This window comes from Nipponia nippon, unplaced genomic scaffold (genome assembly GCF_047370975.1).
Source record: "Nipponia nippon isolate SJK-2023a ecotype South Korea unplaced genomic scaffold, ASM4737097v1 scaffold_12, whole genome shotgun sequence".
Taxonomy (NCBI): domain Eukaryota; kingdom Metazoa; phylum Chordata; class Aves; order Pelecaniformes; family Threskiornithidae; genus Nipponia; species Nipponia nippon.
The window spans coordinates 12,258,445-12,364,725 of NW_028262313.1; the positions used below are offsets into that span (position 1 = coordinate 12,258,445).

Genomic DNA, 106,281 nt, shown 5'->3' on the forward strand with positions numbered 1-106,281 from the left:
GATGGCGGGGGCTGCCGCGGTGCTGTAAGGCCGGGGTTTGGTGGAGGGCCTCGGGGCATCGCTGGGGGTGGTGGCCCCAACCCGGGACAGGGAGGGCGGCAGCGCCCCGTCCCCGCCGCCCGCGCTGTGGGGAGGGCAGCTCCGCACAAAGCGGGTGGGTAAACCCTCCTCCGGGGCGCGGGGAGGAGGAGGAGGAAGGCGGGGGGATGCTGCTTCCTTCCCTCCCTCTCTCCCTCCCTCGCCGCGGCCGGAGGAGCGCGCAGGCGGCGGCTGGCAGCCCCGGCCGGGCGGCACGGCGGGCTCGGGGGCGGGCTCGGGGGCGGGCTCGGGGGCGCGCAGCCCGGCGGAGCGGTGCGGAGCGGAGCGGGCTCCGGCTGCCCCCCGCTGGGGCAGCCGGCGCGGCGGTGAGTGCGTGCGGGCGCGGTGGCGGTTCGCGTCCCTGCTCCCCCCGGGTCTCCTCTCTCCGCTCCGCGCCTCCCCGGCGGCTGCGGCGACTGGCAAATAGCCGCCCCGCCGGGGGCTGGGGACGGGGGGGCGCGGGGGGCAGTGCGGACCCACCGGCCGGGAATGGGGCTCCCGGGTGCTGCGCCGCCCCCCGGCTATTGTCTACGGGCCGGTGAACAATAGGGGGAGCAGCTGCCCCGCGGGGGAAGGGGGGGCTCTGCCCTGCTCGCATCCCCCGGGCAGGGGGGCTCGGGAGCGCGGCCGCGGGGCCGGAGCATCTCCGCTCCCGCAGCAACTCCGGAGCGTGTTGCTCCGGAGCAGAGCGGCCTCCCGAGCCGTGCCGGGGTCCCCCCTACCCGCTGGGAACCCCCGGAGCTCCAGCCCGCCCGCCTGGCACTGCCGGCTGGAGGGCGGGGAGAGGTGTAAGCGGCTGCGATGGAAAATGTCTGGACGAGGACAATACTGAGCGCCGTTCCTAGAGCCGGACGGTGAATGCAGGGGGAGAGCTGAGCGGGGAGAACAGTGTAGTAAAAGCAAAGTCAAATTTCCCCCTGAATCCTGCAGCCAGGCCTAATGGGCACTGATGCTGTGTTGGGGTGGGGAGGAAAGGGGGGAGGGAAAGGAGTTTTGGGGGCTGTGGTCTCTGAGGCTGGTATGGGAGGAAAGGGAAAAGAGCTCCAGATCTCTCCTTCTTCCCCCAGAGTTACTAGGACTGAGATATGGATCATTAAAAAGGAGTAGCATAATGCAATTAAGTGTTAGGCAGTCCCCACTGCAACACTTATCTATTGTTCCTCTCTCTGCCTTCTGCCAGAGCAATTCTCGTCTGGACAAGGGAAGTATAATTGAACAAATAGTTCATTTCCCTGGCCAATTGCATCTGTAGTCTCTCCCCTGAATCTGCTGCTGGCTGGCTGCAAACGCAGCAGCGTCCTCAGACAGAAACGGAGAACCGGGACCCTCTGGTGAGACTCCTGCTGTCGTGGGCTAGCCAGCAAGAGCAGCTCTGAATGGCTGCTCACCTGAGTTGTTCTGACAGCAGCAGCAGAGCTGGTTTGCTCCCTCACCTCCTGGTCCTCTTAGCTTCCTGTGGGAAGTGTGAAGAAGAAAAATAACAGGTGGCCAGGCAGGTCCAGCCTAGAACTAGAAGATGCTATGTGTGGTTCAGGCAAGTCCTCTCCTTTCTGTAGTCTGTCTCTTTACCCTGGAGGATAAAGGATTTCAGGCTGTTTTGAGGTGATGCTGTTCTGGTGGATTTTGCCGGCCTGCCCTTCAGCCTGTGCCTGTGGTGGCTGAGTGCCCTGCAGCATGCGCACACACATGCACACAGGCAGGAGCGCGCAAGCCCGACAGTCCTGCTCTTCTCCAAGAGAGCTCTGAGCAGCTAGAGGGGTTGCGGGTGCACCTGGGCCCCATGGCACATGCTTGGCTGGAGGCTGCGTCCTTTCCCCTGGAATCTCCTCCTGGTTTGCAGCGCACAGCAGAGCTCCGTGCGTGGGTATGCACAGATGCATTCTCTGCACCGCTGCGAGACATGCTCAGCGCTGGGAGGCTGCTGCTTTTCCTCGCTTCTGGAGCTTCATATCACAAGTCTGCATCATGCAGCTTTCTTCCTTCTGTTCTTTCTCCTTTCCCCTTTCTTCTTTGTCTGTAGACTGCCTCCTGTCCCACTTCATTCTCAGCTTCTCCTTCGTCTTTTCCTGCTTAATCCGTTCTTTCACCTCAGTTTCTTTTTCTTTGAGTAGACCTTGTCCTCTTCAGCCTGCTCCTCTCAACACTGAAGAAGCAGCCCAGCCCATCATCTCAGTAGTATTCCTGCCAACTGTTTACAAAAAGTAGCACAATACCCAGGCTGAACACTGACATAATTACATACCCAGCCAGAGTGTGTAGTAAATAATCTTGCCTTTCAAGCATTTGCCTAGTGGTGAGTCTTTTGCCATCTCCTTTGCCCGTGGGCTAAATGTATTATACTTGCTTGCATTTACTTATATTCTGGAAACACTAAGTCAGCACAGTCAGTGCACCGATACATGTTATCAGAGTGGGTGTACGTTGATGTCTTGCAACATATATACTTACTGTGCCTGCATGCATCCTGTGTCTGCATATGCATCATACGACTCTGCTCCTGGGTTCAGGCTTTAACAGGCTCGTGCTTGGCAAGTGCAAGGACTGTCAGGGAAGGAACAATTGCTGAGGTGTGGATATTGTTCCATCGGTGGCACGAAAGATGGCTGTGGGGTGAAGGTCAAGAGCACCAGCAAAAAGCACAGGGCTTGGCTCTCCGTGTTTGCACTGGTGCTAGCTAGTTTTCCAAGGATTTGTGTGTACATATGGTTGCAGACTGTGGGTATTGTCAGCACGGTTGTATTTCCAGTTGTGCTTGTGAGCCTGAGTCTGTCTGCAGTTGCCTTGATTGTGAGTCAGTCTGTCTGCAGTTGCAGTAGCTGTGAATCAGTGTCTGCCTGTAATTATGTGGGTGAATCAGTGTTGGCTTGTTACACTTTGAGTGCAAACGGTTTCCTGTAGCTGTTGTGGGTGTGAATCACTCTACAGTCCCTCTGGATGTGTTTTTGAGTAGAGAGATGCAATACTGGGATTAATTTTGTTTTGATGAGGAAAAACTGTCAAGCAGTTTCTTGTTTTGAAAAATTAAAGCTGGATTGGGAGTTGGGCACAGCGCTTGTTTCTCCGTTACCAGCTTTCTACAGAAAAGATCCACTTTAAGGTTTGCTCCCAAGATTTCCATGTTGATCTGAACCTTTAATTTCTTTGCCTTGTGCCTCTGGTTCCAAGAGTCCTCTTCTGCTGGCATCTCTTGCAGAGCTGCAGACAACGCATTCGGTAACCATCACGTGTGCCTCCTACCTTATGTGTATGGCAGATTCATGGGAAGGTTGTTTATGGCTTGTGCAGTGTGTGCGTTTGTAGGGATGAATCAAGGTGTGCCTGTCGGGTAGGCAAGCACAAACATTTTCATGCTTGTGAGTCGAAGACTGTGTGGTTCCTTTGCCATGTGCCTCTTGCTGTGAGCCAGTGCTGTTTCTCTAAGTAGATGGTAAACAGCAAGTTTGATTCAGGTAGGCGGACGTACTGCTGCCTGTTTCTTGTTCTCTGATTCCTGTAAAATGCTGTAGTAGCTTCTGGCTTTCAGCAGCATCTGTATGGCACAAAGCAGCGCTAAACTGAGAGGCAAGTCGGAGAAATCCGGGCTATTTGAGATGATGGAAGCAGAGCTTTCCCCTCGGTCCAGGCTAACAAACCGAGCCTTCCCCCTGCGCTGGCTGGTGCAGGTAGAGCGCGATGCTGGCAGGGCTGGACTGCTTCCAGTACGCGCTGGCTTGGGTGTCTCTGCCTGCGTTGTGCAGTCTACGTGTGCATCCCAGTTAGCTCATGTCAGAACAAAGGGATGCAAACAACCAGTAGGACAAGGGTCTTGTGAAACACCACAGTGTCTTATTCCATCATTTGCAGGCTTCCAGATGAACTATGTCTGCTCATTGCCGCCCCTGCTCTCAAATAAAAAGATAGTTTCATTCCAAGGGACCCTCCTTTTTAGCTGAAGTGATTGAGAACTGAAGCAAAACCTCCCCAACAGGGACACAGGGCAGCATGTGCATCGCCAGCATTTATTGCTGCTGCTGCTGCACTGAGCACTTTCTGGCTGCCCGTCTCTGCAGAGAGAGCTTGGAGTTTTACCCAAAGAAATGCTAAAAGAGGCATAGCAGTGATCGCCGCAAGGCTGGTGTGCTCACGGAGGATCGAGGACGGTTGGGCAGAGTACAGCCCATGCAGTTTGGACAATTTTGGAATCCTTGAGAGGTGTCGAAGGACCTCTCCTGATGCCCGGGACCTGTTTTGCAGAGGCTTCAGTGCAATGAGGAAGAGCTTTAAGGAGCTTCTTGTGCTGTGCGAGTGCACCTGACTTTGGGGGTAAATATGCAGGTGTTGTGAGGTCACCTATCGTGTTGTGCTTGGCTGTGTTACTGTGCAGGTGGGTGGGTGTGCTTGGCATCCACCAGGTCTAGATCACCCTCTTCTCCCTGCATGGAAGTTCTTGTACCTGGGCTTTTGGACTGAGGCTGCCTCTACTTCCCAGTCTGTTTTCCAGCTGGCTTCCCAGCATCAGCTCCTCATTGCACATCCCTCCCTGAGATACCTGACTTGGCAAAGATGTGGAGCAGCGGCAGGTCCCAGGGCCTGTGGGCTGAGTGAGAGCTGTAAGTGCTCAGCACTCCTTCAGCTGATGCCCCTGGTGTAGGTGCATGGCATGTAGGTGCATGGCGTGTAGGTGCACGGCGTGTGGGCGCACTGACCGAAGTACACTGCAGGCACATAGCATCTCTGAGTGCAGTGATGGGGCAAGCGTGTTCTTTGGGCTGCTTCATGAATGCCACCTGCATGATGAGACTATTACTAAGTGAATCAGATTGTTCCCTTGGCTGTGCGTGTTCCAAGGAGGCAGTAATTTGGGAGAGATACTGATGTGACTCTCACAAATGTACCCAGGTGGGTTTATGGGCCTCTTCTGTCTTCATTCCCTTTCTGATGCTTGCCGTCTCCCCCTCTCCGGGCTGTTCTCCTGGATTTTTTTGCAAGCGTTACCTTTCAGTCTCCACCTCCAGAGCTCTATCTGTCTTTCCCTTGTCAGCAGTAAGCCTGTGCTAATCACTCTTTCCTAGGAAGGCATTTCAGAATACTTAACAGTTTCTAGAATAAGGATTTCTGAAAACATCAGGCTCAGTATGCCAAGTCAGGAGATACCCAATGTTAACATAGTTACTAGGGTACCTTGCTGCTCTGGAAGGTACCAGCACTTTTTTTGGTTCCCAAGCCCACCTCAGTAGGAGCAGGGGCTGGAGGATGTTGCTGTCTTGGGGAGAAGGAAGCTTTTCCAATTCCTCGTTCCAAAACTGCACATCCAACAGGAAGGCTGTATTTCTCAGGAGTGTTGTTATGCTATGATGCTCTGGAGATTGGACAAATTGCGTGTGTTGGAGAGGAGTGGGTATGTTTATGATGCCTTTAGGTATGTGGTTATAAAGAGACCTGCCAAAATCCAGAATGCACAGAATTGTAAACTTCAAGTATTGCTGGATTCCAGCTGCAAAGTGTTAGAAGGGCTCCTTAGAAAATCTGCATTTGATTCAGCTGTGGAGGTTACCAGCAACCGCAGAATTAGTGATGAATGCATTTGCTAACTGTGCCATTAAGAAATGAGCAATGGACAGATGGAGGAAGGAAGTGCAGAGCTGCTTTGAACACGTACCATCCCTATAGGCTCCATCTTGCATAGGCACAGACGAGAACCAGAAGCTATAGGGTGGTGTTCTTTAACTTATGTGAAAGAGGGGTCAGTCTAAGGAGTTGTACCACTCTTTTCTGAGCTTAGAAGTCTTTACATTCTGCTTTTTTCTTCATGCAGTTTCCTTTCAGTGAGACCTACTAAGAGATTTTTTTTTCTTTTTGAGACTATTACCGTCTAATTAACATTCTAAACCCTCACTCAGTTATGTGCAGTTAAATGCACATTGCCTGCATCCTCTTTCCCCTTCCCAGAGGATCAGGCATCCCTGCAGGTATTCAGATCAAGACATTGACTCTTTCAGAGTCTTCCTGAGTGGGAAGTGACAGCTGAATAGTGTTTTGTTTAAGCACCTTCTGCAAGGACAGCACCAGTTCGGGCTGGAGGATCCCCAGTGTTACTTTTCCTGAGGCACACTTGTGGGTGTTTCCATTCCTTTCCTTTGCTCAAGATGGTGGTGCACACCGAGAGACCCCTTCCTCTGCCGCGAGCAGTAACTGCTACGGGGCAGGCAGTCCTCTCCAAGTGCAACTCTGTTGGGCTAAAATCTGAGGAGCTCAGTTACTGGGCTGTTGAAACCAGGACTGGTTTTACAAACCTGCCAAGCCAGAAACCGAGTTATTAGAGAGGCTGTGTGGCCAGTAGCTATTGGGCTTATAAAGCACTTGCACGGGCTGAGATTTTGTGTGTCCCTGTGGTTGGTGCTGGGCCTGGACTAGCAAGAGCCCCAGAAAAGAGGAGAACTGATGCCGAGAGCTGTTGTGCCATGGGCCACACTAGGCTCTGGTTATGGGGAGCTTTGGAAGATCCCTTAAACTGTATGAAGGGTGAAACCTCCTCCTCTGCAAAAGCCTCCTTGCATGCTCCAGAGACGTGTTTCCTGCCCAGCAATAGGGTGATGAGCACCAGCACCGAATAGGGGTTGTTCCTCCTGCTGGTCCTCCAGCACTGCCTGGCCAGCCCTGGCTCAATGTCACAAGGCTACCAGGGTTCATCACCGACAGTTAAAGCCCCTGTGTTAGTTGGGAATGTCAACCGCAGTCCTCAGGACTGGGTCTGCTTCTCAATCGATCTCTAAGTGTAAAGGAGACAAGGAACAAGGAAAATGCCAGGCAGCCTCTTCTATCCAGCTCCCCAGGAAAAATACGATACAAGAACAAGGAAAGTGGTAGAAAACAGTGCCAAGCTGTTTTCCATGCTGTGTTGTCCTTCCCGAGTCCATAAGTGCAGCCATAGCAAACCAGCCATCCGTGTACTCTCGCACCACATTTTGGGGGCATTCTCTGTGCCAGCAAACTGAGCTGTGGCTGGCAAAGTAATCACTTGGGCAAGTAGTGAAAACAGATTTTTCTCCCAGTGCAGGTATATAGAACTGGTTCCGATGCTTAAAATGGGACTTAAGTATGTATTTAACTTTATTCAAGCAGCCTTGGTATCCTTGGCTAGCACCTTCCTCAACAGAACTATCCAAAGTAGAAAATTAGCCCTTCATCTCCATATAATATTGAAGGAAAACTGTATGAACAAAGTTTGGTGGAAATGCGGTTGTTTAGAGCCTCTTGACACAGACAGGCATGTCTTCTACATACCCACACGGAAGGTGTAAATGCTTCTGGCTTTTGTCACTGTTCCTGACCCTATCTCTCTCTGAATTACCTTGCTGCCTCATTTTCTGGTCCTCTTTTCTTTAGCTGCTCTGCCCCACTTTTGGTGAACAATCTCCCTCCCCAGCCCATAGTCTCACCAAATCTAATTAAGATGGTCCAAAATGTTCTAGAGGAGTCAGAACAGTTCCTGCAGAGCCAGGAGGCACCTGCTGCAAAACCAAAGGGTCGCCGTTTGTGTGGATATCACTGGTCAAAAACTGCTGGCAGTGCAAATTCTGCCAAAACAAACCATTTATTGAAATCAGCAGTTGAATGGGAAAGTGTTGATTTCAATGAAATTTTTCAATGGTGGTGTGGGGAGGGGAGAGGGAAACCAGCAGTGGTTTTTTTTGCTTTTGGCCAGTGTTTGAAATTGCCTTAGGGAAAAAAAATCAATTAAATCCTATTGTATAATATGCAAGTTTAAGTGAAATGAAAGGGAAAAGTTGAAAGGAAATCTGTTGAGGAGCTGCTAATTGAAGGAGTTTTGAATTTGCCTTGTAAGAAACATCAACATTTTAGCTGTCCTTGTTGTGATTTGGAACGAGTCTCCCCTAACTGTTGGAATTTCCCACAGAACAGATGTTCAGCCTCTTAATTTGTGCTTCATCAGCAAATACTTGAATTTGAATTTCCAAGACTGCATGTCCCTTCTCAGCTGGAGGGTGGCAGGAGGCAGAGGAGCCATCCTGACTCAGGGCTTGTCTCACCAGAGGTGAGGTGTAGGTGTGCCCATGCCAGAAGGCTCCTGCAGCCTCTGGTAAGCATGTGCTTCTTTGGTGTGAAGGCTGTGCTTCCCTAGGATTATTAAGGCCCAAGCACACCAGCAAATGCTCACGTGCACAAAATTAATCCATGTACTGATATTTGCAAGGATTTTAAGTGTGTAATGGGGAGGAAGACTTGCATAGCTCACCTGCCCCCTTCATCCTGGGGCACCCCCTGCTAGCTGAGAAATGCTGCTCAGGTGGTGGGGCTTGGCTTTCAGTCCAGCGTCTCCTTCATTGCTGGAAGGAGCTGCCTGAGGCTCTGCAATGTTGGTGCAAGAGGTCAGATTTGGCTGGCAACCTTGCCCTGGTTTCTGCAGGCTGTGATTGAAGTGAGCCTTTACTTACAGCTTTGGGGGCTCACACTGGCCAGTTGTCTCTGGCCGCTGCGGTGCTGAGCCTCTGCTGGACTGAATCCCGTGTGTGCCAGACATGAGGTGTCGTGCTGGGGAGACGTCACGACAGGCTGTATTTATACAGGCTGTTGCTTGGCAGTGCTGTTCCAAGGTGCATCAACATAATGAGATACATAAAAGGGGAAGGTAGTTAAATGTGCAATAACATCACAATAAAAGTAAAACTGAGCATTAATGAAAAATCTAAGCACACTAAGTGCAGTACAGTTGAACACTCCCACTACCTTGGGCCTCAGTGTCCAAACTTAATAATTTCTGGCAGTGTCATTACCAGAATTAAATGAGGGCCTAACTGTTCAGAAAAAAGATGTTTGGAAAAAATGCATTTTGAGACTCTGCAAGTGGTTCTGCTGTGTGGGTGTCCCCAAGGCAGCACAGGTAGTGGGAGGAGCTGGGAACTGCTGCAAGGGGAGGGCAGTGACTGAGAGTACAGGGTGAGGAGGAGGAGGAGGAAGCAATGGGTGGAAGAAGAACCAGTGTGGTCATTTTCGAAATGGAGCTATGCACTTGCTGCCAGGTGTTGAGGCACCTGGAGAGCTGCGGGATATCTGTGCTGTGAAGATGGGTTGAGGGTTCGTTTGAGCCACGCTTGGCTCTGACCCCATGCTGTGACTTCCCCAGGGCCAGCAGTGCTGCAGGGGATGCTGCTGCCTTTGGTCCCTGAGGGGATCTCTGGGACTTCAAATACAGGACCCCAGAAATACTGACTGCTGGCTAACATGGATGAACTGCTGGGAAAAAACTGAACTAAACAGATTGCTTTCCTCCTAGTAAATAAAATCTCTTTTCCCTTCTCTCCTTCCCCTCTGTGCCCACCCTGGCAGGTTTTGGAGGCTTGCTTGCCGGTCACCGCGTGCTGACACCATGGCACTGAGGCTCCCAGGAACAGGGTCGCTCTCTCTCGTTAGCCTTGGAGTCCTAGTCCTGGTTTTGGCTCTCCCTGCTGATGCTGGGTAAGGTGGTGAGCGCTGAGGCTGTTGGCCAAGGCTACAGTCCTCTTGCTGTGCTTAGTATCCTGGGCCAGTACCTGCATGAAGTAGCCCAGGGCAAAGCACTAAAAAGTGTCTCTGCTGTGTTTGACCCCCCCCTTGCCCCTGTCCCCATGCCTTTCACCGGGGACTGTTCAGTCCCTCGTGGCTGAGCTGACAGATTACATTAGCATTATTTGAGATGCTCTCACTAAGGACAGTTGTCAGCATTTTTTGCAACAAAACCAATTTTCAGATTTGGCCTCTACACAATTCACTCTGGGCAAGGACTTGGCTTGCATGAACCTGGAAGAGAGACTCCCCCACCCCTTTAATTTTTTAATACTCTTTTAAAGAAAAGAAAATGAAACTGCTTCAGCTGTTTGGCTGTTTATTGTATAGCGACCCACGAGCAGCACACCTGATCTGCTGTGGCACAGGGTGGCTCTGGCCAACCCTGGCTGGGCATGCTGCTCGCCCTCTGCCTGGGTTTGTGTCCCTGGGCCTGCATGCAGGCTCCGGCTGTCCCGGCACAGAGAGTGCTGCCACCAGCCTTGCCATCCCAGCCTCTGGGAGCCGTCGGGAGAAGATGAAAGCCTGTTAGTCCGTGACAAGCTCTGCAGCCCACTGGAGTCCTTGCTGAGGCTTGGTGAGCTCGGAGAGCCCTTCGAGGAAGGGAGGCAGAGACACCCCCAGCACAGCCTGCCAACCGCAGGGAGGGAGGAGCTCTGCGCAGAGGGAGAGAAATGCAAATAATACATGACTTCTATAAAAAATTTAGAAAAGCCTTTAGAGTGCCAGGTACGGACACTGAAATGCTGTCTGCTGAGTTACAAGTCCAGAGCGATCAAGGACTTTCACGCATGAAAAAATGCCAGTGCTGCCACTCCTACTTTACCCATGCACCCATCTGCATGCAGCTGTTTGCCCAGCTGCATGCTCCTACCCTGTCCTGCCCACGCCGCTTCACCTGCTTGGATCTAACTTTGCATAAGCAAATGCTTCCCGAGCGTGCCTTCACATATAGATGCTGACCCTCATACCGATGTACAGCTGCCTTACCCTGCCTGCCTGCATAGGCACAGGCAGCCCAGGGCACTGGCCTCTTGCCTTTCCCTCCCCAGCCATGCTGTCTGTCAGCAGGCCCTGTGCCTGCAGCCCTGGCTCTGCTTTTCCCACCGCTGCCCTTTTGCTTCCCATCACATATTGACTGCTGCTGCTGCTCCCTCGCTGCCTGCCATGCGGGTATCGCTCTGGTCCGCAGGAGGATTTGTTTCCTAAATTGCGTACGAGGGGACCCTTGTTCGGAGGTTAGCGTGCTGACATGGCACCAGCTCTCCAGAGAGCATGTGCACAGGGACGGGTGGCAAGGTAATGACTTTTCCTCAAGCCTATCCTAATTAAATTTGCTGTAAACCTCTGTCTTCCCTGCCTAAAGGCTTTTAATTATTTTAAAACCATGATCCCCATCCCTCTTTGCAGTTCTTCACTGGGGGTTTGAGAGAGATAAATGAGACCTGGTTTTATGCCTTGCTGAAGGGCAGCTTTAGCTTTAAGTTAAGGTTAGGTGAGCCAGCCCAGACCTTGGCTGGACTGGGGAGTTAGCCCAAATCAGGTGCCAGGCAGAGGTGCTGCTGGCGCTCCCCTGCCTGCACCTTTCCCTTGCCCTGCCTGTGCCGCTCTTTCCCCAGCACCTACTGAGTGAATCCCACGCTGCTCACATTGAAGTCGAAATCTCAAATGTCAGGCTAAGTAAAACGGCTTTGAAATTTGTAAACTCATTTTTCCCGTCACTGCTGAGCCTCCGCCAGGAGTTCCTTCACAAAAATCTGTCCTCTCGCTCTTTATATTATGGGTAATTTTTAAAGATAGCTTATAAAACATTAATGAATGAGCTTTCATGAGCATGCTAGCTATTCATAAGTTATAGATGGTTATATACCCATCAGCAGACACTGGTACAGATTGCTTTTAACTATGACATCTATTAAAAGCTGGTGCAATTGGAACCTCACTAATTACAGTAGGCATTTGTTAAATTCCTCAAAATTCTACTTACCTGCAGGGAGTTCAGCTATTTCAAATATTTCAAGTCCAGATGAAAAGCCAAAACCAGTGTTTGGATTTGAATGGGAAGTCTTGAAGGCTGTGATGCAGTTCATAATATCAGCAGTGTTTTCATGTTTTGGATCTGACAGATTGCATCAGGGCTGGGACGGGTGTTTTCCCAACTATGCCTCACTCCCCATACCCTATGGGAACTGCAGTTTAAGCACTTCATTAACCTCGTTGGGCTCTTGTAGGCTGAGCTTCCTGGCTTGACCACTTCTTCCATGATAACCGGTATTGGTTTGCTAAAAACCAGAGGCCAAGCAGCCTTGTGAGAAGTGGGATCCAGTCCCTGGAGAAGAAAACCTCAAGCACTTGAAATGCAATTTCCCGGAGTGTTTGGTCGTTGATGCCGATGCAAATTAATGTCAAAATTGCCCAAAATGGAATATTTCAATTAGCTATAACATGCTGAATAGTATTGATTCAGCCTGACTCTAAAAATACCCATACCCTGCTCTCAGTCTATCCTTTTTTGCTAGAAAATACTTTTTGCTCTTCTTTTATCTGACAGAAGCTGGGTTTTCTGCTGGGAGAACATTTTGATAGAAAACTCCAAGCCAGCTCTGCTACTTGTCATCCTACTGACCCTTCACAGAGTATTTCCAAATGCACCAGTAGTGTCAGGGCTAACTGTTCTAACCAGATGGGATGCAGCAGGATTAAGCTTTGAACTCCTTAAATGATATTCCTCTTTCTGTTTTTTTTCCCCCAATTACTTCCTGATGCATGCTTAAACGAGTGGCTGCACACATCAACTGGAGCAAGAGAAAATGAGGCTGGGGAGGAGAAGGAAAGGGGCAGAAGTGTTAGAAAGCAACAATTTAGGGGCTTCTCTTCCCCCAGCCGTGGGGAGTGGGACCCTGCTTCAGAGAGTCATAGGTGTCCTCCCTGGTAATTGCACCCACATCTTGCACCACCAGTGTCTCTCTAGTTTGCTGCATTTGTGGTCTTCATCTGGGCAGTGCTCCCCAGTCGCTTATATCTGCAGTTAGTGGCACGGGGCTGATTTGCCAGTCAGGGCTGCCCTGCTCCCGAGGGGCTCCTGGTGCCACTGCTGAGGATCCCTCCACTCCAGCAGCCTTTTCTCCCGCTGCCTGGCTGGGCTTCCTCAGCCATCCCGCTGCCTGTCTGTGCCTCTTAATCTTTTTTTGGCCTCATTGGTGTCTCTCTTATTTCCTCTTCCATCTTCCTTGCAATCTCTGCATCTCTATAGATTTTTCTTTTGGTTTTCTCTTACTTAATCTTCTGCCTTTCCATTTGTTTTGGTCCTAACAGCTATTTCTGCTGGGGAAAGCTGTGCTTGGAGCCACAGCACCAGTACTCTGTGTTGTCTGAAATCTCTTTTAGAGACAGCCAGTTTCACAAGGATTTGCAGGCTCCTTTTCTGTTGATTGAAAGGGAGACGCAAAATGCAAATGTATTATTTGAGCCCCTTGGGCTTGTAAAACTGCATTGAAGATTTTGTTTGGTGAGATGAGCTTTGTTTGAGAAATTTACTACTTATTTTATTCCACCTGGGGCAGAAAATGCCCTGAGGAAATCATCTTATTTGGGGGCTTCCAGGCTTCTTGCACTGAGCAGAGATAGGAACGTGAAAACTCATTTGGTTTTATAAACAGGGAAAGTTCAACAAACCACAGAAATGGTTCACGAAGAGTTTTAATGATGGACTCGGGCTTCAAGCCTGCTTTACTGAATTCCTACTTTTCTGCCTCCCTTCCCTCTTCCCAGGAGCAGAGAACTTGGAAATGGCTCGATATGGTAAATAACTGGCATCACTTCTTCCATGCTGCCTATAAGGAGATACTGGCACTTGAGTAACTGAAGTTCCCACAGCCTCTGTTCATAAAATACACTTTCTTAGGGGCAGGCGAGGGATGCTGGGGCAGGGGAAGGCCCCCTGAAAAAACAGGGCTTCTAAACCGCTACCCTTGGTGCTGCTGGCCCTGAGGATGGAAAGGTGGGGATGCCTCACATTCCACGGTGAGGGCTGCGGTGGCAGAGGCCAGAGGGGAATTGATTTGAGATGCCCTGTAGGGAATCCTGCAAGCTCATCGCCTTATCAACAGGCGTGCCCCATCCTGCAGTTCAGGGCCCACTGCAGCACAGGCTGGAGCACGAACCAATATCCCTTCACTTCCAGTAACTGTTCAGAGCATGTAAAGAGTAGGTTTCTCTTCTGATGATGTTTTTTCCTCTTTTTTTCCCCTGCATACCAGGCTTTCTCAGAAGCATGTTTCAGATGTCATCGATGACAGCAAAGATAACATCACCATTTTCACCCGCATCCTGGACAGGCTGTTGGATGGATACGACAACCGCCTGAGACCTGGACTTGGAGGTCAGTTGGGTGGAGAGATGGTGTTTTCCACAGCTGTGTGGCTTTGGAAATGAGAGGCTGCACAGATGACTTTTTAATAAGTCTGGTGCTGTTGGGAGGAGAGGCTGGTTCAGTGCCAGAGTCTGTTGCTGGTTTCCTCATTTTGAGTCCGTGCTATCTTGTTGTTTGATATTTTGTGAGATGAGAGGTGCAAGTGTCTGACTGCTGTGGTCTTCTATGACATTACATTGATAGGCCTGTAGATGGAGCAAATATGATTAAACTTATTTCTGCTACTTTTATGGGCATTACTGTTTCAGAAATGATGATACTACCAGTTTGCAGGACCTTCAGCTCATGTTGGTGTTGCTTTTTAGTCAGTGGGCTTTGCTACAGAGCCTCTATCTTGACATCTTCTCAGTTATTTCCTATGTAGCTGTCACCTGGCAAGCTCTTCTCTGTGTGCTGGTCTGGGCATCAGGCAGTCAGCCGGGCTCTGCTGTCTCCTGAGCTGCTTTTAACAGGACTGCCATTATAGCTACTGCTGCTGAGTTTGTCTCCAAGCACCTACAGATGTTTAAGGTGCTTTAGAAAGCAAAACCATGGTAGTCGCCTTCCCTCCCAATGCTTATGGCATACATTTAGCGTGATGTAAGGAGGCAGAAGCAATGGAGAGATGTGTGGGGAGGACAGACGTGAGCTTTCGTGGTGAGATGAGGGAGACATGGGCCTGTGTGGTTTCTTGGTGCATTGCTGCCAAGGGGCATTACTGTGGCAGAGAAGATGACCCCTCTCAGGTGCTGGCAGCTGTGTCCCACAGGGGCCGCTGAGATGATGTTCTTGTACTGCTCTGAGCTCTCCTGCTCAGCTGCAAAGGTGTGCTGCTGGACCACGATTCCCACACAAAGCTGGAGTCACCGTGTGCTCCCCCATTCCCTGAAGGTCTCGCTGCCAAGGGAGGTTGGGAACGAGCTTTCCTGAGCTCTTGCATACTGATGGGGGCTCCAGTGATGTAGTGCTAGCCTGGAATTGCACCCTCCATTCCTCAGAGCACCCTCGTTGTCTCTTGCCAGCCCCATGTCCACCTCTGTGCCATGGCCCTCTGCCCTGCACCTGTCCAGGAGTACTTTGATCCCTAGCCGAGACAATGCAAAATCTGGGGAAGTAGGGTTTCTCCAGTGAGCATCCTCACCTCTGATGGGCTGCCATGCTGCAGGACCCAGACAAGAAAGGGTTACTGTGTCTGCATAAGCCATCCATCAGTTTTATTGCTTTTGTTGCTTGTTTCTTTCCCCCAGAATTAACTGCGGTCCCACTAATAGCTTTGCTTCCTCAAGTCTCCCCGATGGCTGTATTGATTTAACTGAAACGAGTTCTGAAAGGGGACTGAGGGGGCATTTATGTTCACTGTAGGCTCGGTTGCAGACAACCCCGTGCAAAGTATTAACAGGAGGACTCCCAGGAGCCCCTTGCTGGGGAAGTTAAAACCTTTCTTGGAACATCTCTGCTCTGTTGCTTTAGATCCTTTAATAATGTGCTTAACATAATAAATTGCCTTTGCCTGAACCAGACATTGCATGTTTAAAGACTGCTTTCACCCCTGATTTCCCCTCATGGAGCGCTTTCACAGACCCAGGTGGGAGATTTTGACAAGGACCATAGGTTTTGGGGGCTCTTGGCTGGCAATGAGTTGACCTCAGTGTGTGTGTGTGCGTATGGGGCAGCCTGGTGAGCCAGGCTTTGTCCATTTTTAGTTGGACCTGTTTCCCCAAGTCTGGGCTTTTATTCCTTGGAGGTCTGTCAGGGCTGCTATCAGGAAGAGCTTTAGGGGAAAAGACCTTTCCCACTGCCGCTGGTAGCCAGAGAAGCAGAAATGGTCCTGCTGCAGACTCCAGATGTAGGGATTAATCAAATAGCCTGGGGTGATAGTCAGCAAGAGATGGGCTCCAGCTACCCAAGGTTATGTGAGATCTGTGAAAGGGATTGCTTTGTTTCAAATTAGCAGCTATGCTGCTGGGTGATTTAGTGACTTACAAGGTATGTTGGTTTTCCTGTGAGACAGCACTGGGCAGTCCCAGTAGACCCAGCACTGGCTCTCCCCATTTGCCTCAGGAATATCTTCCAATTGCTTTTCTGAAGAAGTCAGGTGAGAGCATCCATTAGCACCATGCAGTCCCGCTTTGATGTCCATGGAAAGTTCAGACATGGTGGTACTGTGCCCACACACAGGCTTATAGAAAGATGGACTGGCCTAAATTGTGGGTAACCGGGAAGCAGGACACACAGGCTCCCTTCTTGGCTTTGGTTTCCCTGCTCTGTATGAGACAGATCGCCCTGAAAACACTGGGTTGGGGTACGAAGGGCTGAGCGGGGTGCAGAGCTGCAGCACCTCTCGGGGCTGTGCAGTTCTGCGTGTGGCCGGGCGCTTGTCCCCCACCTTCGGCAGAGCCGTTTCCTTGTGCGCCAGGAACCGAGCAATGTTTGTTTAGGCTTTGGGAAAGGAGACTGTGTAAGCAACAGAGTGTTGATGTGGTGACTTCTCCCCTCAAGATAGCCTCTTTGTATTTATTTTCTTATCCCCTCTGTTTTCACCATCTGCTGCCACCCACTCTAATAGCTCCCATGCCAGAGCTCCTCTTCCTACCAGGATGCCGCAGACACAAACTGAAACAAACCAGTGCTGAGGCTGCTCGGGAGTGCCGGGCACTGCAGAGCCAGTCTCCAGGTGAGGTTGGTCCTCTGCCTTGCTCCTGCTCCTGGCCTCAGGACATTCTCTCCAGCGAGGAGTCCTTGCAGTCTTAACAGCATGTAGAGATTTGTGAGCATACTCCAGGCTAGCTTAGAAGAGGAAAGGTGGGGGGTGGGGAGAAGGTGGCTGTCAGACCCCTCCTTCTGCAGAAACACCCCGTAGCACTAGGGACCTGACCACGGGTGTCACAGAGAAGTCTTCTGTGGCTGGAAGCCTGTCTCTACCAGGTGAGCTGGGGCTGTCTTGCTCTTAAGGACAGAGCTGAGTCTTTTGTTTGGCCCCATGACCACTGAAATACAGTCTGGGCTTGGGGAAGGGGTAGCTGCATAAATAGATCATGTTATAGGACTGAGAGTGGGGGAGGAGAGGAAGGAACTGTCAGCAGATAACCTGTGTTTCCCCTGGGAAAACACAGGGCGTATTGGTTATTAAGTCAGAAGAGGAACAGAAATGGACCCTGAGGGGATGGAGACATCTGTTGTCATGGCCAACCTTGCAGGATAAGAAAATCTCCTACTGAGAGTGTTTCTATGGACAGCACTGGCCTCCACTCCTGGTCTCGAGCCGTGCAATCACGCAGATCCTCTGCCCAGCCCCGCGGGGTCTGCAGTGAGGGGCATCTATCTATAGCTCTCAAATTGTCTTTGGTGGGGCTCCCTGCAGAGCTGGCACATGGAGAGGCCTCAGTTTTGAACCTAGAGCTTGCCTTGCTTGCAAGAGTAGGAGAGAGGAGATGTGGCCAGGAGAAAGAGGTAGAACTGGCTGACAAAGGGATAGACATCATATACCCAAAAAGAAGAGATGCTCAATGAGTGGGATGTGAGCAACGGGACCATGAGTGATCCTCCAAGAATGACTAATGCACAGAAATGCCCTGTATATCCTTGTGCTGCTTACTGTGAAGAGTGATTGAAGCTCTGCAATCCTTACGCAGCCAGTGTGATGCCCAGGACAATTACCATGAGAGGGGGTGTGGTGGTTGAGTTGTTTGAGGTTCAGTGATGGTCGCTGAGCAGCTGTACCTCCTGCAGCCTTATTTCCTAACCGATGAAGTTTGGGTCCATTGTGCTGCAACCAAAACACAACCATCTTGCGAATGCCTGGGGAGGGGCAGGACAGGAGGTTTCCAGACTTACCGCAGCTTTTTCCTTCCTTACAGTCTTGAGAATCCTTTTGACATGCTTTGGAAATACAAAGCTATTGGGGAGCACTTTACTGCTCAGGGGGGAGGCACATGGGGCTTTTCCGTAGCTGTTTGCAAAACAGGGTAGGGATTTCTTCCAACTCAGCCATAGACTGTCTGCTTCACGGGGGCCGGAGGTATGCCTGAGGTGCTATTTGGTGTAAGGATGAGGAACCCAGAGGGCATCTGGAGCAGTGGCGGACAAAGTCTGTATCAGGTGGTCAGGGGAAGTTTGCGCTCCAGAAAACTGTTGGCCTTTTCCAAGGGATGCCAAGGAGATAAAGATTTTGCCCCAAGGAAGAGAAGGAGAGAGTAGGCTGTTCAGTTTTCTAAAAGATGGGCTGTGAACTTTCTAGATAAGCCAGTTTCTCCAATTGCAATTAAAAAGTAATTTATACCATGTTAAGCAGCTAGGCTAGGATCGATCAGTGTTATCCCTCCTGGATGCAGCATTGCTTACAAGGTAACTCATGGTATTTCCTTGAAGCTTCTACCACGTGTCTCTGGAGTCCCTAAATGGCTGGCTAGACCCCGCTGCGGGAGTGGTGGCGGGCGAGCATCCTGCCAGTCTGCGTCTGCACAGTTGAGGGTTAGGAGCCTACTAAAGTTTCCAGAGCATGGGGTTTACTGGGACCAGCAAACACAGGCAACTGGATTAAAGCAATGCAATTCCCTAGACAGAAGGCAGCACTTGGCCCCTTTGGCTTCTTCTTCCTTGGCGACAGGGCATGGTGCCCATTTCTTGTCCTCAAGGTTGGCAGCAAGGGGGTCCCATCCAGGCAGAGGGGAAGCACCAGTTTGTACTTTAACAAGTGGGTATATCCTGAGAGTGAAAGCAACCCAGGCTCATGGCTGCCTCCTCTTCCTCATCTCCATTGGGTTGCTCTTTGTGGCTTGGTGTCAGCATCTCCCTGCCCACATGGGGCTCGGTGCAGACGCCTTTGGGCTCAAGCAGGTTTTGGTGCAGTCAGGCTCTGCTACTCACAATAGGACTTAAGTGAGGGATGCCAAACATGGGCCTACGGTGCCTTTTATCTGGCCTTACTCTCTCAGCTCTGCCCTGCTAATGGTTTTGATCTGTAGCCACTTGTTAATATTTGTCCTGCTGATGTATTCCCTTTATTGTTTTGTAAGTGAAGCACACCTCAGTTGGAGTTATTCTTGTCTCTTCTTTCTGCAGTGCAGTGTTTCTTCCTGCTTCTTTAATGATGGTGTAGTTTGGCAGGATGGCTCCTGAGCAAGCGAGAAATGTCTGTATCCCTGCCTTGCCACCTGTATTTCACTGATTCAAGTGCTGATGGCCAAGAGGTTTTGGACTTAGGTTCAGAGTAGCTCCCTTTAGGTTGAGACATTCCTGTGAGATGCTTGGTGAGTTACACCTCAGTGCATCTGTCATTTTGTCCTGACCTCCTGCAGGTAAGGGCTTGTCTGTTATTATGTGAGCATTAAGGCAGAGGGGCTGAAATAGTCAGAATAATTAAATTATAGAACTGCCTTCTCTCAAAAGTACAGTGCTCTCCAAGCTGAAACAGTGAGGGCTTATCTGCCTGGCAAGATGCAAGAAGAAATTTGTTTGCAGTGGGAGTAACCTACAATAGTATAAGAAATTGTTAAATTGTCCAGATTGAAGTTTAGAGAACTTTTATTTCCTAAAATCTGGATGAAGTGTTGAAATTGTCCTTTTCTTCTGCAAATAGGTTGCAAAGCCCTGGGGAAGGGACCCTTGCAAGCTCTTTGGGTGGATGTAAAGTTGCAGCATGCAGCAGCCCAGCTTTTGTGTGCTCGGTGGTGGGCAGAGGGGTGGAGGCAGGGCTGTTCTTGGTCCCTTGGCAGAAGCATCGGGCACTGCCTGTCATTGTGGAGACATCTGAGCCATGGTGGCAGAGTCCTGCTGCGGTGTGTCCCACTCTCCATTGCAGCAGAGCTGGTCCCCAGGTGTCCAGGGAGGCTGGACTCGGTCTGGCCTTGAGCTCTTCTGCAGTTTTTTCACCTGTGCATGATGAAGCTGCCTGTAGTTTGTCATAAACATTATCTAGATGTACTGTTTGTGCAAGAGAAACATTAGATGACAAAACCAGTGGTCCTTTGTGGTTTGTTATGATTTCCAGGGTTTCAGGACTGTGTTTAATGTGTTTTTCTGTCTTAATGTTCCACCTCTCCCAACTTCTCATCTCTTCTCTCTGATCTGACTTCATGCCTTGTATTGATTACTCCAGGGAGGAATTTGATCCTTTCTTAGAAAAAATCCATGTCTTATCGCAGATTTTTGTCTTTGTCTGAGATTCCTTGATGAGTTTTAATTTGAAGCTGAGGCATTGCCTGAACAGTATTTTCTTCTATTTACCTTTCTGGGCAACGGGGACCCTGCTCTGTCTTGTCAAACTTCTGAAGTTAAGATCTATGAACAAATTAAAAAAAGATTGCCTTCCCCTTGGGTGCAGCTCTCCAAAGGCAGCTTTGCCATGGGTTTGCACAGCTCCGATGCTTTCCTCTCTCATGCAGAAATCCCAGTTGTGCTGCTGTTGAAACCCATGGCGTACAGGGAGAGGGAGCTCTGTGTGAAAAGGCACGCACACATCAGAAGGCAAGTGAGGAATATGGGCTTGACAGCTATGCCTAAGGGTGAAAGTCTTCTCTTGAATAAGTTATGAATTTGCTTAGGGCAACAAGCCTGTATCAAAGCTTCAGGGATATCACAAACACTCCGGAGGGGTCAGAAACCCATTGTGAAAAGAGATTCATAGCTTTTGGTGTGAGATGGCACCTGGGCTTCAGGTCAGCACTGGGTCCTTTGGGGGCATCTCACAGCTGCCTGTGCCCCTGCAGTGCTATGGGAGGGAGTGGACCACCATGGCGTGTCCCTGTCCAGCCACCCTCTCCGTGGGGCAGTCGTGTGGCCAAAGTTGATCACCAGCGACGAGCCTGTCCTTGGGCTGCGTGCTCCTGGGCTCTCCAGAGGGGCCGCAACCAAGTCCCCAGGCTGCCAGGGTTGTGGAGGGGAAGGTGTTTCTCATGCTACTTCGGATGCCCTTTTTTAGATGGTGCCTTCATTTGTTGTGTGTGGTTCCAGTGAGGAGTCTGCCCCAAGCTGCTAACCCCTCCATATATCCACTCATGTAGGCAAGAAATAAGATTTCTCCCAAAGGGTGAGAAATTTTTCTAGGAAAGTTAATCCATTTGGAGGAATTTTTACCCCAGTAATTTGTACTGGAGTAACATCTCAGAGCTTCATTCCTAGATCAGACACCTGCAGTGAACCAGTGCGAATGTTAGGCAGCTGATTGCTGCCCGAGGGGAAGCTGGTGGGTGTGTGTTGGAGATGGGATGATGCTATTTCTTTATAATGACTTTGGAAGGGGGGAGCTGATGTTTAAGCATGTTGAACATGTGTTAGATGGTTTTAAGAACATTAGTAGATGATGTTATAGATGGCTATAAACTGCTTGCAAGGATGTCTTTATTGATCTGTTGGACTATGGCAGCTACTCATTTATTAGAATTTCCATTTGTTTAGTCCCATGTAAAGGATTTATAATGATGTCTTTGATATGGATTGTGAAATAAGATTTTTTTTTTGTTGGGTATTATAGAGTTTAAAAACAACTTTAATTCGTTTATTCTGGGAAGCTGGTGGTGAAACAACTGGTCAAATATTGAGGAAACAGCAGTTATTTTATTCATTGAGCTAGAGGATAAAATGTTTGCAGCAGTTCGTGTACCTATACAGAGGCACTGATTATGTCTGATGAGGCAAAGTCATTGATCGTGTTGGTGGTAAATTTCAGCCCGGTTCCATCTGGAAGAAGCAATCAAATCACATCTACCTGGGACCCTGGGGGGCGGGGCGGGGGGGGGGAAATTAATGCTGCTGATTCAGACCTGTGCTTGTTAATGCCATTTCATTTATTTAAAGGTTATTGTTTGATTGAATAAAAATATTGGAGTGTTCATGAGGCTCTGGAAGATGCATGGGGCTTTGGGGAGTGAGTTGCTGCAAGACTATGAGGCTAAACCATGCAGGGTCCCTTAACCAAATACTGTTAAAAGTCAGAGTAAAATTCTCGCCTTGTTGCAGTAAATGGCAAAACTCTTACTGAGTCTGGTGGGGCAGGAATTTCGTGTAATGATTTCTTTGTCTATGTGTAGCTTACTTTACCTGTAGCTTACTTTAAAAATTTGTCTCTGAAGGACATACAGCTAATGTTTATTAAAAAAAAAAAAGTCTTTGTGGAGTATTGGCAATTGTAAACATAGAGTATAGCCTAGAGAGAGTTTTTAAACTGCAATTTGCATTGTGAGAAAAGGACACCCAGTTCACTTTACCTTCTGGAAGAACATAATTCAAACCAAAGTGATGAGAACAACAGGCATGGAAAAAGCATATGATTTTTTTTTCCCCCCGCAAACCTGCTGGAAAATCCTATTGATGACAAAGTTCAAACTGAATCAGTGGATGGAATGATTCATGACTGGAGCAAAATAAATTGTGTCTGAAAATTCAAGACACTATTTCAACCTTGCAAAAGTCATTTCAGATTACTCTTTTTTTGAAGGACCAGTTCTGATACAAGAAACTTTGTCAAGGAAAGGATCTGATGACCATTAAAAAAAAGAAAAAACAACAAAAAACCAAACCCAGCAATTTGCAAAGCAGAAGGTGGCAGAGGCTCTGCACAAAGCGTACTGCACCCATCTGAATTCTTGTCAAGGAAGTTGTCTGTATCCATACAACCCAAATCAGATTTTTGCAGCCCTGCATTCCTCCTACTTACTCACCTGAAGACATGTCTCCTTGGAGAGTTGTGAATGTCACTTTACCCAGTTAAGGCCACTGTCCTGCAAAAAATGAAGGTACAAACTCTTCTTTCCACAAGTTGTGTTTTCTGTAAAGGGTCTATGCACATGTGGGAATTGAATTACAGGCTTTTTTGCTTGAAGATTAGAGCTCTTCCCTTTGGAGAGATGCACCTGGTCTCACCTGAGAATTTGAAAAAACCTTTTTCTAGAAAAGAGCCCTGTCTGCTTGCATGAGAAAGGGTTAAAGAACAAAAGCATGAAATCTCCTTTCTTCTTTCCTGATCAATCTAGCCGTTATTATGAGAGAAGCTTTCTGATAGCTTCTCTTTGTCATGTAACGTTAATACCATTAAGTCCACTTTGGCAAGGAAAGCGACGTATAATTAATTTGCAAATCAGGAAAGTGGATGTGATTTTTATACAAAAGAGAAGGTCTTTAACTGCAGAAGGCATTCTGTGGGCATGGCCATGCTGCAGATGGGACCTCTCCTCTCCGCCGCGCAGGAGTCCCTCTTTGAGCATCCCCCTCCCAGTGGTAGTGTTGGGACCCCGAGGTCCCAGGCTGGGCCAGTGGGTCCCAGTTTGCTGCCAGCCAGAAAAGGGACTGAATCTAACAACTAAGAGGGGAACCATGTCGGGCAGGGGTGAGGTTAGGAGTATACAGATGCCTCTAAATACCTGCAGAGCAAGTTGGTTGAGCCAGGTGAAAGGATCTTTAAGCCTCTGCCTCCACCAACTGTTCTTTTTTTTTTTTAAAGCCTTAGCTCTATTAGAATTATTATTATTTTGATGCAGAATGCACTAAAAAGGGAAAAGAAATAAAAAAAACCCCAAACCCTATCTGGACTGATTTGTTCCCAGAAAGATGTTTAATTTTGTACGAAAAATTGAAAGGGGCTAAATATAGCTGTGTTAATATTTATGGGCCTTATGTTGGAGTCAATACAAGAGTTGCTGTTCAAGGCAATTAAGCTTTACCTTTTCACATCTAGGATTTCAGCGGTTGGAGATGACATTAGTTGTGTGACCTGCATCCAAGAGAGAAAAAATGAAAAGCATGCCATTATCTGTTGAATATGATACCCTGTATTTAATGCTGTTTGCTGACAGGCAGTTTGTCTCCAGCAAGGGTGATCCCTCAGAAGCAGGACTGCTGTCTTAACAGGGGGGAAATTGGAGAAATCAGTAGGCTCAGAGGCTTGCAGGAGAACTGTCCCTGCACCTGAAGCTGTGTTTTGGGAGGAACTGAGTGACTAGGCTATCTCCTGGCATCAGAAAGTGGGCATTCCCCACCTCTCCTGCATCAGTAGCTGCTAGGGTTGAGGGGAAAATGATTATGGTGGCACTTCATGGGCTCCATTCGTCTCCATACCACCTCCACCCCGGAGCTGGGGCATGGGAAGCGCGACCCTCAGTAGCTCGTGTGCGGAGGTGCATGGGGCTATTCCTGGGCTTGGGCTCTCTGTGTGTGTCTGCGGGGCTAGTCACAACCTTCATGTCATTAAAGCACAGGGAAAGCAAATCCTGTCCAGAGATCTGAGCTGCTGTAGGGAGCCTGTGCGCGGGGAATTAGGTCGAGGCTGTAACGATGAAAACAAGTCAGTTTGCGTTAATAACAAAGGCAAAATGATGATGCGCTTGATTTCTAAAGCACTGCCTTTCAAGAGAAGGGTATCACCAGGATAACATGACAAGAGTCCTGGCAGTGGTTGAATTGCCCTGCATTGCCGCTTTTTGGAAGCTGCAGCTCCTCACTGCTCCAGTTAACAAAGAAGCTGTTAGACACTGTAAAAGCTCTCACTGATAATCTGAATCCTGCCTTTCTACTAAATTTGATCAATGTGTCAGATTTTTCCTTTCTTCCATCTGGACTCTAATAACTGCCTTTGAGAAGGAGGACTGCAGTAAGGAGCCTCAGTCATGACTGCTCTGCAGCCTCCTCGGGGAGCAAGGGGTTAACCTGCCCTGCCCAGGGCAGATGCTCACAGCCAGGGCTGCAGACGGAGGATGTCTCAGGGTGAGCTTGGTGCTCATCCCTTCTCCTAGGACCTGTGCACCTCACAAATTTTGAAGCTTTGTGTGGGTGTGTTCCAGTTCTTTCACTGGTGCATTGTATATTTTGGTAGCTGGAAGCCTTTTAACCCCCTTCAATAAGCATCAGGGGAACGCGTTTTCTGATGGCTTTTATTAGCTTTTGCTGTTGGAGCACAATAGCTGCTTAAACAGGGAAGGAAAAGCGGAAATCAAATGGCACACCCATGGAGGTAGAAATGGTGGCCACGCTTTTAGTGGTTGGAAATGAGTTTTCAGCTCCAAATGGCCCTTCTGAATTCAGCCTTGGCTCTGGGGATTCGCACCAGTGACGCTGACCCCAGCAGACCCGTATTACCAATTACGGATGAAAATATCCTTGCCAAAAGGTGTTGGCTTGATAGCAAAGGATTGTTCTTTGGTGTGCCTGAGGGTGAGCCAGCACAGGGCTGAGTCCCACCTCATCTCTATTCCCAAACAAGGGCAAGCCAAGCTATATATTAAGGAACAAGGAAATTGCACCAGTTAAATTTAAAAAACTCATTTAGCTAAAGCAGCATAAGCCCCCATGAATATTTATCTAATGTTATGGAAGCATGTGGACTCCCACCTACTTTATTAAATTGATTTTCAATAAAAATGCCAGTGGAAGACATTTGATTAATGGCTGGTGGGATGGTACAATTAATGTGAAGTCTGGAGTCAGCAAAAAGTGTCCCCTGAGCCCGCGTGTCCCTGCTGGAGGCTGGGCTAAGAAAATGTTTCTAAACTTGTCTGACAGACAACAGTGATGTTTATCCATGTGGTTTCCACGATGGGGTGAACAGGAGCTGCTCTTTGGGTGCTGTTTAGCTGGTGCATGGTTTTGCTGAGGGCTGATGTCCCAACCTTAAAGCCAGTGTGTGGCTTTTCCTCCCAGTGCTCTGCCTTTTTGTCTGCTTTTCACACCCCTCCGAGCAGGCTGCACCTGAGAATTAAGCACAGCAGCGAGCTTCAGCGATCATGTTGGGTTTGAGCGAGGCTCCCCAGGCCTTTGCATTTAAACATGCCTGGGATTAGCTCCATCAGCCTCCGGATCCGCTCAGCTCCTACCAATTTACCTGCTTGGATCTGTCTCCTGAAGGAAGGCAATTTGAAGCTGTAATGTGACAGCTCTATTAGAGAGCTCTAGCATGGTTTCCTGCCGGGACCCCTGCCAGGGCTGGCACCACCTCTTTCCGATGAGCTGTCAGGAGCTCGGGTGGGAGATGCTGAGTGCGGTGCAAGTGAAGGTCGCAGGTGCTGTGATACCTGGGGCCCCACTGAGCTGAGGAGCCTGGAAACCTCTGTGGGAATGAGGGGGCCTCCCTGCCCCTGGGGGGCTGGGGGCTGTCTGTGCAGCCTGAAATAGAAACTCTCCCTGGGGGTCTTGTGAAAAATCTTTGGAAGCTGCTGTGGGTGGGATGTTGCATCTCACTTTCTTTGCAGGGGGCTTCTGAGCCAGAGGTGTAGGTTTTTCGAGTGTGATGGTTAGGCGAGGACTGCGCGGGAGCAGAGGTGGGTGGCGTGCCTCGGTGCGGCAGGGAAGACAGCGTGTTAGGCAGGGAGGTGGGTCCGTCTCAGCATCCCTTGGCTCCACACTCATGGAGCTCAGAGAGGTACAGCAACGCTGTGAACCGCTGCAACAGAGGTGCCCAAGTGGCAGCAGATAACCAAGACCTGGAGCGCGAATCCTTCCCCCAGCCAGTGTGGGAGTCCCATGCACAGGCTCCTGCTCTGGGGCGCAGGATTGGTGCTCTGCTGTGCTCACCCCTTCCCAGAGGGCACGTAGTGCCCAGCGGGTTATGGCCAGATGGCACAGGGAGAGCAGCCAGGGGCAGAGATGGTGCAGATGCTCCTAATGCTGCCCTCCAAGGTTGTGAGGCTCTTGTAGCAGTCTCTATTTTGCAATACTTTGGGTTTTTCTCTGCATGCAAATGTATAATGAGGCCCTTGATGGCTCTCTGTCTGCAGGACAAGAGGGGGTCCCCAGGCAACACCTGTACCAGCAGGCAGTGAACGGGTGCAGATACCTTCAGCATGTGCTGAATTGGTTGGGCACTCCCCTGCTGCGCTTGCATTACCAGGGAGCTGGGCCCAGACAGGGCAAGGGGGAGAGTGATGGGAACAGAAAGGAATAAAAAAAAAAGGGAGCAAGTGCTGGTTAATATGTATGTGGCAGAAAAAGAGGAGAGGTCTGGTTGAAAACAGAAGCTGAGAAAAGGCAGATTGGCAGCCAGCATATTTCTGGAGACAGCTTTCTCCACTGTAGGCTGTGAGTTGCCTAAGAAACGTGTCAATAAAGTACACTTGCAGGCACTGTCTCTAATAAATATATATTTAAGAGACATTTCTTCAAAACTTCTGCTAGGAGATGTCTAATTCTGAAGGGATGGCATGAAAAATGGCATCTCCAGTGGAAGCAGAGAGTTGCCATGGGAACTGGAACGCTTTGAATGCATGTAGCTAAAACAAGAAAACATTATCCCCAGCAAAGGAAATTAAAAATTACATCTGGAGGCATCTGTCCTCTGCTTGTCTCTGATGGGAGTATCAGAGTATTATGCGGCATATCGTAATTCATGTAGTGGGCAGAACTGAAAATTCGGTATTTGTTGCCAAATTTTTGTGAGTAACACTGATAAAAAGCCTTCCTGTCTGCGGGACAGACAATGCTGGTGTCTGAACAGTGCTGGGGAGGGGAACATTTAGAGCTGTAATGCAATTTCCTCTAAAAGGGTTTTGCTCACCTGGGCATAAAACAACAGCCCGGGTGCACAAATAAGCCTGTCTCGCCACGAGTGGATTACCCCCCTGCTCCTGGGATTTGCCAGCCCCATTTGCTGTCCGAGGACTTTCCTGGGAGGCACAGGGAAGCTGGGCAAGAGGGGATGTGATGGAGGGGCATGGTGCATGTCCGGAGATTTATCTTGCACTTCAGAGACTCTGTTTGTCCTTGCAAGTCTGGGACAGCAAACATGGGAGGAGTTATTTTCACATGGCAGAGGTGGACTCGCAGTCCGCGCTGTTTAATGCATTTCTTGGTGCGTAACACGGGGAGCTAGGTGAGCCCAGGCAGCAAGGAGAGCTTGCTGTACTGTGCGACAGGACTCCAGCATCAGAGGAAATGCTAAATTGACCAGTGCAAGGCAATGTGAATTAAATAAATGTATTTGTACGATGTATTGGCATTGCTGCAAACTAAATGAGCAGTGACCATACAGCCCAGTGACCCGTGCATGACAGGGGAGAGACAGCTCAGTGGAGACCTTGGCTCTGCACACAGCTCAGCAGTCACACAGGCGAAGACAACGTTGGGGTGCGTAAGGAAGGGAAAGCATTTGTCTGCGTTGCCCTGGGGGTGGTGGTGAAGGATGCCAGAAGTGTCACTGGAGGCACACTGTCGTAGGAGCTGATTAAGTTCTCCAGCTGAAGGAAATGCCAGCCAGGAGCTAGTGGAGGAGATAAGGGAACCAGAGTGCAAATTACTGTGTTGCTCCCTGCTATGGTTTTCTTGTGTCTTTGTCTCAGTAGCTGGCGCGTTGGCCTCAGGGGACAGGCTTGAGAATTAAATGGACTCTTCCTCTCAGCTATACAGCAAGCCCCAGGAGCCACTTTCTTTTTCTTTTTTTTCTTTTTTGCACACTACAGTCCATCATGCAGTCTGGCAATCCTCAGCCGGCAGAGCAACCTGGAACAAGATATAGCCAGAGGCAGCACTTAGGCTAGAAGGCAGATGGGGAAACTGAGGCACAGCAGAACTGCATCGCATGCTCAGTGCCATAGTGCAGAGTAGCACCAATGGTGGTGTTGGAGCTCAGAGCTCAGTCTGCAAACCCCATGCACTTGATTGAGAGATCTTTTTTATTCTTTCTCGCTCTGCAATGACATAAAACTAATGCAATGCAGTGCATCTCTCATTTGATTTTTCTTGCATTTCCCTGCTTGCTTTCTGTCTTTCCAGTCTTTCCAGTTGTTTTCTATGTATCAATGATTATCGGTTAGAAACAGCAGTTTTGTATTGCACCCTTGTGCTTATCTTTTTTCTTGGGGATCTGCCTTGAGCTCTGATGAATTACAGAGCTCAATAATTGCTTTTCAAATGCTAAGGATTTTACTGGCACTGATCTGAAGTTTTTGCAGCTCTTCTTCAAGCATGTGAGTTGTCTGTTGGGAGGTGATGATTTCTGTTAAAAAAAGACTTGCTGAGAATGAGTTAACAAAAGGTTCAGTGTTTTTAGGAAAGGGAATAAGCGATAACCTGCCAGGGCCAGTCTGCAAGCTCCCTGATGGAGACGCTTCCGAGGTGCACTGTGTCCATGCAGGTTCTGGATAAGCCTGGTCTAATGACTGAGTCTCCCAGCTGAGTTATACACGTGTGAAGAGATACAGCAAAGGCAGCAGCCCAGTGGCTGCTTTGTTCTGGAGCCTTATCTCTCCTGTGTATGTGCAACTTCAGCTACAGTACTGGGGCACAGGACCTGCTGCAGTCTTTCCTTGAGGGTGCTGTTCACCAAGATTCCTTGATGTGGTCAACAAGAACATCGTCATTGATCCCTAAAGAGGGAAATTAACTGAAGATGAGGTCAAGAAGGCAGGCCCAAAATGAAACATAGGTGTTTTGCAGGTAACATGGAGAGGTTTGCCTAATGCTGAAGTACCAGTCTGGCATTTTTGCCCTCATCTCATTGCTCCCTCCAGTGCATACAGCCATGCAGCCACCCTGAAGACTGGGGTCAGCAAAACTCTCCTGGCTTTGGTTGCGTTAGGTCCACAGCCACATGTACCAGTGGGCAACATGGCGTTGTCTGAATGCTCTTCCCCTGTCCACTGGGACCGGCAGGGATTCCCTTCCCGGAGCGCCTCTGGCTTAGCCATCAAGGACAGACTTTAATGCTGAATATGTTAAATTATGCATGCTAATTTATATTCACACATTTTCTCATTGTGTTTATAATATATAACAAACATGTTTATGTAGCATCTCTCTTCCATTACCACAGGGTCTCAAAGCACTGTAGAACCTCTAAAAGCATGCTCATACATACATATTCCTCCTCTGTCTTCATAGCATCTGAGGGTATCCTAAGTCCTTAAAATAGTAACTACAGTAGCTTTGTTCATTCCGTCTGTAGCAAAAATAGCTCAACTAATTTGTAGTCTCTGTTTGTAGTCTGTATGTGTGAGAATGAGGGGTGTGTGTAAAGCCTCCATGACTGCACATCCTCTAGCAGTTGCTGCTTCTGACTCTCTCTCCTATTCTGCCTGGACTTTATGTTTTTCAATAACTTGCACCACATCCTGATTCTAACCTCTGGATGTGTATTTTATGTCACTCCATGCAGTAATAAGAATACATGCATATGCATGCCTGCAAGGGGCAATGAGAGAAAGCGAAATCAAACTACATGAGCCAAATGCATGGTTCTGTTGAGGCTTGTGGTAGTTTTTTGCCTGGGCTCCTAATGGAGTAAGGCTTATTACCTCTTTCTTTCTGCCTTTTGTCTTCTAAAAGCTTTTGAGCCTGTTGGCTGATCTGAACAAAACCTGACAGAAAGGTAGATATCTCAGAGATTTTAAGTCTCTGCAAGATTTGTGGAATTATGTAGCTGAGTGGAAAAGGACCCAAAGTAGAGAGAGGTTACTGGATGGGATCAACTGGTATTAGGCATCAGAAAAACAGGCAGGAAAAGCTGATCTGCGGGAAAGCAGGGTTTGTTGGCTCTGCTACAGGTAGAGCAGCATCTCTCCTCGGCTGTTCTGCTGGATAGAGCTCTAACCTGCATCCCCCACTCGGTAAATGTGAGAAAACGCCTTTCTCCAGCATGGGAGGGTGTGAAATCCCTGTAGCACCTTCTACAGCAACACGTGGACTTACCCACCACACCAGGTATGCCTAGAGCCCCCTTATGCATCATGTGTTGAGACAAAGAAGCAGTGTAGCATGCTCTGTGCAGGGAGTTCAGACCAGAAAACTGGGCTACGCTGTGCTGTTATTCACATGGAAGTGCTAGGGAGGGAGTGCAGTTTCTCACCCAAAAGGGACAAGCACATGTCCTGTGTGCCTCTCAGTGCTGTGCTGGGACACTGGCTCCCTGCTCACTTGGAAGCAAGGAGGAACAAGGTGTGCCTGACTCCTCTGCTTTCAGCAGTAGTTATGCCTTGATCCAAACTCCATAGTCAACGTGTTACGTAGGTTTGGAGAGAGCTTAGACCTGGGTCAGAGCCACAAGCCCATGTATAGCACATTTGGAGACTGCTTAGGGATTTCACTTCCAAGAACTGGGCTGATCTTCCCTATATAACCCAAGGAGTTTGTGCCCTGGGTGGCTTGTGCCCCAGGGATCACCTGGGAATTAGACATCTATCTAGGCATTATGGTGTGCCATAAATCCTAGATAAGCCATGCTCAAGTGGTAACTGCGTCACTTCATGGTCCTGCATTTTTTTCCTGCAGAGGACACTGGATGCAACCGTGTTAGAAAGCTGCGTATGCGGCACGCTCTATGAGACAGTGAATAAATCTCTTCATTGCATCCACTCTTCCTGGCCCTGCTAAGAAAGAGGGCCAGGGCAGCAGGCTGTCTTTTGAGGGATTTGACAGGCATCATCTCATTTCATCTGGACTGAAAAATGAAGCACATGTAATTGCAGACCATGCTGATCTCTCTCATCATGTGTGAGTGGTTTTGTTGTCAGCTGTCTCTTGAGAGAGCCCCTGAAATTCTTTTGAACTTCTTGCTCCCCCTATGCTGACATATCCAAGTTGGGGGAAGAAAGGAGAGAGCACAGCTGGAAGTGTTACCACATGCATATCTGTGTTTACAGGTTTGATGACTTCTCTCTAGTCTGGCTGGAGGACATGCAATTTTAGACACTGATGTGCCGTCACACCAGAGAGAAGGTAGTGATTCATCATCGTGGCTCACAGAGCAGCTCCTGGGGAACCAGCTGTACAGTAAACGCTGGCAGTCCCAGGGGATTCGAGCAGCAGCGGTGGGTGATAAGCCAACCCCTGTGAAAAGATGCCTCGGCACCCCAGGATGGGAGGGACAGGCTTGATGCTTTCATGGAGAGCAGCAGATAGCTTTGTTTCCTGTATAAATGTGATGCCTTTTTGATCATAACTCTGCAGAAGTCACTGAAACTGTAACTGAGGGGATCGAATCTGTTACACAGACTGAGTTATTTCAGCTTTACAAGTGAGACAGGGTGGCCACTTCTGTAAGCAAGTAAATAGCCGAGCAAAACTGCATTAGACAAATAGTTCATGACACAGGCAGAGCTAGATACGGATCTGATCCAAAGGTCTTGTTGGCAATCCCCTGCAGGCTTTTACTCACCCCTGCTTTTGCTGAGATAAGACATTTGTTTCAGACATTTATACTGTTTCTTTCCTTGCTGTGTGGTTCATTCTGTGGAGTACAAATTTCCCAGTGCTCAGTCCTTGGCTGACCCCACTTTGCAGTGGATGAGTGTCCTGTCATCTTTAATCATGTTGTCCCAGGTGGGAGAATGAGGCTAAGGCCAGCCTTCATCCACAGGACCCTGGTCATCCTCATCTCTACGTTCACCAGAGAGAGGCAGATGCCATCAGACAATGTCAGATCTGGGTGGGCTGTCCTACCTCTGGGATTACTCTCCCCCTATAGACAAAATGGGGCTAATGGGGCCTCTGTTGTGTCTTGATGCTTCTGCCCAAGTGAGTTTTCCTGGAGATGTGTTCATGTTTTAGGTAGTTCAGGGAATTAAACTTGATGCCGCTGTTAGCTCTGTCCGGCCTGGGAAAGATTGGGCCAGCTGCCAAGCCCTCCTGGTGACACTCTTGGCTGTGATCACTGCCGTTCAGTATTGACTTCTGTACGCTGTGTGGTGTACTACCAAAAGCTTTTGCTTCTTACTGATTTCAACTGTTTCAATTCCATATAATTCTATATATGGAGGCAGTTACAATTTATTCCTATCTACGGAAGGCTGCTGACAGGAGTGAGACACCCTGTGTATATTCTGGGTTATTCTTCTGCGAAAAACATGTGGATGCTGCTGTCCACTTTTGGCAAAGATGCCCAGGCTGAACTTGTCAAACCTGAGTGAATGTCTGTGATATGAGACTTGGCTTTTGCTTCTAAACAAGTAATTTTGTTGTCAAGATTGCTGAGGCACTAAAACAGCCAAGCAACATCTGAAAATATGTATTTTGACTTTGGGATTGGGAGTTTGAAGAGGTTGACTGTGACCTCTCTATGTGTTGTCTAAGATCCCCAAGTCAAAACCAATTGAGGAGAGAGAAGGGGTGGCACTGAGAGCTTCCCAGATCCCTCAGCACTCCTGCTCTGCTCTCCTTTTCGCAGATGCTGGAGGAAATGCCAGTACCTTCTTGGTTTTTTGCTGTCTCTGTTCCCCAGCCTTCTGCTCCTGACTCATGCACAGCCTCTGCTCCCAGGATACTTGGTGTGAAAGCATCCTAGGTGCAGTAGGGATGTTTGTGGTCCTGACATGAGCAATAGCTCATGCCGCTTTGTGGCCTTTGGGTGGCAGGAGCTCCGTTGGTCTATGTCCTTGGAGTCAGCTTTATCCCCTGGCTGGGCTGGACCAGCCTAGGAGGCATTAACAGCACTGCAGTGATATTCACTGAAATGTTTCCTTCTGTGCTGCTATTCTTGAGCTTCCTAGCAAAAAATGCAAGAAAAGCATCCCTAATGTACGTGGGAGAGTCTTGCTGGACCCACAGCAGGAGAGCAGCAGTGAAGGCTACATCAGGGGTTTCTTGTGTGTGGTTGGTGATGTAGAAGATGTCATGTCTCCATTTCTGCAGCTCTTGCAAGGGAGGCTGTGGGGAGAGGCAAGGTTACCCTCTCCCCTTGAGCACCTCCCCCTCTGCTTGTGCCTCCCCGTCCTCTCCCAATACTGGCATGGCAGTCCCAAGGGCAAAGTCACAGAGAGGGTACCCTGTGCCACGCCATCCAGAGGTGTGCCCTTCGTTCTTCAATGCCTCTCTTACTGAAAGGAGACACAACTCAGCTCCTACTTCCCAAAACAAGGCAGCATCACAGGTTAAAAGGCCATCTGAAAAACCAAGGTAGAAACTAGCAAAGGCAGCAGCCCTGGTGCGATGGGACTGAAGCTGACAGAGTGAGAGGAGGGACCTGAGGCTGGAGTTTCTGCCTGGGGCTGCAGTGTGCCACCTCTGAAGGCCAGCACTGCCCTGGGCTGTGGTGCAGCTCAGCTCCGTTGGGCTCATGGGGCTTGTACAAAGCTCATGGAAGCTTCTTTTGTTCCAGAGGCTAAAATTGGAAGGAAAATTAAATCCCCCAGTGAGAGGCTGAGAAAACGAAGAATGAGACACCCAAAAAGCTTCTGTGTGCAGCTGCAAAAATTACCTTCTGTTGCTTATTAATTAGCATGGCAAGGATTTGGGAGAAGGCATGAGGTGGAAGTTGGTAGTACAAACCAATTTCTTGTGTTCTGCTTTCCCGGGGTGCTGGCTTACCTGTAAAGTACCATCCTGTCCAGTGTGCTCGCTTTGGGTTATGTGATATGGGAAAGAGCTATGCAGCATTCCCTCTTTCTTCATGGTGACACTGCCCTCACCGCAGGCTGGTGGGAGTCCTTCCCAAAGAATTTTGTGTATTTGAGGGAACACTGGATAGGTCCTTGGAATAGGATCACTGAATAAGGGGACGTCATCAAGCTGAGAAACTCTTGAGCTGAGGCTAAATGCGATTGCAGTCTAGGAGGGTGTTAAGGGGCATTATCAGCTTGTTACTTCACTTTTTAGGTTGTGACCACGGTTGGAGATGGGATATTGGGCTGGCTGGAGTATAGAGCAGTTCATAGGGAGCCCAGTGCAGAAACATCTACCTCCAGGAGCTGGCCTGGAGCAGATTCAGGGTTTGTACCCCTGACTGCAGAACAGCCTGAACAGCAGCGTCCTCCTTTCTAGTCTCAGCCTTGCCATCACACACAGAAACACCAGTACAGACAGGCTTGGCACCTCCAAGCTCCCTTAGGTCCCAGCACAGCCCTGGGGCAGAGCTGGAGCACTGCCACGCAGAGCACAGCCTTGAGGAGGTCTGCGTGCCCTCACTCATCCAGCTTCTCTCCAAGGTAAGGCTGTGCAGCCTCCCTGACGTCAGTGCAGCAGCCAGGAATCCCCTGCATGAAGCTGCAGTGGCTTCACCCCGTTTTAATAGTGCATGTTGTTTGGGAGCCTCCAGCGCTCGGATGCAGGCACATCATTTCTGCTAGCTTGCGGCATAGCCTCTGGGAACCCCCGCCTGGGAAACGTGACTGTGTTCAGCACATCCGCAAACCTCAAGAGCTGAAACAAAACCGTCCGAGTCAGTTATATTACAGCTGAGATTCTTAAATAAACAGCACTTGATGAGTGCAGCGGGATGTTTAATAACAGCCTCCTCAGCCCCCCGTGCCCCCCGCCTCCCATAATCACTTGTAGAGGCAGCCCTACAATCTACAGCCAGCGAGGGGAGAGGCAGCGAGGCAGTGTAATTTGTATTCCAGTTTTGCTACTGCTCCTAGTGCTTCCAAGAAGCAAGTAAAAATAGCACTCCATCATTTTGTAAATAATAGCTATCTCCTCACAGGCCCAGGGAGTCACAAGCACTTAAAAGGGAGATTGCGGGAAGGGGGGGATGTCTGCCTTGAGCCAGGGCCAGGAAGATGGGACATGGGGGCTCAGAGGGGGATGGGAGGGTGGATGAAATGGAAACCCTGAAGCACCTCAGCAGCAGCCGCTGCTGCTTTACACCTTCTGCATGCGCAAGGGAAGCAGCTGACCATGCTGGCGTGGGGCTCGGGGCGGCATGATCTGCCCCTCCACGCAGAGCTAATAGGGATGTTTATCGCCTGCACAAGCAGCTAGATCTGGTGTAGCAAATTCTTGGAGAAGGAGAGGGGTAGCTTTTAAAGAGCAGGCAGGTGTAGGGAGTGCCATGGTAACACTGTGGGAAGGGATGTTACAGCTTTTGTTTTACATTTGCATTGCAGATCTGCCCAGCTGTGGGGGATTTCTGCAGGCAAGAGCAAAGCAGTGTTGCCTGGCAGGCAGGGATGGGGCTTTGTACCATATGGGAGAAGGGGCAGCTCTGATTGACCTGCAGCACCTTGTTCCTGCTCACACACTTGCTCCAGATGATTTTAGAAACACAGTTGTGCTGAAGCTTGGGAATAAGCTGAGCCTATAAATGGGAAGAGCCCCCAGACAAGGGAATTGGCCTCAAACAAATGGCTTGGGAACACGGCATGCCACTCGGGTCTCTAAATTCTGCCCACGTTCAAACGTAGAACCTGAAAATTTCTTGCCCTTCTAGTTTCGTGACTGCTTCAGGGTCTTTTTTTTGCTTTCCTGGTCCCCAGGTGGCAGCAGCTTGGGGCATAGTGAGGCTCAGCAACATGGCTGGAGGGTGCTGGTGCAGAGCGCCAAGAGCAATACCGAGCCCGCCACTGCGCACCAGTGCACCAGCCCACACTGTTCCCTAGGGCAGCCAGAGCTGGGCTCTGGTCCTTGCTCCGCTCCGACTTCCTACCTGAGCCAAGTCTCTCCTTTTTTGTTTCCTCAACTATAAAAGAGGACTGGCAGCATCTGCTTGCCACCCCAGCAGGCTTGAAGGCTCAACTTACTCTACGCATGTAAAAAAACTTTGAGTCACAGGGAAGGATGATGCTAAGAAAGGAAAAATGCTGTTTAATGTTCTGCAACAGATCTAGGGAAAGTGCCTAACTCCCTACAGTACAATCCTTAATTATTAAATCTGTGGTGAGAACTGGGCAAGACAGCCAAGCTGCAGTGTGGGCATGTCTGTGGATTGAGAAGGAGACAGGGATTTCCCTGCCATGTCTCTGAGCGGAGGCAGGAGATGCTCCTCTCAGCTTTCTCTTGCTGCAAAAGTAGATGCAGCTTCTTCTCGTTCAGGCTCAGGGTGGGTAGGTGTGAGGGTAAGGAGGGGGGAGGCTGGCTCAGTAGCTCCTGATTTCTCTGGAGGAGAAGGTCTCAGCATCACAGAGCCAATGAGCTCAGGCAGGGCCGCAAGCAGTGCTCTTGGGCTGTAGGATCACGAAGGAAGTGAATCTCTGAGGCTGGAGCTCACTCTGTTCTGCTGGTGTTTTACTTATCTCTGGATTTCCCAGCTCCACTGAAATCCCTGCTTGTGTAGCAATGATTTAATTTCAGAAACCCTTCCGGATCCCAGCCAAATCCTGCCCTTAAGAGCACATATTAACATGGAAAGTTCAGTCTGGCTTTTGCCATGAAAGGTGCAGGGAGCCCATTTTTCTAAGTGCAATAAGCCAGCGACTGAGCCAGCCCCCCCAGCTCTTCCCTGCACAGGGCACTGCCTTGCAGGCACAAAGGCGTCCCACCGAGTTCAGCGGGTTCGCATGGCCTGGCCTGTGGGATACGTCTGCAGTCTGGAAATGGAAGATTGTCTTCAGACCTGGCCTGTAATTGATTATTAATATTAATAAATTATTAATATTAATAAATAAATGGCATTTATTAATGCCATTATCTTTGATCGGATTTTCCAGGGGATTGAAGGGGTGGGAGGTGGTCTCTGGAGCTCAGCCAGGTTACAGCATGATAAGGACATAAAGGCTCAGGTACAGATAGCAGGATCATATCAAAAGGTATTCAAAACTAATTCTGCCTTTTTACCTCCTCATCACTGCCTGAATCCCTTCCCTTTTGCTTGGACACTGAGGATCACATTGTAAAGCATGGGTCCTTTCAGGGACCCCTGTCCCTCTGCCCCCTCAGGTGCAGGGTACAATTCATTCTGCACCTCAAAAGGACTGGCTTCACTGGCCATGGGCGGCCATGGATCCTGATCTGGTAACCATGGCTGTAAATTATTTATCTTGGGCAAACTGAATACCAAGAAGGGAGGAGGGGAGAGAGAGTTTGTGTTTTCTCTAAAACATAATTAGCTTTCTTTCACCACATGTGTTAGCAGAAAGAGCCTCGCTTCACTGAATGTTCTTCTCTGCTCCTGTATCTCATTTGGGGACTTATTTGGAGGGAGACAGAGAAAATACTCCGAGTGTTTAAGTCTTATAGAAATAACTCATTTTGTTCAGGATGCTGTCTTGTTGGCTTCCGGGTGTTTCAGAAAGTGTACCACATACATATTTCTCTTTAACCTTCTTTTTATTGCATCAAGACAAGATCAAGGGTTACTTATACAGCACAATAATATCAGCCACAGGCTGTGTCAGAAGATTTCCAGCCATAATAACGAAAGACATGTATACGTATATTTTAGCCATTAAGGAGAAAACCCTGCCAGAATGCGTTATCTTATTTTTGGATACCAAACTTTGAAGCACAAAACTAAGCTTCATAGCACCGCAAAATAACTGTCAGGGGACAGAAGGATTTCCATAATTGAATTGAGCAATGGGCCATCCAGGCTACTTGCAAAGCTACTGCGGTGGCCAAAATGGGGTACTACGCATAAAACATGAACTCTTCTTTGGGGATCCAAATTGGTTCTTTCATTGGGAAAGCAGCTCTGAGCCAGCTAATGCCATACAAAAAGAGCACAATGGCATGATCTATCCCTAAAGTGGTGAGGATTTATGGTAACGTAGTGCTAAACTGAAGGCACCTCATCCATTATTTTTTCAGTACAACCCAGTGGGCAGAGCATAGGACCATGAATCTGGCAAATCACTGTGCCTTGATTTCTCTGCAAAATGGGACAGCAGCAGAGATTGCAATTAGGAAACATGCTGAAGTCATAATGAAGTCAAGAATGAGAGCTGTATGTGCTGTTTGGCAGGAATAATACCTGCTGGTGCCTGTGTTCTGCAAAGCACTTCAGTTTATCTTTACCTGAAGGCAAGTGATTAAGATTGCCCCTGGGTTTTAGCGCTCAGGGCAAGAATTGGGGCTCTGTTGTTCTGCTGGGGCAGTGAGGCTTCTGTTCAGCATCCACGAGGGTGGTGCAGCCTGGGATGCAGGGGAGTGTGTGGTGCAGGCAAGCAGCAGCTTTGCAAGAGCAGCCGCTCGCCAGGAGTGAGGCACTTAGGAGAACAGCAAACATGATGGCAGTAAAAGGCAATCAGAATATTGATTCCTTTTACATACAGATAAGCCTGAAGCTGTAACAAACCCAGGGTTTCCTAAAACTGGTGGAACATTGCTAGGCTGTTTATAAGGCTGGGAGACACGAAGGGATTTCAGATTAAAAGGAATTTCAAAGCATCAGGGCTTACCTCTGTATTGAAAACCTGTGGATCTGTACCACATTGTGTATCATGTAGCCCCATACATTTTGTGAATACACATTGTCTGGCTGTGCGGGACATACTCATCCTCAGTGTAAGCATGGAAAGCAGCAGAGCTACATCAGAGATGAATTTGCCCAATTACAAGTGATAAAATTGGCCATTGTTCAGGGCACAGGAGAGAGCACGATGCCGGCTTGCGGAGGGCTCGCCAGGAAGGCACCTGACAGGAAAAACCGCTATGTAACAAAACCCAAACCCTTCCCTGTACAAGCAAATTCAGTTTTCTAATTGCTTTTTTCCCTTTTTTTTGTCCCAGACAGTGTAACTGAAGTCAAGACAGACATTTACGTGACGAGTTTCGGCCCTGTCTCGGACACAGATATGGTAGGTACCACTGGCTGGTTGCCTCGCGGGGAGGGATGACTTGTCCTGCAGCTGCAGCGGATGTGTTCCACCCTCGTCCCTGGACAATCTGGGCAAAAGCAGGATTTTCCTAAATGACAAGAACACAAGCAAGCATCCCAGCTGCCTGCCTGGGCACGAACGTGCCTCATCATCTTCTCGAAGGCCAGGGGGAGCTCAGTGCGAGTGGTAGACAGGGATTGTTTCTCAGGTGCATTTGGGCTTTTAGAAACCAATTGATAATGGCAAATCCAACCTTGAAGGATCGATCCTTCGCACTGCTCAAGCACGCTGCAGGATTTAGGGTCTTTTTCTTTCCTGCAAGTGCAACCTAATGAAATGGGGAGGTCTGCCCACAGGACTGAGACCTGTATGTAGCATGCTACACCTATTACATGCCTTGACAAACACCTTCACTGTAGCCAGCTTTCCTTGACCTGACTGTGCATGGAGGAAGGAGGGTGCTCCCTGGGAAGAGGGGAGGATGTCAGAATCTGGCCTGCTTTGGTGGCAGTGCCAGAAGAAAACAGTTCACCATCAAACCGTCCTTAGTGCTTGAACCAGAAAGGAGGCAAAAGACAAAAAAGAAAAAGAGTGAACTGATTGCAATACTTTGACATGTTCAGGGAAAATTATTAATGAAAAGGCCTGAGGTCTGAATTTAGGCTTGTATTCCCACAACAGTTTGTCTTCTAATTAAAACAGGACTGTGGAGCATAATTAATAGTGAGCTTTCTCAACAGCGTTTCTTGCAGCTCATATTCCACACACAACCAGGCGCACAGAGAAGAGTTGGCTGTTGATGGTTCCTCAACATTTCAAGGGTGCCACATGAGGACAGTCATGCATTCATGACTGAGACCCTCTTGCACATCCAGTTCCAGAGGTGACCTGGTGCTGGCATAGCCCAGGCCAGCCCAATTTGGGAGAGGGAGCAGGCATTGCTCTCACCAGCTGGGTCAGCCAGGAGCAGTGTCCTGCAGCTCTCGCGGTCCCTCTGGAGCTGGGAGGGTTTCATTTTCTGTGCTCATGTGGTCATGAACATCTCTTCAGCTGCCCCACTGACAATTCTGTGCTAGCAAGCAGAGGAGTTGGGGGAGAATAAAATCTCTGTGTTTCATTGAGGTGCCAGCTCCACCACACAACCCCATGTTGCTTTGGAAAGACCACTCCCTCCAGGCTTAGAAGTTAACTTGATGTCAGCATAGCCAAGAGTATCAGTCTCATCTGAGTTCTCTCTCTCTCTTGCTTGCTTTCCTACCACAGCGGAGACCCATAATATATTCAGCAATCTTAGCCCTTAGGAAGTATCTGATAATTACTTCCAAGGTGGAGCATATTTGATTAAGGGAGCGTGTATAATGAACTGTGAAGAAGAAATATGAGGTATTGGAAAGAGGAAGGTACTGCCTGCAATGTGATTTGACAAAATGAATTTAAAATTAGGAAGACAGTTAAAGAATAATAAATTATTTCCCCTTTGCGTGCTTTAGTTCCATGCATTTTACAAATGCATAGCGAATGTGTTTTAGTGTGCCGTTCTGGTGCTAAATGCACTCTGAAACGTGAGAGAGAAACCCCATCTCCTTGGGAAGCGTGGGGAGAGCCTGCTCTTCTTCAATGGTTCCTTTCATCTCGGGAGTGGGGAAGTCCCTCCTTCCCCACTCACATCTGCCTGGTGATCTCGCTCCCGTCCCTCCCACAGCCGTTACTCATTGCGATGGAAAGCTGCTCCTGCGCATCTTGATGCAGACAGAGACTGTAATTAGGATGATGGAGGAGAGGCAGGTAAAGCTGCTGCGGAGAGTGGAGGAGAGCAGCTGGTTATAAAGCGTGGAGGAGGACGTGTAGACCTTCTCCCTGAGTTGCTTGAAGGGACTTCTAATCTCTCTTTCAGTTTAGGTTAGAAAGTAGAGCCTGATAGGACCTGACATACGCCTGAATCTCCGGTAGTGAGCTCTTGCAGCTTTGCCTCAGTCCTCAGGAAATAAAAAAAAACCAAACAACCAAAACAAAAAAAAACAGTTCAAGGGAGTTTTATGCTTTCGTGGATGGACTCTGGAGACAGACTCAGTCTTGATGTTTTCAGTCACTTCTATAAGGCAGTGAAGAGCATAATGTAGAACTAAGTGTGCTCCTTGGAACGGGTGACTTGGGAATGATGCTCTCATGGAAAGAAGTATAGAAAAGAGGAGAAGAATCTGAACATGAATCTCTCTTCTTTGCAAATGATTCCTTAGCATAAAAGAAGACAGACAGGGCCTGGGAAGTTGTTATAAAAGTTTTGCTGATTTGTTTGGGTTTTTTAATAGGAACAGGGCATTCTGAATAAGATAACTCTTCTCCTGGTAAGGACTTTTCCCAAACCTACCTCCTGGGACTGCACACAGGCTCATTCCTTTGGTTTTATCCCTTTACTGAACTTAAAACCACAAAGTGAAGATCATTTCTATGAAGGGGCAGAATATCTTGTACAGGGCAGAGCCTGTGGGAACGTAGGATCTTCTCTTTTCTTCCCCCAGCCAGGCTCACGAAACTTCACATTTGAGCAGGAGTGGCTCTGTGGCCAGGGAGCAGGGATGAATTTCTTTACCGAGGTGCTTTCATTCAGCTACCATCTGCTGCAAAACCTGTAGGAATTTCTATGACCTATAGGAAACTGATGCGCGGCAGCTTTTAAATGCTGCTGAGAAAAGCTGCAGGAAAGAAATCACTCACAATGATAAGTTTAGTTGGACCTGCAGCCTCCAGCCTCCAGGAACCTCTAAATAAAGACTATGAATCTGCAACAGCAGGGGAAGAACAGCTGGCACAGACAGATTTTCCAAAGACCCTGTCTCTCTCTGAAAGCCTTGTGAGCTAATGAGATCCTTCATTAGCAAGAGGAAGTGTGTGTTCTAGAGGTGAGCAGTGGTGCAGCTCATGCCGACAGGCTGAAGACTTTCCCTCAAGTGACATGGACCCTCAGAGGACATGGGGTGGCTCAGGTCACAGGGAACAGCAGTCCCTCATGGCAGGCACTGGGCAGACTGATTTAATTTTGCCTCGGGGTGGCCATGGAGCTGTAGCGCCTTTGTTGCTTGGTCAAGTGGTTTCTGAGGCTGCATGCACCAAGTGAGGAGCTGGCCCTGGCTGCAGGGTTTCAAAGAGATGACTTCTAATTGCCCCAACTGGAATTTGGCCTAGGAAATGGGTTTCTACACTAGTTGAAAGAAGAAGAAGAAAAAAAAAAAATAAAAGGGCAAAAATAGGAAAAAAGAAAAAAAGAGAAGAAAAAAAGAGAAGAGAAAAAGAAAAGAAAAGAAAAGAAAAGAAAAGAAAAGAAAAGAAAAGAAAAGAAAAGAAAAGAAAAGAAAAGAAAAGAAAAGAAAAGAAAAGAAAAGAAAAGAAAAGAAAAGAAAAGAAAAGAAAAGAAAAGAAAAGAAAAGAAAAGAAAAGAGAAAGCCACAGGCTCTTGTAATGCAAGTTTGTGAGGTCCTTGATTCAATGCTTTTCTAGAAGTGGCCTGGGGAACAAAGTAACATTAAGACAATGTCATGAAACTTTATTTCTTTGTTTTTTTATGAGCAGGGGTATAATTACCAGTATCCTGGCCAAATTCCATCTCCAGGAACTTTATTTTGCCTTTTTAAATTCCCGTGTAGCTGCACAGAATGGTTCCCTCCCCTGAAACATCTGGATGAAGGTGGTGGTGCAGCAGGGCTACTCCGGAACTAGCCACTGGCCATTGTAGGCTGTATTGCCGTTTGTCTGCAGTGGTCAGAAACACTGAAATGCAAATTTTGGCATCATATGTAAGTCATTATACAAAACGTGGTAAATGCCCTCTATCTTCCACAGATTTCTCTACTGCTGTTAATCCCTACATCTTGTTGCATCACACTTCATGTCAACCAAGGTGTGCCAAAACACAGCATGCTCAATGACCAAAGATATTTACCATTTCTTGGAGCAGCTTCTTTGCAATGAAGAGCTGAGTAAAACAAGATGTATTTTTCTCTCCTTTCTCCACAAAGGAATACACTATCGATGTCTTTTTCCGGCAATCCTGGAGAGATGAAAGGCTGAAGTTTGATGGTCCCATGAAAATATTGCCCCTGAACAACCTGCTGGCCAGTAAGATCTGGACTCCCGATACCTTCTTCCACAACGGGAAGAAATCTGTCGCCCATAACATGACAACACCCAATAAGCTGCTGCGCCTGGTGGACAATGGCACCCTCCTGTACACCATGAGGTAAGTTTGTGTCTCCTGGGCCAGGGTCTTCCTGGCCCCTATACACATGCAGGCAAGGATGGGACCTCAGGCTACATTACAGCAGGGCTTGGCAGACTTCCACTGACTCTGTTAGCACACTTGAGTCTTACCCTGCTGCTTTCCCTGCTATCCCTGTTTCCTACCTATGTAGCATCACTGATACTCAACTTAAGCACATTTTTACAGGTAGCTTTCTTCTCATCATTCATGTTGGTTTTTTTCTTTCATGTGATGAGGTAGAAGTGTTGGGACCTATAGCTTGTGGAATTGGTGCACCACCCGACTTATTTTTGTTCCTGACCTCTGATGGGATATGAAGTCAGGTTTCCAGTATTGGTAGGCGAACGTTAGGATGGGAGAATTTGTTATTCTCCAGCAGCTTGAGAACAGATCTAAATTTGTTCAGCATGTTACACTGGAGCCATTTGAAACATCTAATGAGCCCAAGCTTGCTTGTGAGAACAATGGGGTTTTTTTTCCTACTTCATGGAATCAAAAATCCAAATCTGTGTAATCAGTGCACATCATTAGGAAAAAAAATGACCAGCTTATTAAAAACTGTCCTTTGGAGGTGCCAGGTTCAGAGAGGCCATTGGAAGTTCTCAGTTTACCCCAGCCCATGTTGTCCCCAGCTGAGCTCTCAGTGGGAGCCCCGAACATGAGGTAGCCCTGCAGCATGAGACCCCAGGCAGTGATGCAGCCTGTGCAACCCCACTGTGACCTACAGCAACTGGGGCCTTCCTTCTAAAACACAAGTCGCTGTTGGGGAACCATGCTTAGGCAGTCATCTTCTCTGAATTTCTCAAGAACAGCCCTGATACACACATTTATCACTAAGCTGCAACAGGTGGAGAGCATGAAGAGAAATGCCTTTGGGTTAATTGTACGTTTGTTCTGGAACTATTCAGATATTCCTGTATGCTCGTAAGCCATTCACCCATGTAAATAATGTTTGCCCCTGGGGTTGGTGTACTAATTTGCCTTCCAAGGTAAATGGGCTTACAGATGAAACAACAGGCTACTCATAGATGCACAAGAAAGGTATTGAGCTGGTTTTGGAAAGGTGTAAATCTTTTTTTTCAAAAATTTTTTTCTCTGCCTCTATCTTCAAGCTGTTCCTAACTAATAACAGGCTTCATTGTGAATTCTGTGTGCTGAGATGCTGCACTTTCACCTCTGTTTTTTGAGGACCAGACAGAATTTCATCTCTTCATAGTTAAGCTGGCTGTGAATCTACATAGTGTCAGCAAGTTTTACAGCCTACATTGGTGAACAATGCTCTGCTTTTGTGCAGCAGTTCTCAAATATGAGCTAATCCTGCCAGTGCCCTGGGGGTTTAGGTCTCCACACATCAGTGATCTCACGTTACTGAGGCAGATGGGGTAAATGAAGAGAGAAGCCCAGCTTGACTTAAGGGCTTGGTTCTGCTCCCGGCTCTCTGACCTGCATGTGGATGACTAACACTCCCCCCATTTGTATCATTGTCTAACTGTAAAGTATTATAGGAGCTACTGGCATAAGACAGCAAAAAAAGGACTCAATTTCAGGGCTTTTATATCATTTCCCTTCTTCTTTATTCAGCAAACAGCCATTAGCTTCAGCAAGTTTTGTGTGACTGAGAAAGTATTGGATTTACTTTTCCGTTTACGGCTGGACAGGTGCCAGGATGGCAGCATCATGAGGCTCTTGAGAATGAGCTTCTTGAAGAAAATGGAGTCACGGGATTTTTTAAATAAATTCAACACATCCTTCAGTTTAGCTGTATCCCAAAGAAGGGGGGGGGGATGAAGGACAGTCTGGACTTCCCTTTGCATCTGCTCCTGCCCCCCTTAAATGTACCTCTAAGGCTTTGTAAGAGGTGAAGAGCCCACTCAGAGATGCCCAAAGTTTGAGTGTTGGGTATCAGGCCTTTTGTCACGCGTTATGTTGCACAGTAGCAGGAGCTGTTGTAGTGTATGGAGATCTTTTCCTTACCCAGCAGATTGCTGCTGTGCAGATGTATGTGAAGGTATCCTGGTGGGGCTCCGGGCAGTATTGGACCAGCCTAATGCTGGAGATGTGGTTAGAGCTGGACAGATGGCCATCTGGAAAGCACTGCCCACTGCACAGGACTGTGTCAGGAGTGAAGCAGGGCTTCTCTGGGTTTGTGGTTCAACACATCCAGGATGGGATATCTGTCCTGGTGCATCTGATGATTGCCCTTCTCCCTGCTGCTGAAGAAAATGTCTGCTCAGGGCCACACAGGGTCTTCTGAGTGGGGGCTCAGAAGGAAGATGCAAGAGCACAGACTGCGTGGTCCAGGAGTGTGCATCAGGCTGAGGCTCAGAGACCAAGTCCCACCTGGCTTTGCCACTCGTAGGCACTCACACCTCAATTCCCATGTAAAATGATGATGATGGTATCACCCTCCCTTGTTAAGTGCTTTGAAGCCTCATCCCCAGGAAAGGTCTGGAAGGAGACTCATGTTTTATGTCCAAGTGGCACATTCACTGTTCTCCCCCATGCCCAGGGGCATGCACATGTGTCCTTCTCAAAGGAAGGAGCAGGACCATGAAGCCAATCTCAATCCCACACAGCTGACATCCAGCAAAGTGCAAATCCCAAAGAGGCACGCTTTGTCCTGCTGACAAGGGAGCGAATTGGACCTCCACCAGATTTCCCCTGGACTGGCAGGACTGCCCAGGTGATCCCTTGCAGGCTCAGTCTAGACTGGTACATTGCCGTGCAGTTTGACTCCTGAGACATATCCTACTCCTTTACCTTGTACCAGCCAACATCCTCGAGGGATCAGCTCTGCTGATATGCAATTAGAGGCATGTCTTTTGCTATTTATCCTGCTGTGAAAACCAACTTCTCTTAGTCAAGGCTTACATTTATAGATGAAGTTGCTCTGGTGGAACAGCAACTCTGACACATGCATCCAGCAAAATTACACCTGTGTGACAATATTTATAGCTCCTGGAGAGAGCCTCTTTATCACTGACCTGAGCTTCAAGGAGTCGCACGCCAGCTGTAGCTGAGCATCCAGAGATTTCGTTTAGTCACGGCACAGCCTCCTCGTGGATCAGTGCAACATCACGGTGCAAACGTCTAATCACTGACTCAGGCCTTGGCACCCAGGTGAGAAGATGGCCTTTGCAACTGCAGCACAAAATTTCATTTCTCTATTCCCTTCCTTCTGGCTGCTGAGGAAGAGACAGGATTACTGATTCCTCTGCCTCTTCCCTGCTGCTCCAGCTGCCTTAGAGGGCATGGGGAACACAGTTTTATTATGTAGCCCTGCCTCTGCAGTCTTGTTTGTGAAGGTCCTACAAGATCCAAGTAGTTCACAAAAGCCCAGCGAGGGTCTCAAAGCTCTGGTGTCAGACCTGAGTACAACAAACTGGGAATTGTGCGTAGATTTACACAAGGTACAGACAAAAACCCAGCTGCTGCAGCAATCTCTGGATGTACTCTCTGGCTTGAATTGTGTGGGGCACATAGATAATGTTCTGGTTCTTCCTGGCCTTGAAGCATATGAAAATAGTGAAAGCTTAATGCTGTGCTGATGGGATTCAGCTCTGTGAATCCAGGCTTTAAGAGCTCTCCTGCTCTTCACAGGGACTGTCAGAGTGGCATGTTGAGGCTTTGTGGTTATTGTCAGAGTGGTTCCCAGACAATATGTGCTCAAGTTATGCACTTAAGGATGTTTTCTTTAACTGTCAGGCTGACGCATTCAGCTGCATGCCCAAAGACTTTGCCTCAAGAACGTGTGTTGCTAAAGAAAATGTGAAGTCCTTAGTGGCAGTGCACAAGTACTTGGGAAGGAGGATTGGTGAACCCCTGGCTGAGGCAGAGGCAGAACAGGAGGGAAGGCTGAGTACAAAGGCACCCAGGGCATGTGCAGTCCTACCGGGGTGGTTGAACCCCAGATAACAAGTCCTGTACCTACTGCAGCGTGCTCAGGGGTTTGAGCTTCCCAGGCTGCTTTTTGAAATCACAGAGCTTCACAGTCTCTCTCCCAGCAAAGGCTTTGGGTTGTCTTTGCTGCTGTTTTTTTTAACCCCCAGGCAACTTGTGAGAGCTGTAGGCTGGAGCTTGCAGAACCCTTCCACATAACGGAAGTGCAACCATCATTCTCCTTCCTGCAAGAGCAGCAGCTGGGACATCCCAGCACCAGCTCCTCTAGGCAGTACGGACTGGCAGCTATTTGGCTGCATCCCACATCAGGGCTGATCCTAGACAACAGCATAAATGGACAGCTAAACACGCAAGCAGACGAATAGAGGAGATGAGATTTGCACAGCCTGCTTTTCCCTGCCTTAGAGATTCCAGAGTGGATCCCAAGGCGGAAATGATCTATTTTCCAGGCTTGGTTTTGTGCAGGCAGACTTTTGTAAGGAAGTTGTCCCAGGAGGGAGAAATCTTCAGAGATCATCTTCTCTCGCTGCATTTCTGCCATCATGGGCTGAAATCTCCAGGGGCTGGGGGAGGATGCAAAGTGAATTCAGTGCTTTCAGATCCAGCACAGGGATCCTAGAAGCAATTTGGCTTTCAAGCTCAAACCCCACCAGTTAAACCTAACCTAGATTTTCACACAGCCTAAACCATGAACACTATTTGGCCTGAGTGTGGTTATTAAGGAATCTCCTAGAGGAGAAATCAGGACAAAACTCAAGCAATATCCCTGGCATAAACAAAGTCGATTCTGCTGTGCGGGGTGCTGTCATGTTTTTGTACCACACACATACCAAGGGATTATTACATTTGCATCCCAGAAATTGGACTGAGACTCTTGCTTATCCTGCAGCACGATGCAGGTAACGACAGGGGCTCTAATGACACATCAAAGGCTTCGCTAAGCTCCTGGTAACCATGAGAACCAAGCTGAAGTGGTTTGTTGTACCGTCAGCCCTGGGAGAGGTATGTTTAGCCTGATTCACGATTCTTGCCATTGTGTTGAGCAGTTCAAAGGACTTACCATGACTTTAAAGAGAAAAACATGGTTTCTCTCCTGGATGTTCCATTTTTGGTGCCATTGTGCTGGCAAAGCAAAGAGAAAACATGAGGAGTTTGGGGTTTGATTTCAAGACAGTTCTGCATAAGTTATTGCTAGTGCCTGGGACAGATGAGCCAAAGGATACAACAGCTGGATTATGTGATTACTGGCAAGTTGGCTATTTTTCACATGCTGTTTAGGCTTTATAGTGACATTTCACGGCTCAGATGTCTGGACCTGAACAGGGCATCAGAGCAACGAAGCAAACCTCTGTGGCTAGCTGGCCATAAGCTCCCTTGCACAGGGTAAGGGGCAAAGATGAGAATTTCTGCAACAGGCTCTTTTACCCAAATGCTGCAGAGGCAGAGGTAATTGTCTGGGAAGCGAGATATATTCCTCTTAGTTTGACATTTTGACGTTTCATTAGGCAAAGCATATGGTGCTGAGGAGTCCTTCTCCAGCAACAGGAGGTGGTGGGGAAGGCCAGTGGCGGGCGGAGCGGAAGGGGAATGTGGGCACTGTTCTGAGCAGTGATTGATTCCACAGCTCACCTAAACACCTCTGCTAATTAGTGCTCTGAAAGATAAGTGTGTGCAAGACAGACTGCAGGAGGGGCGTGAAAGATGGCCAAGGGATGCGGGGGACAGAGGGGTGAGCAGGAGCGAGCAGAAGTACATGCACTCTGGTCATGGGGAGAGCATCTTGGGGAGCCAGCACACCTAGCATGTGCAGGGGCAAAGAGAAGAGGTTTCAGGCAAGAAACAACATCTGGGAGGGGGAATGCCTGTATTGCTTCCCTCTTCGGCAGGGAGGCTGACTCCGTTCACGTGTTATCTGTGAACATGCTGACTTCTGGCTGGCTGAAATTGTTGAACCAGACTCATCTCACTGGAATGATATGCCATTTTCTCTTTTATTTAATTTCAGGAGACTTAAAAGCTCCTTCAGTTGTAGGTGGAGAAGTGGTAGATTAGGTTGCTTTTTCAGTGGTTTGTTGATGGATTTATTGTGGTGTTGTTTACTGGCTCAGCTAATAAAACACACTTTAGATTTAAAATGTGACTGCTGCATTCCCACACCCCTATGGAGTCATCCAGCATCCATATGAAGTTGTCTCCTTCCCTTGACAACACTTGCTTTTGTTGGCCATGGTCTGGAAAGGGCAGGAGGGTATGGCCAAGGCCAGCTTGTGCCCAGCTGGTCTCTGCTGCCATCCTGGCCCCCTCTGAGGCTCTTTGGGGCTGCTCTAAATGGCACTCAAACACTGGACCCACGATCTATGGTCCTTTGAGTTGTTCAGCCTTATTCATAGTGGCTGTTGATCACAGCGAAGACTTGCAAACAGTCCAGTGGATGAAAAAGGCCTTTCTGTTTTTTTGGGGGAGGTCAGGATACATCAGAAGGAAAGCACTGATCAGAGGAGAGGTCCTTTGGAAAAGCCGACTTTGGGAACACTGAGCTTTTGAGCCTTTTGAAATAATAAAGTAATTAGTGAAGCCAATGAAGGAATAGGAAGGTAAAAAGGAAAAGTCTTGTGTGGCCTGCTGAGGGAGACAGGGGAAATGCATCAACATTTCCTTTACACAAGTGACAGTGACAAATATTAGAAACAAAAAGTCTGTTACAGCTGGAAAGGACACAGAAAGAATTGAATGGTAAGATCCGTGAGGACATGTTTGACAAGCTTGCCAACCATGAAGCTCCCCAAGTGAATTTCAAGCTGACAGAAGAAAGCATGACAAAAGAAACACAACAGGAGGAGCAAGGCTGTCGAGTCCACACCTTGCTGCCAGGTTTTCATGCCTGCTTCCTGAAATCCTAATCTTCATCCAGATTATGAAAGAGAGGCATCAGAGCAAATAAGCAATATGTTCATGGTGGCCTTTCAGTGTCCAGAAGAAAATCATTCCAATGATGTGCTTGTAGGTTTGTCAAAATCACTGTCAGTCTTTTCATTGACTTCAGTGAGTCTTGGTTGAAGCCCTAAAGATCAGGTTGTCTCGTCCCTCATGTAAAACAGGTACATTCAGTCCAGAGGTGAGGAAGAGATCAGCAAGTCAGAAAGAGTGATTTGTTTCCAAGGAAGTTACATTGGCCACACAGTTGTTCTTGGATTGGCTGAGGAAGCCAAGCTGGGGCCAGACATTATGCAAGCAGGACAACAATCATCACCTCTTCATCAGTAGAATGATATACTACAGGACATAGTGGTCACTATCCATGTATGTGGATTCAGAAAGGATTGGCAGACCCAGAATTAAAAAGGTCCTTGGTCTCTGGTGCACTTAATCGCCTGATACAGCCTCTGAATCATGGAGGCTGTAAGCCACCAGCTGCTGGGAGATGACAGCAAGGTGTGGTTTGCTCTGAATTCACTCAGGTTTTGTACTTGTCTGTAAGTATCCACTGGCCTCCTCTACCAGAGGTGGAGTCAGCCTGCATAGACCCAATAAACCCACTGTGATTAACTTGGCCAGAGTATGGAGCATTACATCAGCCACAGTTGGGCTGTGAGCCCTTGGGACCCAACAGTGAATGGTGACTCAACAGCCAGCCCCTCAGGGCTTCAGTGCAAGTAGTCCCCATGGGGCATACAGGCACCATGTCCTGCTGATATTCAATAGCTAAGAGCTGTTTATCAGGACTGAAGCCATCCTCATTGTGGGAGTTGCTTTTATAGGGGTTTTTTCCCCCTGTGGGGTAGCTCCTGGGGCACAGTGGGGTGGATGTGCCCAGTGGAGACAGGACAGTGGTACCTGGCACTGAAAAACAGCAGAAATGAATATGTGCTGCTGTTGCATTAAGGAACAGGGAGGTACCACTGAAACACTGTGGGGCTGGGTTCAGGTCTGTAGAAAACTCACTGCTTTCCTTTGCCAGGTCATACAAGAATAAGGTGTAGACTTCCCCACAGTGTGATCTGCTCTGCGGCACTGTGACCCCAGTGACCACTGTGAAGTGGTTGAGTGCCTCACATCCCAGACATTCCCAAAGGCTGGGTTTGCTGGGATTTAAGCCCAAGCTGTGGGTGCTGCAGGGACTCCGGGTCGTGCAGGAGGGTTTTGGCCACCCAGCCCTCCCCCATCGAAATTATGGCAGCTTCCAGCTTTTCTCCTCCACTTGATTTAATACCTCTGCCTGTCTCTCACAGGGATGCTAGCTTTCCTAGACCCTCTGAAAGAAGCAGATGAGGCTGGATGTGGGTCTGAAATCACAAGGTTCGTTTCCTCAACGAAATTGAGGAGAGCAGAGCAAAATTCACAGCCAGCGGAGAGTTTCCAGCGCAGCCTGGGCTGCTCTTGCAGCCGACATGGAGCAGCTGTGCAGGAATTCGCTGCTGCTCTGTCCCTGGCTTGCGCTGGCGTCCGCCTGTCACAGCACCATCTGCCACCTGCAGCCACTGCCGCTGCAGCCTTGGAGATCTCCTGCCACCTCCAAGCCACGGTGATTCTGCTTTGTTTCCCCACAGGGGTTTTCAGAGCGATTTGTGAAGTGCTTGGTTTTGTCCACCAAATTTTTTTATGCTAAGTTTAAAAAACAGTCCTCCATTTTTTGTAGAATCATTTAAGCTCTGTCCACCTGAAAGAAATAACTTTTATTTTTCTTTCCGTTCTTTTTTTTTTCTTCTTTGCTTTTAGCAAACAAAATCTGAACCCTTTATTTTTTTCAGGGTTTGTTTTGCATTTGACTAAGCCTCAGTATTTTCTATGAAGAATAACATACCTGAATGTTTTTCCAGCTGAAGGAAAATATCTCAATAGAAGCTTTCCACTGTGCTTCTCGACCTGAGTTTTCCACAAGCCACCTTCAGCCTTAGGTCTGTGCGCTTGTCCTTTGCATCCACCTGTTGCTCCTGTCACAGTTTATTTGTTAATTTGCCGAGCCATCAGAAGTGGGTCCTTTTTTCTACAAATGGTTCCGTCAGAGAGGATCGTATGAGACATCTCCTGGGAAGCTCTCTGTCCTGGCTCCCCCCCACCCCCAGGCTGCAGGCTTTGCAGTACTTCAGGAAGGAACATGAGCTTAGAGCTACCTTTTTTAGAGCCTTTTATAATGGATCCTTTTATGCCTGGCCCCATGTTCTGCAGCATACTGCTTTTATGGTTGTGCCTCCCTCACAAAACCACTTCCTGACGAGGTATCCTACTGGGATTTGGTGGATGCGTAAAGCGCATGAGTTCTCCTGCACCCCCCCAAACAGCCCCAGGACGTGCAGTTCTGCGTCTGCCCACAGCATCCTCTGCAGTGCCACCAGCAAGGGGAGAGCCGGGGGAGGTGGGATGAGGTGCCCCACATGCACAGGGGTGTGTTGTACCCTGGTGCCATACCTGCAACTTCAAGGCTCTGACTGAATTTGTTCAGCAAGCCCAGTAGCGCTGTGGCTTTCTGACTGAACAATCTGCCAGCCCTTGGCTCCTTCCAGACCACCGGGAAGAACAGGCCATGTTCCCTGGAAGCCCCTTCCCTCTGCTTTCCAGCATGGTCCATGAGATGTCCCCTGGTCCCGGGCATTAATGAGCACCTTGTGCACAGTGCATAAACAAACAGAAGTCCTGGGCTTTGGCAGATTTTCTGACTGCGCTGAGTGGATAAAGATGAACTCAGTCAGTAGGGTTGAGTTTATACAACGGGAAAGGTGGCCAGATCTGTGCGCCTGCTGTTCTCTCCACAGCTGATGGCCTTCTGCCCAGAGACCCAGAGGTTAGTGACTGCACTGAGGCCTTTGTCGCCTTTGATGGATGCAGGGCAAAGACGCCATGGCAGAAGGGCCAGGTGGGAGCCTCCACAGCCATGTGTTTCTGATCATGCCCTGTGTTTTGTCTTGTAGGTTAACGATTCACGCAGAGTGCCCCATGCACCTGGAGGACTTCCCAATGGATGTGCATGCTTGTCCGCTGAAATTTGGGAGCTGTAAGTACCCTGACCAGCCTCTGCAAGGAGGTGGGTACAGAGCTAAAGAACAGTCCTTTGTGTGGCTAGTGTTTTCCAGTATTTTAGTAACAGTGTTATGAATTACTGCTAATGATAATGTGACCAAAAATTTGTTTCTGGTATCTCATACATGCAATTCCTAGTATCATCAGAAATGGGTAGCAAGCAAATCTGTGGTGAATTCAGGCTCACAGGATGGGTTAGGCACCTATGGTTTTGCTGTAAGTTTATTAGGGAAGTGGGAAGAGCAGCTTCCCATTGTCCTCCCTGCCTTTGGTGGGCAGCTCTGCCTCTTCCGTTCTGCCTCAGCAAGACTGGCATTGGTGGAAAACTCAGAGATGCTTTTCCTTCATCACAAGATGATCCTGGGGGAACAGATTTGGGAAGATAGCAGTGGTGTCTGTTGCTAGGTGTCCTGTCCAGCTTCCCTACATCACTCCTGCCTGAAATCTCTGGTTGCTCTGCCTCCATGCTCCAATGGAGCTTACAAACCCCTTGCTCCTCTTCAGTCTGTCAGGCAGGCTGCTCTCAAGTAAAAGGCCTGGAAACTCTGGGAATCTCAGTCCCAACACCCAGGGGAAGATTTGCAGGCTGCTGGTGAGTTGAGAGCTGTTCCCAGCCTGCTCCAGGTCCAACAAACTGAGCACCACTCTCAATCTATGTTTGCGTTAGGTGGAAGAGTTACCCACCTCCAACTAAAGAATGAGCCCCCACCAGTAATCTCCCTTTTAGACTCTAAGAAAACAGAGAAATTGCAACCTTTCTAAACTGATACTTCCTTCCTGTAGCCATTTGGGAGTTAACTAAGGAGAAAGTTTAAAAGTTTGATTGACACCAGAAGAAATCATGTTTATCATGCGCATCTGCTCCTCTGCCTCATGACAAAATGCGTCCATGAAACTGGATTATTCAAAACTACTAAAATAAAGTTATTTCTTAGGCAGCACCTAATTAAATGTAGAACTCATTGCCACAAGACATCACTAAGGCCAGTAAAATAGCAAGCCTTAGAGAAGGATGAATTATTAATGTTAATTGACCTTGTGAGGAGGGATATGAAATCTCATACCTCAGGCCTAAACTCTGGGATTATTACAAGACTTGCAGGAAGGCAGATTACTCCACATCTAATTGCTTATAATGTTTCTTGGTGAGGAAAAGAGATTAATGTGCATATTTCTGCTGGAACACCCTTTGGGGTTCTTCTGCGTGTTTTTACTGATTTGGCCTCTGAATAATGAGAGTTTTGACACAAGCAGCTCAGAGAGCTGCACCTGCTTAACATTAGTACGGCTCTTTCTGAAGCATCCATCTGCATAGCATCTGAGCTCACCTCTCCTGTGTTGGAGTAGGATTGAACTAGTGTTTGCACCAAAAAGCCGTCGACAGCTGGAAGCTGCTCATTTGCAAGAAGCTTAGAGTGGGTCAGATTTGTAAGTAGAAAGACAATGCCAGCTCCAGACACATGCTGTTCAAGGGATAGCGGAATTTGCCTCAGTGACCACCTTCCAGTGATCCCCACAACCTGAATGGCTTGTCAGTGGCCTCCAGTCCCTGTGCCACCATGGCAGCCACCCAAAGAGGGAAGGCAGAGAGCTTGCAGGAGAAATAAGGGCATCAGGCATTTCACATAGCTTCAGCTGCCCACCTGCATCATTCCTTGGACCAAGTGCAGTGAGGGTGATGGCTTTACCTATCATTGTGCTCCCTAGAAGATGGATGTACGCAGTAGAGAACAACTGTTTCTAAGCTACTCATAGGACATTTGTACAGCAGCTGTCTGAGACCAGGCTAGCAGAAGATGTTGCTGAAGTTACCAGCTCCACTAAATGTCAAAGAGCTGTCCTTTTTTGGATTGGACTAGACTGTATTGCAAGCAAGGCATTGAGCAGAATGGTTTCATGGCATTAAATATGTTCCAACTATCCATGCCATGCCTACGTGACACCAGATACGCTTCTGTCCCAGACAACCAGATATGTAGACAATGGCATTTTCAGGGATGATGGAAATGAAACTGTGGACAAGTTTCCTTTGTAGACTGAGAGTGGCGGTGGGTGAACCGTGACTGCTAGAGCAGAAGGTGTTGCCCATCAAGGCGGAAGAGCATTGGCAGAGCTGTACAAAGCTAAGCCTGAAGAGGAGGATGAAGGTCTCCAGAAGCATGTTGAGAGCTGGAAGGAGGGTTGGAAAAGCAGAGTGTTACACATCAGATGAGAGGTGCCAGCCTACATCAGAAGTGCTTAGGCAGCATGCTGTCATGCTGAGAAACATTGGCTGATCATCAGAACCACTCCCCCCACTTTGCACAGCGCCTGCTTAGTATTTAACAGGTTTGCCAAAGTCTACAGTGCAGGGATAACAGTGGTTGTTTTAAAAAGATCAGAGAAATCTGGTTGTCTCCGGACACCATCTCCCACAAAGCAGGAGCTGAGACGTTTCTGTAGCAGACCTGACCCACTGCTTGACCTGACCCCAGCCAAAGAATTCCTTAATATCTTAATAGGAGAAGCTGGCCGTAAAAATGAATTAAAGCCTTGTTTTAGTGAACTTTGTTCTTGCCTAAAAAACTGGTGTAGAGCAGGTATGGACAGGAAGCTTGGGCATTATGGGTAGAACTTAGCTCCTTGTAGAGTCTGGAGAGACTCAATTTCTGGATACCATAGGACTGACAAAACCAAGAGCATGTGGGCACTGTTGGGAAAGGGAGCAGCTATGAGGACAAGCAGGGGTTTCATCACAAAAGCTTGTGAGGGTGATGGTGACTCTGTGTGTTAGAAAGAGGTGTTTGCATATGAGGAGCTGGGCAGGTGGGACAGAGGGGGGAGCTTGGAAGCTCCTGGAAGGATGCCCTGGTCCTGAGCCTGGCGCTACCCCATGCAGCAGTCCAGCGGCACTTGCCTGCTGTTTCTCTTGCGATGTGCGGGCAGGCTTTTCTCAGCACTGCCCTTCCTTGCTGCCTGGCGGATTGGCCTGGAGGCTGGCAAACACATGCAGGGGAAAAAGCATCTTGGTGGGAGGGCACACCACTTCCAAAGGTGAGAGGCTTGGAGAGGGTTGCTTCTGAGTGAGGGTAAAGATTTTTAGCTTTGTCTCCTTAACCTAAAATTAAACCCCATTTACGTTTAGCCTTTCTCACCAGCTGCTGCCAGTATGACTCTCCCAGTCCTTGGCATGGCAGGGCTGTGGCCGTCCTGCTGCCCCAGCAGCCTGCTGACCTGGACGCCTTCCTATCTTGTCTCTGCTTGGAGCCAGCCGTTGCAGAGTCAGCATGTCAAGGGGACAGTGTGTGTCTCAACAACAGTGCTCTGCCCCCTCTTCTAGCTCCCTTCTGAAAACCACAGCTCCCTTTTGCTCATTTGATTTAACAGTTGCTGAACTGCCTTGGTATCTGGCCATGCTTGGCTGTGCTCAGCCATGTGGCTCTGAGGAATGCACAGCAGGGATTAATTTGGCTACAGGCTAATTTTGGTATATTTTAGGTCAGGCAGAAGCACAAACCTGATTCTTCTTTCTCCTCCACAGATGCCTACACAAAGACAGAGGTGATATACACCTGGACACTGGGGAAGGATAAATCCGTGGAAGTAGCAAAGGGTGGATCTCGCCTGAACCAGTATGACCTGCTGGGCCATGTTGTTGGAACAGAGATGGTTCGATCCAGCACAGGTACTTGTGGGACCACAACGCAATGCATGGGCTGAGCACACTGTCAGATGAGATGGACCCGTAGGCTTTGAATGCCATGATTTGGCATAATTATAGAGGCAGTGCCTGTGGGCAGTGATCATCACAGTACTTCCCAAGCCACGTGCTGTTGGAGAACATGACTGGGGACATCTGGAGCAGTCACCAAGAGGCAGTAAAGGGTTTAGCTTTTAGTGTCTTTCCCCTGAAAGAGTCTTATCACCCATACGCTCTAGAAAATTGACTTCAAGCATCTAAAAATAACCTGTTTTATGGAAAATTTGCCCCACCTTGCCCAGCTGTGGGTACTGTGGGTTCATTTGTCTTGGATCCCTTTCCAGTCCCTCAGGAGAGCATTGCAGGCAGGGGAAGTGGATGCAACATAATGTTCAGTGTGATTTTTACTGCATCTGCTTACACAAATATTATCATAGCTAATAGAAGATTATCCCAAACAAATGTTTCCTCTGATTAATGACCAATATTAATCATCTTTCTCTCCCATCTGCTGCTCCTCCCTTCCCCTCTGAATCCAGGTACTGATAGCTTCTGTTATCTCATGTGTGTGTCTCATCTTTCTTTTTTCCTTTTCTTTTTTTTTTTTTTTTCCTTCTGTATGCACCAGTAGTTCTCTCATTTGAGGATATTTCCTCTCTGGTGCACTTGATTTTAATAGTGTCTGTCTGTAACAACTCATATCACCTCCCTTGGGGAAGTGTGGGGAGTCCAGGGAACTAAATGTCATAATACCTGGCCCATCTCTCTACTTAAGTTGTAGTAAAATGTACGGATGAATAACGTGAAGTGGCAAGAAAGCTGCTAAAGGCTCCTGTGTGTAATGTTTTAGCAGAGCCATGCTCACAACAAAAAGGCACAATAATCCAACAAAATATCCAAAGCTTTGAGTGGAGGAATAGGGCATTGAGAGAAAATAGGGACAGCTGCTTCTTTGATTTACAGCCCAGACCTTTAATGACAGAACTTGCCCCAATTTTTGAGATGGTTACAGTGAGGAAAGGTGGAATATTTTCAGGATTGTCAGAGAAAATAAAATCCTTTGTCCTGAAATCCTACTGAAGCACTGTTAGGGTTTTTCTAGGCTTAAGGGATCTTACCCACAACATGGTTCCCTAGGTCGGAGCAGAAAAGGGATGGGAGCTGGGTCAGGAGAGACCCCCAGAGGCATCTTGCGCCTGGGGTGAAACAGGGAAAGCCTATTGCCCAGTTGTTTATTGGCACTGGTTTGCCTTTATCCCACAACTGTTTTGCAGTGAGTTAAAGTCTCCAGAGAAGTGTTTTGAAAGGACAAATGCTACGTGGAAGTCACCCAGGCTACACTGAGGCACAGGCCTGGCATGGCACAGCAGTTGTGTGTGCATGTGCGGGACATGCAAAGTCAGTGCCGACTGTGTGCTGCAGCATGCATCCCTCCTTTGCACGGCTGTTAGAGTGGCCTGCAGTACTGTAAGATACCGGGGCGTGCCAGGCAGTAACAATATGACACACACGATGCAATTTCATCTAAGAACCTGAAAGTTTGTTCAGGACAGATCTTTAGTGGTTTAGAGATGGATTGGTGGTCAGCTGGCCCCATCCTGGAAAGCACTGGTGGCTCAGCATCTCTAACCGGCTGTCTCTGCAGGGGAGTATGTCGTCATGACCACACACTTCCACCTCAAGAGGAAGATTGGGTACTTTGTGATCCAGACCTACCTGCCCTGCATTATGACGGTCATCCTTTCCCAGGTCTCCTTCTGGCTTAACAGGGAGTCCGTTCCTGCCCGAACGGTTTTTGGTGAGTCTGGGAGCTTGGGGGCATCCTTTCAGGTCAGGGGAGAAGGGCAATACAAATGACAGGAAATAGCTGAGCATCAGAGCTGGTCTTCTCCAGGCCTTGACCGGCATCAGTGAAGCTGCTGGCCATTTCCCAGAATAACTCTCAGTGTCTTCCCAGTGCCCATGCTTCCACTGAATCACTGCAAAATACTCTTGTCCATGTTTCTGCTACAAGCCAAGCCATAAATATTAACAGTAATCAAGGTATTGATCATCTAATTATATGCATTTGGCTGTGTCTGCTTATCTATATTGGCTTTTTTGTTGAGGAGAGGACAGGTATATGGGGAGCCATTTAAAGCTCTACCTTTGAAATTGCTAATGTGCCCCTGGTCAGAGCTCCACATAACAAGTTCCTGGGCTGAGGCAGTATAAATGCATGGTAAATATATTGTTATTATTTTCTTCAGCTGGTTTCAGATCCTCTCTCAAAGGCAAAGTGTCAGGCTGGCATTACACATATATTAATAGCTTTTACAAACATTTAATAACAGAATTGTTTTGTGCTTTCCTGCCAAGACCTTTAGTTCGGGGTCTACACACATGACCAGGTGTGATGCTGCAGGATTGTATTTCCTGGAAATAACAGTGCCCAGCAGATACTGCTTAACAGAGAGTATATTGTACGAAAGTCACCAAGCAGAGAGGGCATATATGGTACCACCTGCTCGTGTTTTTGAATAAGAACAGAAAGTGGTGTCTTTTCAAAGATCATGAAGCATTTTCTCTGAAGCAAGAGTTGTGATAGAAATACTCCTGCAAACCCAACAAGGCTGATGTCCTCCTTTCTGGACCCTCTCCACAAGCCTGGACCTTGTTCCTGTGCTGTGGACTGGAACGGGATGCAGGGAGGGTCACAGGTGATTCTGCACCCTCCTAAATGAACTAGAAGGGAAGCATCATGGTTTTTGTGTTCACTAGGGCTTGTGAAATGTAGGTCATGAACAAGCTTTAAAATGTACAGTTGACCCCAGCTTCTCCCCATTAGCACTGGGTTGCCTTCCCTTGCCTGGTGATGCAAATCCTACAACAGTCCCCAGGGTCAAGTGCAGCTGTGGGGAGCTGGGTAGTTAGTGTGACCAACCTGGTTTGCGCAATCCAGACTGCAGGAGCTGTGTTGAACAGTGATAACAGTGAAGAAGAGGGGATATGGCCCCTTAGCACCGAGTTTTTGGTGTTTTCATCTAGCAGAATGGAAAAGGCGGGCTCAGACAGAAATCACGTGGAAAATAGAACCAGGTCAGGCATATAGAGGTTCATCAATGAACTTTCCTCACTCATCCACATATTCATCATTTGCAGCTAAACCCCACAGACTACACACTCGGGCCCCATGTCTGTCTATGCACCAGGTGGGCTCTTACATCTGCATCGGTTGTGGAGTGTCTCTGCACTCCTGACATCAGGGGTGAGCGCTTCTCTGAGGGTATTTGATTCCCTCCTATGTTATCCTGAGATTTGCAATTAGACAGGATTCCTCGAGTAGTAGCTCAGGTTAGGCAGGAAAGAGCTGACCAAAAAATTAAAACCTACCTTTGTGAAAAATGTCTTTGCTCCCAAATTGTCTTGCTTTCCTATTAAGAAAATAATGAGAACTCCAATTGCTTATTCCTTTTTTTTTCCCCTCAGAAAGTATTGTCAACGATATTATTGAAACTCTTCAATTACCAGGAGTATAGCTTAAGGGAAGTGAAAATTAGTCAATATTTTTATAATGTTTTTAATGCATTTTTAATTGAAAAGCACATTATTGGGGAAAATGGATAGCAATGGTTGCTTGTTTTAATGAAAAAAAGCTTTAAAAGGCATTTTGCAACAGATGATGTTTTTAAGATAAATCATAGTGACACTCATTCTGGCAACTTGGGCCGCTGACGGGTGCCTGGCTGTGCCGGCAGGACCCAGGACCCCAGGTGTCCATCCATGCAGGTCACAAGACACTATTTCCAAAATGTTGAGAGAACCACATTGGATGAGTGGCCAGTTTCTGGTCCTTCATGAAGTTCGCAACCATCTAGCTGTCCTTTTTACTGTTATTTTATTATTTTTATTTTATTGCAAAAGCAACCAGAGGCTTTATCATGGCATATTCTACATGAGGGAGCTGGGTCTAGCATCATGCAACTTACCCTACTAGATGAGGAATTGAATGCGGGTGCCTACCTATGAGCTAGGACTCTTTTATAGTGAGCAGAGATCTAGTCGATGGAGTTTGGGGAAGATTCATCTCATCCTAATGCAAATGTTTGCCATTGGTTATATGAATTGGAGATATTCAAAACTGAACCAGAGAAGGTCCTGAGCAACCTGAAGTTGGCCCTGATTCGAGCAAGGGTTGGACAAACTGACTTCCCTTCCAACGTGAACTGTTTCATTATTCTATGAATTGCACCACAGACTTGTGCTGGGTAAGACTCCCTTAATTACAGTGGGAATGTGGGCCACATGGCTTAGAGGTTGGCTCCTAAATTTACATGATGGAAATGTCAACTGTGTGGTTTGAGGAGAAACTGTGTGTGTATGAGGGTATGGTCTCACACCATCCTTGTCCCCTGCTGTGTTTCCACAGGTGTCACCACTGTCCTCACCATGACCACACTAAGCATCAGCGCAAGAAACTCGTTACCTAAAGTGGCGTACGCGACGGCCATGGACTGGTTCATAGCCGTCTGTTATGCCTTTGTGTTTTCTGCGCTGATCGAATTTGCCACCGTCAACTACTTCACCAAGCGCAGCTGGGCTTGGGATGGCAAGAAGGTGCTGGAGGCCCAGGAGATGAAGGTCAGCCTCGTGGCCAAGGCCAGGGAGGAGGGAGTGGTAAAGAAACGCTGCACGAGAGAGCTGCGCCGGGGACAGGAGTGGGTAACATGCAGCCCCGCAGCACTCCAGGAGGCTGGATGCTACTTACTGGGGTCCCCAGCTCAGGTCTCGACTGGAGCGGTTCTTGAGGGTCAAGGGAGGAAGGGCTTGGAGGGCTGGTCTCTGTGCTTAGCTGGACAAAAACACCCAGGCATGACTGCTCACTTTTCCCGCTGTCCTGCATGACCATTTGCCGGTGAAAACATGAATGTGTGCATTTTTTGGTCTTGCTCTGCCAGTGGTCTCCTCTCTCCTTTCTTCTCCCTCCAACCCATAAATGCCCTGCTCCATGTTGCTAGCACGTCACACAAACCCAAATCTGCCATGGGATGCCAGCCTTGGCAATGGAGGCGGTTACACTCTGCTGTGTCCCCTGTGGCTGGTATCCCTGACTGTAGGTCTCCCCTGGCATGGGCAAGCATGGTGCAGCGATGGGGGGGGTTCTAATGCTCGTGCTGTTGCTCACAGCTGCCGGCAGCTGCTGCTTTGTAAGCTCGGGCCAAGAGGGTGGGTGGGAAGCAAGCAATCAGAAACGGCAACTGGCAGTAAATTAGTGCCTGGCATCACCCACGTTTTCCCTTCTCGCTTGGGATCAGCCTCTCTGGCAGCTTCCTTCCTGACAGCCACTGCTACCCCTGCTCATGCCCCCTCCCTCCTAGCTAATTTAATCTCGGCTGCACAGAGAAATCGCTTACTGTTTATATTTATTGAATCAATTTGAAAATCAGCTTTGTCCTTGTTCTTGGTTCTGGAGCCTTTATATTTTACTCCTTTGCATTTTAATGTGTTGTTTAAAATTGTTGTGGGGCTCTATGCAAATACCTGGCAGAATTGCAGTAACTTTTGGGAAGACAACAGCCAGTCATCTCTTTGGTATGGAGGTCAAAGCAGGAGAACAGAGGCTTTATGGAGAACCACAGCCATCACTGGGTGTTGAATGCCTCTCTGTTGTGTTTCTTGGACTCTCTCTATCTGTTTGCTTTTGCAGCTGTGGTCTGAGCAACAGACTCATGGCAGAAAGGCTCCAGAGGAGGCCAGTTGATGGTCTTCCACTTCCATCGTGAACAATAATGCTAATCTGGCCTCTAGAGATGACAGAAGCCTTTCCCGGATCATTGGCATGAGCGAAGGATCAGAACAGGTCCTCAAAGCAACCATGTGCCTTCAGGGATGGGCAAATCAGCACAAAGTCAGGATTCACACAGCCTTGGGCAATTATGTGAACTGGGCATAGCCGAAAAAGCAGCAAAGGCTCAAAAGCTTCAGTTTGTTATAAAAGAAGCATGCTCCTTAATTTATTCATTGACCCAACACTGCAAGACTAACAGTGCTGAAACAATAGGGTAAGAGCATGCAGGATGTTTGTGCACATGGTAATCAAAGAAGAAAACAAAGCAGGGGCAGGAATGTTTCAGAGAGAGTGCTGTTTGTGAGGTTGCTGCAATTGGTATCAGGCTGGAGAATCAGGAAGGACTCCAAATTTGTGGATGCTTTTTCAGGCCAACCCCGATCTTTATCTTAGAAGGCTAACCCACTCCTGGTCTCTGCAGCTCAGAGAGCTCCCTGAAAAGTGGTGGGCTTTTAGGGAGTTTGGGAATACGATGTGTCACCATATTTGCTTTTCATCTTTATTCCATTGAATATTTCCAAGCAGTGAATTTGCTACGCAATGAAGGTGCCTCATTGGCTCAGTTTCAGCCTTTAATTAGCTCTTCTTGAAACAATTGACAAGCCAGGTGGTTGAAACCACAAAAGAAAAAGGAGACGGAAGAATAGCTCTTGGCATTTTAAAGTGTTTGTACCAGAAATAAAACTACCAGTGACAAGCCCAGGCTGAGCCCTTGTCTCTAGCGAGCCTTCCCCCCAGCCAAAAAGAACGCTCTTTATTGATGTGATGGCAAGGATCCTCACTCCAGGTTTGATTGTTTCCTTGTATGAACATGAAAAAAAAATCAATAAGCATCAGCCCTTCCCTCATCTCAAATGTAGGCATCAGCAATGCTTCCCATCCCATTTGAAAGAAATCACTACCTTGCAAAAGCTGCTGGTTGCTGACAGGCACTCCCAGCATGTTCACTCTCTCAGGGCTGGTTCCATTCTTTCTTTCTCCCCTTCATCCAACCCATCATTTCAGACGGGAACAGGGCATTTTTTCATGTAGAATCTAACATGATGGGTTGGTCTTGGTGAATCACTGATCTCTGCATCATAAGTGATCATGAGGATGTTCTGGCTATAGCCATAGTTGGGTTCTGGTTCTAGCTGGGAGCTACTCTGTACATTCTCTGCAGTTCTCCTCTAAGGAAAGGCAGGCAGATATCACCATAGATGTCACCAAAAACTCCCTTTAGCATGCACTCTGATAAAATTTGACTAATGGTTCTTGGACCCAAAGATCTTCCAAGCCTTTCCTGCCTGCCACCAGTAATTGCCAATTGTGGATGAAGGATTTCGTCTTTTTGTATGGCAGAGTGGCTGCAACCAACCTAGAGGTGCAGATCGAATTGGAGAGAGGTATCTGGATGCAATGTGGAAAACTTGTTAGTAAAGATGATTTTTAAAAATAAACATCATCAGGAGGAAGGTGGGAGATGGCAGTAGTTGGGGAAGAGTGAGAGGCCAAAGAGATTGAAATATGAGTGGTTTCAGTAGCCAGCAAAGCTCTCTATCTCCAGCATCCTCAAAATATCTTGTTAAAAGGATCCACTTCAGGACAGAAGGACTGTGTCTGAACAGAGTGAGATCCATTGCATCCCATCCACCCCAACCATAGGGGTGGCCATCTCTGGAGCCAACAAGGTCACTTCCTGAGCAGCTGTTGCACTGAAGATCTGGAGAGACAGCCATTAATGGTGACTTCGCCACTGGGAAACTCATCTGCAAGGATGACATTTACCAAGGAGTTCCCTGCAATAACATGTTTTCTGTTCCTCAGTATGGAAGATGCTTTGGATCTTTGGAAGACACTTACTTAAACCCACTTCTGCCTGCAATGCAATGTCTATGCATAAAATCTGATTTAGCTCTGTATCTGTATCTGTGTCTGTGCTTGTATGACATTGCCCAAAAATCCTGGGAGGCAAGAAGCAACAGAAACAATACAAGTAGCTGCAGTCAGACACATGAGGACAAGGAAGAACACACTTTGGATGGAGGTATAGTCCTGGATCTTTATCTTTCTCATCCTTAAGACAATAATCCTGCAGTGCATGGTGAGAAGGTTAGGTCCAGGCTTTTTATGTACTTTTCACATGTCTTTTCACTAAGAGAAAGTCACCAAAAAGCATCCTCCAAACCTCTCTGTTGATATGATCATCATGGTTTTCTTTCTTGTATTTTGGAAGTGACAGGCATGCTCGCCATTTGCACTAGGTGCCTTTTCCACTGACTGAGTAAAGCCTAGCTTTTTGTCCAACCTACTCCTCATCAATTCTGAAGTTTGCCCCTTGATCCAGGTCACTTGGGAATCATTCTTCTTTCTCCTTTGTTTCTTTCCATTTGTGGCATCTTTGTTTCAATACCCTCCTTGCCAACACAGAGGAACTAAAACCAACCTTGACAGGCCACCATTTTCAACCAGTTTGAAGTCCTACAGACTCACAGCGTGGTTCAGACCCATCTCTTTTTTTTCTGCCTCACTATGGTAAATATGTTTTTGCTGGGACTTTCCCTTACTGACCATCCTCTGCAGCCCATATGTCCTTTGTCCTACTGCACTTGCAATCACCTGTGCAAGTGATTTATGTTCTCAGCATCTTCACTAGAGTCCATGTATCATTCTTCGACAACATTTCACCCTCTTTCTCTCAACACTATCTGTGTGGTGTGTTGGGCTGGTTATTGACTCCATCCAACCTCTGAGTGATCCAAGGAGCAGAAGATCATTGGGCTCAGTCTTACATAATCTGAATGAAGAGATGGGAGGGATGAGTGATTTCAAAGGTTACACCAGCAGCTGACAGTAACCTGGCATTGATGTAGTCTGCTTGTTAATGCAAGACTGCATTTTTCGGAGCCTTTGGCTCTGATCAGGGTACAGGTGTCTCAGTGTAAAACACTTTGCTGCTGTTCTCTCATAGAATCAAGTCTCTGGTACACTGCAGAGGGGAACTTTGGCTGGCATGAGGAAGGAGTGGCATGTTTGCCAGAACAGCAACTGCAGTTACTGAGCTTTGAATTATAGGATACAAGTATGTCAGAGACCAGAGCTGTTCGGAGGTCATTAAAGTGACTGCTTTAGAATGGCAAGTGGCAGATACCTTGCATTTCTCAAGTACTGCGGATATTAGTGATGGTGACATTCAGAGTGGCCTGTCAGAAGGATAGTGCTTCCAACCCGAATTTGTAGCCAAGGAGCAGGTGCAGAGAACTAAATTTCCAGCAGATCATAGGTAGAACCAGTAGTTCCCGTAATTTAGAGGTTCAGCTGTTAGCTCCTCAACAGGGAGGCTTGAAGACAAGAATATTTAATAAAAATGCTATTATTTTCCAGTATGTGTGTTGTGTAAGAACTTGTCAGACTGAAATATCCGGGGAACATATTTATCTCTAGACCAGCTTTCATAGCTTTTCCTTCAGGAGAGCAGTGCAGGCACAGCTTTGTGCAGTGGTTCAGTCTCCCTGTGCCCAGACTGGGCCATAAATCCAGGAATTACTTTGCAACATAGATATTTTAAATAGAACAAGTTTTCAAAGCAAATGTGGGGTTTCCTCCTGTTTTTCCACTCTTTTCTTCTGTTTCAGTAGGATGTGGAACTCCTCATAGATAAAGGTGCAGGGGGAAGGCTGGGGGCTACTTTGCAGCTGACAGCAAGAAGCACATTTTGCTTTGTTTGACTGTCTAAATCTTGCCTGAAACACTTATTTATAAAGCACAGCCCGGTAAACTTCAGGGTGAACATCTCAGGAGCAGAGCACATCCAGAGCACACACATGTGCCTTAGTGTAGACAGTGTGTGCTCTGCATGCTTCCCAAAGGCTACCCAGGCTACCAGCTCTGACCAGGGCAGAAGACTCCATAGGCAGCTGGGGAAAGGCCTGGCTGTAGGCCCCTGCGCCTCTGCACTACCTGAACAGCCTGATCTGAGGTCCAGAGAAGCCCAAGTTGATGCCTGGGGGTTCTGGATCTCACTAATAGCAGTAGCTTGCTACCACCACCCACAGCACTCTTATTTGCCTGACTTTCCTTGGTTTCAGCCTGCTGTTTTCAGATCCCTTTGACCAGGCAAGACGGATCCACTTTCCAAGCTCTGGGGCGGAAAAGCTAGCCAGGTTGAAATTGTCATGTCACTTGTAGTCGTCTTATTCCTGTAATGAATAACATGGCTGATTAATACTAAAATAATCACAGTGCACTTCAAATTACATTCTGCGAACAACAATCTATTTTTCATTTCATTACTGATTATTAATTATTTTATTACCTCCTGTAGCTGTGTTAATAAATAATCATACTTAAGCATATTTAAATATTTTAGAAGGTGAAATATCTTTAGTCCTTTATTTGCTTCTTGTCAGCTCTTTGGCAGGAAAAGTTCACTGCCGGTGCAGGGGGTCCAAGTTAACATGGCTCTAATAATTGCAGAAATGAGTCGCTCAGTTAATCATTAAAGATCATAACACCCTTTCCCATAAAAGACTATGAATATGGTCTGATCAGTGGTTTAGTCTGATCTGGAGTCTGAAGACATTTAGACCTCCTTCTAACAGCAAGTTAATTTCTGTATTTGCTGGCATTATTACGAGGCTGCAGGCCTGGCTATGATGTTATTGGAGAGGGGTTTAAAGATTGCACAGAAGTCTGCTTTTAGTGTCCCTCTGAAAATCACTGTGGAAAATTCATTTCCTAAGGTAACCAGAAATATCCATGGTGATTGTGGACACATTTAAAATGGAAGTACAGCATGAAAGCTAAAGCCCTTGGAGTATCTCTGCAGAGCAGACCGGGCAAACCTGGCCTTTTCCAGCTCCCAGTGCTACCCAGTGATGCTGCCTGCTACCAATTTCCAGGGTAGGGTGGGGAGATGAACAGGTCCTGCTGGCTGCACGCTCTCCCCTTCTCCTGATGGTCACTTTGTATGTGGTTTCCTCACACGTACATGCAAGACCATGCCAAGCACCCCTGGGAAATGCCTGGGTGAGCTTTACTTTGTGTTTCAGTAGCTTTTGAATAGAAAATGAGATCCAAAGTCACACCTTGTTCTGAGCTGAGATATTAGATTCCCACCACGAGTCATTGCTGTGTCTAACGCTGGCTCTTGGTGTAATTACAGTGGACATTGCATGGATGGAGTACATGAGCACTGGGATGTGTAGGGTGCCTGATGTCTGCATACAAATAAATTTCATTCAATGGGCTTCTCTTGGTAGACCTGGATTGCTTTATACAATATGGTCTACAGTGCAGCTGGTCTCAGGTACCTGACAGCAACAGGAAGAACCCCAGAGTGGAGGCAACACCTATCCTGACTTCCTAGCCCCGTCTCCCTTCCACTCATCTTCATTAACATCTGAACTGTCTGTCTTTAGCATCTTCCATCATCCTTCAGTACATCATGTCTGACACATAAGTGCCTCTTTTGTCATTTGCTATGCAGGCTCTCCTCCTTTCAGCCTGGACTGCATAGCTGTCCTTGGAGTCTTGTGGGAGGGATGCACTTATCTCCCTTGATTTGCAGCAACCCATGGCTATGAAGGCAAGATGAAAAGCTTCCCTCTGCCCTGTAGTGCCATGTTAAGCAATCCTGAAATCCAGGGCTAGTGCAATCGCCTTCCATCTGTTCTGTATTTTACCTGGGTAGGTCATGAGGTGCTCTAAAGGATCCCAGAGGCATTTTGGACATTGTGATGTTAAATTGTGAGGTATTCCTGTGAGGTATTCAGGGCACTGAGGCAGTGTATGATATGGCCTTGTAATATGGCGCAAAAATATTGCGATGCTGTCACCCACATTCTTAAAGCCACTGGCTTTAAAATAGAACTATAATCCTCTGTGATGTCTCCTTCTCTCACCTGACCCAGGAAGCAGGCCAGCAAAGCAGAAAATCAAGTTCTTCCAGGATGACCACACCGGGTATCATTCTTTTCTAAAGACTACATTCTTGCATCATCTCTCCGTGGCTGAACCTCACATGCAACAAATAACACTGCCCAGTTGAGAGAGAAAACAAGGAGTCTGTATGGTCTCAGACTGCATTCACTTATACTGACTTGGCAATATGCAACATAGACCTGGCAGCACTCGGCCAATCAAGGAGTCACCCATCTGGGGCAGCTACTGCTTGAGTGCAGCTGCACATGCCTTTTTATACCACTACTCTCATCTAAGGGGCTGCAAGGATGCTACAAACCCAGCTATGTGGCTTCAGTTATTTGACTTGCAGCACGACCTAGCTGCCAGGCCAGGACCTCTTCGTGCTGCATGCCAGGCTTACACAAAGTAGCTGATCCACCCTAGTCCAGCATGTCCTTGTGCTCCAGCAGCCCTCAAGTGGCAGATGTTAATGGGTTCTGGCCATTTTCTCACCACATCTTCCTTCCCTTCCACAATGCCTTCTTCTTGGTCTCTTGCTCCTTGCACCCTTTTCCATCTTCTCATCCGGGCAAGCAGGTAAACTCAGAGGACAAAATGTTCTCCATGCAAATCTACAGTCACTTCATCTCTATTATGTTTTTTTCTTCCACCTTCCCTAGAAAAAAGAGCCAGTGGCACTGGCGAAGAAAACCAACAACACCTACAACATTGTTGGCACCACATATGCTCTCAACATTGCGAAGGACCCTGGCCTGCCCACCATCTCCAAGAGTGCTGCTGCCACTGCTACTGCCACCAACGTACCCCCCAAGATGCCCCGCATAGAGGAGAAGCTCCCAGAGAGTAAGAAGACATACAACAGCGTCAGCAAGGTAGACAAGATGTCCCGCATCGTCTTTCCAGTCCTCTTTGCCATTTTCAACTTAGTCTACTGGGCCACATACGTAAACCGGGAGTCAGCTATCAAGGGAATGATCCCCAAACAATAAAACCAGTCACACAAACCTTCCATCAGTGAGCACCATCCAGGCAGGAATTTTCCAGGGCTTTCTTCTTTCCTGTTTTGTTTAATTATTATTGTTCATTTGATATTATTAGTAGTAGTATTAGATCATTCTTTTATAATGTAAACAAAACTGTGTTTTTAATTTAATCCCATATACTTTAGTTTCATTTTACTTTGTCTCTGATGACGAAAGGAAGAAAAAAAAAAGGATGATAACAAGTTGTGCCTCTAACATCGTGACTCTGATGTCCCCCATCTGTCCAAGTCACCCTGTGTTTCCATCTCTCCTCCTCCACCTCCTGCTGTTCCTACAGTCTGCATGCCACTGCCATTCCACGCTCTGCTCTGCTGGGGGCTGCTGCTGCGGTCCATCCCCCTCCTCCTCTTCTGCGATGGACTGCCCTAGAATGGTGGATGTTCCTGGTGGCCTGGGCTCAAGGCTGTGGAGGCCTCCAGAGTCAGTCAGTCAGCCAGCCAGGTTGCTCTTCAATGCCTGGCGCTTTGTGCTAGGTTGTACTCCCTGGGCTGTGGATGCAGGTGAGCTGGTCCATTGAGAGAGCAGTGTGGCATGGGCCAGCTTGTAGCCCAGTGCCTGCTGGGGGCGAACCCACCACTGCTGTGGTCAGTGGAGCCATTGCAGGGGTGGAACAGGGTGGCAGCATCTTGTAGGTATCTACAGGGCTTCTTCCTCTCTGTCTTTACCAAACCCAGCTGCTGGTTTCTTCCATATCTCTCCCCAGACAAGAACGGGTGAGAAAGGTCTTGTCTGTTTGCCATCTTCCACTCTTGTGGCAATTCATGTTAGAGGGTGGAGTGGTTCCTACCAGAGAAATAATTTTTCTCAGGGTCAGTCAGGAAGTCCAGAGAGGAGCTTTATAACGCCTTGAAGGAGATGATAGTAACTGTGAGGCCACATACATTCAGCATCAGGACTGGAAGCCATAGAGTTTGTGTTCAGATGGGTGGTTTATCACTTTCTCTTGGCCCCATCCACTTATCCTTCTTGGGATCTCTTCTCTGTGCCAGCCCCTTCTTCCAGCTTCCCATTCATCTTCCTTTGGCTATTCAGCAGCCCACAGTAGTATCTCACTGCTCGCGAGTCAATTTAGGCAGAGAAGCCCCTACCTCTCAGGTAAGCCACACTGATGGGGAGGAGCACAGCCCAGGGAAGTCCAGCTCATGGCACATCCCTGCTCCGGTGTACCAGAGCAGCAGTGATGTTGGTTCAGGTAGCCCAGGTGCAGGCTGTTTCCTGCGGGACACACCAGGGGCCACTATGCCACCTGTAGGGGTGAGTCAGGGGACAGTCCGTCCCCAGGTACCTCCCTGCCCCTGGTGAACAGATGCAGCTGAGCATCCTCAGCACCACGGGAGAACAGCAGAAGGGGCTCTTTGAAACAGCAAGGTGATACTGCTGTCCCGGAGAGCCATGTGAGCCAGGTGCCATCCCACAAAGCCATTGAGATAAGACCCAACTCTAACACCTGCACACTCTTCCAAGGAAAGCCCTCCAGTGCCTTGGAGAGAGGCATTTTCTCCTTTCCTGATCACCACAGTCAAGGACACAAACCAACGGTTGTCCCCTTCTGAACAGCAGCACAAGATGGTGGCATCAAAGCCATCTGTCCCCCCTCCCTGGTGCCCGGACCCACGGACACACTGTCCTGCTACAAGGAAGGACATCTTGTGCCTGGTGAGTTCCCGTCCCCAGCCTGTGGGCAGCACTGATCCTGCCAGCAGCCCTGCTCCCAGGGTGGGAGGCACCTTCTCTTTCTTGGGCCTCCCTCTGACCCTCCAGCTGCCTGCCCTGAGCTGCCCCCAGCACATTTCGGGTGCATGCAGCCAGGCCAAGGCCCCAGCACCCCCAGGGTAGTGTCCTCAGCATTGCTTTGAGCCGCTGTGCCAAGCTCAGTTTCCCCCTGCAGGAGCGGGGCTGAGCAAAAGTCACAGGATTTGCCCCACCTGGAATATCCATGGGGATGGCAGGACAGAGCGGGAAAGGCCAGGGCACTTTGTCCTGCAGCGTGGGTAGCATTGGTGCATGTCCTGCCGGTCCCTTACCAGTCTTGCTGGCTCAACAGCAGTGCAGTCGCTCCCCCTGCCTACAGCTGTGGTGAGGAGAGAAGCTCCGAGACATTTAGCTCAGCCCCCGGTGCGTTCAGTCCACGAGTGCATCCACACCAGCAGGCAGCACTGGGAAAGAGGTGGCAACCCCCCCAAGCCAATGCTAAGAAAACCAGCTCCTTCCCGATCCTCCCCCCAGCATCCATACCCAAACCACCCATGACATTTCCACAGTGCCTTTCATCCCCGAGGGCTCCCTGCTGGGTGGCGAGGAGGGGAAAGCCTGGGAGCTCTCCCCCTTTGCATCCAGCATCGGGCTGGAGAAGCAGAGGGAGGGTGCACCATCCCCAGCCCTTCTGCCAGGCAGGGGGGACATCCTGACTGCTTTTGCACCTGGGGCAACCGGTTCCTCCTGGCACTGGCTGTCTGCTGCTGCTGCAGCTACCCCGCTCCGACAGCCTGGCCGCCCCAGCACTGCCCCGCCACAGCCCCGTACCCCTCACCACCGAGGCCGCCTGTTCTCCCTCCACGCCAGCCCCATCCCCTCCAGCAGCGAGTGCCATTGCTGCTGCCCTTCTGCTCCCTGGGCTTTCCAGCGGGAAGTGCTATGCTAACCGGCCGTGAGGCTATGTGTTTTGGAAACTACTTGGATGTCATTTTCTTAAATAAGCTAGATGAAGTGTATATCATAAAAAAACCTTCATGTCACTATAATACTCAGGCCTAAGTGAATGGAATAGAAACCCTATAAAAAGTAAAACACACACAATAAAATGGTAACAAAGAGTATATTGTGTTTACTAATAAAATTACATCAAAGGCAAGTTTAAATATGGGATCCAGTGACTTAGCTGACTTGAGCTAGCCCTGGCACAGAGGTGGTCTCCTTTGCCAGCCTGGGCATTCCCCAAAATCCCCTCTACCCTGAGGGCCACGTCCTGCTGCTCATCGCCTCGCTACATGTTACTGTGTCTGTTGGTGCCTGCTTCATAGAGCTTTCCATAAATTATCAGGTCTTACCGTTGGCTTCTCAGCAGCCCAAGCACCCACAGGTGCTGCCTTTGCTGCTCACCCCGGGCCACACAGGCTCAGTGCAGCAGGGTGATGCTCAAGGTGCTGGAGCTGGACCTCTCTGCAGTGCTGGGCACAGCATCGGGGCAGCATCCGAGCCTCCTCCCTTCATGCAGATGATCTGATCTGTCTCACCGAACTGTCGGGGTGAATCTCCTGCCTATCTCTTCCCCCAGTCCTTCCCTCCCTGTGATGCTGAGACTCTTGTCCCTCCCCAGGACACAGCCCACCAATCTGGCTTGCCGGTGACACCCATCTGCTGGCTCATCTTTGCTCTTCCTGACTACAAAAACTTTGCTCTCTGCCTGATAAAAGGCTGCCTTCCTGGGTCTGTGTTACCACGCGTTGAAAGCCAAGTCTATTCCCACCAAAGCCTGGCACTGGCTCCGAGTCTTTTTGCCAGCTGGAAGCAGAAATACCGGCATCCTTTGGTTAAAGGCAACAAACCAAACAGGATTTGTAGTTTGGCTTCCAAGCAGGGAAGCATTTTGGGAAGATAGTTATAAATAAGTGGTTTAACATCTCCTGCCAGCAGACATCACAGTGAAGATAATGTTCTTTTTTTTTTAAATGTCAGTGGCTCAAATTGGGACATTTCCTTCCCTGCTGATGGGGGCTTCTTCTAAGGGCATGCTGGGCCAGAGCTAACCTACCATCAGTTACTGGGGTTTACTGCTTGCCGTGTTAGTATCCAAGGGCTCATTTTTATAATTGGTCCTGTACAGGAACAGATCTGTATGTGGCCATTGATAGTCTAATCCACAGTTATGCACAGAGTGGGCACTTCATTTTGCTGTGAACCTCAATACTCCAATGTTTCTTTTCTTCTGGCAAGGCCCAAAGCTTCCCTGACTTGATGAGAGTCTCTCAGGCAGGAATTAGAAGTCTTTGAGGGTGATAAAAATGATGTGTTCAGTCCGCGCTCCTGTCTTGTAGCTTGCACCACCTGGGACACACACAGTGCAGTCCAAGCCTGCAGTTGCATTCCTCCTGAAAATGTCAGAGGGACATTTTGGCACTGGCAGCTTGCCTCTTCCCTCCTCTGAAACTGCACATGGGCAAAAGCAGTGAGGCCTTTGGGAGCTCCGCACCCCTGAGGCGGCAGGGAAGGCAGTGCGTGGTGGCTGCAAGCGCTGCATTAGTGCTGTGACGTTTCTGCTGGGTGGCATGAGAGGGATGGGGGAGAAGTGGTCCTTCAGTGCCACCTTTTCTTCTAAAGGGCTAATGGAGTTACCCCCATACGACATCTCAAAAGTTTCTTGAAGATCACCGAGCAGGACTGTGACAATCGAGAGAGAGCTTCCTGGTTCTCCCCTGTGCACCGAGCTCAACATAAGCAAAGCTTGCTTTGCCACTCCCTAGGTTTTACAGACAAGTGTTGTGGCCAACACAGCTCACCCCCGTCCTGATCCCCGCCAGGTCGGTGGCACTGGCAGGGTCCTAGTTCGTTTGCTATAGGACATCCCCTGTACAAGCAGATCCCATGCTTGCTGTTCCCAGACACAAGCCATGCATGCAAACAAGGTCAGGACCAGACTGTTTCTGCAAGCCTATCCTATGGACACAAGGTGCATTCGTTTCTCATCTGCTGCCTTGATTTTTTCTGTCCATATCTTGGATTCCTTTCAGCCATCACCTGGGGAGTATTATAGGGCTGCACCACATATCAGGAAGGAGTTTCTCTTGCTTCAGATCGCCTCGCATGGGAAGACCCTCTGTGCTGCTAAGAACCTGTCTGAGACCTTCAGAAACCTGGAGCTGTTGCCTCCCCCAGAGGGTGCTGTAGAAACGGCCTCTTTGCAGTGCTCTTTGCAGCTGCTGGAGGAACAGAGCAGTTAAACACACACTGCTGTTAAAAGAAGGATCACGGTCAAAGGCGAGTGGCTACTGGGGACAGGTACTGCGCTCTCCCAGCTTGCCAGGGCATGCCATGAGCAGGAGAGGACCAGGCAGGTCCCGATGGGCTCCCTTGGGGAATGGTTTGGCAGGGACATGCTAGTGCCCCCCTTCCACATGCTTGGTTCTGGGGGTGGTGGAGAGCCAGCATGGGGCCATGGGACTGGACCATCACAGCATGCAGTGTCAAGCCAGCCCTCACTCCAGGCCCTCTTCCCCAAATTGTATGCCTCTCTGGGGCCACACTTTGACCCACCCAATGAAATATCTGTGTGGATTTTGCAGATAGGAGAAAAACATTTCCCTGCCTCCTTGGTGGGTCTTTGGGGTGGGGAGGGCTCGGCCAGGGCGAGGGGCACATTCAAGAAAACACAAATGCTCTATTAATGTCAAAGTAGGGAGAAAAAAAAAAAACAAAAATCACCAATCCTCTCTCCATATCAAGCTAAACTACTCCTGAAGGCATTTTTGGCAAGAGGCCACAGCACAGATGAGATTGATGGCTTCCAGGTATAAATACTTACTGTTTGACCTTGTTATTGTTCAGTCAGCCAAAGGTTTTTTTATATATATATATATATATATATATATATGCGCGTGTATGTGTGTGTATATTTATGCTCACAAACTCTTTATATCTAAAAGTCAAATCTCTTTCTCTTTGAAAGAGAAAATGTCTGCTTTCAATTATTTTACTTCCTTCTCATTCTCTTTGCTAAATCTTCTGGAAGGAGGTGCATCCCTCTCCACTCGTCCTCAGATGGCTTTGGGAGGCACAGGGAACAAAGGGAGCAAGGGAGAAGAGCCTCTCTCCACTCTGGGGTCTCGGTGCAGGCTTGCTGCCTGGACCAAGGTCACTGCTGGCAGCGCTGCCCAGCACCTTTCAGGAAAATTTAGTCCCAAATGTCACAACTTCTCCAACATAGCCTTTGTCCTGCTCCGGACAGTAGGATGTTCCCAGGAAGGCAGCATGGCTTTTCAACAGCTGAATGCCATAAGCAATTAGTCCTCACCCCATAGCACAACCAGGGAATGTGTAGCTGAGTGTTGCAAAAGAGTGTGACGTCTCCATCCTGAGCCTGCTTCAGGAGGGAGCACAGAACCTGGTGGGATCCATTCCAGCTGTCCCTGGGCAGAGGAATACTGTACGTAGGGGCTGCGCTTCAGCTTCGGCTCTTCTGGAAAGCAAAGGGAAGTGCTTGCTGCTCACCCAGGTAGGATGTGATGATACGTGACTATGTGCTAATTGTGGGAGAGGTCAGCAAAAGCATGGACCTTTGCTGCCACTGCGTCCTGGACGCACACCTGATCTCACCTCAGCACAAGCAGGACCAAAGACAGATGCTGGGCAGCCCGTGAGTGGTGGGGCCACAGTAAGTGAGCAGTGTGCAGCCCCTAGCAATGGTACCCAGCGTCAGCTCTCTTAATGTCACCCCTTCATCGCCCCCTGTCTTAGGAGAAACATTTAGGCAGTGATCCTGCAACTGCACTCGTAGCTCCTATATTCCTTCCTCTGCTGCTGGAGAAAGGCTCTCATGGAGCAGCGATCGCTGCATGTGCCTTGTGGTGTCCCAACCATGAGAATGAAGGATGTCACCACCCATAAGCAAACAAAGCCAGTCCTCTTTCTGGGTCTATGCCTGCCTTCCACCACAGGAATCTGTGCTGCTTTAAACAGCAGAGAGCCTTAAGCTTGGATTAGTCCTAATGTTTGACCCCACAAGCGGGGTTATGCTGGGTTTTGCTCATGAAGCTCTAGGACAAAATAGGATGTTCTAGCTACTCTTTCCTATTCCCCACTGTCCCAGTCCCCACCAGTGCAGATCTCTTCTGTACACAGCTTTAACGATCCATCTGTCTAGAGAGGAAAGCCTGGTCCCAAGTTTGCTACATGAGCCAGGATGCTCCCACCGTCTTCGAAGGCTCTTCACTCTTCACTGCTGCTTGAAGGTCCTGTCAATTTGATAAGTCCATTGGCTCATGTTACCCTGCTAGCAGCACTCTGTTTCCCCTGAAAAGTCTGTCGATTTCTCCTGTCTTTTTGCAGGGCACCCAGCAAATGTAACAGCAATCATACATTGAATGATTTGATTTTTGCAACCACAAAAAAGTAGGGGCAGAGTGGGGAAACCTGAGTCATTGCCACATTGCCTCTGCCAGGCTGTATTTAGAGTCGAAGGGCTCCTCTCAGTTGTCATGAGGGAGTTTCTCAGCCCACCAAATCTAGTCAGGTGGCCACAAGTATCCCTTCATCAACTAAATTTTCACTGTCGACTGACATGGGGATAGCCGCAGGTGAATGTCCTATCTGAAGGTGAGGGCACCTGCTGCTTCTTTAGCTGCAGGCCTGGTGCCCAGGGTAGGGAAAGCTGCATTAGCATCATGCTAGGGCAGCCCATCATGGGAAAGAGCACACCACAACAAATCGCTGGAGAATACGCTCATTTTCACTGCCTCAGGTTCAGTCTGTGCCCCGGTCTGTCTTCTGCTTTGTTTTCCATCTTGTGAGACTCTTTTTACTCTACTATGAGAAAGAATCTATCTGGCAGCAGTTTAACGCATGACAATCCTGTTATTACAGCTGTAAATAATTAACAACTAGAAAAAAATGCATTTTTAAAATTTTTTGTTGACTTTATTTTCTCTATTGACTAGCTGGTAGCCACTTTCTTAAAGGATTTCTCACGGAAACTGTGACCTTTCTTCTCTCTCTCTCTCTCTGAGATTTGTGTTTCAAATGCTTTTTTGTGCAATGTTCAATGCCTGTTTGTATTTTCGAATCGTATTTTTCAACCTTTGCTGGAAAAAAAAATAATTGCCCATTCTAATTGGCAGGATTTTGAGTCCTGCTTTTTTTTTCAGCTTTTAGCTTTTTCAATAAGTTAAAGCAACAGAAAAATGTCTCAAAAAATTACAGTGAAGTTCTGAAGAGAGATTAGAAAACATCAGAAACAAGAACTACATGAGTAAGATCAGTAAGCTGAGTGGCAGAGGAGGACTCTTCTGACCACATACTAACCTCCCGATCTAACACACAAGGTGGGACTAGACCTCTTCACTGAAGTAAATCACTCTGCTTTTCCACTCTACCCACTCTCTCAAACTCCAATCAAAACAAATAAAAATTCATATTTTAAAAAAATCTGTGTCATTGTTTTTTCCCTGGTCTGTTTCTCAAAGCCAAATCATGTTGACAAACAAAGGGATGGGGAGCCTGGGGAGCCAGTCTTCAGGCTACCTGCACATCTGGGGAGTTTGTCCCAGTGATGAGCAGACAAGCTACCCATGAAAAAATAAATATTCTGGGGGAAAATAAAAGAGCTTGAAAATATTCCATGGTTCCCATTGTGTCATGTTTAAAATGCTTTCCCTTCCAATGGCAGGGGAGTGGAGGGTACAAGGTACGTTCAAGGCAGATTGGCTGGAGAGTTTGGGAACCAACTCAAAGACGGTATGGTGGTGGGGTGATGGGTGGGCAAGAAGGAGACCCTGAGGTGTGCTCTTTCCCCACAGTGTGTGGCCCATGGTTAGACTTTGCTTTTCCAGTAGAGCTCTTTGTGGCATTTCTCTATATACAACATGAATTGAGCTTTCTGCTGCTCTAGGGGCAACCAGAAGAGGCCTTGGCCAAGACGCTGGTTTATCCAACGCACCACATACACTTCTCCAGCTGAATCATGCCTTAAAGAGACCCCAGTGGGGAGAAGGACAGGGAGGCCCTTAGCCCAAATGTCTTTGGCCATCTGGTAAACCAAATGTGTGCCAAGGAAAGGTTGTGGGCAGTGCAACCCACCCTGCTGTGCTGTTCAGCTGTTACAACAGCCTCCACTGTCACTTTGGTCCACCCAAACAGCTTCCAGGCATGACTTGGGATTGGTCCAGAGACCTTTGCTGCAGGGAGTTTTGATTGTGGCTGCCCTGTTTTTGGAGACTTAATAGCGCATACCTGGCCATGCCACATCACTCAGACAGTGTGACATGTGTCCAGGTGACTGTGTGGTCTGCCGGCAAGGAAGTTCAAGGTGTAGGGGCTTCATTTGGACACTTCATTGCATCTCCTTGGATGCATAAGAAGTTATATTTAGCAACTAATAGAAAGAAGGATTTTTCTCCCTGGGTAGGAAGATCTGAAATGAAGTAAATCTCTTCAAATGCAAAAGCAGAACAAAAATCACCTGCAAGAAATGCTGAAGTTCTTCCTGTCACGCTAAGTTTGAAACATCCTATGTTCCCCTATGACTTTTTTCTGCATTTTTGGCTACTTTTTAGCTAAAAATATTGATGATTTAGCCAAATCCCACATATTCAATGAGGACTTTCCCCCCCCCCCTCAATTACCAGTGGGAAATAGCAGGAGAAGCAAATAACTCCAGTGACATCGTCAGTTGTTTTCCACGCCTGAAGAAGGAAAGAAATGCCCTCCCCCTTTCCCCGGATTCCCTGAGCACCATCTGGATGCTGCACCAGGGACTTGCTGGCAGGACAATATCTCCAAACATATTGCAACCTTGAACAAAAAAGTTATGCATTTGAATGTGCTGCATTCAGCTGAATCCTCCTTCTTGCTCAGAGATTCAGATGACAGAAGAGGCTTGGGAGCGCCGGGGCTCACAGCTGCTGTGGCAGATGGATAGTTACCGTGGGTCTTAGCAGTACAGGCTGCATACTTATGTCTTCCCAAGGAAGGAGCATAGCTTGTGACCTCAGCAAGAGCAGGCAAGGAAGGAGCCCACCACTGTTTTAAACCATAAAAGCTGGAACCTGAAGTTTTCACCCCTTTTGCCACCCCACCCCGCCAAGTCCTTCCTCAATCAAAACCGCACAGTGTTGGTCCCAGCCTGAAAAGATCTTCCTGACTCAGAAGACAAAAATAAACAGTGATGTGAAAAGCTTCCTGCACTATCACTTCTCTATTTGAACCTGGAACAAGGGCCCTGAAGAGGAACAGAGTGTAATTGCAGTGTCCACAGAAAAGAAATAGAAATGAAAACAGGCACAGCTAGGAGAACTGGCAGAGAAAAGGCATAGCTGAGCAAGTATTTATTACCCTGGCACCTAGTGCTCAGGCTGACAGGTGTCTTAGGAATGCAATAGCCTGGTTTTATTATTAGGTGCTTATATTACAGCAGTGCTCGGCGGAGGGAACCGTTGATGTGTGGCTCATGAGATGCCCGATGTTGGGGAGCAGATAAATGTGTCCAGGCTGTAACATGGCTGGTGGGGACGGCTCAGCCCCACAGCCCCGTGAAGGAAAGGGTCCCCTGGGGTGTGGTGGTAATCTTCTGCCTTTGAAGGGTGGCTATTCCAGAAACGTCTTCTGTGAACCACCTCCTCATGAGAAGGGGTGAGTGCCCCAAAGCCAGACCTAAGCTAACCTTCATGTATTTGGGTAATATGACCAGAAACCCCAGCATCAAGGTAGGGTTCTATCTGTGGAAGAAACTCTCCTCTATGGTTTCTTCACCCTGTAAGACGAGTAGGTCCAACGCTGCATGACTCCTGTTCACGGGGCTCTTCCCAAGACCATGGCTGCGCTGGCTGCCTTGTAAGCAAACAGTGCTTTCTTCTGCAAAGCACAATTCCTCCTGACCGAACTCATCCATCAGCAGCCTGTCAGCAGGAACATGGTTTGAGACTTTGCGGTCGCCCCACTCCACGGAGAACACCCTCACTTGGCAGATTTGTGGCTTGCTGGGATTCATTCTCCCTTACATTTTCACGTGTTAGCAGGCTGTGGGCTGCAGGGGCCTTGCGGGGGATCCCAGGCTTTGCCACCACAAGCACACACTTACTGCAATCAAAGGTGGGAAAATGGCTGTGACTTTCCTCCTGCCCCCCCCACCTTCCCTTTTCACACTCGGCGGACAGGTGATGTGTTAACAGCAGCCAGAGCAGCAAGGGGGGGCTTCTTCCCAGCACGGATGCACTCAGCTCCTTCCGCAGATCCTCAGTGTCCTTCATGGGGCACTGAAGGTGTCCTCTTTTCCTCCACCCCTAACCAGGTAGCAAGCAAGGGGCTGTGGAGGGGACCGGGCGATGTGCCTGGAGCCGTGGGCGTGGGAGTCAACCACAGAAAGCTCCTTCACCCCTCAGCAGCAGGGAACGCCTCCCTGAGCCCCCTGGTCAGGGGAAGCAGGAGAAGGAGCCTGCTCCAGCCTTGCTCTGGCCCCAGGGCAGGGGAGACATCTCTGGTGTGGGAACTGTGGGGCTCCTTGGTTCTCATTCTTGGACAGCCCTGCAGTGTTACCAACAAAGCAAGTGCCTACCCTGCGTACTGCTGTGGTCCCGGCTCCAGGGGAGGAGTACCGCAGGTGGGATTCAGGTCTCCCCCTACACCCCACCCCAGGGCTACGATGGGTGTTTTGCAGTGGGGAGTGTGGACGACACAGCCATAGGGCACTCAGGTGGGACAGGGGAGTCAGCCAGCCCGGGAACAGCAGGGACCCTGGGCTGAACAGGGCTGTGCCCCCCCCATCCCCCCCCCCCCCCCCCTTTCGGCTAGCAGAGAGAAAATGTCTATGAAAAACATCACCAGGTGATTTTCTTCAGAAGGGGAGAGGTGTAGGAGCTAACTGAGCGTTAGGCATTTTATAAAAGCACTTTGGGATCCCTGATAAATAGCAATCTAGGAATTGACAGCGGTGGTTTCAGCAGAGGCGGTATTGCAGCTGTGATAGTCTAAGGACATAAGTGAGGCAAGCCTGGTAGGAAAAAGCAATATTTTTTTATTACACAGATAGCACAGCTGGGGAAAAGAAGCCAAGCTTTCAGGCCTACAAACACTCCTTCAGATGTGGTGCCATAAACTTCAGGCTTAGACCTGGGAAGGACTGGTCTGGGCTATCTTCATTAATGAGGCAATCAGAAAGCAAAGGCTCCTGGCTCCTATGTGGAGTGGCAAGTTGCTTATAAGGGGGAAGGTACTTCTTGGGCTTTTGTGAAGAATGGGGGAGAATAGGAGACAAAATAGTATTGCTGAGTTTATTCAGAGAAAGAAAGAAAAGCATGCAGTGATCTATTAAAGCAAAAAGAGATAAAAATGTATATAATACAGACAGAAACCTTCTCTAAAGTCAATGCACAATTTTTTCAGCACATGCAGGTGTTACACTTGCTCAAGAAACCTGGGAGCAGTAAGTGTTCGGTCTGACCCCAGCTCAGCTATATATCAGCCCAGACCTGTGCTGGCAAGGACTATAACTCATCAGCCCATCTCCCAGTATTTGAAGGAAGCTGTTTAGGCTCCTCTTACAATTTCTCTTTGCTATTGTTAATCTTTAAATATCTGTGCCAGACTGTAATCCCCAGTTTGACTGTAAAGCTAGCCTTTGCCTTCATACTGCCTTATTACACCCAGCTTAAATTATGAGGGGTAGCGAGACAAGGTTGATAAGGAGGATTTATTATGCTTGAATGACCATGTATAGCAACTCATTGCTGAGTGACTCCCTCTCCTTCCTCTGGAGAACAGCTCCTGCTAGAATACACTCATTTTCAAGTGTGAACCCTCAATCAACTAGGATCAGAGGACCTCACTCACATCCTCATTGGGAGGAGAGGATTGGGTTCACCTGATCATGGTTATAAAGGGAAGCATCTCTAAGCAACTGGCTTGTGAGGGCCCTGGCCCAGAGGAGATGTGGAAGTTGATCTGTACGTGGTCCTGGGCAGGGGAAGCTCTGAGGTGGGTGTCTGTCATCACATGGCTGTGTTGTGATGTCCTGGGTAAGGAGCAGAGATGTGTAGAGTTCCTTACCTTCGGGTAAGGGTGCTCTGGGTGCTGGGGGGAAGTAGCCCTGGGCACATCATGCGATGGCCATGGAGAGGTCAAGGCGGCGAGGAGCTGTGTTTCACCCAAGGCAGCAACTCCTCCCCCTCTTTGGGTTTCCATGTAGACAGTGTAATGCAAACCAGCTTCCTGGGAGCATGCTGGGAGTCAGCATCCCCACTGGGGACACTAGTGGCTGGCTGCTGGGATGTGCAGGCGACTGTGCCACCCAGCAGGGTGGAAATCAAGTCCAACTTGTAACAGGGCAGAGCTGGTCTGCTTCTGTAGCCCTGCAGGGGTACTGGGAGGAGGTCAGCCTTTTTGGTATGTTTTTTTAAAGAATTATTGCTGGGAAGTTGGGTGACATTTTCCTTCCTTTGCTAAGTTGAGATTGTAATTGTTATACTGCTTGTTTGGGCTTTTTGCAGTCCTGCTGTCTGGGGATCTCATTTGCGTAATTTTGTTGGGTCCTGGCTAATAATGACGTCACGTGAAAACAATTCATTCTGCTGGACTGAGAGTGGGCTTCGTTGTCATGGTAACCTTTGATTTGGAGACTTGCGGGAAGGAGATAGGCAAGTGCTTGAAATTGCCATATTTCAGCATGGTTTCAAATGCCTCGGAAGTCTGAGGCCCATTTTCCATAAATGAAATTTCAAGTCTTGTTGAAGCACTTTGTAAACAAAATTCATTTATTGCCTGAAGAAAATGGAGTGGAATTTAGTTGAAGAAAACACTTTTAGAAAAACTAAGGTTTCATGAAGCACTCTACAAAATAATGGGAGTTAAACACAATCAGGATGTGCTAATGCTGCTTTGTTCCCCAAAACTTAGCCCTGGAGAGAAAAGATCCTTTCCCTGCAAGGGGAGGTAGTCCAACGGCCCTCAGGGCTGGCCCAGTAAGGGGACCTATGTGCTGTGGGGTATGAAGGACAGAAGCAGGTCTGATGGGAACAACCTTTAATTAGTTTCAAATGTGTCCCCCCACAAGTGTGCTGTGTTTTATCCAGTCTGAATCAATGAGCCTCTCTGTTCCCAAAATTTGGGTCAATGTGTACTACATTAGTCAAAATACTCTGGAATACTCTGGAAGCCAAGGTATTCACTCAGAGCTAGATATCTACACGCTTATTCGGAGATCTGATTATGAATGCTTGTGGCTTCTCTGAAAATCAAACCGGAATGATGTTAGCCCTTCTGGATATGAATTAGTCTGAACTGGGGTTGTAGGGAGACATTTCCAGCTGGAAAGCCCTGGGCTTCTGAAGAGAGATTCCTAGTTTGGAGATGTCATGTAAAATCAGCAAAATCTCTATAGTGCTGACTTCCCTTCAAAGTGAAAATTAGCCTGAACCCAAAGGCATGCCACAAAAGGCAAAAGTCAACATTTGGCATCTGGATCCAGCCAACACTTTGGTCAGGGGCTTTAATTCTGTAGCCCCCTAAATATTCTTGAAGGGGACATCCAACGATCTGTGAGTGAAGTTGTTTGGCCAGGCCATAGTGTGAAAGGAGAACCTGGTGCATTGCTGTTACCAGGATCTGGGTTGCAGTGTTTATCCAAACCCTCTTTGGCACAACTTATACCCCCCCGAAATGCTGCGTCTCTTCCTTTGCCTGGAATAGGGTGGCCATTTGTGGGAACTTTCCTCCAAGGCTAAAACCATCCCTTGGCACTTTAACTCTTGCACAGAAAATGTCATTGTCTTCAAGGCATGTGAGAAAGGAAGCTGTTTCAGCTCAGCTGCAACTGGTGGTTTGGAGAGGGAGGGGGATAATGAGATGAAACCCAGGTAAGCCTGTAGAAATCAACTGCCCAGGTGCCAGCTTGTTGAGCCCCACAACTGCTGCAGGAAGCAGAGGCACCATGTGGAGACTGTTTAGGACATGGCTCAAGCAAAGGGGTCTCTGGGGCCTGGAGTGCAGGCTGGAGAGGACTGCAGCCAGTGCAGGGACTGTGGCAGAGCTGGAACTGTCTTTTGCCTGTTCAGGGTCCTGCTCCAGCCCGACAGATGTTCAGAGCAGCTCCTGTGAATTGCACCAGCCCTGCCAGGGTGAGAGCAGGTTCCTGCAGCAGGATGGAGCCTGATTGTGAGGAGGGAGCTCTGGGGGGATGTAACTCCAGGGGAGAGCAGCAAATTGGGTCTGTGCTTCTTGGGCTCACAAGGAGCCTATCTCTGCTGTATATGGGAAATTCCTGAAATAGAAGCATTTTGGAAATAGCAAAAAAGGAGTGTTTCTGAAGGACTCCAACCCTTCTCCATGTGATTTGCTCAACCCTTCAGAGCATTTGTTGCTTTTTTTGGTGGCAGAAGCTATTCAGGGAATTTGACCTGAATTTTTGCATCACTTTGGATGCCTAGAAATTGCATTTATTTAAAGCAAATAAGTCCTTTGCTGAAAAAATATTGCCCAGCTATGTGCAGTAGGAAAGGCAGGTATTCCTAAAATTAACCCATCATTAGTGCAAGTGTTTGCTGGGCTCACAATCTGCAGGCACAGAAGAGCTGCTGTACTGGGAGAACCCAAAGCCTTGTGTAAACAGTGTCCGATTTCTGATAGCAGTCAAACAGCAGATGCCTCCTATCATCTTAGGCTCTCTTTCGCTCTCATGCATCTTGCAGAGCTTCAGTCTCCCAGCCTCCAGCAATGTGTAGCTCAGGGACTTGCCTGTAAAAGCCACATCCTTATGTTTAATTATGTTGTTATCCTTATGTTAAGGAGGTTGAGGGGCGACCTCATTGCTCTCTATGGCTTCCTGAGGAGGGGAAGTAGAGGGAGGTGCTGATCTCTTCTCCCTGGTATCCAGTGGTAGGATGTGTAGGAATGGCTCAAAGCTGTACCAGGGGAGGCTTACAATGGACATTAGGAACCATTTCTTTACCAAGAGGCTGGTTAAACACTGCAACAGGCTTCCTAGAGAGGTTGTCAGTGCCTCAGGCCTGTCAGTGTTTAAGAGGCATTTGGACAAAGCCCTTAATAATTTGCTTTAACTTTTGGTCAGCCCTGAGGTAGTCAGGCAGTTGGACTAGATGATCATTGTAGGTCCTTCCAACTGAAAATATTCTATTCTAATAACTCTTGATGGATTGCTGCTGTTGTTCTGTGAGTTGGTCCAGCTGCTCCTTGAACTCATATCAACTGTGTCCACAAGATCCTGCAGAAAGGAGTTTCCTAGTTTAATTGTGGTATAAAGACCCACTTCATTTAGGTTTGGGGGCTATTTTTCCCTTCCATTTGATGTCTCCTTGTGTGCTTGCATTAGAAGAGAGGGTGAACCCTTGATCCCTGTCCATCCTCTGCCTGCCTCACACAATTATACACTTTATGCACTATATCCCATCTTAAGTATTTCAGTCATGGCTCTGGGGGCTGAGGGAGCCAAGGGGTCCGCATAGCCAGTGATCTGGCTAGGATAAGCTGTGCTGACTGTGGCGGATGAAGTGTTTCCTTCTGCCGATGCCTCTGAGTACAGCAGCTCCCAAGCAAAAGCTGAGTGCTGGGGAGCTGCAGCATGGTATACATGTGGCCAGTGCCCAAAGAGGCAGGGTTAACATGATACCGGCCCAGTGCTATTCAGTTGTGTGCCTGCTTCTTGGTGCCTGACTCAAGGTTTTTTGGAGTGCCTTTGGTGATGTTTCCTCCAAGCAGAGCCCTCAGGTTCCTGTGCCCATGTGCCAGGATCTCCCTGTGGCTAGTGGGATGTGCAGTGCTACTGCAGCAGCACACCAGAGGATGGTTTCTAGGATAGCATTTCAAAAAATGGGTTCACATCAGCCTGGGAAACCTCAGAACATGCTAGGACTTCTCATGTGGCATACAGGCTCGGTCCCCTTGTTCCATTGCTTTCCCACTGCCTGAAAGGGCTGCAGCTCTCAAATAGTCTTGCCTGGGTTGTGGTATTCACACTTGTTGTGCAAAGTGGCTTCCCAGCCAAAATTTCAGTAGCAGGAGTTGGCTGTAGCCCTCCCTTCTGGGGAGTGGTCACCTCTCCCTTTGGTCTTAGAGGCTGCAGAGTCACAACCTGTTGCACTTGAGGGCTCTCCACCTCCTGGAAGGAGCTATGGAAAAGCAGAGCCTGTTTTGCTAAGTGCTGTGTTTTGCAGGAGCTGATTGAATGAGTATTGTCACGCTGCAGCTCTTTCCTCTGTTTGCAGCATTTGAGGTAAATGAAGCTGACGTAAATGGGAGACAGATGAGAGCTACATGGGGGCAGTGGCAGTGCGTGGAGATGCCGTCTCCAACCCTCTCTCTGCAGCACCGGCAGTGGCCTTCTGCCCTGACCCCAGCTTCCCTGCTATTCTTGCTTGGGCTGCTAACGATGCTGTCACAGTTCTGACGAGGCACCTCCGTCCCCATCGGCACCCCCTAGCTATTCCGACCCTCTCTTTGCCCTTGCTCTGCTCAGCAGGGACACTTCAAGCTCAGGCTGAAGGGCTTCTATGGTTTTGCTCCCAGCTGCTGGCTGCCAGTCATGCCCAACAATAGCAGGGAGTTTTAATGATGTAGATAAATTTCTTGAGAGCAGAGAGTTCACTTTATTAGTGATCAGGACAGCTTTTCAGGGACAAAACATGGATTTAGAGCTTAATCCCTGGCTCCTGCTGTGTTGCAAGCACTCTCTAAAACCTTTCTGGACACCAAGGCCATTTTGGAGTTTCAAAGTTAAACAATCCCTCTCTCCCCCTCCTTTTAAACACCAGGAGGACTGGAGAATCAAAGCCTCAGTTGTGAATATATTCTGGTTCTTAGGTGTCCCCCTGCCTTGAACCTGCTTGTGTGGCATGACTCCAAATCTTCCTAGCTTATTTCCTGTGCTCAGGGCTAGAGCTGGTCAGAGAAGTTCAAAACGATCACAATCCCCCTGATGTACAGATATGTTGCAAACAAAAGGGACAGCAAATTTTAGCATAGATAAATATTAATTTCTTTTTTTGAAACTTTTCATTTATTTGCCATCTGTGATTCTTCTGATTAAAAAATCATCCTATCATCTACCCCAAGACAGGAAACGACTAGCTGGGGCTTTGCTGGCTAACCCTGTGGCACAGAGATTGCCTTGCAGACAGAAGAACCCAATGGTTAATCTGTGCCTGACAGGCTGAAAATGGCTCATCAAAAGTGCCAGGCAAAGAGTTAAAAATTTGCCAGGGTGAAATCAACCCATGCAGTCAGACTCCAGTGCAGAGTTAATGTCCCCTTTAGAAGTGGGGGTTCAGATCAGTGAAGCCCCTGCTTTGAATTACACTTTCCTGGCCACCCCTAAACTTCTGGAAATATCCTCCAAACAGAGTAATAAGATGCTGGGGAAGAGAGGAGAAACACAAAAGGTAACCAATAAAGTAATCTGCAAAGAAAAAAAGCCAGTGGACAAAAGGCTTTGCTTTGCCAGCAGTCGAACCATTCAGCCAGCCACAATAGCATGCTCCCTTCTCATTTTTTGCACCCCAGCCCTGTGCATTTGTGGTTATTATCTCGCCTGGACCAGATTGGTGTTGACAAACAAAAACCCAGGTAGCTTTGATTTTCCTTGTGTGCACAGTCAAAGGGAAGGAGTCATCTGCCCCTCGGTGTCTGATTTTGCATTGTCCTCACTCTGCTTTATTCCCTCTGCACCATGGCATGGAACAAAGACTTGAATTATGGCAGAAGATGAATGAAGTCTTTGAAAAACTATTAGAACAATTAGGAACCGAGGCATGGTGCAAGGGGAGAGCAAAGGGGTCACCACTTGGAGGGCCTGAGTGCTCTGAGTTTTGGGACGGTTTGGGCTGGCTGTGGAGCTGGTCCTCCAGAGGGGAAGCAGAAGGAGAGAAATGCAGAGAAGCCAGGAGTGGTGGCAGCTGCTGCCATCAGCTGTCCTATGACTGGCTACCTAGATAAGGTAGCCTGACAGCAGTCAAAGTCTTTGGCTCCACTTCTCCATCCTGAGCTGGTGTGGGAAGCAATTCCCAGCCCTGCCAAGGGAGAGGGGGGAGTGAGAGCCTGGGAAAGCAAGGAGACAACAGGACAAGGGCAACTCATGAGAGATGAGTTGGTGAAACATGGAGGGTCCTCCTGGAAAGGGAGGAACTGCCTGTATACCTGCACCTTTCCTTAGCATCTCCTCTGGGCAGCCACTGGGAGATGGGACAAGAGGCACAGTGAGGACATGGCTTTACCTACTATGGCCTCTTCTAAAATGTGCTATTACTGTGCAGATCTCCTTCCATATGTACTTGGAAAGAAAATGTCTAACAAGGACAGTGGTCAATGGTAGCACAGTGTTCCTCAGTGCTAAGGGCACATGCTAAAGATAAGGATTATTTCTTCCATTTCACAGCTGGGGAGCTGAGCACCAAGAAATCCCCTGCAGGCTCCAACCAAGACAGCTTCAGAGCTGCAAACAGACCATGATATTTTTCAATGGATGATGCTTCTTCACATGATGGGAGGAGGGTCTGGCAATCTCTAGGGCACTTAGATGGCAATAGCAGTGTGGATGGGGGAGCAGAAACAAAGACCCACAGAGTCAAATCACTGCTGGAATAAATACACTGAGGGTGAAAAGCTAGAAAAAGGAATAACCCTAGCATAGCACTGCCATTAATTTAATGCTCATCAGATGTGATGAGAGGTGGGGTGGTGTATAGGTTTCTCTTTGATGCTACTGTCCCCAGAGCACTCCCTTTATCCTTTAGTCCAGGCTTGGAGGAAAGCTTTTACTCCCCCAAAATCAGACTTTGTGGCAATGGAAAATGAGATCACGACTCTCTTGCTGGTAGTGGTGTGAAACAATGGTGATATAAAAAAATAGTAATCTCTTTAGAAAAGAAAGGCCTGGTCTCGCTTGGCAGGTGTTATTTATTTCTCCTAGCAGAGGGAGCAAGAAACTGCAGCTGGAATCTCTGGTTGGCTTCCCAAGGTACTACTGTGACATTTTAATGATCTAATTCCCCTCAAAGGTGGCATTTTCACTTGTTCCCCTGACCTACTGCTGTACATTTGCTGTGAAACAAACTATCTGCCCTGACATCTCAGGCTCAGAGGGAAAAAAAAGTGTGATACTAATGCAATGAATGGACTCTTCACCCTGTTAATCCTTATGAGCATGTAGCTATCCATCTTCCCCATGTGCTCGAGGGTCACAGGCTCTTCGGGAGCACGCCAGCGGAATGTCGCTCACCTTTGCAGGTCACAACAGCAGAGGCTGTGACTCAGGGTGCACCTGTGTGATGTTTCCTGGCCCGTTTATACTCTCCTGCACAGCTAAAGGTGATGTTCATGCTGGTGAGACCCTTTTCTGGCGCTGTTGTGTGGCTCTGCCCTGTTGGGAGGAGTTGCACAAGGCTGAAGTGTTGTTTGTGATAGGCAAGGCTTGGATGAGGTGACCTGCAGAGGATGTGGCTTGCAGGATGTCCTGCCCTGCAGCCAGGCTCTGATTTCCATTTTCTAGAGATAAACTAGTTCACACTGGTGTAAAATGTGTGCAATGAATAACACAACTACAGCAAAATAGTTTATGTAAAGCACTGATGTGGGAGAAGTTTCGTAAGAGGTTTCATACCTCAAAAAGGCCTTTTGTCAAAAATAGAAGCATTTTCTCTAGGAAAAAAAAAATCAAGTTTCTTGCATAGTTTTACTGTCATGCTAGTGCTGTTCCTAGCTGCTATGGAGACCCTCTTTTTTTTTTTTTTTTTCCCAGAGCAAGAGATGCTGTTACAGTCCTTTTCTGAGCAGGACAGAAAGCAGAAGCAGCCCTTTCAGGAGTGACTGGGCTGGGGACACCGGCTGCCACCCACCGAGGCAACTGGCCCTACAGCAAAGCCCATTAGGGGCTGAGCTCTTTGTCTGAGAGGCTTTGAGGGGGCAGGCTGGTTAGAGGGCACGAACGGGGGCTGCCGAGCGAGCCGGTCTGGTAGGAAACGGAGAGCCTGGGGACAGGCAAGCTGCTGACGTGACCTGTGAGGGAGCAGAGATGGGAAAGCTGGCCGGGAAACGGTGTGCGGGGAAACATCCACCTCCGCCTTGAGACTGGGTCAAGCGAAAGCAGCTCAGTGCATGTGCTGCTAAACCTGCAGGTAAACACTGGTGTCCAGCACCAATATTTTGTTTTCTTCCTCTGGGAAGAAAACACAGATACAGCAAAACCCCAAATAGGTGCTTCCGCTCCGAAGGGATGGGGAGAATCCAGGCAGAGAAACAAGGCCATGGAAATCAATGCAAATGACTTTGATCGCGGAGTTTCAAGCCCATTTGCTCTGTAGGAAGCACGGCTGTCAGCAGGGATAGGCAGTGAGAGGGGTGGGATCTCACAGCTTGCAAGATGAAATGGAGAATGTGGCAGATGCTTTTTTTTCTAGCTTCAGGAGGCCCTTAGCAAGAAGCCCTTAGTGTTGCTTTAACGGACCAAAGGGGGATGATTTCAAGCTCCAGCCCCATGCCCCTACATTTCTGTTGGTGTAAGTGGCAGCACTTTGGGTAACATTGGTATGGCACCTGCACAGTGATGGGGCCAGTGAGTGATGGACACCAGATGGGACTGGTCCTGGGGAGGCAGTGCGGCCCTGATAAAGCACCTCTCCCTGGGACACAGGGGGGCTTGGTGCACCAGGGACCCAAAGGGATGCCCTCGGAGCCACCCAGCGAAGCGGCAGAACCCCTCCATGAGTAACAGCCGGCAGCATGGGAAGGGAGACTGCTACCTACAAGAGGGCTCTGTGCCCTGCAGACTGCCCCTGGGGAGTGCTCACGTAGGGAAAAGCTCCAGTTGTGTCAGTCATCATTTCTAGGCATTTTTAAAAAGAAATCCCTTTGGACCAGGGGCTCTGTTTTCATTCAGAGCTGCATGTGGTGGGACGTGTGCCTCTGCTCTAGTTTCTGAGTGCCACTGTTGTTGTAAGTTAATTATCGTTAGTAATTAATCATCACCACTCACAGAAATGCTTTTCCCTGCTGGTCAGGAGTAGCACAGAGCATTAACAGCTTTTTTCCCCTGCAAACACAGCTCCAGTTTGGCCCAGGGACTCCTCTGGCCCTGGCAGCTGCCTCAGAGCCTGGCAAACCCTTGGAGGGTGGTTGGGGGAGTCTGGGTTGTCCTGCCTCGTGACTTTTTGGTTTTTTAAATGTAATTTAAATAGAGCTAGTTAAAATCTCTCCATGCTCGCGCAAAGCTTTGCACAGGGTCTCCTAGACTAAGTCTTGTTGACTTTTTCCTTCTTTTAATAAGTTTCTGATGCAGTGAGGCAGCTGGAACAAATATGGTGATACGTCCAGTGGTAACACATCCGTTTTCAAAGATGTAGCTGAAAAAACCTAATAACTGTAGTCATTGCTTTTACTATATTTAAAAAATAAAAGAAAAGAGAAGGAAGGTGGTGTCAGGATGTTTCTGCTAGGGCCACCCCAGGGGAGGAGAGATCCCGGGAGACCTGCTGGCCTCTGGGTCACGCAGATACGGGCACAGCCATGGGCTGTCTCTCCTGGCAGGAGCCACTTCCAGCATTAGCCTCTCCACAGCACTTTAGGGTTGGTTTTTTTTCTTGCAGATCCAGCCGCCAGATCCTAAAACGGGTCAGGCATATGGGATCATGGCATGAGCAAATTTGGCTGGCTCAAGTTCAAGTTTATAAGGAACTCAGTTGCCTTTTTATCTTTTTTTTTCAACTCAAACCAAATCCCAAACATAAATTATGGGAACCAGGCGCTTCCTGGCGCCTGCAGCTGCTCAGCAAAATTGACTTTTCCGTCAGCGCTGCTGCTCATAGCGCAAACCTGGCAGCTGAGCGCCGGACCCAGTTGGAGCCCTGCTTTTCAATTCAACAAAAGTTCAGCCAACTTGGAGCATTTCAGACTCAGCGAATTATTTTCTGACAAAAATGTTGGTTTATTGGGAAATTTCCGGCTGGCTCTAATTGGGACAGCTGTTAAGGCGGCAGTTTTCACAAGAACTAAAAGTTGCTTTCAGATGAGTACAGCTCTTAAAACGGCTGCTGCTTTGATAGCTGCTCGTTGCCTTTCTTGTCTGATTATTGAGCTTAATATCTCCCTGCAAGCTTAAAAAAAATCTACTTTGCCTGTCTCATCTTTCTCTTCTTTTTACAAAATATTATCTTCTTCCCCTCCTTCTCCTTCAAGGAGACTCTGTCAGTTTGAATTTGACCCTAAATTTGAGCTTTGCAAAAATTAATGTGTATAGCATTTCAGATTAAGAGAATTTCTTTTTTTTTTTTCCCCCCAAGCTTCCCAGGGTTCACAAACACTGTCGAAAAGTCAAAGCAAACATGGCCTTGTTGCTTTAATGTGGGAAATCCTGCCAAGAAAATTAACAGGGCCTATCTCCACAAAGGGAACAAACTCATCTAATTCTGATAGTGGTACTGAGAGACGTGCAGCTTGCTAGCTTTCTGTAATGACTTGTTTTTTAATTTAATTGTTTTTTCTTTCTAATCCCACATACATTTTTGCCACCAAAGCAAGGAAGTTGAATAAAGCATATGAAGGTTCCTAAACAGCTCATACAGCCCCAGAGTCTATGAGCTGGAAATTTTATACCCTTCAGGAGCTGGGAGCTGTAAGGGCTTGATGAAAGCCCTTGATAAAACAATATTATGAGTCTTACTCTGATCTGCTGGGAATTGTCACCAAACCCTCCTTGCTCCTCACATGGCAATGGGAAGCCCCTGGCACGTCCTGGCTTTGTACTTCTTGCAGGAAGGATGAGAGCAGAGATGCGGTGTCCCTGGCTATAGGCCAATAGTCTGGGGTGGTCGCAGCACAGTGTCCCTGTCTCAGCCAGGGACGCACTGCTGCTGGGCTTCCCACAGGAGTGGGGCCAGGCTGTCTGCTCCCCCAACTCTGCCCTCGGCCATCTCGCTGCTTAGGGGTCTTAATTGCTGCTGGAGTTTTACCACCAGCGGTCACTATTTCTCTCACAAAGCTGGCCCCATGCCGCATACCTGATCACTGCTGAGTTGCTTGAACAAAACTGGCCGAGTGTTGCTTGAACATCCCCTTCGTGCCGGCTCCAGCTGTGCCAGCTCTGGCTGTGCATGCCGAGAGTGTGCATGGGGCTGGGGCTGCAGTGGGAGCTGCTCTCCAGGGAATACACATTGCAGATATGGAAATTGCTCTGGAGCAGAGTGAGGAATGGATTAAATTTGGTTCAAATTGAATCAAAACTTTTTTTTTTAATATGGCTTTCCAGTGAAACAGGAAAAATGAAAAAAATTCATCTTGTCATCTCAGTATGTTGTTCAAACCAAAACAGTGGTTCTTTTTCTATCTTTTTCTACCTTTTTTATTTAAAGAAAGTCAAGTTTTAAATGAACAATGGTATGCTGAAGTGGAAAAACTTGAAGCATTTAATTTAGAAAATGGATCGATGAAACATTTTGGCATTCTTAAGCAAAACATTTTATTTCAAAACAAGTTGAAAAAAGTGCTTTGATTGCAGCTGTTTTTTCTTGGATTGTGGTTTTGTTTGTTTCTCTTCTCACTTAAACTAATTGCCAAATTCTGCCTAAATTTGCCAGTTGTTTAGATGCCTCAGGAGTCTGTTGTGCACCAGATTTGTGGTTCATTTAAAATGAAAAATCTTTGACTGCAAATCACACATATACAAGGAGCTAATGGGACGCCCCTGACTTTTGGGTCCTGATGTGCAGTTTTCTGCAGCTTGCGCTGGGAATGGCTACCTGACACAGTGCATCCCATAATTCCCCTGTAGGCAATGGCCCGTGGAGTGCAGTTTTGCTCCTGTTCATAAATAGGCTGCTAGAAAACCGTGCAAGGCCAGCACTGTCCCTCTGGGCTCTGTGCTAGTGCCTCTGCTGCTGCATGGCTCGTTCTCACGGGAAAAGCATCCAGCAGCCTCCCTGGGGTCCCCAGCCCTCCCTAGGCAGGGGCAGGGGGGACCTTCTGCAGGATGCTGGGACCTACGGAATACGTACACTGCCTTGCACCCAGCTGTCAACCACAGTCCTACCCCTGGGTGGCAGAGGGAAGGAATTTCAATAAAGAGGAGCGAAGTTTATATTTAGAGCCGGAGGATGCTCCTTCATCAGATTATGCCAGTTTTAAGTAGGTCAGGCGGGAAACCCAAGATATCCGAGGCCCCTTCAAAGGCATCCGTCTGTCACTTATTATTCCAGGCATTTCCCTTTCCTTCTGCCTTCCTTTCACAGCCCCGGCCCTTTGTCGCTGCTTCTGGGCTGCACTGGCTCTCACCATGCTTCCCAACACTTGTTCCTTTCATTGCCTTTCCCAGCCTTCATCCACCCCTGGCTCCGGTACAGCGGTGGAGACAGCAGTGGCCTCAGCCGTGTCATTAAGCTGAGGGGTGCTCAAGGCCACTGTTTTGGGGTACAGCCCAGCAGCTGGAGGCCAGAGGAGAGGCTGAATGCGTGGGGCGTTCCTCGCAGTACCATGTCCCCCCATGTCTGGGCTTTTAACCTGAACACAAATGGGTTTATGTGAAAGCAAGCAATGATAGCAATGAAAATAGCCGAAATGCAAAAGAATTCCCCAAACCTCCCTGCTTAACCCTTTTATTCTGGGAAAATAACTGTCTGCCCTGATCAGCCTGAGACCGCCTGCTCTCCACAGCAGCATCGGCATCCAGGCACCCTTTCCAGCCAGTTTCCCCTGAAATCAATCATAATAATAAAGGCTCTGGACATGTGCAGGACCCTTCCTGCGCGTTCCCAGGCTGCCTCGCAAACAAATGCACAGTGAGGAGGAGAATGGCTTAAGGAATCTTGTCGCATCGGTCTGAAATGCAACTCTGTCACCTTCATTACCCAGAAAAGCTTAAATCCCCTCTCGTTTGGCATGGGCAGGTCTGACACAGGTGAGGGGATCGGCATGGAGCAGACCTTGAGGCTGCTCCTCCAGCAAAGCACTTCAGTGTGCGTTAAGTTTTTTTTTTTCCCAGTTGACTGGGGTTATTTGAGTGCTTGCAATTACGGGCTTTGTAGGGTCATGGCAATGATCTCACACCTGGGAGGAGCTGGGCTTTGCACTGATGGGAAGGACCCTGCAAGCAGGCTGGGCAGGTCAACAGTGCCTCATGCTGTCCCCGGGGCAGGCATTCGGGCAGGCCTCCGAGTGGGTCCGGCACAGGCTGCGCTGAGGCCAGGGATGCTCCAGACTCTTCTGCCGGCCGTGCTGACATGTTCCTGTGCCAAAATCACCAGCAAGTAATACCCGCTTGTTTTTATCGAGCCATTTTCTTCGCTTGCTCTCAGCCTATTACATTTTTCAACTCTCGGTGGAATTTTTTTTTTTTAACTCAAGGCCTCCTTCAAGTTGATCACAAGGGAACACTGAGTGCTTGTTTTTTAATATTCTGACAGGTGCTATTTTGCTATTTGCTTGTGATGATTCAGGACATTTGCATCTCTTTGTCCTTAATTAAAAAGCACTTCACCCTTGCTGCAGGGGTATGGCAGATTTCTCTTGATCTATTCATTTTGGGGGACTTTTAATCAACATATCCACTCTATTGGTGCGGGTACATTTCTGACAAGGGGGTGAAGCTTAGTACATGTGGAGAGCTGTGTGGGTGTAATTATGGCTTGCTCTTTTTTTCTTTAGGGGGGTGAATTTGACTGCTGTTGAAAGGCATTTTCTAACAGCATCCTAGAAGACGGGAGTCCCCTGTCCACCAAACACATGGGCAATGACAAAGGCAAAATTTGCTGCAAAGCCTGAAGCTGGCAGAGCTGCCTGGGGAGTTAGTGCTCTGCCTCCCTGCCGCAGGCTCTAGCCAAGAGCCTGCAGAGAAGCTGTCCCCACTTTGAAGGACCCCCATTAGATCCCACCCTGCTTGCACAGACGTGATCTGGTTCAGCTTATCCACATCTCTGCACTGCAACCCCTTCTCCGAACGCGCCCAGGCTGGGCATGTCCATCTGCAGTGCATGGGACAAGGGTGTGCATGCTCAGCGTGCCGCATTGGGGTGCATTTGGAGTATGCCAGGGATGATCCCTGGTCTCTTACACACACACATACTTTTTGCAAGGTGAAAGGGCAGCACCTTTCTTCCTTATATCTAATCTAAATCTACCCTCTTCCAGTTTAAAGCCATTACCCCTGTGCTATCACTATGCGCCCTTGTAGAAAGCCCCTCTCCAGCTTTCTTGTAGGCCTCCTTCAGGTACTGGAAGGCTGCAATGAGGTCTCCCTGGAGCCTTCTCTTCTCCAGGCTGAAGAATCCCAACTCTCTCAGCCTGTCTTCATAGGAGAGGTGCTCCAGCCCACTGATCATCTTCATGACTCTCCTCTGGACTCACTCCAACAGGTTCATGTCCTTCTTATGTTGGAGGCCCCAGAGCTGAACGCAGTACTCCAGGTGTCATCTCACGAGAGCAGAGTAGAGGGGGAGAATCACCTCCCTCGACCTGCTGGCCATGCTTCTTTTGATACAGGATACGGTTGGCTTTTTGGGCTGCGAGCGCACATTGCCGGCTCATGTCCAGCTTTTCATCCATGAGTACTCCCATGTACTTTTCCTCAGGGCTGCCCTGACCCATGCACAGGACCTTGCACTTGGCCTTGTTGAACTTCATGAGATTTGCACGGGCCCACCTATCAAGGCTGTCAAGGTCCCTCTGGATGGCATCCCTTCCCTCCAGCGCGTTGACCGCACCACACAGCTTGGTGTCACCAGCAAACTTGCTGAGGGTGCACTCAATCCCGCTGTCCATGTTGCCAACAAAGATGTTAAACGGCTCTGGTCCCATGGTACTCTACCAAGCAGATCCCTGAAGAGGCTGAAGTCTGCTTTTGTGAAGTCCAGGATAGTGCGCTTGCTGTGCGCCCTCCTTGGTGCCCTCAGGATCTCGAACTCCACCATTTCATGGTCACTGCAGCCAAGGCTGCCCTTGAGCTTCACATTCCCCACCAGCCCCTCCTTGTTGGTGAGAACAAGGTCCAGCATAGTACCTCTCTTTGTTGGCTCATCTATCACTTGGAGAAGGAAGTTATCATCAATGCATTCCAGGAGCCTCCTGGATTGCTTATGCCCTGCTGTGTTGTCCCTCCAACAGATGTCAGGGTGGTTGAAGTCCCCCATGAGGACTAGGGCTTGTGAATGTGAGCCTGCTCCTATCTGTCTATAGACGGCCTCATCCACTCAGTCTTCCTGGTCAGGTAGCCTGTTAGCAGACCCCCACTATAACGTCACCTGTCTCTGCCCTCTCTTTAATCCTGACCCATAAGCTCTTGGTCAGCTCCTCATCCATCCCCAGGCAGAGCTCCATGCACTCCAGCTGGTCATTGACATAGAGGGCAACACCCCCTCCTCACCTCCCCTGCCTGCCCTTCCTAAAGAGCCTGTATCCTTCCATTCCAACACTCCAATCATAGAAGCCATCCCACCATGTCTCCGTGATGCCAATAAGGTCATAGCCCTGCAGGTGTGCACGTGTCTCCAACTCCTCTTGTTTATTCCCCATGCTACATGCGTTTGCGTAGAGGCGTTTAAGTTGGACCCCCGATGAAGCTGATGGAGTGGCTGGAATGCCTTTGTGCTGCTCTTCGGGTGCTGTCCTGCGGACCTGTGATCCTTCTCCAGGCTCTGGGCATCTATTGCTGGCACTGGCATCAAACTGGTAGGAGTGGGATGGATTGAGGTTCCCCGCCCCTGGCAACTTTAATTTGAATCCCTCTTCACCAGCTTGGAAAGCCTATGACCAAAGATGCTCTTCCTCTTCTCTGACAGATGGACCCCATCAGCCCCTAGTAGACCAGGTTTCTCAAGCAAGTCCTATGGTCTAAGTAGCAAAACCCCTGGCTGTGACACCAGTCCTGTAACCATTTGTTGATTTGCCAGATTCAGCTGGCCCTTTCAAACTCCTTCTCTTTGACCCTTTGATTGATGAAAAAAACTACTTGCACTCTAGAGCCCCTTACCACCACTCCCGGGGCTCTGTCATCCTTCTTGATACTCCTCAGACTGCTCCTGGCTGTATCACTGGTGCCCATGTGACACAACAGCAGCAGATAACAGTCAGTGGACTGTACGAGGCTTGGTAGTCTCTCAGTGACATCCCTGATACAAGTCCCCCGTAAGCAGCACACCTTTCTAGAGAGTGCGTCAGGTTGGCAAATGGGTGCTTCTGTACCTTTCTGAAGACGGTCGCCTACTACTATCACCCGTTGCCTTTTCTTAGTTGCACTGGTTGGAATTGCACAGGAAGCAGATCGGGCTGCCTTACCCAGCTCCAGCATCTCTTCTGGTGTAGCAGGTCTCTCCTCTTCAGTCTGCAGAGCGGTGAAGCGGTTCTGCAAGGGCACCTCAGGTTTCGGAGGAAGTCAAGTCTCTTCCTCCTGGTCCTTGCTGTTGCAAACATCCGTTCTTCTGCGTTGTTGGCCCTCCTCCCTTCTGTGTGTGCTGGTGGGGAAGTTTTTGGCTGTTTGGCAGTGGGTCCACTGCAGACTGTGCTTGGAACCAGCTATCTAACTCCTTCTCAGCCTCCCTGGTGTTATGCAGCCTTCTCACCGCCTCTGGCAGCTCAGCCATCTGCTGCAGGAGGTCCTCTACCTGGGCACACCTTTGCAGGCAGGTCTGCCGCCTGTCCCTGCCCCAGGAGAAAGGTCTAGGCAGTTCCTGCAGTCTGAGGTCTGCACTGCAGCCTCTCCTTCCAGCAGCTCTGTCTGGGTGAAAGCATCGGCTGCCTTTTGTGGGAGAGCTGCTCTGGCGAGAGCTGCCAGCTCCTAGCAGGTCTCTGTGCTCCCCTGGGGTTTCCCTGGCTCAAGAAACCCCCCTGTATGCCACAATCCCCCACTCCATTGCAGAACACACGTGCACTGGAGCTGATCACCTCTGCGAGTGACATAGTCTGGAAGTAGCTTCCACTGCAGGAAACCCCTAGGCCTCAGGGGAGGATACAAGGAGAGGGGAGACCCCTCCATGCATGTCCCTTGTATGAGGGTGAGAGGGTGCTGGCACAGGGCTGTCTGCAGGGACGCTGCAAGGCAATGGGATGCGGGAGGGGTGAGGCAGCCCCAGGCAGGGTGGTGGGAGCAAGGTGCTGCACTGCCCTGGCTCCTTGTCCTGAGAGCCAAGGATGATGGGCAGCAAACGCCCTGTCTGGACGTAGGCAGAAGCAGTCTGCCCAAGGCGACTCCTTCCATCCCCCCAGAAAAGGTTGTTTCTTTGCAGCTCTTTCCACCTGGGTGGGTCCCGCTCTCAGGTGGGGCACTGGGAAGGGACCGCAGAGCCGCCTGGGGGATCTCACCCAGGGAAAACCATCGAGCCCCTCATGTGCTGCTGGTCCCCAGCCTGGTGAGGAAACAGGAACTGGGCTTTGCCACGGGGACCTGAGCCTGCCGGGCAGCAGTGACCCCAGAGATGGAGTCCCACAGGAAGGGGTACAGAGAACCTGTAACTGCTTTCTGATATTCCAGCCTTAACTCTTCTGTCTCCTCCCACAAAATACCAGACTAAAAAACAACTCCAGCAAGGCTCCTGCTGCAGTTCTCAGTGTTTATCTGTTCCGCTTTTCCAGGCTGGGGCGTGCAGGCTCATGGGAACCTTTGAAGATTATTTCTCTTCAGTTTTCTGAAGAGACTTCAGCCTCCTCTTGAATCTTTTTATTTTACCTCCTTTCAACGCATTGGCCCGATTTCTCTGAGACTTAACAGCGACGAACAAGATTAAGATTGGAGCTTAGCGAGTATTAGGAGATCTCTCATTCCTGACGTGCTGGCAATTGCCAGATCCTAGTGCCCGCATCTCTCTTTTGGAGAGGCGCTGCGTGTGCAGGCATTTCTGCTCCACTGACTTTGGGAGCGCAGAAGCTGGAGGGCACTGAGCACGAAAGCCACGGCTCACAGTGTCGGCTTCTTTGCACTTCAGCTGGCACTGATTGCTTTTGGCAACCGGAGGGGCTGGGGAGAAAACGAAGGGTGAGGGGGACGGTGGGTGCTGGGCACTGTGGCACTGGCTGCACTGGCCAGACGGGGTCTGGATTTCCACCAGATGAGGTGTGAGGACTATTCGGCTGGAAAGGAAAATCCTGAAGGAGGGGGTACCTGAGTGGGGCTCACCATGCCCGGCAGCCACAGCAGCACAGCCTGAGCTCGTGCACGGCACAGGGTTGATCTAGGTCAGTGTTTCACAGGAGGTCCTGGAGCTGAGGAAGAGAGCAGTGCTGGCATTTCCCCATGTACTCTTGCAGCCACAGGCTGAGGTCCATCATGGATGCTCACAAGGGTGTGGAGGCGGAAAGGAGGTGGAAAGGGTGCAAACGGCAGAGCCAGCAGCAGAAAGCAACTGGTCACTGGATTGAGTCTCGTCTGGGAGAGCAGCCCTGCTCTGCTATGGACTCAGGGAGAACCCTGGTGGTATGACCATGAGGGGCTCTCAGGGCTGCTGTGGGAGCCAGCTGTCCTGCTGTGTCCCATCTGGGCCAAGAGGAGATGGAAGGAGACATGGTCCCGTTGCTTCCCCCCATCTGGAAATGGGTAACTGCAGCACAGAGGATGCTCTCTTCCCCCTGAATGAATGATGCTTTGGGCCAGGGGTGGAAGAGGGGCTGCCAAGCTGCTCCAGGCGAGGAGCAGGCACTGCCCCTGCCCCGAGCAAGGGTGTGCTGGGGAGCCCACATGCCGGATGGGCAAAGTGCATCGAGGTGTGCCAAGCCCGTTCTCAGCTGGTCACCTCCCCAGTGAGCTCTTGCTAATGCAACCCTGTTGGGGTGGCACCGTGGACCGCAGCCCCACAGTCCCAAGCACTGCCTCCCTAAAACACAACAAAAAACAGCCCCTCCAAAATGCGTCCCTTGACTTCGGACCCTTGAGTGAGAAGGGCATTTCTCTCTTGCTGGGGAAGACACCAGAGCTTCACAGGGGAGGAAAATAAAGAGGCTCTGAAAATGCCTAGTAGCTCCCAAGAAGGAAAGAGGTATGATAATATGGGCTCACTGCAGGCATCTGTCCTGAGGCTTCAGAGTCAGTCCCATAACAGGCAGCAAAGCAACACAGCTGGTGAGACCCCAGATCACCTGGTACCTGCCACAGGAGGGACTGCATTCTACCTCGGCTCTGGGAGGAAAGCTGCTTTCACTGGTTTCTCCACTTGCCAACTGCCTTGCGTTATCCTCAGGCTGACAAAATGTCACACTGCCAGGCAAACCTCAGAACTGGGGCAAGAGGCAAAGCAGAGTGCAGGACCCAGACCAGCTGCTGGAAACAGTTGTAATTGCAACAGCTAAACTCAGCCACAGATGAGCAGTTAACATTATTTACTGGTGTATAAACATTCCCAAGCCAGTGTAGAGAGAAGTCATTGAAATCCCTGCATCTCCCGACAGAAATGCCTGAGGGTATTAACAATAAAAGGTAACGGTGCCTCCCTCTCTCACTCTCTTAAGTCCTGCCAGGGAGGCCAGTGGGTAATGATGTACCCTCAGCTGTGCCTTCAGAGCTGCAGTACGGAAAAGGTCAGGCAGGGTTACTGCTGGCCAGGTCCATCCATAGGTTTTTTGTCATGAGCACCATCTTCTGCATGTATAGGCTCTTCCCTGAATCCCGGCATGTTCTCTAGAAAGCCCCAAGCCCAGGTTTTTCCCAGCTATTGAGCAACCCTGGGAGGAATCACTGTGTGAAATACAGTTGGCATCCCAATTATAGTTTTTGTTGCCTCCTTGACCTTCCTGGCTCCTTTTCCCCTACCCTGAACTATTGTGGCATGGGTTGATGAGGAGCTAGTGTGTCTCCATCCAGAGGCAGCCACATTTCTACAGTGAAGAGAAGCAGCTGCTCCTGTTCCTGCAGCTGCATGTCCCCAAAGTTTGTGTCAGCAGTTGCACAGTATTTAAAATATGGATGTACTGCCTGGGAGTTATTCTGGGGGTGACACGCCAAACTATCAGCTCATGGTCCTGTACTGGACGTACAACATCAGATGTACAGATGGCATAGCTGCGAATTCCATTTGAAAAAGTATTGAAACACCTGGTGCTCAATTTGCTGTGATTTTTCCCTTTTTTGTCAGATGCTGCCAATACTCTTCCCCTCCCCACCTTTTCCCATGTATGTTTTCTCTTTTCATGTATTGATCCCTAGGAGGAATGTAACACATATTAAGCCCTGAGCGAGGGAGAGCACCAGAGGAGCAGCACCATAAAAGCCCAGGAAATGGCATCTTTCCCATCCCCAGGATGACAGCGAGAGCTGTTCTGACTCCCAGGATCAGATCACCTATCAGTTTGGTGATCTATTCCCACTAGGCAACTAATTTTGAAGAGGGACTGTCCACAGTGGAAGGGATGTGGAGACTCCTTCAGGCCTGGCCTGATGTAGCAGCAGAGGATGAAAGTAAAGTTCTCGCTCCCTTCAACACCCTTGTCACCCTCTGGGACAGCTTGCACCAGCTCTTGCTATGGCCTGGGCTGTCCTCCCACACCCTTCATTCTCCTTGGAAAATGTTCACGTCACATTTGTTCAAGCACCAAACACATTTTTTTTTTTCTGTCAGCACTGCAAGTTCATTCCAGTGCCTGAAAACCAAACTGTGTCCTGTCTGCTTCATATATCATCGCTGTCCATAATGGTGGGAAGCCAGAGCCCAGCTGGAGCGGTTATTGATGTCGTGTGAGCCCAGATACAGCATCTGCCGCTGTGCCCGGTCTGCCTAGTGAGCCTGAAAAAGACAAAACCTCGGCTATGTTGAACAAATGCCCTGGTGGAGTAAACAAATGTTTCCACCACGCAGGACGTGCCTCAACTCAGAGAAAATGGTAGAGGCTTATACAGAGTTTTTCATCCTCCAAGTTTTCCAAAGGGACGCTGTAACCAGCTTCTTCTTGGATTTCCTTCACTGCTCTTCTCCCAGGCATGTCAGCACACTCAGCCTCACAGATGCTGCTGTAGGAGACTCACAGCCTGACCAGCCTCTGCCTTCTGCCAGAGCCCACAGCTCTGGGCATGGGGAGGAGATCCATGGGAAACCTCGGCGTGAAACCTGTGTTGCTCCCGGAGGATACACTGGCTAGGCAACAGCACAAGCCCTGCTTCGTCACCAGGAGAGTGAGCATCAAGGACAGTAACTCTGACTGTGCTCTGTCCTCAGACAGAGGACATGGAGCAGTGACGGGAGGAGGGGAAGGCAAATTCACCTCCATGCAGCCCTTCAGAGCTGTCTGCTGCATGGCCCTGGCAGTGGCTGCCTGCACATACACTGGAAGTTCCTTGTCCTGGTGTCCCCAGCTCTGCCAGCAATGCTCTCAAGCCTGACTTGTTCCTGCAGAGCCCTGTGGGATCTGTCTCTGCCTGGGGTCCTCCAGACCCATTGTGGGTCGCCTTGCTCCTCCACCCTTGAAAGATATCTGAGGAGGATTTTGCAAATGTGAAGAGCCTGAGTTTTCTCAGAAACAAGCTCCTAAACACCTTGGGTTAATACTTTTCTCCATGTGTGTCTATTTTCCCTCAGTACAGCACTCCTGACACAGCCCAGAAGAACAGCAGTCACACTCCTTGTCTTTGGCATTGCCTGATGCAAGGAGTGACCAGGCCCTTCCTCGAGGAAGACAAGGGCAGAGCATTGCCTCCTGCCTTCACCTGCTGCTCCAGCCTGCAGTCATAACCACCACCCACCAACACGGGAGCAGGCAGCACAGATTCCCTGACTGATACTGCAAAGGAGCTTTTGAGAGAGCACAGCGGGATTCAAAAAGGGTTGCAGATGTGCCCACACTCATACAGGACTCTGGCTACAGGGTGGCTCCCTCTGAAAGCACTGCCAGCCTTGCAAGGTTTGCGATCCTGGGCCAGGCCTGGAATTGCCTCCTTGTCTCCCAGGGCTAAACCCTGCAGTGAGGACTGCATGATCAAACCCTCATTTACTGTGGCAGCGTGCCCCCCCCAGGCTCTGTGCTCATGAGGACTCTGTAAATAATAGGTTTTATTAGTTTGCTGGTTAAAATGAAATACCAGAAGGGACAAAAAGCATCTTGAATAAAACATTTCCTCTCTTGTTTAAGTTTGGATAATCCCATGACAGTAAACCTCAAAAAAAAAGTCTCTTCAAAGTGGAAAATAAGGGCTGTTTCCTCCCAAAACACTGGTGCAGGACATTTTGTCCTTCTCAGCATTTGGACTGAGGGTGGTTTTTCCTGGTCAAAATCATTCATCATGAATTTGAAATGGGTTTCTCCCAGGCTGAGCCTGTGCTGTTGACAAATAAGGTGTCTGCTTGAAAAGCAGCGCTCTCCCCTTGCTCTCCTACACCATCAACACACTTCATTCTTATCTTTGGTCCAAGTAAAAGACTCAGTACCAGATACAAGAAAGCACTGTAGATGGAGGAGAAGACTTGGGAGGAGAGCTCCTCAGATGCTCCCAGTGCATACAACTGCCTGGAAAGTGTCCCCAAAACAGCATCATAAATGGATGTTGTGATTCCCTAACACTGCTGAGACCATCTCCACCTCTCCAAGCACCAGTCCTCCCCAGATCTCCTGGTTCTCAGGTAGCAGAAGGGGTGGTCAAAATAAATCAGTCCTGTGAATTTCCCCACATACCACTTCACATCGTGCGTCTTGAGGGGGAGCTGAGAGCACATATATGAACCCCTGGATTTTCTGTAATCTCTTCATGACCAGAATCCTCGACAGCTACGTCCTCCCTGCAGCTGCTCTTGCATCTTTCCCAACTTCGGCTTCATCTGGATCCCTGAAGAACTTCTGGGGCAATCCAGTGGCTTGCTTTGAAGCTTAAAGGGCTCTTTTCACCTTCACTGCTGCTTTGATATTCATTCACTCTTTTGACATGGGCTTCCTGTAAACTCTGCCATCCTAGAGCTGGCTTCTTTGCATGCAGTAAAGGAAACAAAATCTGCAGCTGCTTCGTTACAGGGAAATGCCATCTCGGAGCTGCGTTGCCTGCAGCTGGCTCCTATGGCTTTGAGGCTGCTCAGAGCTCATGCTTGAGGGCTTAAGGTGATCATTGCAAGAATCAGCAAGGGAGAGCCTGTGCTGGAAGAGCCTTGAAAAATCACCCAGGTGTGCTGCTGTTATTTACTGCTTGTACTCCTGTAGCACTCCTAGTCTCCATTGAGACTGGTCCTGGCTATTAAGCACTGAATGAGCCTAGGGAACAGGTATCTCCCTATCCTGCTGAGGTGAGCAAATGAGACAGTGGTTACCAGCATGCCGCAGATGGAGAGCAGAGAAGTGATTTGCCCATGCTTGTGTGGGGAAGGCTGTGACAGGGCCAGGAGTGAGAGAGTCAGTTGTCTGCGCTCCCACTCCAGTCCAGAGCGGTGGTACCAAATCCTCATTTGTCACCAGTGTTATCAGACCCTCTGGGAGATGCAGGACCAGGCCCCGCTGGGGACAGGCTCTCGCAACTTTTGGCTGTAACCAGATGACGAAGGACAATTATTGGTACCTCATGTAGCTGTAACAAAGTTGGTTCCGAGCAACTCTGACCCAAAACTCACCAAGAAGAAATCTGTTATTCCTGTTTACAAGTTGGATGCCAGCAGTGGAAAGA

The 106,281-nt window shown here is 48.7% G+C and overlaps 1 protein-coding gene across 2 annotated transcripts; it reads left to right on the forward strand.

Moving 5' to 3' along the window:
* Window positions 1–345: 345 nt before the first annotated feature.
* On the forward strand, window positions 346–78,129 carry LOC104015362 (gamma-aminobutyric acid type A receptor subunit alpha3). Of its 2 annotated transcripts, none has more exons than XM_087748732.1 (10): window positions 346–404; window positions 9,406–9,534; window positions 13,881–14,002; window positions 39,326–39,393; window positions 43,428–43,648; window positions 53,476–53,558; window positions 57,105–57,248; window positions 58,909–59,061; window positions 61,672–61,883; window positions 69,654–78,129. In XM_087748732.1, exons 2-10 carry the CDS (start codon window positions 9,446–9,448, stop codon window positions 69,981–69,983), a joined length of 1,422 nt encoding a protein of 473 aa, XP_087604858.1. In that variant the 5' UTR covers window positions 346–404; window positions 9,406–9,445; the 3' UTR covers window positions 69,984–78,129. The 2 variants fall into 2 exon arrangements, with proteins under 2 accessions (XP_087604858.1, XP_087604859.1); XM_087748733.1 differs by lacking the exon at window positions 69,654–78,129 and adding an exon at window positions 62,950–67,238.
* The last annotated feature ends 28,152 nt before the right edge of the window (window positions 78,130–106,281 follow it).

What these genes read in the sequence shown, in the direction of transcription:
- LOC104015362 (XM_087748732.1), top strand. Translation starts at nt 9,446, where the DNA reads ATGGCACTGAGGCTCCCAGGAACAGGGTCGCTCTCTCTCGTTAGCCTT. An exon ending in GATGGTTCGATCCAGCACAG is followed by an intron (nt 57,249 to 58,908) that starts GTACTTGTGGGA and finishes CTGTCTCTGCAG; the next exon opens with GGGAGTATGTCGTCATGACC. An exon ending in TCCTGCCCGAACGGTTTTTG is followed by an intron (nt 59,062 to 61,671) that starts GTGAGTCTGGGA and finishes GTGTTTCCACAG; the next exon opens with GTGTCACCACTGTCCTCACC.